The 142,821-nt window shown below is 37.4% G+C and overlaps 2 protein-coding genes across 4 annotated transcripts; one reads left to right on the top strand and one right to left on the bottom strand.

Annotated features, from left to right (window-relative positions):
* Window positions 1-700: 700 nt before the first annotated feature.
* On the bottom strand, window positions 701-80,272 carry LOC134755838 (band 4.1-like protein 4). Of its 2 annotated transcripts, XM_063692455.1 has the most exons (21): window positions 79,934-80,272; window positions 51,528-51,636; window positions 37,749-37,853; window positions 36,915-37,036; window positions 31,755-31,852; window positions 16,550-16,670; window positions 15,445-15,532; window positions 14,892-15,044; window positions 13,423-13,577; window positions 11,305-11,396; window positions 11,012-11,090; window positions 10,305-10,490; window positions 9,889-10,035; window positions 9,607-9,682; window positions 9,376-9,461; window positions 8,645-8,827; window positions 6,082-6,225; window positions 5,770-6,006; window positions 3,744-3,996; window positions 2,366-2,571; window positions 1,842-1,976 (listed from the first exon to the last, which is right to left on the bottom strand). In XM_063692455.1, the coding sequence occupies exons 2-21, from the start codon at window positions 51,612-51,614 to the stop codon at window positions 1,961-1,963; spliced, it is 2,634 nt and encodes an 877-aa protein (XP_063548525.1). In that variant the 5' UTR covers window positions 51,615-51,636; window positions 79,934-80,272; the 3' UTR covers window positions 1,842-1,960. The 2 variants fall into 2 exon arrangements, with proteins under 2 accessions (XP_063548526.1, XP_063548525.1); XM_063692456.1 differs by lacking the exon at window positions 2,366-2,571 and having other exon boundaries at window positions 701-1,976; window positions 3,951-3,996; window positions 79,934-80,266.
* A 27,253-nt stretch (window positions 80,273-107,525) lies between these two features.
* On the top strand, window positions 107,526-133,423 carry LOC134755848 (inaD-like protein). 2 transcript variants are annotated; one of them, XM_063692481.1, is made up of 5 exons: window positions 107,526-107,814; window positions 127,884-128,056; window positions 128,208-129,043; window positions 130,838-130,982; window positions 132,741-133,423. In XM_063692481.1, the coding sequence occupies exons 2-5, from the start codon at window positions 127,897-127,899 to the stop codon at window positions 132,875-132,877; spliced, it is 1,278 nt and encodes a 425-aa protein (XP_063548551.1). In that variant the 5' UTR covers window positions 107,526-107,814; window positions 127,884-127,896; the 3' UTR covers window positions 132,878-133,423. The 2 variants fall into 2 exon arrangements, with proteins under 2 accessions (XP_063548551.1, XP_063548550.1); XM_063692480.1 differs by having other exon boundaries at window positions 107,527-107,824; window positions 127,895-128,056.
* Window positions 133,424-142,821: the final 9,398 nt, after the last annotated feature.

Raw genomic sequence — 142,821 nt, forward strand, 5'->3', positions numbered from 1 at the left:
CTGCAGGAGAGTGCCATATGCCATTAAGTCCGCCTTTTTTGCTTTATCTATTGTTTTTACTTTTAGTGTTTGACGATCCTTTTGTGAATTCTTATTATTAAGTTTTACATATCTATAATAATTCAATGTTTTTAAGAATAATAATAACTGCATCAATAAATTGCTCTCATATTTAGATTAAGGTAATATTTAAAACTTGACAATTTAAAAGTGCTTGTTGCTAGGCCTATTTGAATAAAGAATATATTGAAATGAATTGAATTGAATTTTAGTAATAATGATTTATTAAATGCACAAACACATACAGAGAAACACATAGGTATATCTTTCATTTTATTTCCTTCCGACATCCGAATCGTCCGATATCGGATCGGACAATGTGAAAACGCTCTTACTGAAACACTTAAGTCGCGCTTTAAAGTACAAGTGAAAATGAAAATGCCCTAAATATTGAGGCAAAAAACCGTCACGAGAATAGCATTCGGCGGTAGGCAGGTAATAATTTTAACTATAAAACTCCCGCGAGACTCAAACATATTAAAATTATTTTAAAACGGGTCACTCACGTATTAAGTCGTAAATCGTAAATTCTCGTTAATTGGATCGAAACATGTCGAGCTATTCGACTTAATAATACGTGAGTGACCCGTTTTAAAATAATTTTAACAGGTAATAATTGTAGAAATAAGTAAACAAATGCTTCCAAATAGTAATGTTTATTGTGGACAACCGGAACAGTTTTGAAAAAATACATATAAAACTGTAATTGGATACAAACTTTCGGGTTTAGTGGGTTTCAGTCTTGCCACTTTCCCCTACCAATGACCCTCTTACTCTACCTACTTGTGACTTGCGCTTACCAATTATTTTATAACATCCAGAATTAGGTACTAAGATTTTCTTGTGTGGAGATAGGTATTTTAACACGTTCCCTGTCCGAGTGCCCCCAATGTGCGGTCATGAAGTTTTTTTTTTTCAGGAGTCCGTGCTTCCACTATGGGTTTACAACTTCAAAGTGAAAGCATACCTAGACGTGGGACTTTGTTATATAGTTTTGTATTGGGACAGCAAACGTGTTAAATTAGTTTTCTAGTCAATAACTTCTGGCTTACGAATTCCAAACATTATGCTTCACCGACTCACCGCTCCATTAGTTTTATTTACATGTAAATCAATTACTAGAAAAAGATTACTGATAGTTACTTTATATTATGTTGGTGAACATGTTCACACTTCACACATTTGCTCATTATTCCACAAATACTAATCTACATAACAACTGTACATGGTTCAATAACTTGTTCAGTGAAACTGATAATAAGTACCTAGTTCATAATAATACCCGTCTTTTACACGAAAAAAATATCATTTCACTTAAAAATAACACAAGTTTGAATGTAAAGAAAATATGTTTCAAAAAACTGTTAATGGAGTTAAGATATCCCTAATAAGACTAACAAATTACTCCTTATTTTAAACTGAGCATTTCAAGTAACAACGTCTAGTAACCAGAAGTAAAAAGAAAGAACAAGTCTTTGGCACAGATCTTATATACCTAATTGACATTTTATATAAATTGTCACAATCATGGATGGGTATCATTGAATAGTTTTAAACTTATTTCATAATTAAGATATAAACATAAAATAGATCTGTCTATTTACTAATTAAAACAAAATCCTGTACACAACACAAACATGAAAACTGATGTGAGCTTCAATATTCACGAAAATATTTTAACATAATCAGAATTGCATATAAACAATATAACTAATAAAATATAAAACATACGTTAACATACATTGTTTAAAAATACAATTGAATATTTACAATATTTATACTAAGTATAAATAGAAGCCGGTTCACAGCTCGGTGCTCATTTCAGCCGTGGCCGAAGTTTTGGCGCCGGCCGGTGGCGGCCCGTCCGCGCCCGAGCCCCCGGGCGCCTCGCTCGAAGAATTCAGTTGCTCTGCAGCCTGTTTTCATGGAAACTCGTATTACCAGAGCGAATAGTCAAATTGTAGGAATGATGTTAAACTCTAAATTAATAAAATTAGAAAATACTGTAATTTAAACAGTGAATCACACGATTAGGTTACATACAATTTTAATCACAATCACAAGTGCATGAAAATAATATAAAACACGTAATTTAACAATTGTAGTAATATGTTAGTCAAATCGGGTTAGTCTACTTTGATACCACATTCCTAACCACTATGTACCCCTCAACCGGCATGCACAAAAAAACACAGGCCTCCGCAGGCAGGGAGGCGGACATACGAACAAACCGGGGTTGCGTGCAGCTAGGTCATTCCGCTACGTGTTGCGACACAGAGGTGGGTCGGGCGCGAGCCTTACTTACTGCGTGCTTTCTATGAGAGGCTTAAGGATAATGTCGAGGGTGTTGTCGTGGCGGTGGATGCGCGCGTGCGTACGCGCCAGGTTGGCGTTGTGGTCGCGCGCCTCGCGGGAGTCGCGCGGCGCGCGCGGCTGCGGCCGGGGCCCGTGCCGCCGCGCCAGCGACCCGCCCGGCTCGCCGACCAATATGTTGTTGTTGCTAGCATGTCTCTGCGTATCCCATAATCACACAAGCGTCAGAGACTACCGGTGCAAACCATAGCTTTATACAGTACTTGTGGCATACAATTATACATGTAAGTATAACATAATTAAGGTGATCTATATCCCCAGACAGCGAGAGGCAATAAATGACGCAACACACTACAAGTATAAACAACGTTACATTTTCATTAGATATGCTGTTTATTATTCGTAGTGTACTGCTGTTTTGAAAATTGGAAGCCCCGTAGCATAGAATAAGTGTATGTAGGTATATAATATTTCAATGTATACCAAATCTAATAATATATGCGTCAGTGAATTAGACTATTCAACTCAGGTCTACTATAAAATGCGCATATCATAGTCTAGTAAGTACACACGTTATATCATACTTATGTAAATTATGAAACGCCTCTTATTATCCTTCCGTTATAACTTTGGTCAAATAACGGTTAAATAAAGCTGTCGAGTTATTCTAACTACAAACATTAGGTATTAGTTAAATGTTGTTACCAAAACTAGAAAAGAAGGATATTTAGAGTGTTTCCCAGTAAAAAATTGTATAAAACTAAATGGTTTGATGTCGGCAGCAGCCTGTACACGGTTAGCTTCGTCAGCGACCAAGAAACAGGAGCTGCGGATTAATCCGGCGGCCCTTGTAAGCTTCTTTCTAATTTATTGTACTTAACTGGCTTCTTTTTAAATCGCCGCCAAAGCAATTAAAATATAAATGTTGAAGGCGTTTTTCAGGCTCGCGAGTCTTCAATTTAATAAATACCGCCTTATTTATTTGCCGTACATTGTTAATCTTTTAATCCCTGTCTTCAATTAGATATTATTTTTATCAACACAATTTAAACTACTTGTGAGAAGTTGAAATGATTTTTAATGACCATTTATCTCAATAGACTAAGTACATCATATTTTTTATTCCCTTTATTTTCAGCAGGTTTTATCACCTGCAGTCGGTGGTGCTGAACCTTGTGCTAATTGCTAAAGTTAAACGGCGACTATGCGATTCTGGTAGCGGTAGTGCCCACACCAGTGGGTACTACCGCTACCAGAATCGCATCGCAATCGCAATATTACCAAATAATCCTTCAGAACTCAATTAATATGTGCTCGCCAAGGGCCGCCGGATCGCGGAAGTTCGGTTAGAAAGCGAAGCGCCCACTCACGAAGAGAGAAAAGCCCGTGTCCGCAGGATGGGGGTAGTAGCGAGGGAGGAGCTCGCGCGGGCGGCGCGAGGTGGCGCTGTCGCTGGCCACGGACAGCAGCGAGCGCTGCGAGCCCGTCGCCGAGCTGCGCGCGCGCGGCGCCGCCGGAGGCCGCCGCGCCACCGCCGCGCCGCCCGGCCCGTCCGCCACGCGCCACTGCCTACTCACTGGCGCCGCCGACACCGGTGCGCCGCACTTCGCGCTGTCGCTCGACCTGCGATCAAAATACCTACAGCTTGTAAAAACATCAACTTACATACCTAGATAAAAGGCGAATCATTACGGTTTCAAATATTATGAAAGAACGAAGCACTTGAAGTCCCTTTCCCTCAAAAGAGGGATTGAAGTCGGGATCAAGTGTCGCCGCGAAAGCAAGGGGTAGATGATTCTATAAATAGTTATAGCACTTGTGAATCCTCGTATATGTATATGTAGTTAAATTTAAAAAGTTTGCCTTTAAAAGCAACATTTATAAAATAGTTATTTACGATACAAGTGCGGAAAAGAGGAAATTCGAAACGAGTGGCGATAAATAAAAAACACACGATAAAACACGACCGCAGAGAGCGTTTCAAATAGACACGAGTTGCGAATTACCTTTTCGCACGTGTATCGAACAAGGTTTTACAGTACACATGGCCCTTTAAATTTTCGACATATGCACGAAAAGTGCACTTTACGCACTAGTGCGAGAAAGTAGCACCATATGTACTATAAAATATCTTTTCATCACGCTCACATCACGCAAAAAGATCTTATTTCATGCAGGTGTACTGAAGGACAAAGGCCTATATTGTTCCCGCGGGAGTTATGGATTCTGAAAAATAAAAGCTAGAAATTTTTTAAATTGGGTATGTCACTAATTCATACGAACCAAGTAGGTATAAATGAGTTTTACTTTGAAAATACTGACGTTTATAAATTATATTTTTTTGTATGTTTTAAAATATTTAATTTGATTAATTTAATAGCCGTTTCAAATATTTTTAAACAATTTTCAGTTGTGGCTGAATGCAGATGAGTCTGTGCCTTCGATGCCTAAACTGCCAAAAAATTTCAAAATGGCGAACGAATTTAAGAATGATTTCACTTAAAATTTAGTTTTTTCTTCGCAAGTGTGATGAAAAACATTGCGTGTAACTCCGGGGCTAAGAATATTGTTACTCGAGTCACTTAAGTTGCACAATGTACTATTTCACTTCTCATGCTCGTAAAGTTCGACTGTCATGCGTAAAATCATCTATTACGATCCTTATAGACTTAGCAATAAAGTCCAAAATCTGCCATACAAACTGCCAGCCCTGCCGGCGCGCCCTCGACCGGTGCGTTCCTGACCGGCGTGCCCCGTGCCCACGACCGGCCAGGGTACAATTTTTTTTAGTCTTTAATAAATACGGTAAAATACCCTACAATATTGGACATTTTTGTATATTTTACTCAAATTCGAAGTGAAAAGTAGAGTATGACCATTTTTAACCTCGACTATATTAGTCCTTATTAGTCCTCGCTGTGCTCGAACCAATAAATTGCCTCGGATAATAATGGATCGCTTATGCCCTTGTTGTACAATCTATTAATTTTGTTAGATAGCTATAAATAGATATCTACGAGTATACATGTAATAATGTGTATATAATGTGTATATATATATATATATATATATATATATACACATTGCTTATAATATGTAGGTGCATCAATCCACCTACGAACAGAAAACAACATGAAAACGTTGTAAATCTGCCAAATCCCCGCAACACTGAATTTCAGATATTCAACAAGCTATTTGTTTCGTACAGTATTTAAAACGCATTGAATGACACGTGATCGGATCAATCGATCGCATCATTTATCGCCTTTCAACTTTCAGCGCGACAAATTTATTCGCATTTCTAAAGTACCTACATATACGTATTTTATGTAGTCTAGTTAAGGACGTTTTATATGTAGGTAAGTGATTAAACGATTAAATAAATTGCTTGTTCACCTTTCGGAAGAATAGGCGTAATCCTGATCGGCCCCCAGGCCCGAGTCGGTGTGTTCGTGGGAGACTCGCGCGCTCCCTGATATCAATTCTCCGCTTGAGCTGTTGCTATTGCTATTTGTCACTGGGCTGTAAGGGTTGTTGTTGTTCGAGACAGGCGTCACGTTGCCTTTATATCCGTTGTTTGTTAAGAAATCATCTCCCCGGCCAACGGTCTCGTCGTAGCTCGGGTATACACGCCTGAAAACATTTGTAATATTATATAACCCTGAAGCTTACCGAATAAATCTGTTTTGCGGTTTCCCGAGTTCGTACCTTCCGTATTTCTCGATGCCGGTTCGGTGCGTGCTGAGGGTGCTTGAGTTTGATCGGAGGGATCCTTGGTTATGGTTGTCATGGGCGCTCTTGCTGTGAGTTAAGGAACTCTTCTCTCGCCTCGCTAATGATCCGTGTTCCGTCCTAAAAATAAGTTTGATATTGGCGTATTTGTCATTTCAGTCAATTAGTGTAACTTGTAACAGCTTGTTTTTGTTACGAAATTATGCTTTTTGTTAAATAGGTATTATACAAGGTGATCAATCTATGTAAATGGGACAGTGAGATAAAATCTTTAACTATAGGTAAGATCATCCTATTTTTTATTTTATTTGGAGTGAAAGTTGAATTGTTTATACTGTCCCATTTGCATTACTTATTCTTAGTAAGTAGTAAGTTTGTAAAGAAAAAAAATGTTATGTATCTAACTATATATTTTTCTATATAAGTATGTATAACGTCGCCTATTACTCACAGTAAAAGTTTTGCTTAGTTTGGGGCTAGATCGATTTGTGTAAGATTGTCCCCAAATAAATTCAAAGGGTTTAAGGGACAAAATGAGCTATGAATGCAGTTATACTCAATTTTTTTCTCTATTGAATCATGTAATCAACGTCCCGATAGCTTGAAAAAAAAGTCCGTTTAGTCTCATGAAAAAACTGTATCAAACACGCAATTTTCCAACGCATTTTGCCGTATCCACCAATTTAAAAAACTATTGTGAGACATTTGGGCATAACTCCCAACTTCGTGTACGATACGCCCTTTTGCATCAGAAATTCTATTAAATCTGTACAATTTTTATGTCCGTTACACCTATTTGCTGAAGATTTTCGTATACTAAATCTACGTTACGGCCACAACTAGTGGCTATTTATACGACTGTCATAGAATTCAATGTAAGAGTTACGCCACGCCAATACGTATAATTTCGAGTTATAAAGTTGTTGATATCTGTGTTTATCAATCAATCAATCAATCAATATCATTTATTTGCAAGAATACTTAATTTTAGTTACAGGATGTTATTGTAGTACCTATATATTAAACAGTATTCTATCGTGATTAAACGATGCGCAAATTTTATAGTACCTACTTAACAAATAATTATCAGTCTAGCACATATGTTAGACTGAAAATAATTCTATTATAATTATGTGGGATGACCTTGTACTTTCTACACTAAAATCTAATTTAATACGTGTAACCTTATGAAAGTTATTGCCTATTACGTTTGAATTTAAATGCAGAGAAATACGTAGGCCCGATCATACGCCTTTTTTACTACTGTTATGTCATAAATTATCACATTGTGTTTTACTGTCTTAAAAATGATAATATATATGAAATATCAAGACTACTATAATTTATGAAAGTAAAATTTATGATCATAATATGATAAGAAAATTAAACAGAAATAACGCTTAAATGCTTTCTATTTTTTTAACCCCTCGAGCGGCAAAGCAATATTTTAAATTTTCGCGCCGTGCGGCGCGCAGCCGCAATGCGGCGTGTTTTCTATATTAAAAATGGCGGCCCGCCGCACGCGCGGTTGTCAGAGAGCATCCCATTCGAGGTAGCTTGCCGCTCGAGGGGTTTAAAAGCAATTGTTGTTATAGAAAAACAATATTACTATCGATTACTTTGATTATAGATTACATTTTATTGATTTGGTTGCCAATAATTTGAAAAGTTTCAGTATTTAAACTCTTAGAGGATATAACTAAACGGAGACGCCTTGCCTCTAATTTTCTGTACAAGAAAGTCTGCCGATTTTTGCGGGGAGGTGAACGTCAAATGTATACGTAACGTAAAAATAGCCATGTCAGATAAACGTCAGTCCATACATTGTGTATAAGTTATAACCACTGGCCGACTATTTTCGACAGAGGGGAACGCCTGTTAATGGCTACTCCGTTTGGTTACTACTTACATCACAATGTAAAAATATAGAATAAAATTTTGATGAGAGATATAAATTGATATAGACGGTAGGATAGCACTGATAGCAGTGATTTTGTTGAAGCAAAATAAATAAATGGATTACAAAACTAAAAAAATATACTAAATAGTCATTGGTTTTGTTGCTAAAAGACGATCTTTTCCACGTTGAGTATGCAAAATAAGAGAAATAAGAAAAAATACCGAACAATTAATACATCTCTATAAGTTTACGGAAAAAAATACGTTCGTAGATTACAGTAAGTACCCAAAAAATTGTTTCTTAAATGCAAGTTACCAATATTTTAAGGAAATTGTTGGACTTACGCCCAATGGTACTGAAAATATTATATTTGTACATTACGACTTTTTTCTAATAAGGAAACATACGCACACACACACACATATATACATTGCAAATGGGGCCCTTCTAAGACACTCATGTGTTTTGGCGTAACGGACATCCTAGTTTCGTAAATAAGCATTGTATTATAAGTTCAACCAATCAGTTTAAAAAGCTACACACAACAACAAGCCATCAACACGTATCAGTTTATTTTTATCCTAGAGATGATGATAATATATCCATATTTATAATGTAGTCAAATAATCTGTAACTCACTGTCTATGCCGAGAGGAAGTTCTGAGTTTGGTCTGCCGCGCGTGGCTAGTCTGTACCACGGTGTAGGGGATCTCCTTGAGTTGTTCCTCCGTCATGCCCGCCGTATCGACCAGTGAAAATTCTAGGTGTTGCTTCAGCTCGCTAGGCAGCCATTTCTTATCGTTTGGAGATCCAGACCGTGACCTAACATATAGACAAAACGACAATTAAAACTGCGGGCTAAGATAATATATATAAATGGTAAGGCAAATAAAGTATATATACATATAATATATATATCGACTCTGATATCGAATTGGACATTAGGTAGGTACCTACCTATATATATTATATTGGCTAATGATAAATACAGATTTACAATATTGGTAGCAGGATTCATGAAATGAAACAATGAATAAGCCTGCCTTCTCAAAAGTCAAACGTAAGATTTCCACGGAGTAAATAGTAGAACCGTCTGGGATCTAGATTTCAATTTGACTTCGGTTAATAAATCCAACTCAGGCAGAGGGGTAAGTAATTAAATACAGAATACCCAAGTCCTGCGTTTATATATTACCCATCTACCTTCTTATTTGTATTATAAAATAAGTGACTGGCAGGAAAAACACTTTCTCAATTTCGTGTAATGGTTACGATAAAAGTTTTCGGCTAAGTCACTATCCATAACTACAAAATACGTACGTATAATATACAGATATGTATGATAATATGAGAACGAGCATAATGTTTACCGATGTTTCCTGTGCCTTCTGTGTTTGTGAGATGATCGGTGCGTTCCTGTTTCTGGTTCCATTTGTGAACGACGAACGTTGGCAACCTACAAATTGAATGATTTAATTAAAATGTAAATTTCCATCGTATCGCTTTCTATGTCCGTTTCTAGTCCTTCTTAATCTTTAGGATTTGAATAATGCAGGCGCAGCGTCTGCAGTTTGATAGTTATGTTTACGGTTTGCACTTACTTGAACGCCGCTGCCGGCGGTCGTCTGTCTCAGTACCTCCTTCCACTGGGACTCAGATTCCACCAGCTCGTATTCTCTGCAACACATGTTATGTTTTTCATTTTCTTGCGATATTTTACAAGTGGTATTTTAACGGAAAGATAAAGCCAAAAAGGTTTATGTAAGTAAATCAAGCGGGATGCGTACGCGCTCTATGTACGCCCACGGCGCGTTTCTATTTCGAAACATCATATATCTACTCTCTAACTTAGCAAAATCAGTGCTAACGTTGACGACACTTACTTGGTATCGGGTTGCGAGTCGTGTTCGGAGCCAGACTCGTGCTTGTGGCGCGAGCGGTGCCGCCGGTGCCGCCGCCCCGAGCGTCCTGAACCGCGCGACATTTCGCTCTCAGCGTCCGACTGCTGTCTTCGAGACCGGTGCTTATGCCTGATTAAAACACATCCATTAAACAAAAGATACTATATTGTATATAATATAACTATTTCACGTTAGTAACATTTAAATGTTTTGTGTTAGCGTTATCAGAATTAGAATGAAAGTTTAAGAATTTACGATACCTGGGTATACACTAGACTTCAAACTCTTCTAATCAAACCAATTCTTCGGCTATCAAGTCGTACTATGGGCCATCTATCTGATGATGGCAGTCAAGTGGCTAACATTCCACATATTAGTTTGATTAATTCTGTAATTACCTGCGGTTGGATCGCGAATCGTTGGAGCTCTGCGAGTCGACGGATGCGGAGCGGTGGCGGGGCGCGGGAGGTGGTCGCGTTGCGCTGGGCGACGCAGAGTACAGCCCCCGCCGTGCCGGGGCTGAGCGCGTCGACCGCGGCGAGCCTGGTGCTGGCGCCGGCTCCAACGTCCCTTCGACGCTCATGCTGCGAAGAAGGCAACATTAAAATGTTTCCTCGCAATGCTAAGCCAGCTTAGATATATATAGGTAGATATAGACTAGTCCACAATCAGTTTGGTCGAAATTTTTCTGATTGTGTCAACATCCGCATCCCCGGTATCAAAATTAACTGATTTAATTACAAACTGATTTTTTTGCATGCTTACAAGACTTAATTTGACAACAAAATTACAATATAAGTGGAAATTCTCTAAGCAAATGTCACGATAATTAAGTACAGGATTAACAACCATTAATTTAGTAACATTGAATGAAAACCTAATAGGTACTATGACAATTTCATAGTAGGTCTAATATGGAACCATGTAGGACTCTGTGCTTATGATCTTTTCAAAATTCTCACTTTATTTACAAGACACCCGGCAAGGTTTTCGAAGACCTATCGGAATCACTTCAATCAATCACGTAATGATGTTTTCAATCAAGTCGCGTAGCAATAAATTCAATCAAATCGAAATCTATCTGAAGGAGGTAATTGACACTCACGAAATGGGTCGGTGAATTGAGGTAGGTTGTTTAATTTCCGGGGGACAGTCTTTTATTCTCAAGTCTTCTAGTTTGTGCACTGAAAAAAAATAAACAAAAAAGTTTTTATTTTTCTTTGAATATAATATATATTTTATAGCTACAATAAAGTTTTAAGTAAGTGTCTATATATTATACCCTTCAAATATGAAGAGAACATAGTTCCTAACGTACATGCAACTCACAACGAGTATTTCCTAGGAAATATGAATGGAATTTCAATCAATTTTTTGGCTTGTTTTAATTGGTTTTACCGTCGTGCATCGAGGCGTGTGGAGGCCGCGCGATGCGCCGCGATGGCGTGCGCGTGAAGGCCGGCGGCGGCCTCGGCCGGGCTCCTCTCCCGCTGTCGAAACAAACAATGCGTTAGCTACAGAGAAAATAAATACACTTTTATTCATAAAATTCTTGTTACTAAGTAAATTTGTTTCGTTTCTACCCAGCCAGAAGTCTCATCTTTTTACAAATTTTATATATATATTTATTAAACTTGCAACGTATGTATGTATGTATGTATGTATGTTTGTACGGGTAGTTAAATTTGACCCAATTCCCGGCTTCCGATGAAGCTGAAAAGCATACATATTTAAATTGGATGAAATGCAATATTATTATGATGTGGAGCTGATCTGATGATGGAGCTGGAAGGTGGCTATATGAACTCTGTAATAGAACGACGTAACCTGATTGTGTTTGGGTTTGTTAGAATTGTCTCAATGAGTATTACTTGCCTGTTGAAAGAAAAGTACAGTCGGCGATAAAAGCTTGTATCAAAAATTAATTTTACTTCTTTTGGTAACGGATCCTTAAAATTATTTCTTTATTTGGTTGTTATTTATATAATATGTCTTCACCAGGATGCCGCTTGCGATGCTCTTTACAAACTTCTGAAAATATTAGGCAGCTGATGTTTGGTCTCATGATATTCCATAGCTTGACTTAAAAAATTAGGAAACTGTTCCATATCAAAACTGGGCTTCGCGTAAGTACCTAATAGCATTCGTAAGCGGCAATCTAGTAAAATGTCTCAATGTAGATCTGCTTTTATTCGCTACGAAATTTGTTGCTTTTTTAAACAGACGTTCAAAATGTTAATTAAGTATGCAGCACTACTTCCAATATACATATATGTAAAATAAAAAGTGCCAAACGACTTCAAAAGATTGTTGAAAAGTTCAACAAGTAAAAACGACGAGAGCGAGGTGTAAAAACTACGGGACGTGAAACTTCAATAAGGAATTTTTAACATTTATCAGACTGATCTAAAAGACAGTTTTAGCTTGGAACTTAGTTTTTCCTTGAATTGGAGCAGGTTTTTTAGTTATACGTATGTTAAATTTCCGGACGGACATATTTATTAACCACTTTATCTTTAACGTACTGAAATTTTAATTAAATACGTCTAACTATCGTCGGTTATAAAGAGATATTTAATATGTGTACCGCTCTCTATTTATAAGGAGTTAGATATTACACTAATAGTTCGGTATTTATAAACTGGATATATAAATATATAATATATATGTATAATTACATTTTAATAGGAAGGAGGCCCATAGAGAAACGATTACCTACCTGATAGGAAAATATTTTCAGGCCTTAATCAACTAAAGAATAGTACATTATGATACAAGTGTGCTAAGCTGATCATTACACACGAGGCGATATTGTGCGCGCGAGCTGTAAGCGAGCGCGCAATAAGAAAGCCGATGTGTGTAATGACCAATGCACACGCGTTTCATACGACGTTTTTCAACACACTTTCGAGAAAAAAAAGAAACTTTCTTATTTTAACAAATTTTAATAGTTAAAACAGTTAGTATTGTGTGTTTCATCTGTCATACTCGTACTGCCGGCCGGCCCTCGCTCGCCCTGGCCGCCGGCGGCGTGTTCGGCGGGCCGGCCGGGCCGCGCACTGCGCAGGCGGTCGGCCGCGCCCGTGCCTGCCAGTCCGACCAATTAAAGAAGGCTCTCTTTCCATGCATATTATTAGCAATCAGTTAGCTTCTTAACTCAGTCGGATAATATAATGAAAAAGCACGAGTGGAATAATACACTGAAAGAGCACGCGTGTTTAATATCTAGGATTATGAGCCAAAAATCGGTGTAATAAAAACGTCCTTTTGAGCAAGTGTGTTGAAAAATAAATTATCATTGCGCTTATTAACCTACTCCTCAGCTAAGTTTCTAATTCTTAAAAAATTGGCAGAACTCGGCGACATATGCTGTAGACGGACAAAGGCGTGGTGAACGGAGCAGCAGCGCCAGACTCGAAGCCATATATTATGTTGATGTCTCAATGAATGAATGAATTGAATTTTTATTTGCTAATTATAACTCATTCTATAGCTAATATTAAGATTGTTTCTAACCTGTTCCTCAGCCGAGTTCCTAACGCAAAGATGTCGGCGGAGGCTGGCGAAGTCTGTTGAAGGCGGAAGAAGGCGTGGTGGTCGGAACAGCATCGCCACAGGTGCCGACAGGCCGACCGTGTTGGAGACTCGAAGCCGTATGTTGACGTCTCATTCTGATGAACAATAACTTATTATAATATGTAAAAAAATATTAAGTAAGAAACCCCGTAAAAAAAAACAAACGACAATTATTAATGTAAATAATTATAACTAGTTAATTACCCACACTTTGATAAAAAATTTCAGTTTTTTTATTAATGGTGTGTTCCATAAACGCTGTATAGCGTACGTAACGTAATTGTCATTTTTAGGGTTCCGTCCCCAAGGGGTAAAAACTGGACCCTTATACTAAGACTCCGCTGTCAGTCTGTCTGTCAGTCACCAGGCTGTATCTCATGAACCGTGATAGCTAGACAGTTGAAATTTTCACAGATGATGTATTTCTGTTGCCGCTATAACAGCAAATACTAAAAAGTACGGAACCCTCGGTGCGCGAGTCCGACTCTCACTTGGTGGACCGAAACAGCGCGACATCCTAAGTAGAAATAATAAAAATCATCAAAGAACATACGCTGTAACATGCACAAACGTTTTAAGTTTTTTTTTCATTGCAGCATCGTCGTGTTAGAATTTAGTAAAAACTATTTTAATGACGCCATTTTTATAGGTACCATAAATATTCAACTTACCTATGAACATACATTACACGATTTATATAATAATAATAATATTTCAGCCTATATACGTCCCACTGTTGGGCACAGGCCTCCTCTCATGCACGAGAGGGCTTGGGCTATAGTCCCCTCGCTAGCCCAATGCGGGTAAGTCCCCAACTTACACTTACACTTCTTCTTACACCTTTGAATTTCTTCGCGGATGTATGCAGGTTTCCTCACGATGTTTTCCTTCATCGAAAAGCTAATGGTTAATATCAAATGATATTCCGTACATAACTTCCGAAAAACTCATTGGTACGAGCCAGGATTTGAACCCGCGACCTCCGGATTGAAAGTCGGGCGTCAGATCCACTCGGCCACCACCGCTTTTTGATTTATATAGAATAGAAAAAAAATGCGTATTTAACATTTAAATAGGCCAATACCCAGCTACAAGACGTAGGGCGCGAGCGAGCGCGCGGTTATCAGCCGCCCCACAGCGCAGTAAATACGCCGCTCACAGTCCTCTGACTTATCTATAATTGCCTTCCTACGAATGTCTTTCAAGGAAGCCTCAGAAGGTGGACGTCTTGCACCACTTCACTATTCACTGCGCGATTATGAGATAGCTGCCAACCGGAAATGGGGTCAAGACTCAGAATTTTGTTTATTTATTCGCCTCTCAATTAGTAAAGTTTTTCGCCGGATTTTTCTCTTCGGCTATCGCAGGAGGAAAATTTTCGTTGTCGTTAATTAAAGATGAGTGCTTACATTTTTGTCAGCTACGCGAAGCATAAAGTAACGCCCCTTGTAATACAACTTGGAGACGCGCGGCCAGTAATAGTTAGCGACGGTGTGTTTCCCTTTCAGCAGTAGCAACCCGCTGGGCGCCAGGCCGAGGAAATATTCTACGCTGTCTTCACCCTGTTGGACATAATTACGTAAGTACATGCGACAAAATATAATGATTTTTTTGGAATTTATTTCAATACTGCCTACAACGATTATGGTTCAAATATCTGTTTTTTTAGTGCCATAATCCTTTTAGGTAGTGTTGGATATTTTGCCAAACAAAATGAATGATATTTAACTTTGTACAGCATTTTTCCTGCCTCGCTTTTTGTTTTTGCCTGAAATTAATCAACAAAATATATGATTCATTTTGTTGCATACTTAATTTACCTATGGATTCAGACCGTCTTTTGTACTATAAGTATTATAAATTTTCCATTCAACCTAAAACACAGGTTTTACTTTGATACGTACACTGGTGTTTGCTATTCGTATGAATAATATAGGCATGGCAGGTAGACAAATATCTTACCATAACGGGGTGCAAATCGACGCCATACATGTCGAGCCATTTCACTTTATCCAGGTAACTCAGTTCAGCTTGCGCCGGCGAAATGCCGCTGTAACAAATAACGCAATTTAGTCGAAAGGGGTAACTGAAACAAAAGACAATAATAAAGAATAGCTGAAGTGAATTATTACTAATTGTGGCATTATTCTGGAAAGTCTAACAATGAATAATCAGTTGGTTACGGCGCCCGCGGCGTTCGCTGCCGCGGCCGCACTTGGTGCTAAGTACACGTAATTTGCATGTAATTGCGGCTTTGTGACGCGCCCTCGGCCGCAGACTGCATCTTTGTACGGTTAAAAATTCATTCAATTAGGCGAGAAGCGCGACGAAGTTTAATTTCCGGCGCGGGCGGGGACTCTTCCGGCGTGAAACTGCTCCCTCTGAAATCTTAATTCCTTGAAACTTACTTTCTTCTGACGATGCAACCAACTTGCTACCCCCTCTTTGCCGTGATCATAGTATACAAGCTTCTGTATACGCGTCTTTTTGTTTCAAGCTGCTTTTGTAGTTACCGTTGTTTGTGGGATGCACACATGTCTAAAACTTCAGGTGAAGATTTTCTGTTGTCTCATAACTTGCATATTTTACTCGTACAAGAAACTTGCAGGTTTCTAGTTCAGTTAAAAGTTGTCTAGAACTTGTTGTTGTTAGTTTTGCCTGCGTTTCACACACAGGCACCAGGTACCAATCACGCATAAAGATGTAGGTAAATCGGCTTTATAAAATAAATGACTATGACTTATGACTATTAGAACTTACCGTAAAAAACCGTTATTAGTATAAAAAAACGCGTTACTAGCGAATGGAACTTGTTTTCAATGAGACGATACGGAAAACTAGTTTTAAGTAGGGAAAACTCGTTATTACTAACTGGTTTTTAAGGTAACATAAATAGGTTAAGTACCTATCCTGTGCTCCCATACTTTGACACTTCGAAGATAGTAGTTGTATTTAATTAGCAGGTTTATGAGAGCGCGCGCGGTCAGGAAATAATGGATGGAGTGTCTCATGTGAGGGCGTGCATTCTTCTGGTTTGGTCGTCTATAAGTTAGGTAGATGGACTCACGTGAGCGTACGGTGGATTTCGGCAGCGCGAGCCTCCAGTTCAGGGGTTTGGTGTGCCAGGAACCGAAACTCCGACACGTAGCCGGACACGTGCCGACGAGGATCGTAGTCACCAAGCTCCGCTGTTTAAACAAATATCATTGTCATTATGTCATATCATTACAATTTAAGAACGCTAAATCGGTGGTGGACATTGTTTCAAGAAACTAGTAGGTGAATTACACATAAAGGCTATCATTTATTAAACTGTAAAAGGTTTATGTACTAGAAAGTGTAATTACTTTATTGATCGACTCTACTAGAAATCATAAAATAAAGAAAACTATACTGCGATAGGTACTCGAAATACAGCCATTAAACGCAGACCTCTGTTTATTCTTCCAACAGATGTCAATGCACACATTATATGTACTTCGTTCCACTTCCACAAGCAGCAATAAACAATTGCGATCAAAGGTACCTATACATTATATTTCCGAGACCCGTTTCTAACCTAACCTCTCACACGTAAGTTCAAATTTTAGTTAACATCAATCATGAGCGAATACATCTTAAAGTACCCTTTGGTTTGCTGGCTACATCAATCTACTTATTTGCTAGACAGGTACATTTTGAGATGCTTGTACATATTTATAACACTGTTGGCTAACGTGAATATGTAGATAATATTGTCTTCGGTTACCGCGATAGTTACTTATGAAATAAAACTATGAAAACGGATTATATCGCGTATATTGAATTTATAATACATAATATAAAAAAGCAAAATAAAATTTACTATGGATTAGGAAAAATACTGTTCTCTCTCCTTCTTAGATGTATTGGTAAAAAGAAATCCTGATAACACCCTAGGTCGCACTGTGTATAGGAAACCTACTCATACTGATAGGTACTTGAATGGCAAATCGCAACTTGCTACTGTAGGCAAATCTTTGTTTCAGAGAGCCCAGAGGATATGTGATGACTGCATACATACTTGCACCGGAAAGCATATAACGATACTTAGTTTGATTTTAGTTATATAATATATAATATTAGAATCATGACATATTCCAATTCGCCATACTTACTTTTGGTCTGTCAAATTACTGGAGTAAAATTACTGAGTTTGCTACTTGCAGCTACTCGAGTTTGTGTTTAGTTAAGACTGACTATGCTAACCTACCTTAACCTTCCTTACCTTCCTTACCTTCTAAAAATAACGTATAATAAATAATAATATAATGTTGCACCTGTGAACGGGTTCCAGCAGGCGTTCTACATGACATTAAAGCTCTCCAAAGGGGCTCTACGTGTTGGATCTTTATTCCCTCGATCAAAAGACCGGGATCTATAGGCTCGTGCAATCCAAATGGAGATAGAAAATAATAATAATTTACTCTATATACGACCCACCGCTAGGCACGGGCCTCCTCTCATGCGCGAGAGGGATTGGGCTGTCAACGGGCTAGCCCAATGCGGGTTGGGGACTTCACAACATACACCTTCGAATTTCTTCGCGGATGTATGTATGCAGATTTCCTCATGATGTTTTCCTTCACCGAAAAGCTAGTGGTAAATATCAAACGATATTCCGTACATAAGTTCCGAAAAACTCATTGGTACGAAGCTGGATTTGAACCCTCGAACTCCGGGTTGAAAGTCGGACGTCAGATCCACTCGGCTACCACCGCTATAAGGGGGGGTATAATAAGTAAACTAGATTAACTGCACTGCACTGCACTGATTTATTTATGTAATATCATTCCATGAAAAAAATAGGCACTGCAATCACTAAAACTAAAATATTGTCGGCTTTGTACAACATGTGACACTGCTGAGGATAATTAAACCAAATAAATTCTTGGTATCATGTAAGTAAGTCAATATATAGGTAATGAAGTACTTCAAACAAGTGGTTTGAAATAGCCCAGAGCGCGACAGATCGTTTTAGTAACAAATGCCTTGTTTAGAGCACCGTCGCTTATAGGTAGACATACGAAAATAGTTATTATCAGAGACAAGTAAATTAAAAAGATTGTCGATCATCAATAATATCAGCATCATTGCTCTAGATGGCATAAGTTGACGAGGTCTCAGTCCTTATACGGATGGTCCCTAAAATGTATGCTGGTTTATAGAAAACTGTAGAAGAGTTTAAACCTAATCGTAATTATCTATTGAACCTCTAAAAATATTCAGTGACGTTCGAGAGATTATTTTTTACGATAAACTACTATAATTACTTACCTACCTACCTACTGACGAAACATTGTAAGGAGACTTTAGTCCCAACCAAAAACACCTCACAGAATAAGGCGTTAGGAACTTAACAATATAGGTGAATTAAAATCCGTCTATTTTGGCACCAATCTGGTCGATATACCTGTATCTCAACAATAAATTAGGTTTCTTAACTTTCGGGAACAGAAGAGATTTTTTTACTGTGTTGAATTCGTTGTTGTGTTGTTGTTCAAACATAATTATAGTCAAGCCATTAAGGTGTGCTCGGATATTTTGAGTTCCCTAGAAGCGTTTTGATTGTGACCGACCTTTATTATTTTCTAGTCTATGTCCCTGGTGTTACAAATATACGAGACGCGTCCGTAACACTATTACAACGTCGACCTGCCGCCCCCATCTTCGGAAACAATTAATCCAATCAATTCAAAGGGCTCTATATCTTATCTAACTAAATATCACTGTTTACATTATGTATGTAGCTACGCTCGTTAACACGATTATTATTGTCCTGGTTGAATTATTCCCTTTCCTTACAGAGTTTACACGAAGTATTATTAAGCTCAAATCTGGAATATATTGACAGATTTTCGTGATCAAAGTGAGACCTTTCGCGTTCGACAATTCAAACTAAACAACGGTCTGTGCGCGTATAGTGGATACAAGATCTATCCCGGCCATGGGAAAACTATGGTCAAAGTGGATGGAAAGACTTTCACATTCTTGAACTCTAAATGTGAAGCCGCCCACTTGACGAGGAGGAATCCTCGTAAAAGTGACATCGACTGTGCTCTACAGGCGCAAATTCAAGAAGGGCCAAGAAGAAAAGCAGACCAAGAAGCGCACCCGCAGGACCCAGATATACCAGAGAGCCATTGTTGGTGCCTCCCTCGGTGACATTATGGCTAAGAGGAACATTAAGCCGGAGGTGCGCACCAGAGACCAGGCCATCAGGGCTTCAGAAGAAGTCGTCAAGAAGGCACCAAGGTCGTCAAGAAGGCTCCCCCCACGAATTCAAAGGCTGCCCCCAAGACTAAGGCTGCTAAAGTGAGCCGGAAGTCCGCGCTTCGCATTGGTGGAAAGCGAAAAGACCTTTCTAATTAAACATCTAAACATAATTAGATCTGAAACCTACATGTGATTCCTTGGTTCTAACTGTGACCTCCAAGGTCAGTAACGTTAGCCAGTTTGATCCATTCTATCAATCGTGTATTTTCCTAATTTATAAAGGTTACTTTTAGAGAACCCTTATTTCCACTAATGAAACTAATCATAGAAAGGACCAATATCTATGTACCTACCTAATAAGTTACCGCGCGAACGTGTACCGATTCCGATTGGAATTATATGTCTGAACTAAATAACGATATATTCAATTAAATGTGAAATACAGCAACGTTGTTATACATAACAAAAGGGATGTTGACAATTTTTTAGAACTGTTTTGATTTTATAGATAGTCACGTAATTATTGCAAAAAAATATTTAAATTTTTATTTTTTAATTTTTAATAAAAAATCTACTTTAATTAGTTTAGTGTTTAAATTTCGCGCAAAAACGCTCCAAGCTGTAACGTGATCTTGATGACGTAACGATGTGGTAACAAACTGCTGTCAGTGCCAGAGGACCAACAGGTTTGACAACTTGTCTGTGCGTGTTTCTCACACCGTGACGTCACGCGCTCCGATTGTGTTTGCAGTCACGTGATGCTGGGCATTTGAATACTTTTAATTATTTTTAATTAATTTATTACGCATATGTACACTTACAAAATATGATTTTCAGCATTTTAATATTCCCTGCTATGGTAAAGCATAACATTTTATATATTCGCGATTCATAAATCAACATCCCTATTAGCAGTGAAACTCGACGGCCCTGCTTGATTTCACTGCACTGATGAATAGGTTAACAATCAAGTATTAGTATTATAACTACCGCCCAGTGGCGTAGCTAGGGGGGGGGGGGGGGGGGGGGCTGGGGGGGGGGGGGGGGGCTAGTGCCCCGGGCGCCATCCAAGAGGGGGCGCCAAAATGGGCAAAAGGCAGCAGCAGGGAAACTTTGGTCAGTCGTCAGGGGGCGCAAATTTGGTGACTGCCCCGGGCGCCATATCCTCTAGCTACGCCCCTGCTACCGCCATAGAGTTATTAATTGTAGAAGAGGGATAAAGTCGTAGAAAAAAGAGCCCTCGAGTTAATCTTATTTAATCAGCGATACCATACTATAAAACAGGGGTCGGCAACAGGCGGCCCGCGAGCCTCCCTGGCTATTTTGTATGTAATTTTGACAAACGACAATACCTGATAAAGTCATAGATATTAGCAAAGTGCGGCCCGCGTCAATTTCGTTAACTGCTATGTGGCCTTTGGCTGCTAAAAGGTTGCCGACCCCTGCTATAAAAGGTGGCTATTAATTTGTTTATAGTTTTAGCGAAATGTATTTTTGAATTGGTTTAAGACCTAACCTAAGAAACAGTAGTATTGACGGGTCCTAGCCAAAGATTAATGATTCGTTCCGTTGTACTGACCACATTTAGCGGACGTGCGAACTGCGGCAAAATAAATAATCTTCCAGGCCGCTTATTCCCATTGCACGTATCTTATTAGTCGGTGCCCATTGCGAACAAATCACACTCTTAGACCATCCAGTAACTGTGGCCTATGGATTATCTCTCAAAACTCCGTACCGATTGTGAAGCGTTTTATGAAGACTCGCGGTCACCACACATTCGTGCAATACTACGCTACTAGTAGCCGCGTTACTCAGTCGTGTTCTAAATATACAGCCGGCCTAGCCAAGGTGACAATCGCTATCGCTTCGCCGTCGAATCGCTTTGTGTCTCTCTATCACTCTTCCATATTAGTGTCACAGTGACAGTTGCGTTTCGTTCGCTACGTAGCGAGCGATTGACATGTTGTCTACACGGGGCCTGGTTTGGTTAGTCTGAGTGTTCGACTTGACAGCACTTAGTTAGTTAGGAATAACCCTCCAGAAAAAGTAGAATGGACGCGCCGAGTGTCATTTCCCGCCGTATATCTTTTTTTGCTGCGGAACATCACATCTGGTACGAGTGTTTGTAGTACGAAAACATACACGTGTAATTTTTTACATTTTATGTCGGTTGAAATAAAATTAGACGAATCACTTTGCTTTAATAGAGTAACGCAAGTTCAGCTCCACAAAATTAGATCTTGTACATGAACACAACTGACAAGTTGTACATGAAAATTACACATTTTGGGTTAGTATTGTCTCAGAATTGAATTTAATATAATGATAATAACTATAATAAGATATGTGTATAAACCGCACGAAAATAATTCTTAAAAGTTCCACTGTTAAGTAAAGAGTTTAACCTTCAAATCGATAATTAAATAATGCCTTTCTCATTAAGGCGGTTCCCTGAGCCAGAAGGCGAAAAATCTCCTTATATGATCATGTTAATCTAAGAGGCGTTGATATTCGTAGACGTGGAAAAAATATATATAGTACTTGACTATATTATCTTTAACAGCATAGCTTCCGATACACGAATTATGACACTTCGTTCGATACAATTAATTCCCAAAGTAACCTCTAACTCGGACTTTTAATCCTACTTTACTCGGTTATTTATTATGTGATACTATAAACAAAAAAAGAAGAAAAAACAATCTTAACATAAATAGTAATTTCATAGCTTTAGAATTTCGATATTGTAAGGTAACGTTTTTAAAATAAATAAAAACCGACAAAATTCGATCAAAATTGACACTTGGCGCGTATATTCTTTCCCGTTCTTTCTTGCGAAATGTGACAAAGACAGTGGCAAACCGATGGAATGGCCTTAATCTACACAAAATACCTACTATAAATCGAAAATCCGATGTATGAACGAATAATTTATGATGTAATTTAGATTTGAGATGACGCATTTAAATCAGATTTTCCCCGGTAACGATATGAATATTAGTTGGCACGTTAAACCAAAATATCCAATCGAATCTGTGTAAACTGTAAATCTATGAGTGCAAACACTCCACGCGTTTCGTTTTCCAATATAATTTCGACATCAAAGAATTTCATCGCCTGATGGTTTCCATCGTGTGTACCATCAGTATAAGTCAAGAGCAAAGAATCTGCTTTGCGTTAGATGTGAATGATCTGTGGAGGGAACATCGATCAAGAGGCGGACCGCCCATCCGTCCAGGGATGTCGTTCCCATCGCTTGCCGAGCACGGCAGAATAAAAGGCTCAACCGAAATTAAGTGAGTGCGGCGGCTCTCAAAATTGGTATGGAGGTGGTTCCAGTGAGTGAAATCCTTTACTCGCCCGCGGTCGCGTAACGAGTAGGATATAAAATATACACAGCAACCACTCACAGTAGCCACATTTTAAAGTCCTTTTATAAACAAATAACGATTTTATCACACATGCGTTAACAGATAAACTAAATAAACATTTCATCAAACATTTAATTTTAAGTCACTCATAAAAACGTTCCACGAACTTGTAACTTTAGATTTCAAGTTCTTGACAGCGCTTAAAATTCATGAGGGTCGTTAAGCTTTAAATGTAGCATTTCAAGTGCTTATCACCTTTATAACGTCATAGTTAAGCGGGAATATCCATATTGTGGTCACCGTATAGCGTCTCATTTGGCGCAGGCAGCAATTACCCGGTTGATTAATGCGAGGAGTGTTTCGCTACTTGTTGCGAGCGAACGAGCCCGCTCGAAGTACTAGGCTCGGTGTTCAGCTAACCATAAGCGAATACTCGACTCTTGCAGACCAATGCTACTGCTGTCTTGATATCTGTACCAACTTTGTATATTTGGAGATCAAAACTATATCCGAGTCTAATGATCGTTGAGCTACGAGGATATTTCAGAACTCTATATTGTCACCAAGCAGAAGCTACGAGTAATACTCTCGCCTGTGAATATGGGACTAAACTAAGAATAGACTACAGCACCCAACTGGGGTAATAAATTGTTCGATGCCGTTTCCTGAAATGCGTTTCTGTTTACTTTTGAACAACAGTAGCTTTAGCGTTTTTTACTATAAATTATTGTCTCCGAGAAACCGTAAACTTTGAGACTTGGAAAAATGAACGGACATTTATAAATATGACTTTTTATGCGTCTTATTTCTGCATAAGTATGTCTCATAAAGAAAACGGGCGCCATCACCAGAAGGTATTCTCACATGTTTGGATAATTTCGAGTAGAAAAGGGCGGAAAAGGAGAATATTTTTCTCTTTACGACTAGGTTACACCGCTGTGTCAGAAACACAAACGGGCGCTTGAAACGCTGTTCTTTTCTTATGTTTTCTACAACTTACATAGGTAAGAAAGGAATTCTAAGATTCGAATCCAAAGACTTATTCTGCAATAGATCTGCAATTCTAGAAATTAAAAAAAAGTCAAATTATAAATTTTAAAAATCGTTAGCATCCTGCAGCTTCATTTAAATTCTAAGACCATCCTGAAATTCCTGAACTTTAAGCAATCTAATACAGCTACAGCGTAGTTACGGCAACGTGGCTCTGTTAATGAAGTTATTTCAAGTCTTGTAAACTTTAACGCTTTCTTGTAATTGAGAGTTAGTACAAATTGCACACGATTACGAGATGCCGGTGTGTACCGTGGGCCGGTGATGCGGCACAAAGGTCGAGGCACAGATCATAAAATATTACAAACACACCACTATTGAAAGAAAAAGCTGAGTGTTGTCTAATTATGATTACAGTTCTACAATTTTAATATTTCTATATAATGTATTTTTCTTTTATGCTTAATTTCCAAGCCAAAAAAAAACTACAGGTCCCTTTGTATAGGTAGGTATGTATTTTATAATATGGTAAACAATAACTAGTACCTACTAACTAAATACGTCATGACACTTTATTAAAAATGTAAAATTATAAAAAACAAAAATTACCAACAACAAGAACACTACGCTAGAGCAGTGTAGAGGTAGACAGGTTGGGTAGGACGGCACCGTCATTGAAACCGAAGAAATGTTGGATGTATTTGAATCTGTGCCGTGTCCCACAGATACATGCTGGTGGCTCGGATTATAATTTTGGATCTTAGCCAGCCCATTACTACATAAAGGGATCTGTCCCACCGGTCAGCGATGGCTTCACCGAGATGTTTCATGAATGTGGACATTTGCGGAGCGAAGACTCCATCGATGGATGTGACGAGCGAGGGGAGTGAAAGTTGCGTGACGCTTTTCACAGGCGTTCGAGTAATATTTTATTTTTTTCTCTTCTTCGGCGAATTTTAGAACTGATGCTACCGGACGTGAGATATAAGAGAGAGCGTCGGCGTGGTAAACAATCGTACGCTACAATCGCCTATCGGTAAGCGATTATGAAATGATCGTGGCAACTCCATAATACCGCAACATGATACTCGTATAAGTATGTAACTGATCTCAGGCAGCAGTATATTAAGGTGACCCTAGTATAATGTAGCTTGTAGTAGATTACCTACTTTGCTGTTAATTTCTATTATCTTTCTGATCTGCTATATTATTATGTAATCTGTGGCATAAAGGTCGAGATTAGATGCAAACGACGCCACTGCTGATGGCTCATTTACCTCTTGAATAACGCATCCGCGCTGTTGTTTACGGCACTTACGCCTAAATGGGACGAGATAAAAAATTCGCCCTTTGAAAAATTGGATTGGGATGAACGAGCTACAGAGCTGTTATTAATATCAGGTACGGATAAACGTTTTATGATTTTGAGGAAACCTTAGATGTCAGCTTTAGGCGGATTTAGAAACCATGCGAGAATGATGGTACTTATACAACGTAAAAACTCAAATCGTGTATTTTAATCTCAAGTGAACTTGACAATAAAGAACTAATGATAGGTACTAAACAAATCTCATGAATAAATCTAAATACGAGTAGTATGTTTGTTTGTGTACAATCAGTAAATTGCATTCTGTAATTTGATATTGTAATAATAATTATAGTAAATCGGAATAGTTACTCAAATAGAGAACACGCGTCAGTTTGCAAGATTGTTGTAACTTGTAAATACATAGGTTGTCAATGCGAAACTATGTAAAGATTAACTAAGTTTATTTTACTATAGTTTATCATGTAAAGCAGGGTTTCATAACTTATTTGACGGAGATCCACTTTGTATTTTGTTTTACGCAGCCCCAAAATTATTTACTGAGTTACTCTACCATTATTACGGAACAAAAACTGCCATCCTTGCCCGTTTGACTTATATTTGATAGGGGCTTTGAGTATGGGCTACCCTAATAACCTAAGTTGGTATCAAATTATTTATAATCGGTTTTGAATTGGCTCTTGGATTTAATCCTTTTGCCCTTTCAGCCTGTTAAGCTACCATAATTAATTGTATTGAGAGTAATGCGAGAGTATTATAGTGAGATTACATTCACAGAATACTGGAACTGCAATCTTGACGTTTATTCGAAATTGAAGTGTGCAATAACGTTACATTTATAGATCGAATAACACTAAACAATAGTACTTATCCGCCCACCACAATCATCTACACTTATGGACTAATTTAGAGGAACCCAAAAAAAAAAGTTTTATTAGTAATTTTGAAATTACTTTAGGTGCTGTAATCCAGTAAACCCTTTAAACCCTTTTTTGCGTTTCTCTAAATTTGTGCATGACTATATATTGTAGTTTGTGGGGTGTAGATTTAATAGTATACACAAAAATCGCAGATTTAGACTCAGTTAATTTGTTACCAATGGGGTTTTTTAAATTTCCAGGTACATATTTTTTTATTTCAAACTACTCGTTTCAAAGACATAATTTCAAAGACAAAAGATATGTTAAACGTGGTTATACTGTCTAACTTATCGATAAAATTTAATATGAACAATTAAAATAAACCTTTAAACCAAATATTAACCACGATAAGTTCACGCTAGACTTTCAAGTTTACAAAAGATAATACAAGTGTTCAGGCTTCGTGCTAAATTTATGACTTGAAACTTTGTAAAGGATGACTTAAGGGCATGACTAGTTTAATAAAATTTAAGACAATAATTTCACGTTCACAATCCACGAACGAAAATCATGCCTAGTATTTTATTAATTTCCTATGTAGGTTTGTGCTTTGTGCCAAATCAGAGACCAATTAATAGTTAATCATATAATCATTTACCTAAAGTCAGTTGATTAAAATTTAATGCACCAAAATAAATAAGTCGGGGTGAATATAAGATTGATGAACACACAAAAAACAAAACAAAACTAAAGCAACGTAAAATAGTTTAAAATTCCCAAGATAATGGCTATCCCGAGCGTTGTTGTGGCTTGAGCCTTATCTCGCCAGAGCACTCGCTCAAAGAATGGCTTTTACCAGGTTCACTGCGAAACAGGTCATTTTGACCCTGTACTGGACTTTCGCCTGGTGCGGCGACCGAAATACGTAACATCCCCCTGGTGCGGAGGCGATAATGTTGTGATATTTTAATTGTTTTATATAATCAAGTATACATCTATAGTTGTCATTTAACATTCTACCCGTTATAATATAAATTAATTAACAGGTCACGTAAGACCAGAATAAAACTTTTGCTATTCAGTGCGGAACAGGGCCTATATGACCTGTTGTGTACGGCCTTGTATAGCACTGCAGATTAGGGCAGTGCGCATTAGTGTTGTTACTCTGTTATCAATACACACGTTTGTATATTATGATTTTAGTGACCAAATGACTGCATATTATTCGATCTTAAAAAGAGGATTAAAATGATACAGAAAATTAATGATGAGCATTTTATTTGGGACTTGTAAACGCCTGAGTTGTATACAATGCAGCCCCTTAGTAAAACTGGGAATTTGCATCACTTTACTGAGTCGTTAGTGTAGTCATTGACAAGATTCCTTCAAAGACGAAAACAATCTTATATACAAAAATGCATACAAAATTAAAATTGCCTTAAAAATATATACCTAATAAAAAAAATGAATAAATTGAATCGATATATTTGTTTGTATATCTTTCCCATCACTACTGAATCATCGACACTTTTACCTGTGCCCGTCCTGGCTGTGCGTTACAAGTCAATTCTGACCTGTTAATTAATTCGTCTATAAAAGCTTAACCAACAGTCATCAACTTCGGCGAAGGTAATATAAGGTAGATTAGTTATTAGACTAAACATTGTCATAATTAAATTTAATAAGTATATATTTAGTAAAAATATTTTAGGTAAAATAAAAACCCTTTCGTACAGGCTGTATTTGACTTGTACCGCACAGCGAGAAAGGCGAGTTCACAAAATGCAGCTTCGCAGTGGACGTGTTAACTATCATCCATCCCGGAGGCGCATTCTGATTGTAGTAACAGGTTAATATGTGTACGCTCTTACACCTTAGACAATAAAGTCGTGTTCACATATTTTTGAGCCACTTGTCTGGATCGATATTTTTGCCTTCGACGTACTTCATTAACAACTGCACATGATATACAATTTACAAATTTAGTTAGATATATTTACACCCGATGCCAAAAGTATGGAAACAACGTTGTTTTCTTTGTTGTATATATTTGTAAACTAAGACTTACATTAGGCAAACCCAAAAGATTTAAAATACACGCTTAATATCAAAACATCCTAAAATATTGTCAAAAAGCTAAAAAATAAAGTAGGAAATAGTTACATAATTATACCTACTCTTTAATTACATGACAAAATGTTGAATTGGCAACTATCACAGCCAGAGTAATTTACTTTTAAAATGTTCTATTAATATTTTTACCAAATTGTCAATGAGTAGTATAAAATCCATCGCATAATTAAAAGATCACACTTTTCTAATGAACTACATGCTTGTTTCTATACTTTTGGCCTGGGGTGTACATGTACAAACTCTAGGACTCCAAGATGAAATATATTTTTGGATAAACGATGCACCTAAGGCCCAAGATACAATTGTAAGTTTTACTTACGTCAGTAGGGACACAGCTATGGTACAGAAAGAGATGAATATCGTTATCTCATTCTAACAAATAGCTTTGTCCCTACTTACGTAAGTAAAACTTACAAGTGTATCTCAGGCCTAAGTTAATAAATTGTCTTGAAAAGTACTGTTAACAAAAAACGGACTGACAACAGGGGGCGTTCTTGAGTGGATCAACTTTTTTGTTGTTATTCTGTCCCGTCATCCAGGCGACAATATTAGCATAGTTTGTTGGAAGAAATGTTATACTTACCTTCTACGTTCTACTGATATGTTAAGTAAGATGAGCCATTATGGAAAGGGCTTGTATGTAACTATAAAAATATATGTTTGGTTATTTTAAATATCATAAAACTAAGGTCGTGAGAGTGACCCAGGCGATCGTAACCATGGCAACGAGTGACAAGAAAAAGTTGATTCACTTATTATAAACATTACGAATACGAAACCCTCAATTGATAGGTAATACTATGAGACAAATTATAACAATTTCATAAAACATAAGAAAACATAAGTTTATGAATTCATAATTCAATGTAAGTACCTTTTAAAATTGTATATGAATTGTAATTGAATTGCATATTGAATTGTATGTTAAATTGTATGTTAAATTGCATATTAAATTGCTTTGTAACTTTTAAATTATCAGTTATTTCATAAAAACAATTATATTGTTCATCATTTAAATTGCTATTAAATTAAATAGAAATTCCGAGCATGTATCATGCGTGAAAATAACACAAATTAAGTAGGTTCAGTATAAATCACGATTAATCTGCTAACTCCTCCGTGAGCCCTGCACGTAAAATCCACAACAATAGATCACATTTCTCAAAGCAAATGGAGTAGTTTTCCATTTACAGTGAGAGCTGCACAATCAGGTTAATAAAATAGTTGTGCTCTTAGGTGAAATGGTAAATGACTGGTGTCGACACTGGGGCTCGGTGTCAGGGTTATCAGGCTACTGTATTATTCTCGACGTATCAAAAATGTTATCAAGGAAGCGGCGTGAATACAGAAATAATAGGAGTATTTTTTTATGTGGAGAAGAAAGTAGATGTTTTTAAACTTTTTACGGTAAGTATTTGTTAGACAAGCTTTGTAAGACAAGGTATCCTTTGAAAGATGTATTATGTATCGTATTTTTTTAACCTGTAGTCAAACTTTTTTTACACATAAAATAATCATAAACGAATGAGAACAATGTAGAAAAATGTATTAATTAAATTGTAAAATCTTTAGCGCTAAACCATAATAGCGTCAAAAATGCGTATCAAAAAGATATTTTTCAATCCGTATTATATGGAATTTCCGTTTGTTTTTCTCGAATACATGTGCCATCAAAGTTTGGAATTAACTCAATGATAGTTAATGAGTGCATCAATGTATACAAAATATCTGGGAGACCGAGCTTTGCTCGGAAAACATATAAAAACTCAGAAATGCGCGTTTTCCCAGACATCAGACCTAGCTAGATCGATTTTTCGCCCCCGAAAACCCCCATATAGCAAATTTCGTCAAAATCTTTAGAGCCGTTTCCGAGATCCCCGAAATATATATATATATATATATATATACAAGAATGGCTCGTTTAAAGGTATAAAATACAAGCATTTTAATTATCTAATATTCCGAGTCTATTCCCGGGAACATCACAAGTGTCAACACTAATTCACTGTACCTATCTCCCTAAAAGCAAAGAGGATAAAATAGGATAGAGCGGTACTGTCATAGTAAATTTTGTAACCACAGTAATTTCACTGCCATCTATCGACACACGATTAAAACTAAAAACAAAAGTATCAAAAAGTGTATTCATATACCTATGGATAAATGTTTCTTTTTATTTGCAATATTTGCATTAATTATTTTTATATTATTTTAACCCATGTTCTTTCACTCATATGCGTTAAAATTGTTAAATAACAAACGAAACCGTCAACGCCATCTATACGAGAGTAGGCCAAAGGTAGTGGCGCCATCTGATCGAGAATCAAATTTTCTTGATTTTCGAGGCACGTTTTTTCCTTAGACTGTATCCATCTATTACAGAGTTATACCTATCTTTGCTAAAAGTAAAACCAATTCAACTCGGCTAAGCGCAACTATAATAGTAATAAAATATCCATACAAAAACTATTGCATTTTATCAGGATTTTACAAATTCGTGCCTTCTGATAACCCTACCCGAAGAATCGGCATGTTACTGACCGAGCGAGCTTTGTAACCCAAGCACGGCCCACGTCTTTATACGGCTACTACTACTCCCGCCCAGGGAACTCTAATTCGCACCAGGATTTTTACACGCCTTGAGATAGGTACTAGGATTATGACTTTAGTCCATTTCGCTTATTGGTCTCAAAGGAGAAACAACGGTATACTTATTCTGTGTGAAGAACAAATGGATATTGCCGGGAATGCCGTGCCGTGATATGTGCCGTGTAGTTTCAAGAGAGTTTGGTCAATAACAGTGTTTTCGCTTCCATTTCTGACGTTATTGCAAAATTGAATGTTGTTTTCTATCTTGTATTGTGTATCTCGTACCAACTTTCTACTCGAGTTAAATTGCGTAACAATTATTAAAAATAAAATAAATAAAATAAATTATTTGTAAATTATTTTAATTTATTTCATATTTGTTAGTATGTAATGTTTGACGATCATGATAAGAAGATAAGCATAATTTTGACATTGATGCAAATTTGTAGTGTAATTTTTATCCAGAAATAAATAAATCTAAATCTATGCCGAATGGGTCATTGAAAAGTACATATAAATGAATACCTACCTATCAAGTGTGGCTACCATCAGTTAGGCAATGACATGAACGCTATCGAGAACGTAACTTACTTTCTATGCATCTCGTGATCTCGCTCGTACTCGCATATTAGTATGAGCGAGATGTATAGAAAGTTAATTACGTCGACTTTAGCGTTTATGTCAGTTTTGTTTTGACACTGTCCAGTGACTCAGTGTATTTTATCGGCAACGTGTGTTTATTAATATAAGTGTAATTGTACTCACATTGTAGCACAAAGGCTGCCAGCTCGGCGGCGAGGTCGAAGTTGACGGGCAGCCGGCCGCGGAGCACGTCTTGCTTCACTTGCAGAAACAACTGGTACCTGCCCAACACACACACATACACATACTCGTACATTACACAACTAATGCTATTTGTTTGTCTGGCAAGGGTGGTGCCCAGGGATGTGGTGAGGACTTGCTATTTTGCCACTATGTACTCGATCCTCCAATACGGCGCGGAGCTGTGGGGCCGCGCTGCCGAATGGAAGGCGTGTCTTCCGAATGCAAAAAAGAGCCGTGCGAGCGATTGTGCAGGTAGGACAAAGTATATCTGCAAAACCACACTTTAAGGACCTCCACATACTCACGCTGCCCTCTGTGGTGATATACCAAGTGGCTGTCTATGTGCGGTCACCTTAATGAATACGCGAGAGGAGCTGACGTCCACGGTCGTAACTTGCGGAATGCCCACAGACTCCTGGGTGTTAAGCATAGGTTAACCAAGTCAGCGAAACTAACCCACGTGATGGGGCCGACTGTGTACAACCGACTGCCGAGTCATGTCACGAATGCGTCGTCATTAACGAGCTTTAAAATGCACCTGAAACGATGGCTTATCGAGCAGACTTTTTATAGCTTTAATGAGTTTATGGAGTACGAAATAAGTTCCTAATCATAGATTTAATTTATTCTAATTTTTATACTATTAATATTATTATGTAAAATGTTTATAATATTATTAAATTTTGTAAATAATTTATAATATTGTGACATGTAATACGAATTATTATGAATAAATATACGAATATGAATATGTTTGGCATGACATATGCAGTGGAACCTCGTTAACTCGAAACTTGATAAGAAAAAATCAAATGCCATTCCCTTCCCTCAAAGCTAAAGATCTATTTATTACATCTATTGTCAAGTAGCAGTACTGATAATTCCGCTACTTGACGCTAGATGTCGACTACGAAAATAATGGTCGTTTTAGTAACAAAACTGATGTATGGAGTGAGCACTCTATGTCTACTTAATTCTCTTTGGTGCTATCGAGGTTCCACTGTACAACTTATACCTAAACGTTTTAACCGAACACAAATATTATAATTGTAACTTATTGTGACTTTTAGAACTTAGGACAGGACACATCAAAGGTAGAGAGCTCAACCTAATAAATACTACACAAAATAGTCACCATCCCTTCTTCGGCTGTTCAGTAAATAGTACCTACCTACGGCTGCCATTTATAAATGAAAAGGTGGATGTAATAATAAAATGAAATAAGATTTATCTCAAAGAAAAATGCATAGAAAGTTACGCTTGGAATGCTTGTTAAAGTTGCCTCGAGATAATTAAATGAGGAATAGAATTTATTTGTAACTCATTTTCTCCTCCTGGTATTGCGCTTAGTAAAAAAACCGGCCAAGTGCGAGTCGGACTCGCGTTCCAAGGGTTCCGTACATTACACAAATTAAACAATGTATTTTTTATGTGAAACGTGCGTGAAATGTCTTTAATAAACCCGTAGGGGTTGGATCAAAAACTAAATAATTAAGTCCGACTCACGCTTGACTGCACATTTCTAATAGGTTTTCCTGTGATCTATAGGTAAAGATCTATTTTGCGTATTTTTTCCAAAATTTTAGACCCAGTAGTTTCGGAGATAAAGCCCCCCCCCCCCCCTTTATCTATATATGCTCATTTTTTGCTTATTTTCGTGAATAACTTCTAAATTGTTTATCCTAAAATTATAAAAAAATATATTTGAGATTATCACAATGAGCTCTTTCATTTGATATGTAACACGATATAGTTTGAAAAACTTTTTTATTAATTTTTTCATTTACCCCCAAAAGTGGCCCCCATGTTTCAAATTAATTTGTATACGTTACATGTCCGTCTTTGGATCTCAAACTTACATATAAATACCAAATTTCAACATAATTGGTCCAGAAGTTTCCGAGAAAATAGGCAGTGACAGACGGACAGACAGACGCACTAGTGATCCTATAAGGTTTCTGTTTTTTCCTTTTGAGGTACGGAACCCTAAAAAAGATCTAAGGGAATACAACTCTTAATGCCAGATTAAATATTAAAAGAGCATTACTGTAAAAATGCTCTAGCTTTAAATGTGGCTCTTATCTAAAGCATGTACAAGAAGATGTTTCACCGTAACCGGAGGCGGCGGACGTCGTAATAACGAAATTTTAATAAAACATTTTAATTCCCGTAGCAAGCCTACGTGGAAATAAAATATAATGAATACTTTCAAATATTCCACTTAACTGCCTTCAATTGTGCCATTGTTGAGAGTAAAACTTTTGAGGTAAAAGAGAAACCAACAATTGGAACCCTACCTAAAAAAATACAAATGAGAAAAATAAATTAACAGTCCACGTTCTAACGACAAATTAAAACGGAAACTCCGTTTTATGCATTATTATTAAATTAGAAGTTTTTTATTTTATTTAGCGTTTCGATAAAGCCTTTGTTGAGCGGGGGTTTACGAGGCTCACAAGTTATTGCGCACCCGCATTGTAATTTATGTCATAAAATTTTGCAGTCACCAATAAAACTACGGTTGTTAAAGTAGATGGCACGTTAGTGTTTCATGTGTGCACTTAAACTCAAGTTACTTAAACTCAAGTTACTTAAACTCAAATCTTCATCATCATCATAACTTAAGAGCTTTGTCGGTCAATCATTCATCAAATCATTTCTTTCTTGTGCCAGTCTCTTAAATTTCCTCATACGACGCATTATTTTTTATTTCACTGAGATAAGTAATTCTAGGCTGTCCTTCTTCTCTTGTCTTTTCAATCCTGCATTCCAGGATGTTTATTAAATAGTTATCATTGTCATGCCGTATCAAGTGTCCTATCATCTTGTCTCTCCTATTTCTTATTGTTTTTAATAAGCATCGCTTTTCTCTTATCATACTCAGAACCTCTTCATTCGTCTTCCTTATAAGTTTTATATATTAATGAGATGTTTGTTGCTATTGTTAAAAACAGTGTAGGTATTATTTTATTATGAGCACATCGGGTGCGTATATTAAAAAAAATTAAAGGAATTTTATTTCTGAGTTAGTAGACCATTATAGAAATAATCACTCATCAGAATTTATACTGTGGGTACCTAATTCACATTTTAAAATCGTTATTTCCAAAAGATTGTACTTGCGTGATTACTTAAGACGGTTTTTTTGAATGAATTTAATAGAATTTACGCACATTTTTAGTTAATATTTATTATTTTTATCAGGAGCACATGTGGCTCATGGTTGTTGCGAAGCGGAACGGTTGTCATGCGTGGTTTTCCCATGACGTAATTCCTAAGCAGAGCTACGCATGTGGAGTATGTGGACGTGGGAGCGATCCCTCTTTCGTGTGCGCTATCTATCTGGCTCTATAACTGTTTGGTTTATGGATTCAGTGAGCCCACGTCACACTACTCAATGTCTGCTTACATTTGGTTGTTCTACCGATAGAGTTAACCGAGAGTTAAGTCTTGATTACGAGTGTTCGTAAGTATGTTTTCAACGAAAACTCACTCACATAAAATTACACATTTTAAAATAGCTACTTTTAACTTATTCGCTATTATTGTATAACGAGGCATAATATTGTTATTGCTTATACTTAATTTATTAAAGTCTACTTACTACAACAAAGTTTGTTTTAGAGCCATCAACTACTAACATTTAGAGACAAAATAAAAGCTGTACATAAGGACAGATTTCATAGTAAAATCCCTACAAGTAGTGACCTTTCAGAATAACACGAAGTAAGTAAGTACCTATATAGTTTTAGTAATAACCGAGGGTCCGAGGTGATGGCAAAGTGCTGAGTAGCGTGAAGCGCAGATGTCTTTTATAGTTTCGATCCCAGCCGCGAGCCGCGCTGCCACATATTATTATCAGCGTACGAATAAATCCCCGTACGTTATGTTAGGTAAATGGGCATTTGTAAAATCTCGTTTTATTTTCTCGTGTTTAAGACAGAATAAGTATTTAATTGATTTTATGTACCTATCCATGTGACACATATGTGTTGTGACTTGTGATACAATGTGAATTAAGACTAGTTTATTTATCTCGTTAAATTGTTGAGGCATCACTATCACTACATAGTATAAAACAAAGTCGCTTTCCGCTGTCTGTATGTCTGTCCCTATGTATGATTAGATCTTTAAAACTACGGAACGGATTGTGATGCGGTTTTTAATAGATAGTGATTCAAGAGGAAGGTTTACATGTATAATTTGTAAAGGTTTTGTGCAAATTAGTTGAACTACCCGTTCAAAGCCGGGGCGGGTCGCTAGTAGTAAATAAAATATTTGTGCATTTTATTAAAGTACATAATACACCGGCAACATGTGTTCATTTTATTGATACATAAATGGAAAGCATTACGAAAGGTAAAATAAATATAGCCACCGCATTAAATATTAATGTATACTCCTGTCATTTATTATTCAAAAGCACGTTAGCGGTTTGGCCGGCCGTTTTATAATAACCGAAATATATATACAATATACGGGATGAGGTCAGTGGTACAAGACGACTCCGCAAACTGGTTTTACATTCACGCTTACAGTTACTATAAGAAAACTAAATATATATTTTTATGCAAACATAAAATAATCGTAAACAAATGAGAACAATGTAGATTTTTTAATGAAACTGTTAAAACTTTACGCGCTAAACCATAGCCACGTCAAAAATGCGTAAATTTAAGTATTTCCGTTTTGCCATTTATATTTTTTTGTTATGAAGCTCTTTGGGCTTTTGTTCGTTAATTAATAACGTATAAAAGTATTTTGTCTATGCAATAAAATAATATGAAACTTTTAAACTAGCAGCTAAAGGTCAACATTGTAAAAATGTCTTATATTATGTTCTGTGAGGCTTTTGGGGTTTAACGAGACCCTGAGCGGGGAAGTTGAAAGGGCTGACGTATATTTCAAACTTTTTTTAAAACCATGTTTAATGTAGGTGTACATACTTACCTTATAAGTAAAGGCCACCAAAATAAGCTTGATCTAAAATTCACAAGCATTGATTAATTGTTAATTTATCTGCGGGCGCATTGTAGAATTTTCCGTTAGACAAAGATGGAATTAATTATATGTAATAATGATATCAAGTCCTCGAGATACCTCGTGATTTCCTCCAATAGTTTGCAAGGGTCAGCGGCGTAGAACTTGACTCCGAAGTAGAAGGTGTGCGGGTCAGAACCGCGCAGCTGCCGGCGCAGGCGCTTCCCGACGTCCAACCAGTGCTGTGCACAATACAATGCGTTAGTTTACGCCATAGATAGATATCTATGGCGTAAACTAGACTTGAAACTGAACGACTGACTTGAAACTAGATAGTACGCCGATTTTTATATGTACAAAGTCAAAAACTTTTGGTTTATAAGCTAAGATTAGAATCCTCTTGAGTAGTGGCATGCCTGAATATTGGGTACGATGACCACTTTCAACGAGTACCTAGGTACCAAGTAACAAGTGTTTATTTAATCGAACTTTCCAAGGCTATTGGTGCAGTGATTTCGCTTCCGTCATTGCTTAAAGCTCGTTATCATGAAAACGAATTATACAATCGACAACTATTGTGGTATTATGTTCCTCATGCTATAGCGATTTTAATTTAAGCAAACAAATAAAATTGAACCACCCGTGACAAAAATTATAAGCAAAAATGTGTGCCTACGTTTTGGCGTGTTCAAGCTTTATTTCGCAACTTCTCACTATTAGTGCTTTTACATGCATTTTCTTCGCTTATAAAAAAAAGATAATCATATTATTTGTTCCACTAGAATTTAATGACTAGATAATAGGACATGTCAGCAAGTTTACCGTTTTTTTAATACCTACGGGTGTCAGCAATTTGTTATACGGTCTTGTTAATTTTTTTTTATTTTATTAAATTCCATCATCAACAAGTCTGTCGTATCAGCAGTGCAATATCGAAAGGTACTTTCAACTTACAGTTTGATTGTCCTGGTCAACGTATCGTAGCCCAAAGTAGGCTGTTTCCAAGAGGTCTAGATGCCGGAAAACCACGTCCAAGAGTGCCTGCCCCGTACTGTTATCCTGTAATAAAAACAACACTGTATCACCTGGACGTCTTTAAAACAGAGTTAAGACTAGTAAAATAAAGGATGACTCACGCTAGAACGGTGCGGGCCCGGGCCGGGGCGCCCGACTTCAGTTTTCTATAGAAAGCATCGCGTGATCACCGATCACCTGTCATAGAAAACAAAGTGTCGGAAGCCTCGTCCCGGGCCCGGACCGTTCTAGCGTGAGTCATCCTTAAATCTGTAAACTGTAAACTGACAGAATGACAGATATAGGGGTGCATTGTAAACTTTATTACTTATAAAGGCAGTTACATTGACAATGAAACGTTTTGACACTAAAACGAACTGATTAGATTTTGACTTACCATGTAGAAAAAAAAGTTAGACCGAGGAAAGTCTGCAGAGATTTTGACAGCATTTCTACGTCATAATTTAATAGAAGTTTGCCGTTTAAAATAACGCCTGCACTGCGTGTGCTGTCAAAATCTGGAGACTTTTCTTGGTTTAACTCCTATGGTAATCCATGACATGAAATAACCTTTAGTAGTACTGTAGGTATATATCTATCCCGAGCGGATATATCTTTAATTTTTCAACTTCATGTATAATATTCAGTAAGCATCATTTTTTTTACAGATATACCTACTAAATGTTAGCTTTGACAGTATCTATTGCATAAAAGAAACATAACAGAAGAATAAGTCCTCTTCTAAAGTGAGGTAAGTCTAAATAGTACAGGGATTCAATCACCTATGCTTTTCACATCACCTGAGGAAATGATTAAATATGTTTCAAAATATTATTTATCAAAAACACAAAAAAGCTACAAAAAATATTCAAAAAAGTCCTAGAACAGGAAAGTGCAACATTGATCCCTCCTAGTAGGGAATAAAAGTTTCACTTTGATCCCACTTAGCAGGGAAGAAAAAGCCCTTTTCATTTCTCATGCTCTGAAAGAGGGTCATTGTTGTTCTAAAAGGTGTGCAGAAAATGATACGTGTCTGCACTAGAGCATTTTACGTTCGATGTACGATTTTATTAATTTGTTTACAATAAGCAATTGAAATTTAAGTTTAAATGGATTTGTTATACAATTTCCATTCTAGTATTTGACTCTCCATTCCATAAATAACGATACTTTTGCCTGAATTGTTAATTCAAAGTACCCTCAAGAAATACTATAAAAATGTATACTTAGTCATGTTTTTTAAAAAACCCATGCATTTTACTTTTCTCGTATTCGAAATGAAAAGTAGAGTGTTTAACTCGGGTGAAAGGCATCATTTCTGCCTCAGACTCTTGGCGCTCTCACTGCGTTCGAGCGCCAAAATACCTCGGCAGGAATGAGTGCCTTTCATCCCTTGGTTAACAATCTACTATTTCCGAATAGGTGATGTGAAAACGATATTTATATATGTAGGTATGTATATTATTTTCTTTCAAGAACGTAAACATATGAATAATTGTGCACATTATTAATACGAATACCATGGTAACTAAACGGTTTTAAAGCCGAGTAATGAGGTACTAGAAGAGTCGTTTGTTCTTGGCTAATTTTCTAACAAGAGATTTATATCTGCTAGGGGCGGTACAGAAGTCTCGGAACTGTTCTCTCAACTGAATACCTACTAACTGTTCGCAATTCCATTTCCCTGTTGTTTCTTCAAATAACTTTACGTTAGAAGTCATAAATTTAAACGTCTGGAACGGAATTTTCGTTACTCTTGGGTTAACTCTGGCTTTTCTGTTTTCATTACTGCTTAGTTATGTAACTTTCAGGAACATTTTGATTCCAAAAATACGATAATGACAGAAAATATGATAACGGTGAAATGGCTTGCTTTTATCTTCCTCCCTCTCTTCTTTCGCACCGCGCAAGAACTAACTTACATAATTATGAATCTCCTGCCTTGAACACTAGCATATGGGAAACATTATTTTTTATTTACTTCGTATAAAAAAGTGTTACCGTTTATGGGGTTCTACATAATCATTTCTTGAACTACAGTGATATTTTGGCAAAGGTAAAATTTCAAGGCTCTGACTGTAAAAGTAGAAAAAAGAACAGGGCAGGCCGTGGATAACCACTTTAGTGTAACCTTATTGAGTCACTATAATTTATATTGAAGAAAAAAAAGAAACTATGTTAGTCAGAAGTCACTAGTATCAATGTACACTCAGCAATACTATTAGCTTGGCTTGTGTGCAAAGACACAAATTCCTATGCAGGGGGGAGGGGGGGGGGTTACCTTTTCTCTGCAGCTGACAGGTATGTATCATTATCGCAACATATTTGTAGTCAAGATATCCTATGCTGATAAACTTTTCAATAGAGATATTCAAGGGTTTCCGATCACAGAGTACTCGGAGCAACTGGTGTCAAATGTGACTAATATTTACGACTAGAGCAATTTCAATTTATGTTGTTCAAAAGCTCATCGATTTTGTTAGACATCGATTGTGTAGAAAGCGAAGACGCACGAGAGCCGAATATTAATATCCCACGGTATCGGCACGTAACTATCTCCAATTTGCATTTCCGAAGCCTGGCTTTCCACAATTAGGGTAATTCGCACGCGATGCCAATGGCTGGACCAGAAAGACCAGTAGTGATATTCACTATAATGAGCGGGCTGATCTCACGCGCGCGTTGGCGACGTTGGCGTGCATGCGTGCGCGTGCAACTGTGTCATTCCAATCAAGTACGGGCAAGGCTGAGGAGTGAGGACACCCAGTACAAAAGCCCTTTTTGATTGCATATTAACGTTACAGGTTCTCAGCGCCAAGTTACTTTGGTTCATCTAAAAATTCGACTCGCTCGCCAACAAACCAGTTGGAACGCTCGGCAAGTTGTGCCCATGACGTGATAACTACTCTAGAATTACTATAAAAAACGAACCGCAAAATTACTAACTGCCTTTTGTTTCTTCTAAAATTAATGTTCGTGCTTTTTTAAAGATCAGGGCGATGACCTGATGTGGGAATGGGAAAATGATATGGAAGATATTTGTGCTCAACCGATTCCTGGTAGTTACGTTATGCCTCTTTATTTAATACTAGCTGTGCCCGCGGCTTCGCCTGCGTGGAATTCGGTCTGTGTCAGTAAGCGGCTAATTCACCCCTAATTTATCTCCCTGTCCCCTGGAGACAGAACTTAAAGTAAAGTTGACAGATGGATACGCTGGAGGACTGTAGTCCAGATAAAATATTTTACAATTAGGTACCTACCACCAAAGATAGATATAACTCCGTAATAGATGGATACAGTCTAAGGAAAAAACGTGCCTCGAAAATCACGAAAATTTGATTCTCGATCAGATGTCGCTACTACCTTTTGCCTTCTCTCGTATAGAGAGAATTTTAACGCATATCAGTGAAAGAACATGGGTCAAAATAATAAAAATAATTAATGCAAATAAAAAAGATCATTTATCCATATTTAAATACATTTTATCGTATTTTAATAAATCTTCATTTTTAGTTTTAAAGTGTCGATAGATGCAGTGAATTTACTGTGGTTACAAAATTTACTATGACAGTACCGCTCTATAATATTATATCCTCTTTGCTACCACTAAATAAAATTACACTCCAAAATGAATATTTTTTTTGCCCTTATTCAAATTTTTGACGTGATTTAAACGGCATAGAGTAGTAGGTGTACCTATATCGAACGATACAGTACCATTTTTGTATTTTTACGTCCTTGACTGTACCTATGCAAATCGGGTACACTACATAATTCCGAAATTTTATCATTCCGATTTTTAAATGCTCGACCCATCAAAATTCCGACTGTCATAATTACGAATGATGAAAATCACGAAGATTTATATTTCCGAAAACACAAAAAGCCGAATATTGTAAATTTCGAACTACATAATTCCGACTATAACAATTCCGATGGTGGCAAGCACCGAATTTAACATTTACGATTTTCAAAATCACGAATTCGGAATTGCCCTTATTCCGAATTAACGTGATTCCTATTTTAAATATCCCAATTTTTAAATTTCCACTTTTCTGGCAACAGTTCGTTTTCTTGGGGGTCGCAGTTCTAACCTAACCTAACCCACTTCTAGCAACAGTTCGGGTTCGCAGGTTCGCAGTTCTGTCTAATTTATTTATGCCGAATTTTTATGCCAAAAATATTTTATGCCGAATTTAACATGATGCGGCACGACAGGTACCCGTAATAATTACTAAAACGTGAGTCTTCATTTGAATATCACGGATTTCATTTTTCTGATCTTGTAAAAAACCGAATTTCTGAATACCGAATTATTTTATTTCCGATCGGACAATGATTTTTCGGAATTTAGGAATTCGGAAAAAAACAAATTTTCGGAAAAGTGTAAAATCGGAACTTTAAGCTTTCTGTCAAGTGACAATCGGATTTTAAGTTTTCAGAAATATCACATTAGTGATTTTATTCCATCGTGTTTTTAAAAATCGTAATTTTGATATTTCGGACTTATAAAAAATCGGGATTATGAAAGTCGTGGTTATAAAAATCGGAAAAACGTATTTCGGAATATTTGGGTGTTCCCATCAAAATCATGTCATCCAAATCGGTCCTCCAGTCAAATCAGTCTAAGCATGACGCCGGCGTCGGGCAGCGTCTGCCCCTTTTTTTTTGTTTTCGGAATGGGAAATGCATCTGCCCCTACGACTTGTTGATGGTCATAGCGAAGCAGACGCTCACGGGGACCTGTAGGCGCTTGAAGCGGAACGGGAAGTTGCTCGGAATGAGGGGGATACGCGGGATGAACACGGCTTCTCCGGCGCCACACTCCGTCAGGATCTGCGCCTACATATGTATTACGTACGATGTATTTGGGATCACAATCGAACTCGCGCTGGCTTACCGTTTCAGCCGAAAGCGAAGCGACCTGCCTGGCTAGAGCGCCACTGAGTCTCTCACCGTGGTTTTTCTCAGACTCCTGAGACCGTGCCCCTTGTGGCCGCAATGCATTGCGAGACTTTCGCGAAAGATTCGATTTTTTTCGGGAAGGCATGGTAACGCGTTTAAGTCCCAAATCGTTTGACATTTACTGAAAAATGTTTTTTTTTTTAAGTACCCACCTTCGTGACCATTATTAAGAGGAAAGGGCACGGCCGCGTCTCCATGAAAACGCAGTCTCCATTTTTTTGGTTAAAAACTACCCTATGTTCTTCCACGGGACTCAAACTATCTCTATACCAAATTTTATCTAAATCGGTTTAGCGGTTTAAGCGTAAAGAGAAATTAAAAAAAGTTTTTTCATATTTTTTGTGTTTTCACTCGGGAATGGTGTCATTTTGATATCATAAATGAATTCGGCATACCCGATTTATACAAAAACGATACCTAACTTGGCCTAGTAGCTAAAATGATATAGTTATCAAGATAAAGTTTTTAACCCCTTTTTCACCACCATGGAGGATGAATTTTTAAAAACGCTGAAAGTAATTTTATTGCTTTTTAATATAATAACGTTTTGCAAAGTTTTAAGTTCCTAGCTTAAAATAAAATTTGCACCCCAAGACAAACTTTCATCCCCTTTTCAACCCCCTGAGGGGTTAAATTTCCAAAAACGTCAAAACTAGTTTTTTTGTAATCGTCTATCATACCTTTCTAAGAAGTTTCAAAGCATTTGTAATGGATTCAAACTTTCAACCCCCTTTTAACCCTGTTAGCGGACGAATTCTTGAAAACGCTAAAATCACTTTTTCTGTATTATAATAATATGCTCATTATACAAAGTTTCAAGTAACGCACTCAAAAAAAAATTGATCTCCATACAAACTTTCAACCTCTATTTCACCTCCTTAGGGGATGAATTTTCAAAAACGCTGAAATTAGTTTTCTTGTATTTCAATAATATATCTTCTTACGAAGTTTCAAATTGCTAGCTTAAAATAAATCTTGAACCCCATACAAACTTTCATCCCCTTTTTAACCCCCTAAGGGGTAAAATTTCTCAAATTTTTATAGCCTATAACCTGGCTGTGGATTTTTTCGACAGATTAGTAAAGTTTGCATCAAAATCCGTTCAGCCGTTTTCATTAGTTGCGCGGTCAAATAAACAGACAAACAGATAAACAGACAGAAATTCTAAACTGTTGGAATGTGTTCTGTTATCGATTCTAAGTATCCCCAGCCAATTTTTTTTCGAATATCTTCCATGTACAGACTTTCGACCCTCTTCCGCTTTATTATATGTATAGATCAATCAAGCAATGCTAAAATACGTAGGTACATGAATAAGTTACTAAATGTAGGTATCAAGTAAAGGCATTCCATGTAAGCTTCATTTTTATTTGTTACATAGGTATTTTGCAAGTTGGTGAGAAACTTTAATAAAGTACAAGAAATGTTGTACAAATTAATTCCAATTCAGAGATTTTTGCTATGCGACAAGTTCCTAGCTAAGCGTACCGGAATACGTAATTAAGCCGAGCTCACTTCACATCCACAATATGGAAACGCAACAATAACAGATGCAGCACAAGTAGGTATCCGCAGAAGAGCTGTATTTGCTTGTACATAAGCCTCCGAGCTTGTGGGAAAATTGCGAAACAGTTCGTTGGGTTGAATAATAAATGATTTAATAACAGAGCGCGTTTGCTCCCAACGTACGTTCGGGTCGAAAAATAACAAACGATTTTAAAAAGTGCCGGCAGTCGCGGTATGTACGGCGGTGCACGCAATCCACCTCCCGCGGGCGCTCGGCCTCCGGCCGCTCACTGCCAGCTACATGCATTACATGCTACATACACCTATTACTTTATACCTTCTGCCTCTACGAACATTTTCTCAACATGGAATCAAGTCGAGATAATCAGAGTAAATTGGACCAATTAAATGAGTTTAACTCATAGGTATGACGAGAAACGTTAAACAAGTTAGTTATGTTTCCCAGAAGTAGTCTCGGTCAGTATACGAGTGCGCTGGCATCTGTGTCGCAGAGATAAGCCGGGCTAATTTTGTTTCCGCATCTGTAAAATTCACCCTCAATGTTTCCAAATCGAATGTCAGTAAAATTGTGAAAGCAAAAATTTTAAAGATAGCGTCTAAAGCTGAAAGGTAAATAAACATTCGAATATAAAACAAATTCTGAATATTCTGTTGAACGTGGGAATTGAGAGCGATAAAGATGTAATTTGCTGGGATTTAATACATACAGTTAATTTATGAAATGTTTTATTCGCTTCACTTCATTAATTAGTCAATTTCTAAATAGGTAGACGAAGACGACCAAGGAGATTCACATTTTCATAAATTACCAGGAGGAAAGCTATATTAAAACGATTATATATATATATACACGGTGTTTCCTGTAACAGGAGCAATAAATTAAACTGGAGGTTGTACGCCTCAAACTGACCAACATTTGTTCAGCAACTTTTTCAACAACAGCAACGAGGGCGAAAAATAAATCAATCTAGACTTTATTGTTGGTAAGATTCGCTTTTGAGTGTTTTCAAATCAGAAATTCAATAATTATAAAAGACATTAATTGGTGTGTGTGAATTCCCCAATCCGCATTGTGCTAACGTGGCTGCCTATATTGCCATGGGACGTAAGTATATATATGGTAGTGATAATGATACAATAATTGTTTAGGTACATGATATAAAGTCTAATTTCGCGAATTTTCGAATGAATGCCTGCAAAGAAATTGCAGTACGATGGATTTTTTTCCGCTACTGTAGGTGCTTCAGGATGGTGATTTTGGACATTTTTTATATTTAAAAACTGTTGCAGATACCTAGTAACTAACGTCAAGTGTGCTATATAGTGTCAGAGTTTTTGGAATAAAATATTTACACAATAATTCATCATCAAGTTACAAAATTAACACGTGGTTTTCACATATCTCGACGACAACTAATATTATGATTAAGTACAGGCTGTTTTATTGTGGCAAAAGTATTTCAATACTCAAAGACAGAACGAATAAACATCTATTATAGAACTGTAGAAATTGTAAATATGTTGATTGCTTTTGCGTATTTATTTTAATCCGTGCACCCAGCGCTACGCGCGAGGTGAAAAATCCGTAATGTAAAAGAAAAATTAGAACGCGAAGGGAAGTTAAAGGAGGGCATCAATGAAACATAAATAGTTGTTGCACTAGGCAGCAGACCGTGAAACTCTGCAGAGTCAATTTGCTCCTGCAATACAGCACAATGGCGAGCCATCGCGCTGTCTCCGACACTAGGCTCGCTTCATAAATTGCTGCGCAATTTCTTATCTTCCCTTTCCGTCTAGTGTTTGAGTCAAATAAAAACAGCTTTACTAGGAAAGTCCGACAAAGCTTTATTTGCCTTGCTTTTATGTCTGTCATCTAGATAGCTTCCGTTTTCTTACTTTTAGTCAAACGCTTAGTGACACGTTACAAGCTAATGAAGCTTCCGTGTTTCATACCAGTACAATTGTTTAAGATGATTATTGTCCTTGACCTAGTTTACACAAAGGATAAATTGGAATATTTTTTTTTTCTTAAAGTGACTTAGCGAAACATGACAAAAAATTAAGGAATTTTTACATTTTATTCATTCATATTTCCAGGCAACCGTTTTCATTAAATTTCCATAAATTAAGCTCACATTAGAAAGTTTGAATCAAGTTCTAGTTACTATCCTGTTTGAGGAGCCTATTGTTATGTGATGCCACGCCTTGGTTGTAACTTCTAAATCGCAAGTATTTATATTTCTTAGGACTATTAGGTATATTGTACACATTATAAGAAGACCAAATGGACTTAAGTGTCTTGGGAGTTAATTACTATTGTTTACTGAGCGTTTGCGAGCATTTTTAGACCAGCCGGTGTGTCCTAGAGATCCATAACAAATAACAACAATGCATATTGCCTACTCTATGATGACTAGGTAGTTGATCTAACGCGCAATATTTGAAATAATATATGGCGTCTACGTATTCCCAATGTTTTCCAAACGCTGGTGAACGCTCGTCTCAGACAAACCATGAATTTGAGTTAATAAATATGCTCATACTTCTACATGTTACCCTCAGATTAGCGTTAACTTGAGGTCGGCTTGTGATTGGAATAACCTAGCTCTTGGGCTTCGGCGTCCGCGGCTTAGAGTGATCGTCCGCTGCGGCTGTAATCTTCGGTAATAAAAGCATAAGCGCAACCAATTACACGATCCGCTATTCCTCAATATCGACGGTAATCGATGAAGCTTCACTGTTTTGGTAAATATTAAATTGTTACCTCTTTATACTTATTTTGTTAAACATTTAAATTACAGTTACACCTGTGTGATACCTTAAATAAGTGAAATAAATAAAGATAATAAGCTAAGTAAAACAAATCAATTTAAAAAAGTTTGAGGCTGAAATTAAATCCACAAGCTTACTAGCCGAGAGTTGTGAATAACAAACTACGATATTTTATTGGATATTGGATGTGTGAAACAAGAAAAGTTTTTGTTAGATCCGTTTAAGACAAATGTCCCTTTATAGATGGAAAACTGAGGGAAGAAAGGCGATTTATCTAAAATACCCATACAATTTCGGATAAAATGTCGCATTCTCGTCGCTTTCACTTTACCCAAATTGGATGAGTCTGGCCTGAATATATTTACTGGGGAATTTGCTTGACGTATAAGTTGAGGATGCCATGCCAAACAAAAGCATTTCTATGGCAAATTCCGTCCTTGTTTACGGTTATGACAGAGTAACTGGTCGGTATTCGTTCGAACTGTTCGAAGTCGGTGGCTCTATGTTTCCAAGTTTGTCGGAGTTATGGAGATAATAGACATTGTGTGTGAGGTCGACAGAGGCGGCCATTATTCCTCGGCGGAAGAGGGTGTTTTTGGAGCCATAACTTATCTCAGCTTTGCTTTAACAAAGTTTCCAACGTAGGAGTGGAAAGTGTTACGAAGCTTTAGATATGGGACGCCATTCAACAAGTAGTAGTCTATAGGCAGATTAACCAAAAGTCGTCTCCTTCACGATTTTCGTAGACGATTTCGACACCACACGAACTGATCAGTCCCATAGGACTCAAGATGTGAACAAATATCAATGATGGTCGGCCGCCATCTTTCCCCCCTTTTTTCGACCCGTCCCCCTCTCCATAAACTAAAACCGGTCAATTCGTAATCTGGAGACCTCGAGGAATACATCCATGGTATCAAAATACCAGTTTTAGGTATTTAGAAGAGATGTCGACGACTTTTCTCAAAATAGGCCGGTTTCCTCCAGTCTATAGAAGGAATAATCGCTATAGGGGTGCGATGATGAGCCAGCTGGGAGAGTATAATTGGCCGATAGTGAGACTCGCGGCGGCGGGCGCGCGGCGGGACTCAGTCACTCTCACATTCACTACGCGGCGACAATGCCTGCCAAATAGAATTTAATATTCATAGAGTCGACGTACGATTCAGTGAATTCATCGTCCGCACCTTGGACCCGAGCCTCGCATATAAAAGACCTTCCTCGAGCCCCTGGGTGTACTTCAAATAATTCGTCTCGGAATAGCTGCTGCACTTCAAAAGTAAGGGAAGGGAATCCGAGAAAAAATTCACGCGTTGTTTCATACAAGGGAAATTGAAAATACCGCCAGTGTCCGCCGGGACGAGACGGCAAAGGTTGAATTTCGAAATAATCCCCGGCCAATTTTCGACGTTCCTACTAGGAACGGTAATCGAAGTCATCACAGAGAAGAGTGAAGTTATTTTCAATTGTAACGGAACACTAGGATTATCGCCCGACCTTGATAATTTGGCTTTGTAGGGGAAGGAAACAATGAATATAATTTCGTAAAATTTGATTAAATAGGATAGGGTATGATTAAAGTAATAACGATTTTCCAACAGGTCTATGAAATACGTTAAAATAAAACGAATGCGTTATTAAAATAAAACTTTTACATCAACCAAGCACCCATCGCCATCAACAATCCCAAACCTCCCCGATCCACCAGATTCATCAACATCTCCCCTCACTACCTTTACCGATGGGGTCCTTAAAGGTATCATTATACCAGAGCGGCTCAGCTAGTGGGCTGAATGGGTTGGCCCCACAACACCTCAATCGGCGATGTGTTGTACCCACAGCAATTGGCCTGATACCACCACCCTTTTTCAAAAGCGCACACAGGTTGGCGCCGTACAGTGTGCTTGTAACTCCTGTATGTATTTTTTTCCGTTAACATGAGGTTGCTTAGGAGTAGCCCGCCGTCGTTGCCTGAACTATATAATATACGAGGAGATCATAATTATAGTTCTCAGACAGAGCTGCCCTCTTAGAGCAAACACGCATAAAAGTACCACAAATTTAATAACTTTATTTGGCAATGTTACAGCAACGCTTCCCAATTACTTTTTAAAGAAAATCTTCTCTCGTCCTCAGCCGTATGCTGCCAACATGGCGGCCCGCTTGACCCAGCGCTTTTCAGTTTAGCAAATCACCCAATAATTGTAAAATTAAAATCTAAATTTAATGTGTGGTATTTAGACGACGGCACCCTAGGAGGTGATGTAACCCTTTACCTACGGGGACTTTGAAAACCCAGTCACCGCTCAATACGGGCATGTATTGGCGAGAGTCAGCGGTTTGACATAATTTCACTTACTTGTAACTTTTGAAGTACTACAGCTACGTACTTGAAATTTCACACACATTAAGTATAATATGTTTTATTAATAACTAATCACTTGGTGTATTTATATTCACTAATAATTCTTATTTCACGCTTAATATTAATCACTAAGAAATTGGAGAATTTTAAGTTACTGTTAGCGAATTTCTCAAGTTTAAGGTTTAAAGTATTAGTTTATTATATATGTAACACAACTAAACACTTAAATGATGATGATTATTGAAATATTGCAAAAAATCAATCACTTAAAATGTTGCACAGAAACAGATTTCTGCTACTGACGAACAATAGTGATGTGCACATATCGACACAATTGACGATATTTCTGTTAGTACGGGATATAAGCTTAGCAAGTTATGTTTTTAATAAAAAAAAATATTACATTCCAATTTTGTAACTATTTGGACAAAGAAAAGTGTAAAAACTAAAAATAACATTCAAATCACCCACACGTCTCACTCCTACAACAAGTCGATGAAATATAAAACAACACTACCTAGGTCCGCCATATTGAGTTCAATTATTTGCGCTTCTGCAGTACGGGTGTCAACCCCAGTTGACAGCAAAAATGCGGTAATTTTAAAAATATGGTTATGTCAGAGCCATCTAACGAAATATTATGATATATTTTCTTTGCACCTATATTAATCCCAATGCATAATATGACCGCTATTACCAAGACACAAGGTCTCGTTTCGATTAAAATAAATATTGAACATGAACCTATCTTCGATCAACTATAGTTGACACCCGTACTGCAGCGGTGTTGCCTTACTGGCAACTCTGGTTGACACCCGTAGGTAAAGGGGTAAGCGAACTTTTCCGCGAATTGAAGAATTCCGCGGTATCGGACTAGAACTGAACTCATCTGAATGTGAACTTTTATTTTCCGATACAATTCTTGGGATTAGTTGCCAAGCGGAACCCAGGCTCCCATTAGCCGTGGCAAAAATGCCGGCACAAAGCGAGGAAGATGATGATGACATGTCCAGACCAAGATTTCGTAATATCTAAATTCCTACAATCGTTAACGTCTCGCTCCTACAATTCAAATTAAAGAGAAAAGCTCACGTTGGACGAATCATTTTTAGGATTTTTAGAGCACAAAATTAAAAACCTCAACGAAGTTTCAGATCGCATGTCCAAAATAAATGCACATGTAGCGTACGCCGTTATCCGATACTGCCTTTTCGTACCAAAATTCACTTACGAAAAAATTAACAGTTTTGAATCGACAAAATTATTCAAAATCTTTTAATTTCAGTAATAAACATAAACTTAGACGACCGCTCATGGACCCAGGCAAGCTTCCCTGCCGATAAGGCATGGTGGCCTAAGTATCAGGATATCTTAAAAAATGCGCGAATAGATTGTGTACGCAGCTCGCTGTACATAAGTGTTGTGTATTGTAAACGTAATCGTGTTTCATCCTAGGAATGGGGACGATTGTAGCAGCAGTGACAATGTACGTAAAAAGTGAATACGAAAGAGGGTACAGTCTGCATCTTTTCAAATGACTTTTTCGTCTAAGACGGCAATCTGGTAAACAAAAGCCTTTGTTCCTTTTGTGCGTGCGGTCGCCGGTCGCCCATTGTGTACCATTGAGTCTGAGGGTCTGAGCGCGTGCTACAACGCGTGCCATTGTCAGAGACAATGGTACACAATGGGCGACCGGACACACAAAAGGAACAAAGGCTTTTGTTTAACAGACTACCGTCTTAAACGAAAAAGTCATTTGAAAAGATGCAGACTAATACGAATACATTGCTATAGTATGTATTACATAGCTAGATCACAATTAACTCTCAGCACAACAATCACTTCGTGAAAATGTACTTACATGGTAAATAGGTATCCCGTTTTAAATAGTAGTTACCGTAAAACCATCCAGCTATAGTCCAAATCGGTGTGACTACTACATGAATAACGCAATTCTGAGGTAAGGTAAAACTAAGAAAAAACTAAAAAAGAACATTGGTTTGGATGCTCGGGTTCATATGAAACTTGTACACCATAGCTGTTTACTAATAGACTATAGTTGGATGTTTTTACTGTATGTCTATGATTACCTGTATTTCGTGGAGCAGTTCTCGATCATCCAGCAGCACGACGCGGCAGGCCAGCGTTCGCGGCGCGGGGCACAGGCAGTCCATCATCGTGCTGCGTGCGCCTGGCGCCCTGCAACAAAATACACGTTAGCAACATGCTTACAGTACATATAGTATGAATCTTCCCACAGCACGCGCTCTGAGACAATGGCCGGCGACCGCTCGCACAAAAGAAACAATGGCTTTTGTTTAACGGCTTAGGGTCTTAGGCGTAAAAATCATTTGAGAAGATTCATACTATACCTACACTACAATCTGGATTGACCCTCTCACAGTTCGAACAATTATTATGAGTTCACATACGTGGCTAGTATGAATCAAGCAGTTAAAGATACATGCTAAAATACAGTTAACTTTCGAATATTTGCCTTTTAAATGATCTAATTAAATATACCTACCCTGATTTGATTGATTCAAATTAGCTACTTAGGTACTTTTACTCGCTTGAGGGTTAGAAAAGGCGTAGGTTCGTTGTATTTACCATAAGCACACTTTTAACTTTAAAATATGTTTGTTTAGCAGCTGATAAAAGCTCTATAGAAAAAGTTATATGGCGGGATAAATACTCCAAGGGTAATTAAGAATGGGTATAAATTACCTAGGTTGAGGACGATATACTAGAGGTGGTCGAACAATGCTTGTATCTTGGACATAGGTATTCTATCATTTGGTAAAACACACCAGCTGAAAAAGATCTCCAGGTGAATCCAGTTCGGTTAGGCGGCATTTAATAAATTAACGGACATCCTGAAACCAGCTAACATTTCACAAAGGCAGAAAACTCGCCTCTTCAACCAATGTGTCCTGCCCACCATGACCTACTATGCCGAGACATGGGCGCTCACTAAGGAGGCTGGGCATAAAATCCGCGTAGAACAGAGAGCCATGGAGCGCGCCATGCTCGGTATCAAGCTTCAAGATCGAGTAAGGAATGTCGAGATCCGTCGCCGCACCACGGTGCAAGACGTGGGCTGCGCCATTACCAAACTAAAATGGAGTTGGGCGGGACATGTTGCTAGGCAGAGTGATGGCAGGTGGACTAAAATGTTAACAGAATGGTGGCCACTTTCCCATGAAACAAGCTACTGGCGTCCGTTGGCTTGTTGGGTGGACGATATCCGGAAGATTGTGGGTCACTTCTGGATGTTATTAGCTCAGAACGGGCACAAGTGGCGTACTAGAAGAGAGGCCTATGCTCAGCAGTGGACGATTAATGGCTGATATGATGATGATGACGAAAAATTACCTGTTAAAATTTTATAATGTACAGCAGAGGTTGTGAGCTTGATAGATAGATTTTCTATCCATCTAAATCAACACAAATATAATCAAGACCCATATTAACATCCCATTAGTTGCATGTACCTAATCATTAGCTGCTGTCTGTTCGAGAGTACGTTTTAAGCATAAAGCCAACCTATTTACCAGGTAACATGAAACTGCATATAAATTTGGAGTTGTGTTTTGCGCTTTAAGGTAAATTAAAACCCTTGCAGGTAGCCAAATACAAATCCCAGTATTCTAACCGTAAAGCCAGAAGTTGTTTGCAGTCAATTACGGAGTTATTTGAATTTGCAGTCAGACTCAATAGTAAAATCACCAAAGGGTTGGTCGACGAAACCAAATATATACTCGTTAAAAGTTAGTCGGGGAGAGCGAGAGCACAGGGAGGGTGTGTTTTAACAATTTTGTTTTAATTAGTAGCAGCGCCCTCCCTAATAGGCGTATTCGATTCGGCGGGACTTTTTGTGATCTCGAAAAGGTTTTTCGTACGTTAAAGTAACAGTAAGCACCACGTTCGTAATGCCTGTTTGGAAAACGAAAAATAGGAATAGGAACGTGAAACGTGAAATGACATATTTGAATCTGAAATGAAACTTTACTGTTGGGAATATTAAACGCGATATTGTACGTGACGATCGAATAGCCCATGAAATAGATTACCTATTTGCTTTATACCTGTATAAACAATAATACCTTAATACCTAACCATAAAATGAATCTTGTGTTATTTATGAGTAGACACGCAATTAATTAAGATTTTACGTGATGGGCCGATGCCGTATTATTTACGGAGCTCAACTCGACTAAGATTTATTAGACCTCCCTTTTCAATTTTGCAGTTGTTAAACAATTAGCTGCCACAAACAATTAGATTTATTACTTATTAGTTTGTTAATAACCATTTCTATATTAATTTAGAGGATTTTACAAGTTTTCAGGTTTTTCTTTGTCTAAAACAACATTTTGTTGGCAATACCAAAAGTAAGAAATCAATTAATTCTAAACGAAAAAAAATTTTGGGTTTACAACTATATCATTTATTACTTACCTATGGTTTATGTGACAAATATATCGCTAATACCTTATTAAATTATTATTATTATTATCTCTTTATTTATCTTTCTTCTTAAGTTAGGCTTTTTACAATATGAGTATAAAAGTAAAATATAAAAACACAAAACATTACAAAAAAAAATATAAACATTATAAAAAACCTAACCTAGGGTGCCGCTGGCAGCGGGGCAGGGTCCAAGCTGCCGGTGGTCAGGGCCGCAGAGAGAGGAATAAGATTATTATTATTATCACTTATTATGCTTAGCCTACTATGTACTGCTATGTACCTACTACCGGTCAAGTGCGAGTCGAACTCGCGAACCGAGAGAGTATTAATAGATATACTAGCTACCCGCCCCGGCTTCGCACGGATGCAATGCTGATGTGTTATACATATAACCTTCCTCTTGAATCACTCTCTATTAAAAATAAAACGTCAAAATCCGTTGCATGGTTTTAAAGATCTAAGCATACATAGGGACAGACAGACAGTAGGAAGCGACTTTGTTTTATACTATGTAGTGATATTTGTGTTTATATGAATATGTATATATTATATATACATACATACATATAATCACGCCTATTTCCCGGAGGGGTAGGCAGAGACCACGGATTTCCACTTGCTACGATCCTGACATACCTCTATCATATATATATGTATATCTTATATTCTGGATTACAGGTTTTAATTATTTGCGTTTGTAATAATTGAACCATAATTTACTTTATGTTCATAGTGTTCGTTTGTCTATCTTGATTTGTTTATTGTTTCATTCTCAATTACTCAAAGGTTGACTGGAAGAGTTGGGCGGGATAGGGCTAAGTTCGCCTTTGTGCATTGTATATATTATGTTTTTATTGTGTTTGTAATCTGTCTTAAGTACAATAAAGTGTTTACATACATACATACAGTTCAGTACAAACTTATCAGTTATCTACTTTTGTGATGTATTGTCAAGACCTTTGTCTATTTATAATGCTGTTACCTATCAACCACCTATCAACTGTTGTTTACTGTCAGACAAAAATAAATGTCGTAAACAAAGGTTGAAATATGTAAGCTTATTTTTTCTCTATTAATTTTAACGTGTCCCCGAGTACAAATGCAGCAAGCATTAAACACGAGAAAAGTTTAAATAGGGAAATTAGCCTCCCGATATTACAACACCCGGAGGATTAAAATATTAATAGTGCTCAAGACAGTGGCGGGAGGTTTAGTTTAGATATTCCCGAAAGTAAAAAGTAAAATACCATCGTTGACGCTCACGGCAACAAGCTAAAGGCAGGTGGAAGCAACTAGAGCGCATCTATGGAGGTACCTGCTTCGACAAGAGATAATTAATACCTATGCCTAAAATTTTTCAGCAATAATCTGTAAATAACAGGAACAAACTGTGTACGGAGGTACAGATCGTGGCGTGGCGATATTCCAAGAGAATAAATATCGAGTCAGAAGCTGCAAGCGGTAGATTCAACCTACTTGTGACTTTTACACTGCTCTTATTAGGTACTATCTTTTTATACCAATTTGAAAGTAATAAAAATACTTACATTACTATTATGTTGTTATATTCATTCCACTCTTTAAAACCTTTTCTACATAATATTAGGTTGTTTACGAGTCATTTTTATGTTTCATTTCTTGTTATCAAAAATCTTTTATATTTTATATAGTACCAAATATTATGTAGGACGAAAGTACATGTACGGATGCATATGTAGTTGTGCACGCATACATACATAGTCAGTTTCGGAAGCAAATCATGCGAATCATTCCACTGTTGAACTGATGTGGATGCCGAAACTGACAGTTGTGCATCTCGAATAGGGGCCCAGGGATGGTGCTTTTAAATGAGTTTCCATAAAATGCTTTAAGAGGGCTCTCTTTCAGTGTTGTCAACTCGGAATTTGAAAAAATGCCAGACTTATGTCTAAATTATGCCAGAAATATGCAAAATAATTTTGAAATGTGCTAAAAAAGATGCTAAAATATTATAGGTAACTAAAAACCGGCCATTATGACATATGACATGACATTGACTATACCATAGATAACAAAAAAAGATTAGTGGGTGTAGACGAGACAATTTTTCGCACAATCTGATTGACAATTTAATTGGTAACGCGTATGAAAAAAAGGTCGCGGTGCGGTGCGGTAGTCTGTTACGGCTTATTATAATTCTTCGTATTTATAAAATTTCCTTTGACGGTTGTGCCATGGATTGTCTATCACTGCCAAGTAGGTTTCAAACTTGGCTTAGGGACATAATCACTTGATTCACTAAATTATGCTAAAAAAGATGCCAGATGCTAAGTGGAAATTTTCGATGCCAGAGAGTGTGAAATTATGCCATATCTGGCACCAATTATGCCAAGTTTGCAACACTGCTCTCTTTACCTATTATACTTTACTCTTTGAACATCACACTGAAAAAAAGGGTCTGGACAGACGGACAGGTTTTTTGCCGACTGAGGTGCTGGAGGTAATAGTGTAGGTACCTACTTTAATGTACTGTTTACGTGCAACAAACAACAATCAGAGTTACGAAGATAAGCAACCACTAATCGTAGTTTATTGATTTTAATTAAAACATATATACCTACCTGAATTGTAGCTATAGCTGTAAATGGTAGACATAATAGACATAAGTTACCTAAACCAAATATAGTGCGGCGTAGTTTGCCATTGTGAGGTAAAATGCAATGGCATTGTTTGGTAGGTACTTATTTACCATAAATAATTGACATAATTGTGTACCATAATGTTACATTACATTATAATGACCTTTAGTGCATCATACTTATTTAATTAGTAGTTGTATCTCTCAAGTTTTGATATTATACATAACTTTTTCCCTTTTGCAAAAAATTTCCCGTAGACGTAACAAATAAATCCCTGGCGCTAAACATCGCGTAAAAGAAAAGCCAAACATTAACGCAACACGTTTAGCGCATCCCAAAACTTCTAACAACTAGACAAGCCAAGAACTTGGAGGCAGCAAACAACGGAACAGAGATGGCAATACGAGCCATTAATCCGAACGAGCCCGACAGAGATTAGTGCCCCCTGACCCCACCCCACACGAGGAAAACATTTTCCCGCCATTGTCTGGGAGGAAGCAAAAAGAGGAATCGCGATTGACATCGTGGCGCTGCAACGCAGCGCGGGTCGAGCGAGTCCCGCGCGCGATCTGGAGCGGCATTCAGATTTTTAAAATTTGTTATTATTATGTTATTACTCGCAGTGCATCTTGCTCGTAGGTACGTACGTATACTACGAATATATTCATGTGAGCGAGATGCGCTGCGAGTAATAACATAATAGATTACAGATTTTTAACAGGCAAGAGAATAACAATTTGAGATCAAATTGACATCCATTTGTAATTTCGAAATGTTGGAATCGGCCTTAATTAATTATTCAGTACCACAACTTACAATTTCTGCGCCGACAGCAATATTCAAATAAACATAACCAGGCTTAAAAAAAGTAAAAAAAGGGTCTTAATTTTATGGGTAAGTTAGTTCGCTTTTTCGGTTTAAAAGTTTTCATAGAAATATAGCCGTTAGAAATAAAAATAAAATACGTAACAATAAATAACATAAATATTGATTGATTGATTGAAATAACATAAATATGTATCTACTATAAAACAAAGTAATCTTAAATTTTGACATAATACCTACTTGGTGGCAAATCAAACATTTTAAAGAAGGTTTTTAATATTAAATCACATTTAAAATCGGGTCTATCGCGAATTTATTTTTCGACACAGGCAGGTTTCACTGGTCGTGGTCGCGGCTAACTGATTATCCGATTTTAAATGTGATTTAATATGTGTGTAACGCGAAGGTATTAAATGTTATTAGGTTTTTAATATAATGCAAAAATAATAGAACAAAATCGACCTGGAAATTTAAAATTACTTCGTAAGATATAAGTTATTCATGTTTTTTTTAATTGTCCTGTAAATCCACAGATGTCACTTTAATGTACAGCACCCATTATTTAGACAGTGTCATTAGACTTGTCAGATAATGAGGCTGTGGTATTTATTTTCATCTTAAGCAGATAACGCGGCAGATTTACTGGTGGGATTCTTGTGTATCTTAGCGTGTCCCCTCGCGCCCGAGCGGTTCTTCCCATCGCCTTCCGAGGCTGTATGTATACACACCATGTCTAATCTTAGATAATTAAGTCGTTATGGATCTCCAGATAACACTTACATTGGCCCGTTAAAGCAAGTAACTACTCAGTAAATAATGCGCCCCTGCGTTTTTCTTTTTCCTCTTTGTTCGAGAATCACGCGCGAATCGCGGCGCGATACAGAGGTACCGCATAGGCCCGTTAATATAGAAACGGCAATATTCTCACTGCGTACCCACGATAACATCGTTACGCAGTCGTCTATTCGTCACTCCGTTCTCATGAGTGCCTTTTCTCATGTGCACAAACGAGATTACCGACAATGAGCAGTAGTTTGCTTTTTCTGTTTAACTGTTGTAATAACCGCTGCGTACCTTATTAAGAAGTCTTTACAATGTTTACAATATGCTTTAAAAAAATCGATCAAGTGCGAGTCGAACAGTGAGTGATGTAGAAACCTTTAACGGTGCGTCTAAAAATAACAAAAACACAATACCTACCCAGTGGCAGAATTAGATATACATAAATAAAATAGTAAGAAAATTCTTGAAAGCGACGATTTCATTTATTTTCATTGTATTCATCACTTCACCGTCACGTAACAGCTAGTCATAGTTAACCTCGTTAGGTGTTATTACATTAACGTAAGTAGTCGACAGCTTGCTGCACTTATCCGAGATCGCGGAGTCGCGTTATTTTTGTTTTCCCACAAGCGATCACTGTCACATAACAACCATTTTATGTTATCGTGGAATAAAGGGCCTACTAGACGGAGAGCTGGTAGAAATTTGGAGTAGGTCCTTGAGGCAAGCTGAAAATTGGCCTGATGCTTCTCCTATCTTACCCTACCTCAGCACTACAAGTCTGGCTGCAGGGTAGCGGGTCTAAACCAACCTATAAATTTTTAAAGAATTTTTTTTTGGTGCCCAAAAAAGGTTCTTGAGGCAATCTGTAATTTCTACAAGTGGAAATTGAATATCTAAATAGTCATAAAAAAATTATGCCAGACGATTTGGCCGGGTCTTTTACCTCGCCAGACGCGTGCAAAATATTTTATCAAAAAATTCTAAAAAGGTCCTTGAGGCAATCTGTAATTTTTACAGTTTAAAGTTAAGTATCTAAATAGTCATAAAAAAAATAAGCCAGACGATTTAGTTGGGGCCTTCTACCTGCCAGACGATCTAGAAAGTTACGTATGGCACTTACTCGCACGCAAAATAAAGTTTGTTATCCTGTATGCTAATACAAAGTTATTTTTGTAGTTCAGAAAATTAAAGATAGAAAGGTATAAATTTGGATGTACGATGTGATTGTGAGTATGAAGATGTGTATATTTATGATAATTATGCGTATAGAATTATGGGTATGAATAGGGTGTGGGCATATTACATATTATGAAATTAGCGACAATATGTCCAGCTGTATCTCTATTGTAGATCCATGGGTAGTTCATTAGTTATGACGAAGGCCTTTTTATTTAATTTTAATGTACCATGGCGTGCATGGCTGTGTTCATGTATTTTTTTCATCTTTAGGGGTCATATAATATAATTAAATAATAAATAATTAATTAAATAATTAATTATTTATTTTAGGGGTTTAATATAATTTTAGTCTAATTTAACTTTAATTTTAATCTTAACTGTAATATAATAATTCTATGTAATGTTATAATGTAATATATTATGATCCTAAGTTGATTGAAATAAATGAATAAATGAAATGAAATTAATATCATCACACGTTTAGGGGGGGGGGGGAGGGTGTCAAGAAAATGTAACATGTTGTGACAAAGGGAACGGGGAGTCATAAACTTTGTGACGTCACTATAACTTATTTAAATTATTTTATTCGCTGGACAGTTAAATAACAAGTTTTTGGAACGATAATCGTTTTTAATCGTTTAATTTTCTTTTTTCAAACATGCAATGAAATATCTGTGCCTCCAGTGTAAAAGGGTTAAACTCGTCGTGTTTTCTCTGGATTCTTTCTAAAAAAATTGGGGTTTTGCTTTTAGTTTAGACTAGATAGTTTAGGTAATGAATTATAAATTTTCATTTAAATTGAACTGACTTTTGTGAAAGTAACAGAAATATTGGCTGTCAAAAAAAACTTATATCCCTTTTCACAAAAACAATAAATGTGTGAAAAGGTTAAACTGCACTTTCTCTAGTGTTGCTAAAATCTTTTTAGCTTTTGTATTGTGTAAAGAAACCATTTCGGGAATTCAAAATAGCATTTTTTTAGTACGATGGTAAAAAAACCAAATGAAAAATAATAATATTCATGTAATTAAAGAGTGAATAGGTATCTTTAATTTTTCTGCTTAAATTGCTAATGGTTCAGTACAACAGGGCAGTTGTACTTTTTGGTTTTTCTTCCCCATCTTTGTTTTCCTTTTTTGTTTTGTTTCCCAATTATTTCATAATCAGTCTCATTCCAGTTGTCTTTTCTTCTACAGGACTTTCTTTTTTATATTTGAATTCACTTACCTCTACTTATGAACAAGAATTTTCCTTTTTTTTTCGTTTAATTTTCTCGCAGTGAATTCAGTTTTTTATAGCACACTGAAGTTATAAAAGCTGGCATGCGTCATGAAGTCACGAGCGGGACTCTCGGGAGTCTCGGGAGCCGAGCGGCGTACGCGCCGCCGACCCCTCTTCGGCACCCCGCGAATCCTATTCATTAACTCAATTTAGCTAAACTAGATTGTGAAAAACGACCAAAGTAAATAAATTTATACCCCTTTACACATCATGACGTCCTAAAAATTGTCTGTAAATAATAAAAAACTTAATTTTTACCGTTATTCACGAACTAGACCCGGTAGTTGAAAAAGATCTAAGTGAATTTTAATTTCTTTACACCGAATGTTCCTTGAAATGTAGTTTATTCACTAAGATTAAACTTTACTTTAACCATCGTTCGTAACACGATTTTTAAATACCGATTTTTTAAACGAGATAATATGAAAATAAATCGTTTTGAACATAATAGTATAGCATTTTGGCAAACTTTAACTTTTGGCAAATTAGAAGTCGTAAGGCTGTGAGTGTCAACACAAAAGGTGTAGTTTTATGAAATAAACCTCTTACTGCCAAAATTTGTAATTTGGACAAACTCGACTTTTACACTGGAGGCACAGATATTGTCCTCATGTGCATCAAAACAGGCTTCAAAGTATCATGTTTCGGGCGGAGCAACTCGAGAGAACTGTAAAGGAATTGCATACGAAATTGAAGGCCTAGGCCGGGAAGTATTATTTTTTTTTAATTTTAATGTAAAAATGGCATCTGTGTTCATGCGAACAGGCTAAACATCTGAATTTTTTTTTCAGTCGTAATGCAAAAATAATCAGTTTCTTTCCCGCGTAAGCAACCCTTAATTAATATTTAAAAAAAAAACGCAAAAATAAACAAAATCTTTATAGGGCTGTACTCCTAAACCGTGCGTCGTAGCGCAAAAGTAATCAAATTTTCGTTCCCCTTTGAAAAAACCCATGTGATAAATAAAAAACAATAAAAAATAAATAAAAAAAACAACAAAAAAAACTTTATAGGGCTGTATCTCCAAAACCGTGCGTCGTAGCGCAAAAATAATCAAATTTTCGTTCCATTTCAAGGAACCCATAAGTGATATATAAAAAACACAAAAAAATACAACAAAAAAGTTATAGGGCTGTATCTGCTAAACCGTGCGCCGTAGCGCAAAAATTATGAAATTTTTGCTTCCCATCAGGAAACCCCTAATTACCATTTTTTTTAAATCACAAATAAGAAAAAAAAGCTTTATAGGGCTGTATCTCTTAAACTGTGCGTAGTAGCGCAAAAATAACCAAATTTTTAAAAACAATAAAAAAAAAAAGAAAATAATATATGACTGTAGCTTCTAAACCGTGCGTTGTAGTGCAAAAATAATAAAATTCTCGCCCCCTTTTAACACTCCACGCACTTAATAACCTATCACATCTGGACATGAAACAATCATCATCATCATCATCTTATTTGTATTATTATTTCATTATTATTTGTATTGTTTAAGCATTTATTAATTAAATAAAAAATTTACACATTATACTAATTAGAACACATTACTATTCTGTATTTAAATTGTATTATTTTACATATACATGTATTTTTTTTAAATTACAATACATTCAAAATATTTAGATAAGTACGGTTTTTACTCACTATTATTTTTAGTCGCTACAATACATTACAATACATTATTATAAATTCAGTCATATTACGTTAACTAATTTATCATAAATATACACATATTCATAATCATAATCACATCGTACATCCAAATTTGTACCTTTTACCTTTAATTTACTGCACTACAAAAATAACTTTGTATTAGCATACATTTCTACAGGAGAACAAACTTAATTTTGCGTACGAGTAAGTGCCATACGTAACTTTCTAGATCGTCTGGCAGGTAGAAGGCCCCGACCAAATCGTCTGGCTTATTTTTTTTATGACTATTTAGATACTTAACTTTAACCTGTAAAAATTACAGATTGCCTCAAGAACCTTTTTTGAATTTTTTCAAAAAATATTTTGCACGCGTCTGGCAAGGTTAAAGACCCGGCCTAATCGTCTGGCATAATTTTTTTATGACTATTTAGATATTCAATTTTCACTTGTAGAAATTACTGATTGCCTCAAGAACCTTTTTTGGGCACCAAAAAAAAAATTCTTTAAAAATTTGTAGGTTGGTTTAGACCCGCTACCCTGCAGCCAGACTTGTAGTGCTGAGGTAGGGTAAGATAGGAGAAGCATCAGGCAAATTTTCAGCTTGCCTCAAGGACCTACTCCAAATTTCCACCAGCTCTCGGACCATACATTTGATCCTGTAATTAGAAACACAATCTAATAGTGTGCAAGCGTCGCACTTTATACTTACACCGATTGCTCGGTGCTCGAAGCCAATAAGAAACGCGTAAACTAATATTAAATATTCCAATCATGTTACTTTTACGATTCCCGGCAAGTTATGCTCCTTAAAGACCAATTCTACAACGCCTAAAATTATTGCTTTTTCTTATATTCTTTGTTTGGGGAGTAATGTAATTGTTAATCCTGGATATTGATTACATCTTTCTTTAATTTTAGTCTTGAATAGTAACTCCTTTATGCGAATATGGAAAGTTGAGTGGGATAGCAAGCGTTATGCCCTTATGCCCAAAGAGATCAAGAACCAAAATATTATTTAAAAAAAATGAAAAATGAAAAAAGTTTATTGTCTAAATTTAAACATACAATAAATCACGGCCCTGTGTACTGAGCTAGGAAACCCTGTGTTACAGGACATGTTATTTTAAATCTATACTATTTATTTCATAACAATATTTGAGAAAAGTGCGAACGCTACGCTAGTACATGACACGAGTGTATGTTCGTAGTGTAGGTATAAAAGTATGGGCCATGTATAGGCACGGAAAAGCCAATATGGCCAATTATCGAAGCGTTAGCAACGCTGCTGGGGCCAGCTTTATACGCTTTTGTTTCCGCGGTGTTGTGACCATTTTATACATACCTATATAAATTGTCAATAATTGTCGTTTAGCAACATACTCAGTGAGAGTACCGTGACTATAAAAAATACGGCGATGCGTATGTGCTGTCTGGCGGTACCTATTGTGATTATACGCCGCTAAATAAAATTTTGATGTACGATAGTTAGTTTCTAATAACGGATATCACAATGTTTTGAAATAGGTTTGTTATCCAAGGTATAAACCGATCTACATATAATTTCAGATTAGTGACGAAAGTGGAGGACCCGTGCGAAATCGCCTTTTTATACAAACGTAGTCCTCATTTTCCTCTCTGGATATTAACATTATTGAAAAAATTTTGACGTTGTATATCAACCACAGCTATATGTACCTATATCAAACGTAGGGGTTTGATTTTTTTTCGTTTTTTTAAATTATTATTATTTTTATAATATTTAGGAGCATTTATAAATTTGTATGAAATCTGTTTTTTGCTCCTAAGTTTTACAATAATCAAAAAATGGAAAATAAATCAAACGCAGGGGCATTAGCTTTGGTTAATATACATTAAATCTTGTTAAAATAATTTCCATAATGTCAATATCCAGAGAGGAAAATGGGGACTACGTTTGTATGAAGAAGCGGCCGTCCCCTTTCCTCTTAAGCTGAGGTGTTACGTTAAATTTAACTAGAATCCATCTAAGTTAACTCTGCACCGCTTTGACGGAACAAAATGTGGCAGTGTCATTATGTCATTTATGGCGACATTCCCACACTTTGTATTAGTAGCGGTAACATACAATTAGGAAAAGCTTAATACAAAGCCAAATTTATCCCATTGAGAATCCTTTTGCAAATGCGATGCAGATTCAACTGGATCGTACTCTATAAGTACTATTTTTTTGGTTTATACGCACAAATACGAGTGTAGAGCGAGTCAGGTGAAACAAAATAAAAAATCTACAAACTAAAGCTAACTGATATAAAGTAAACTATATACAAAAATCATTTTTTCCACTGCGTTGATCTTTTAAATTCCGAAAATTGCACGTAAAATGAAATGGACTAAAAACTGTTCAAAATCAGTTAGCGGTAACTCGTTTTTGAATTGGTGTGTAATTTTTATTTATTTGTAATCTTCGTTTCATATAGGAAAATGGTTATTATCAAAAAACAAATGCAATTAAGAGGTTCAGCAACAAAGTCGCTTAAAACAAACCAAAATAACATGGGCATATTTTTATGATAGCATTCTAGAATTTACCCCAATTTTTCACAACCTAATTTCCGTTTATTACCCAAAAAAAAACTTTTTTTTAAATTACGAGCGCTGTAAAACTTTTACTCCTGTTCTATGTATCTATATTCAGACCTCCCTCAATTTGGAAAGGCGTTTGCAGTCATAAGAATAACTTTGTTATGGATATAATATAAGCAGTCCTGTTGTGACCATTGCTTACATACACATCGTTCACTCGTCAAGTATAAGTGTGACCTCGAGTTGTGTAACAGGTATGGGTAATCGGAGATTGTAACTACACTGGTTGGCTTGAAGCAAGTGGTTGCTATGCATTTTAAACACCAGCAAAGAGGTGCGAGCGGACGCCAATGCATACCAGCACGCGCAGACCTCTCGCATACTGATGGCACAGAATAAGTAATAGTATTATATGGTATTATCATACAGAACGGCCACGCACCGCCCCGCTCCGATTCAAATTACCTCGACCCGCGACAGCAGATTGACGGCCGTTTGCAGGCCGCTAAGTACTATTTTTAAGCAACTTACACTATGACGCACGACGCGTGTACAGACGTACCGTTGACACATATAGAAACGCAAGTGATTTTTGATGTATAGCGTGTCCGCCCTGCTGATGGCGCTGGCCGCTTAGACACTACTTTATGGCTTTGCTTTATTATCAAACCAGACAGATACGAGTATAAGAAAAAACATGGTTATCGCGAGTTTCAAAACACTAGTTCAATTAATTTGTTGTTATCACATCCAGTTGCGTTATGGTAGTCTGTATGTGGATAGAGTGACTGCAAAATGTAAATATAATTAAAATCAGATAATCAGCAACAACTTTTAGTACTTAGTATTCGGACCTCAAAAGCTGTCTGCCATATATGTAATTAGATTATATTGAAAGCTTTAATTTGATACTTCGTTATGTGTATACGCGATGATACAGTTAGGGTGTCATTACATTATGGGACTCTGCCTCGTGTCAGAATCGTCTCGCGGCAATTTTGGGATCCAAGAGCATACAATTATAGGTTGTTAGATTCTCAGATCTATGTAGGTGTATGAAAGACGTGGTTACCGACGTAAGTTATGTCAAGCATTATTTTATACACAGTAGTGAAGTAATGTGTTTAAGCAATATTCTATCAACTTTTACTTATTACCAAGTTATTATTTAAATAAATTGTTTCAAATAATATAATTTGTTTACTCGTTTAGCAATTAAGTACTTAGAAAGTAGAGGTAAAGTCACTGTCAGAATGTAAACCGGGACTATACTTAGGTATAGTATGAATCTTCTCAAATGATTTTTACGTCTAAGACCCTAATCTGTTAAACAAAAGCCATTGTTTCTTTTGTGTGAACGGTCGGCCATTGTGTGCCATTGTGCCGGAGCGCGTGCTACAGCGCGTGGCATTGTCAGGCACAATGGCACACAATGGCCGACCGCTAGTACGAAAGAAACAATGGCTTTTGTTTAACAGATTACCGTCTTAGGCGTATAAATAATTTGAGAAGATGCAGACTATGTCATAATTTTGTTACATTTAAAAATATAATGATTATACTCTTATCTGGAACTTAGCTATTTATAAAGAGATTGAAGGGCGAAAATGTAAGCCACATAGTAAATTAGGAAATAGAATGATCAATTGTATTCCAATTTTAGTGCCGGATTACTGGGTATACCGGACCGTCGAAGTGCCGGATTATCGAGATTTCACTGTACAATGCTGCGAACATTGACAAAAACCTTTTTTATTATTATTAATGGTGCTTATTACGTCATATGATAAGAAGTGCCCAAGTGCCCATACTCTTAGAACTTGTCTGTAGACATATTTTAACAGCTATTAACATTCCATCCATATAAAAACATTGGCGTTCGTTCTTAATTGTTTAAAGTTACTATGTTTCTAATGTTATATTGAATAGGTATTTTCGTTTTATGTTATATTACACCTGCCTAGGTAGGTAGCTTCTTTAATCTCTTATTTTCAAATGTACAAAAAAAGTAAATCAACAACTACATATTTATATACTAAAACGTATTGGAAAATTGATAGATATGCCACTGTCAATGCGTTTGACTAACGAGACGTGAATATTTCGTTCGTTTTAATGCATGAATGAATGAATAGCTTTGTAGCAGCGGAACTAAATAAAGCCCAAACTGCATTTTGAGGATTCCAATTGGATGCATGTCGATCGATTCGTCGAACATGGGATGTAAGTCACTCTCTAAGTAATTACCTTGCGTTTAATACTGCAATAGATTGTCTCTCCTCTCATAAAATTTGGCCTTAACAGACGAATTGAAAGTACTTTACCAATTACATTACATACATGTATTCCTATTAAGTCAGATGAAACCGATCGAATTTTTACGGTCATTCGCTACACTTAATCGTAAGTCCTTTTAGGTACAGTGTGTGATGTAAAACGATAGGGAATAAATTGATCAGAGAGGCCATATCTCGACGGACGGACGTCGTAAAGTTTGCACAACACGCCGCGGAGGCTGCGGGATGTGGGCTCGGGCACTCGTCAAGCTTCGACGCACCAACTAGTGGCCCGTTCTACTGATCACGCTACTTACAAAAAACTTCGACAATTTTACCCAACAAAAATAACACCTTTGTCAGACCGCTGCAGTAATGACATCCTGTACCTACTTCGGAATTATCTTTATTTTATTTTTACTGAATATAAACCATGTAAGGTTTCTGAGAAGTTACACAAATTAAAATAACCAACACTGCCCTTCTATGGAAGATGACATGTGGAGAAGTTTAACGTATTCCTTTTTAGGGTTCCGTACCCAAAGGGTAAAAACGGGACCCTATTACTAAGACTTCGCTGTCCGTCTGTCCGTCTGACCGTCTGTCACCAGGCTGTATCTCGTGATCTGTGATAGCTAGACAGCTGAAATTTTCACAGATGATGTATTTCGATTGCCGCTATAACAACAAATACTAAAAACAGAATAAAATAGAGATTTAAGTGGGGCTCCCATACAACAAACGTGATTTTTGACCGAACGAACGCTCTTAAGCAACGTCGGGCGGGGTCAGTACTTGGATGGGTGCCCGTTTTTATAGATAATGGTACGGAACCCTTCGTGTGCGAGTCCGACTCGCACTTGGCCGTTTTTTTATTTTTAATACATTCAACTTACGGTTTGGATACAAGTAGTTTGTTGGAAAGAAGCCAAAACAAGTCACGAATGGCTTACGAGTGACGTATTGGTTTGGCGACGATTGAATATGTGAATTGAAGGGGAAAATATAAATATTTGGGTAAGTATTAACGTATAAAGACTGTCATTACGCTGTGAATCTTAACAAAAGTGAATTATCCGCCTATTTTCCATACCATAACTTAGTATGGCCGATCTATGACTAGCAAACATGTAAAAGAAAATGATAAAATGTTATCGTTCCAATATGAGTGGTATTTGACTAGTTATATTTAAATAACTAGAGACAAGTACTATTTTAGGGATGTACCGACTAGTCGCCGACTAGTCGAGAAAGCCGACTATTCGGCCACATTTGTAGTCGGCGATTAGTCGGCAACTAGTCGGCAAAAAAGGCCGATTAGTCGGCCTATTATTTGTAGCAGTAAACCAGGCCATAAACGTAATAAACAGCCAATATTTCGCATATGTGTTATACGTTTTTTACTCGAAAATTAATACCTATCTATTATTGCATCATACTACAACTATTGTCTATATCCATACTATCATATTAAAGTCATGTATGTCGTCGCAGTCCGTATAATTTTTTTGTCGTTTGTTACAATTACAATATTAATATTACAGAATTTCCTTGGTACAATGCCTCAAGGGCCTATTTTAGATTTAAGCTAGTTATTAATTTCGTTTACGTAGTACCACTGTATATATCTTGTATAAAAATCTATTAATTTCTGTATATTACAGAAGGTAATTGTTATATTTATTTTTATTGTTTGAGTTGTTTTTAATTAAGCTGCTTGGACCTGAAAAATCATGGATTTCTGAAAACAAGTACGCACAAAGGGCTATATAGTAGAGAGAAGTTGAGTTCCCTGCGAGAACGAATTAATGAGATAATCCGCAGAGGAATTATAAATGTTATGCGTAATGGCGGAGCACACTTTTCGTAGAGCCCATGTCCGCTGGGGAAAGGCTCTTCACTAGTCACTACGTACGGGAAACTAACCCCTGGAAAGGTGTACTGCTAATCGGATCGCTAGCCGACTAGTCGCCGACTAATCGGCCATTCGAGCGCCGATTAGTCGGCTAGTCGGCCAAAACCATAGTCGGTACATCACTAAAGTATTTATTTTAGTATTAGTTCGCGCATTTATTACGTCGGCGCCCGATGAAGGATAATATTTTTAAAACTTTGGATCAAAGTAGGCGGAGCTTTGAGCACGATTTTACTAAATTACAAGCGGGACCGAAAGACGCCTAATGCAAGATCGACGCTGAGTCACACATAATCTGTAGCTTGCTTTCAACCCGAGAAGGAGGATTTAAAGTCTGCTTTTTAAAATTAGTAGGCACATTATTATTATGAGTAATTTGTTGGCTCACAAAATTACATCAGGTAGCCCGCGGCGGTCTCGCTCCGCGGCAATCAGCAGCGCGCTGTCGGACTCACCGGCTCAGCTCCATACACCTCCGGACACGCCCACAGTTTAACATTTTTTAACTCGCCCGGGATAATGCTAGATTCGTATTATTCATTATGGACCCCGATAATTATATTGTCATTATGCTGGAACCCGAGCTAATTGCTTGTAGGTGTATTGTTGGGCCGTCTATCAAATAAAAAGGTCAACCGCTATATAGGTATATACAATAGGGATGTGTTTCACAAACGCTTTATGAAATCTGACTTCAAAATGGGTGTCAGTTGCTTTCTCCAAGTTTTCGCTGGCTCGGCGTTCGGAAGCCAAAGGAAGGATGCGGATTTGCGGAAGGGACTGCTCGTTAAGTTTTTGTGGCTTTAAATCAGCGTTAATTAAAAAGTTGCTGTTATCACGTAAGGATTCTCTGTGCTCAGATTTTGCTGAGCTAGTCGGCGCGGCTAAATGGAATATTAATAGTAATGCTTGTGGCTTCACCCGGGGCGCCTTTATAATACCGTTTGCTAGTGAATATGAAGATGAGAAGGCATGGAAGCGTGCCTAACACTGTCTCTTCATCCTTCCTTTGTGTCAATTCGTATGAAGATTAGTGTGCCTTAGCCAACTACATACTCGTATCTAGCTTGAGTTGCACCTTAACTTCTAAAAAATACTTGTATTACCTATGTATTTAATAAAGCTAATTATATGGACAGACGGCAATAACAGATATTGTGAATTACTATAACGGATTTTTTTAAAGAAAAAGTAATATGAATGGAAGGAAATGTTACATATTTTGCTCAGTCAAAGGTTAAATTTTCCCCTATTAAATTAAGGTTATTAAATTCGGCCATTCGTTCTCCATCAAAGTCAGCAGTCTTCGCAAAGCTTTTCCGATTACGTTTACAAAACAGAATGCAGGTCTTTCCTAGCGTTACAGGGGTAGGTAGGCACACAATTCTATTCAGCACTGAGCTCCGCGGAGCTCACAGTAACAAGCATTGCGGAGTATAAAGTTACCTTTGCGTAAGAATAAAGTTCGTACATTCGCGATTAATATATTCACCGCGGCTCTACCTGCGAACACAGATTACTTACCTGCAATACGGAGTATATTACACGATTCTCACTTGTAGTGACGCGTCATTAGTGCTCCCTGACTTATAAAGTACATATGAAAGCACGACGAAATTCAACTGTATTCATATGACGTATCTTGTATGTGCAGATCGCGGAGTTTTAACAACCATATGTTTGATAACCGCTCAAGTCTTCGTAAACGCTTTATAATGTGGTGTCTTTGCATGGTAATCTGTGCTTGCGAGTGAGCAACTAACGAAGAACCCTCTAAACTTTGTTTTGCACCGCACTCGTACCGCCTCACAAAGCGCCTCTGCACTAAAACGCCTCTTAATGAAACGCAATCGTTGCAAATTCGTCTAAATTTTCGCTACAACGAGCCGGCGTTCCGCACGCCGCGAGCCCCTCAAGCATGATCTCGCTAAATTTAATCCTAGTGCATTCGACATTTCGCTTGCAGTGAATTAATTTTTGCTCATTATCTTTTAATGGTAAACGTTTGTTGTGTTTAATGCCCGGGCATTTAAACGTAAAGCCAGACAGCGCTATTTGCCATAGGCAATTTCATAAAATTGGTTATTACGGTGACATTATTTATATTGTTTATTGATCAGTTTAATATGACCCGAGGTCCAAAAGTGACCTACGTTATAATATGCAACAGTAAAATTTAATAATTAGAGAATGTTAATAAAGAGGTAAACAAACAAAACAAATAACAAAATACCTGACCTAATCATAATGCCTGAGTGGCGACTGGAAAATATTAATTTCGAAACAATTATGGAAGTTGTTAATTAATGTCCTCCCTCACCCGCATACCAAAAAGGTTAAATTTAATGAAATAATAAGAAAACCTCAGGCGCGACTCGGGCTCCGTTTTAGAATTAAATAGAAGTTAGAAAACTGGCAAGTAAGAAATAAAAGTCGTTATTTTTCAATATCAGCATTTTAACATCGTTTATTTTGACACTAAGTCTGCTTATCGTATGAGCTCGCTTAACGATATTGAATAGTGGCCTTATTCTTTCAACACAGTTCTATTGCGACCTAAACAAGACGTGTGCTAAGCCAAACTTGAACTAACATGTACCTACCTATATTATATATTCGTTATTATGACGACATAAGTATGACAAGTTGGGAAACGCAAAACTGTAGTTAAGCTTTGGGACTTAGTTGCACGTTGCAGAGCGTGACAGCTAGCCACCATTCAATTATGCCTCGCCCAGTCGTTTACAGGAATTAGTAGAGAACTTATTTTATCAATTTGAGTGTTTGTCTGCAAACTTATTTAACTTTAAGTCACATTGAATTAGAGTCTATTGACACAAAGGGAGATGTTGACTTTATTTTCAATAGCATTGTAGGTAAGACAATATACATATAGAAAGTTTTAGGACCTCCAAGAAGATAGAACTTGGGAAGTGTGGAAGATCTGTCGCAACGCAATACTCGTAATCTGTTGCTGTGGCGTGTTGAAGTTGAAGGAAGCATTCAAAAAGTCTTCATTGAACATTGGACTCCTAACTGTCGGAGCTTCCGGCGCTTACTTTTCTATGACATGACAGGTGATCACGTGATGCTTTTTATAGAAAACGAAGCGCCGGAAGCTCCGGCCCGGTCACGGCCCGGTCTAACGTGAGTCATCCTATAAGGTATTGATAAAGATTAATTCAGTGGCGATATATGGTGTCCAACTCTTTTTTTTTTTACTATGAATATCCGATGAAAATGATTACAAAGAATAGGCAACATATTGCAAACACGATGTCGGAGCCGATGCTCGTAACGTGAGATTGTTGCGACGCGACAAAGGAAGATAAACAGAAGAAAAATGCGGCGTAACACGACACACGACCGTAACAATGTTCCGATAGCGACAGACGATAGTTCTGCCTTTAATGAGAACAGAAACAATCTTGAAACGGTAACAGCTTTGATGGGAAACGCGTTTGATGCTTGCTTGTATAAATTCCGAGTTCAAAGCGGTGGAAAATAGCAAACGTTGGCTAAATCGGTTTATATATAAATACTGAACCGGCATATATCTAATAATACTCCCTGTAAATCCAGAAATGTAAGGATTATTTCAATATTTATTTTACGTAGCAAGCTAAGATGTTGATATTTAAATATTATTAACTCCATCTAGGTATTATCCTTATGTATTTAGGTACTAATTATGTTGTTGAGTTCATTAAAAACACGAAATATTGAAGAGTTAAAACGGTATATTCCCAATAAACCGGTTGTACAAAACACCACTACATGAAAACCATGAATCTGAGATTTATCTGTTTCGCTTGTGATTTCATGAGCATCAGAGTATGTGAGCCATATGATGCGAAAATCATTTCAATTGAACGACCGGTGGCACAGCCGCAGTGACGGCGTTCAATTCAATCTGGTGAATCTGGTAATCGGAAATGGGTATTGTGCAACAAAGGCTCCTATTGTCAACCGGCCACTGCCCGCTGCCCGCTGCCCGCGCCTGCCGGTCAGCGCGCCCGCCGTCCGCGCACATTCATATTGAATACTCCATGCATACAGATTTGGATCACATAGATTCCGTTTGATCACGGAAACCTTCATTCGATTAATTTGTGCTAAAATTTACAAGCAAAAACGTGACCACTTCTGTCATTTGATTAGCGTTGAATGTGTCTGTTTTGATTGGACACGTTTTATACATGCGGTCGTCTGAAATAATAATATGCGACATTGCAAAAACTAACCACATTAAAATATTTACATATATATATTTAGTTTATATCGATGAATCTTTCGATCTTAATAACTTCACAACCTCAATTCTACAAGCAATATGCTTTGCCCCAGCCGCTTAAGAGGGGGACATAAAGCTAGGAAATTAGAAAGGAACAATAGATATGGCACGCCGCCCGATAGTTGCGACGAAAGATTTGGCGATTACGTGGCTTTTAACGTGTTACCTCAATAACTGAAAAAAAAATAACCGGCCCTGTGCGAATCGGACTCGCGCACGAAGGGTTCCGTGCCATTACGTAAAAAACGGCAATAAAATCACGTTTTTTGTATGGGAGCCGCCCCACTTAAATATTAATTTTATTCTGTTTTTAACTAGTATGTATTTGTTGTTATAGCGGCAACAGAAATACACATCATCTGTGAAAATTTCAACTGTCTAGCTATCACGGCGCATGAGATACAGCCTGGTGACAGACGGACAGACAGACGGACGGACAGCGGAGTCTTAGTAGGTAATAGGGTCCCGTTTTTACCCATTGGGTACGGAACCATATAGATACTTCTGATTAAAATTTTGTTACTTAAATCCCAACGGCTATATCACTATCTATTTTATACTAAAATTATACTGCTATTGTATGCAGGGTAACGATATTGGTAAATTAGACATGTTTTCATTTTTTTTTCTATCTAGTCAACTTTAACCTTTTACGACCGGTCTGGCCTAGTGGGTAGTGCCTATGAAGCCGATGGTCCTGGGTCCGAATCCCGTTAAGGGCATTTATTTCTGTGATAAGCACAGATATTTGTTCCTGAGTCATGGATGTTTTCTATGTATGTATTTAAGTATTTGTATATTATATATATCGTTGTCTGAGTACCCAGAACAAGCCTTCTTGAGCTTACCGTGGGACTTAGCCAATTTGCGTAGGAATGTCTGTATAATATTACGGTTACGGTTTTGCTTAGTCTGCCCTCGCAAATATAGTCTAGTTTCCGAGTAATTTTTTCTTGGCATTTGTCCTTGATTAAGCTTTGTCAATGACCTTGGCGCTGTGACTCTTCATGTTTCTATTTCGTACCTAAGTATCTTGAGATAAACATAAAAATTGATTATTGTAAAATATATGTATCCCAAATCCTCCACCAAATAATTACTTCATAGGATTTAACAATGCAGTAACATGTTAATATTTCTTTAAATTCAAGTAACTTACATGAACAAGAATATTTTAAGCATACATATGTGGATCTGATACAATATTTTTGGTTCCAGGCTTTATTCCAGGGGCTTCATTACACACCGCTAATAATTGAACGTGAATTATATTTGAGACCATAGGTAGACGTTTCTCTTTTTGATGCAAATTAAAGGCTGCCTACAAACTCACTAAACTTAATTATTACATCAAGCCTGACTCACTTCGGATTTTACACAGTATCAAAATAAAAAAAAAATAAAAAAAATCTAAAAAGCATTTATTTTGTTCGAGTATACGTACTTGTACTTCCTAAATAGTTAGGTTTCAGGCGAGCTAGCGAGTGAACTTTCTGTTCCGATTTTTACAATATGAAACTGTTACTTATGCATACCGAGCTAGCGAGTGAACATTCTGTTCCGATTTTTCAGTTCATAATGAAACTGTTTATGCCAAAGAGCTAATAGGATAGAGCGGTACTGTCATAGTAAATTTTGTAGCCACAGTAAATTCACTGTCATCTATCGACACACGATTAAAACTAAAAATATCAAAAAATGTATTTATGTATATATGTATATGGATAAATGATTTTTTTTACTGCATTAATTATTTTTATATGATTTTGACCAATGTTCTTTCACTGATATGCGTTAAAATTGTTAAATAACAAACGAAACCGTCAACGCCATCTATACGAGAGTAGGCCAAAGGTAGTGGCGCCATCTGATCGAGAATCAAATTTTCTTGATTTTCGAGGCACGTTTTTTCCTTAGACTGTATCCATCTATTACGGAGTTATATATATCTTTGCTTATGCTTACATTTAATAGTTATATACCGTGCAATCTATCTACCGAGTCAATATACACCCTTCTATTGACGGAATGAACCTCAGGAGTGGGTAGTGCTAACGCGAATCGTGATTTTACAAATCCCTATCGAGGACAAGAGGGCACTTGACCCCTTCCCCAAGACTTCGCCGGCCGTATCCCGACTGCCGACTTTCAAATGAAAACATGTGCTAGCTGTGACTCATTCTCACTCTTTTTAGACCCACAATAATTCCCACGCAACTCTATTAATTAGATTAAAAGTAGGTATTTTAACATTACGCGAAATATTATGATCACAGAGTAATCCTTTGAAACCTTTCAGGCAAGTCAAAACATCTTGCAACGTGTTTACTTACTGTATTATTGAACAAAATCATTTAGTTTGTTTTCATAAAAAATACTTAATCTGCTATTTTTGTTCTCAGAGATAAATCAAATTATGCAGCTGTACATGCTGTTGCTCAAACATTTTAAATATTAGGCGACGTCTTGAATCAAACAGCCTCCGGAAATCGTGATAGCAAATAATTATGGTAAAAGACATTAGTTCCAAAGGAAGCTGGCTAACAAATGAAATGGAGCTCGTTATCACTGACAGCTCCAGATCGAAAAGAAGAAAGATGGCAGCCCCCCGGAGACCGTCTTCACCCGCGTAGGAACTTATTATTTATAGACAGTTACGTCGGAACACTGTGATATCATCTTATTCTGGCAGATCTCCGTTAGTTATGATCATGATTCGATATAGGTAAGGAAAGAACGACAAGAAAGATGTTTTAGTTCAAAAAGTCAGGAAATATCTCGGATCTATATATTTTTTTTATTCATTGCTATTCTAGTTAACATTCGTTCTGTACGCAACTACACGCATAGACGAGAAGCATTTTTTCTTACAAGCCATTTTGCCTATAGAACGTGAAATTAAGTTCGGTTCAAAATTGTAATGACCCTTTATTTATTTTATATAGAATTTGTACCTATTAGCTATACCTTTTTGTCGTGAATGAAGTGGGTGTACCTAACCTAAATACTATTAATACTATTATATTACCACTATTACTAACTTCAAATATATGTACATTGTTATTTCGTATTATATATATGTAATTTATTAATTACAACAAGGAAAAACAAAACAAACAATAACTGAAGTTATATACAAATTAAAAATATTAAACTTAAATAATAATTATCTACAAATAAAAAATGCTCCCCAGGTCTCCTTCGTAAATGATGGTGCCGAGCAGGCTGACGGGGTTTCCTTTTTGAAAAGCCAGGCTTAGCCGCTTGGCCAGAGTAAAACTGCCAGTCCTGTGGTCACCGCACGCATCAACCAGGAGTTTTCATCGAATAGAATTTTGGCACTGCAACATCTTTGCAATGAGGGCTATCGTTTTTGTGCCCACTAGTTGGCGCCACTGTAGATGTAGGTCCAGAAGAACAGATCTCAAAATTTTTCTATGCTCATTTTTATATTATACACAAAGGTCTAAATGTGCCATTTTTTTCAACCTGTTTAATATTGCATATATTTTAATCGGCACTTTTTTTAAACCACTAACATTTATTGAGCTATATCTATAGTTTACCATGATTAATCAAAGATGGACAGAGATATACCACAATTATGAATAAGGAGTGAAAATTCCCGATAAAAAAGCTTGAAACCCCCAAAACTTCTACTTAAATTCTTTGTACCTAAATTTATATGAATTTCATGTTAACAATTTTTGTTTTGTACAATAAAGTGATTTACTACTACTACTACTACTATGCATTTGACATTTTAAAAGACCTCCATCTACACTAGCGCCCCTAGCGGCGAAATTAAACGCGGTAATAGTCATTGAGTAAATTACTAGTGCTTATACGGATTTTTAAAGTTTATTTTTGATCTTACAAACTGGATAGCACAACAAGTTTAAGCAAGAAATCATTTACGCTTGAATGAAAAGCCTGCCTTTAGCCGAGCAGGGTTCTTATTGCAGAACTGGTTGAATTGCTGCTTCATTACCCACATAGTGCAAAAGAAAGCGTTACCATATTGGTTTTTCCCCATCTTAATGTAAGAAAGCGCTTCTCGAGAAACATTGCCTTACCTACCTACTTGTTTGATGGTTCAGCCTCGTAAAAAATGTGTTTACTTATGTGCATCGACTACTAATCTTTGATTACTAATCATGATGACTTATGCAATATTTATAGTTATAAAATAAAACACGGGTAATTTGAGGAAACTGGGTACAACTGCTCCTCTTTTTAGTTCAGTTAGGTACAAATAATTGACATTAATAAATTAATTTACCTATCATATAGAACAATCTCATACAAATAAACGTAAAATAACAATTAAGCAATTAAATTTTCAACTAGAATCTATCTAAATATATAATTTTAGCGTATGTCCTGACTGACTGATTCATCAACGCCGAGCCGAAAGTACCAAAGCAAAAATTGAAATTTGCACATCAAGTTTCATCTATATTGTGTACAAGAAATACGAAGCGATTTTGAGAAATTCAACCCCTAAGGGGATTAAGAAGGGGATGAAAGTTTGTATGGGGTTCAAGATTTATTTTCAACTGCCTATTAAGTACTTATTTTAAAAGATATTTTTAAAAAATACAAGAAAACTGATTTCAGCGTTTTTGAAAATTCGTCCCCTAAGGTGCTGAAAAAGGGGTCGAAAGTCTGTACCGGGAACGAAAACTTTTGTGTGTGAGGGATTTGAAACTTCGTAGGAAGACACAATATTACAACACAAGAAAAGTAATTTTAGCGTTTTTAAAAATTCTTCCCTTAAAATGGGGGGGTTTAAATGAGGTTGAAAGTTTGTAACGGGAACGATTTGAGTAGGTAGCTAAGGGACTTCAAACTCGTTGAAAGACACAATATTAGAAAGCAAGAAAAGTAATATCAGTGCTTTTCAATATTTAGCCCCTAATGGGGTTAAAAAGCTACGAGTTGAAACTGTTGAAAGTTTGTATGGGAATCAAATAATTCTTGAGGGACCTGAAACAGTACGTTGAAACAGGAGAAAGTTACACCGTTAGAAAACAAGATATGCAATGTCAGCGTTTTGTTTTAATCCGTCTTTTAAGGGGGGGTTTAAAAACTGTTGAAACTGTACCGAGAACGAAGATGTTTATAAGTGAGTTTTGAAAATACTTTCTGTAAAAAGGTTGAGAGGAGACTGACAGCTTGTATCGAGAACAATAGTACATTTCGATGCTAGTGCGGAAAGTATGTCATTACATCACGAGCACTCAGATATCTTACCACGAGCCGTAGGCGAGTGGCAAGACTCAGGACGAGTGAAGAATGACATTTCCGCACGTGTATCGAACGACGTTTTTTAATACAGTTGCGAAAAAATAATAAAAACAACAAGTAAGGAATAACTTTGGAAACTTAAGCTTGCAGTAAGAAAAAACGCCTCTTCTTTGTCAGGCGTTTCTGCAGCTATTCCTACCTAGAGGTAGGGGTTTGGAAGGTAGACCTTCCAAATTCTATTCCATTCAGACAACTTATTAAGAACGGTTTTTCAATATTCAATATTAAAAATAAACGTGTTATAATGATGAAGAGGTAAGTAATAAAATATGAAATAGGTTTATTTTTCGTATTCTTACATTAACGGGTTTTTATGTTAATTACGACGTTTAAAGGAAACTAATACTAACACTCATTAATAAGTAGTCATGAACTGGAACAAGTACGAGTATAAATAAATAAAAAATTTTGGAAAAGTGAAAAGTACTAGTTCGCGAAAACCAACTTTCCGCACGCTAAACAGCTATGTAAAGTAGCACTTTTTGAGCAACTGTATTCAAATAACATTTTATTTTTACATATGTAAACTGAATGGTGTATATAATAAGTGTTCCGGACGTTTGTATTTTAGTTTTTATTTTATTTTGGGTAGTTTCATTTCATAACTTTGACGATAAACAGGAAATCCCACCTCACCCCGTAGTCCCTCGTAATTGGGGTGAGATGGGTTTTCATACAAAGGTGATTTTGGAAGATTGTTGTATCGATTTTTTTATGAGTATTACTATAGCTCCATTTTAAAATGGAATACATTATTTTTGTAGCAGTAGCCTTAAAATCCCATCTCACCCCCTTTCACCCCTTCTCTCTCCATTCATAACCCAACTCTCCCCTCGAACCCTACTCACCCCATTTTACGGTAAACAGTTTTTTTGTCCTCAAACATTATAGCTCTATGCAACCAGCAGATCAACCTCATAGCATACCTATTAGAGATGATTTTAGCCGTACATACTTAATTTCTTTTTTCATTCTAATAAGCATTTCAATGGTCGCGATAAAATGGTATAAGATGTTATGTTGTGACTAGATCCGTAAAAAACAATAATACCTATCACATTATTACGGCTCGGTATGAACGTGCGACCGCGACCGCGAGCGGCCGGGTGGTTGGGTATGCACGGCGACGTCCGAGGCCCGCGGCGCCGGCCATTCAACTCGACCATGGCCTCACTCTAGTGCTTTATGTTCTACAACACAGTTCCATCACTATCATATACTTCATGAGAACTTCCTATTCATCACGCTCCGGTTCACACACAAATTATGCTCCATCTTGACTACCTACAAAAAAACGTGGGAACAAACTTTTAAATTTACTTACGGTGACTAAATTTGTTGAGAACTCGACTCGATTACACCAGCAAAGTCCATGCTGGAACTATGTCAATCAAAATCTTTAAAGTTATGTTAATAATCTCACTTTAATCCTACTTGTTAACATGACTTATCGCGCCGTTTAGTTAACCCAAACACTTCACGACACTGAAAGTTCACATTTTCAAGTTTCAACACGAACTTTAGGAAACTCTCCCGCTGGTTGTCACCGAACCGGGAGCACAACAAGTGTTATAAACAAAAGGGAAGGTTTCGCGAACGCGAGTTACTTGCGTGAGGGCCGCGGGCCACCTGTCACCGCGGGGAACACGTATCTACTGCCACCGGCGGCCCGGTGTCGGTCCCGCGTTCTCAACTCCACCAGCTCACTACGCAACACAAACATCTTGTGTATAACATTACAAAACCCTCAACCATCTTACATTACTCGCTCAGCGTGTAACGTTACTGCTGGTAATATAATAGATGCCGCAATGTACAGCGTTACTAAAAGTTGCCCGTGATAAACCGAAGTCGGGTGGTAAATCTCTCGAAAACACGCAGAGCTCGGCGCCAGGCAAACTTAAACTAAACATACCTCAGCGGCGCCATCTATGTAAACAATGTATACAGTGCCATCTACAGAATTCATGTGGGACCACGTACTACAGTTAGTTAACTGTACGTTAAATTGTGATTAAGGCTGAGGTAACTTACAAATGTTCTTTCCTAAACTTTAGCGTTTCATGGATGTCCGGTAGATGGCTTTATATGATGAAACCAAAATACCCGAACCGTTATAAAGATAGCTGTTTATAAATACTATTAAATTTACACTGTATAATACTTATTACAAAGTCTGCTCTCCATGCATAATCTTAAATTTAATAAAATCTAGGCCCGAGTCTTAAAAGCTCAATAAAGGACGACTCACGTTAGACCCGGCCGTGTCCGGGCCGGAGCTTCTTTTCGGCGCTTACTTTTCTATGACATGACAGGTGATTACGTGATGCTTTCCATAGAAAACGAAGCGCCGGAAGCTCTAACGTGAGTCATCCTTAAAAGCTTGAGTCGTTAAGGTTCCGAACCCTCTTTGAGCTCAAACCTTTAACGCTCGAGGCTCGAGTCTTCAAAGCCTGAACCTTCAAGGTTTGTGAGTCTATAAGGTTCGAGTCTTTTCTAACAACACTAATTACAATGATATTTGCTCATCTTATTTAGTTTAGTCCAGCTACCGCCATTGGCGTATGGTGAAAAAATTATTCACTGGAATTACTTTTCTGTTATACAATAGTTCTTGTACTAACGAAACGGCCAAGCCACGTATATTATATTGACTGAAGCGTAGACTTAGTGCTTGTAGACTTAGGGCGTGTAGAGTTAGAAGCTTTGCTTGTTGGCTGTACATGAGGATCTAACAACTTTTTGACAGTGCGACCCATATGGTCTCGTTTTGGCAACATGTTAGAGTTAGACCAAGAAAAGTCTGGTACGATTTTGATAGCATACGCAGTGCAAGTGTTATTTATACCTCATAATTTCATAGAAGTTTGACTGCGATAGAACACTGCGTGTGCTATCAAAATCGTTGCAGACCTTCTTGGTCTAACTCTACATGAAATTATGAAAATGTTTTTGGTAGAATCAAAAATACTGCAAATTTTCTATTAAATGTCTCATTATTAGTGCCGTTATATATACCTAAATATATCTGAATATATAATTCAGACATATTAGCTCTACCTATTAGCTCTACAAGGTCTTGGTTATACAAATTCATACAGTTAAGTATATCGCTAAAAGTAATCATGCTTCCCCTATCCTCGTACGCACCCTGCGGCGACCCCTTTAATCTATACCTGGTTCGTAGTAAATTATGTAAATTTAAACCCTTTAAATATCAATTACTCCTACTTTGCCCTTCACACCTTACACCACCCTCACACATAACCAAATACAATGCACAATTTAAACATAAAAAATATATTATATTCGAATCGCTAATATATCAGTTATTTCTTATTTGTTAAATAAAAACGTAAAAAATGTGAAAAAAACCGACCAAGAGCTGTCGAGACATTCTCAGTGAGAGGTTCCGTAGCTGCCCGTTCGTTAAAAATGACGCAGTTAACAGTTTTAAAAGGAAGTTTTTGTATGTACTATTAAGGACTTTGTTTTACAAGGTGTAGTCATTTTACAAAATATTATCTGAATCAGTGCAAATTAAGTAGGTACAGTCAGCTGCAGAGAAAAGGTACCCCACGGCCATACTAATTTACAGACCTTTGTATGCAGGGGGGGTGCCTTTTCTCTGCAGCTGACTGTACATATATATATATATATATTTCGCCAACTTTACATACGGTACTACAACAAAATACGGAAAAGATATTTCTAGAGGTAGATATTTTTTTAATGCACAACACATTAACTGTTAAGCGTAACTGTACAGAATTAATAAATTAGTACTCAAATACTACTGAACAGATTTTCATGCGATTTTTATCTATGAGATGAGTGATTCTTTAGGAAGGTTTGGGTGTATAATTTGTTAATTTTTTGTGTGAATTAGTTAAACTACCCGTTCGAAGCCGGTCGCTGGTGACAGATAACACCAATAGCACTATTATCTGTAATACCAATTAATTAATTCTACACAGTTCTAAAGCTCCCAAGCAATTTCGCTTACAATATTTACTTAATCATTTTATGCATATTAGTACCTACAATCCGACTTCATAGCACGCAGCTTGAACTCCCTATGATTGTAGTTAAATTAGTTCTGAAACCTATCAAAGTTTATCAACAAGTTCTGCAAATCTATGCTCTGATCTCTAAGTTAAGGTACTTAAACGTATATTAACAGTAACTGACGCTTCATAAAGTGATACCTATGTGCGTATTACTATTCTATAGTCTGTCAAGGGACTGTCTCATTTCAAACATAGACAGAGATAATCATACTATTTTTGTCTTACACTAGTACTAGCACCCAAATGAAAAGAATGAGTATAGTTTTTTTGTTCTTATTTACTGACACGATTTGCTTGACCTACTATACATTATAATGCGGATTAAAATTACGTCTCTATGATGGCGCCCTTGTTTACGTGCCAGCGTAATAATGAGATTGCCTATCTCTTTTATTCGTGTTAAACCTCGCGGGCCTCGCGGTGTTAAAAAGTGACGCTGATTTTTGATCGAGAATTTGTCTTTATCACCATCATATGCCCCAAAGATCTTCATATAGACCGGCTGTAGGCAGCCCTCATCCACAATTCCCTGAGATCTTATCAAGATCGTCGGTCCACCTTGTTAGGGTCCTTTCCATGCGTTTTCCGGTACATGGTCGCCAGGCCAGTGTCGCCACTCAAGAACTTTTTTGCCCTATCTTACTTATATGCCCTTTCATATTTCGACACTCTTTAACGATTTAAAAAAATACACGACTCATGCAAGCTTTCATCGCCTCTTTATAGGTTTAAAAAGTCGTATAAGAAAAATTTTTTAAAGTTCATGTTAAAGGGTGGTAATTTTTGCCGTAGGTATAATATCTAAGTGTGTCCTATAATATAAAGGGTTAGGTAACTAAATAAGAATTCTTGTGAGCATAAACACCATGCATTTCATGACTCATTGATTGTGTCAGTACGACGTGACAAAATTTAAACCACCGCCATGACTATAGGTGACTCATGTTTCATCGCTTGATGTGCCTTGACGTCCTCCTGGAACTAATATGTACCTATGTATAAGGTAAATAAATACTATCCTATATAAATGATATACGAACGGTCACCGTTCAACGACGATGATACATTTAGTTGATTTGTTATTGTGTGATTCATAATTAAGTTTTCATTACACTCGCTCAGTAAATGTGGAATTGCACGCAGGCTTAGCGGGAACTATAGAAAAAGCGTTTTCCCTAGGGAGTTATGAAGTTTCTAGATTAGCAGTTTTTTGTCTTTATACTTCATGTTTGGATTTCAATTCAATTCAATTGTGATGAAAAACATTGTGTTTAACTCGGGGCGTAATAATATTGGAAACTCGAGTCTATAAATCGCTCCGGCAAGCCGTCGCGATTTAACTATACTCTCGTTTGCAATATTTAACTTACGCCCCATGTTGCACAATATACTATAAGTAATACTCGTAACGGCGCTGGACTTTAAATGAATAAGTGGGTAAGGAAGGATAGACTAGCATGAATAAACGAATCAGGTTGTGAAAGAGCCACCTGCACTTATTCGGGAGCCTTTAATTGAATTAAGCACATGTACCCCTTTAAAAACCGGTCAAGGGCACTCGCACTGCTCATGATTCTGTTCGCAAAATTTACATCATCATCATCACATTTTTTTCACTTGCACTTTTTTTTATCCTTACTAGCGACCCGCCCCGGCTTCGCACGGGTGAAATGCTGATGAATATACCTAAACCTTCCTCGTGAATCACTCTATCTATTAAAAAAAAACGCATAATATTCCGTTGCATAGTTTTAAAGATCTAAGCATACATAGGGACAGACAGACAGCAGGAAGCGACTTTGTTTTATACTATGTAGTGATAGTGAAGAGCGACTCACGCTTGTCCGGTTTTTATTAGGGTTCCGTACCAAAAAGGTACAAAAGGAACCCTTATGGTGCGACTATGTCCGTCTGTCTGTCTGTCACATTGCTAAATATCTCGAGAACTACTGAAGCTATCGATTTGAAATTTGGAATAGTTATAAACAGCGCTAACCTTAACACATCAGTCTAATGCTCAACGATTTCAGCTTATATTATAACCGGATTAACCGGAACTATTTTCAACTCCTTCTGCTTATAATATTAGTTGTAAATTGTTGAGCAATACACTTAAAATAATAGTCTTTTTAGTAACAAAACTGATGTATGGAGTGAGCACTCTGTCTACTTAATTCTCTTTGGTGACACATAGCTTCTCGCGTTGGTAACATCCTTGTCGTCCACTGCAATCAGGCGTCTCCATTCCGAGCATTATTAAGACCACTTGAATGCATTTAGGTAGTCTGGAAAAGGGCTTTGTTAGCACGATGTCAGTGTCCTTTCAATCACTGCTTGGATATCTTAAATTAGCATTGCTGTGAATATTAATTGACTGCAGAGAAGTTAGAGGACAATGAAGATCACCATAATTAAACTTTATCGTAACGGTTATATAACATGATCTATTTAAAAACCTGACACTGCTGTCATTTCATCCTGACTACTTTATTTTTATTGGAATATGACATAATAATGCCGATATTTATGTCATTTTCCAATACCAAGTCACAGAAACACTGATGGTTTAATTTGACGACTTGATGGTTTTATTCATATTTTGAACATGAAATGGTAAATGTAAATTGAATAACATTTATCGTTTAATGCTTACTATAACGACCCGCCCCGGCTTCGCACGGGTAGTTCAACTAATTTACACAAAACCTTTACAAATTATACATATAAACCTTCCTCTTGAATCACTATCTATTTAAAAAAACCGCATCAAAATCCGTTGCGTAGTTTTAAAGATCTAAGCATACATAGGGACAGACGGACGGACAGACAGCGGAAAGCGACTTTGTTTTATACTGTGTAGTGATGCCATTTTATGTGATACATATGAAAAGTAAGGTTGACAAAATGTTGACGTTAACTTTCGAATTGATTAGATAAGAGCCTTAGTCCATTGCATAGCCTATCGTTGACGCAAGATCTACCCAAACGTAAGAATCAAAAGTATGTAATGTTGGAACAATAAGTCCTTTCTGGTCCAGAAACCGCGTCCGGCCTAGATGCGCGGCGTCCAATCCAAACGTGGGTGAAAGCTGCCCATTGTCTTACCTGCTGCAACATACTATATACTAAATTCTGCAATCCAATGATGCAATTTTTCATCTTTGTATGACAATTTTGATGTTTCATAAAACGAACTCACGCTTAGATATTTCAAATTGTAGTTAATTGCAAATGAGTGGTTTTTTTTCTAAGCTTAAGCCAAACCAAAGGCATCAAAAGGACATGATAACATTAACAAATGTAATTTTTGTTACAAGATTAAGATTTTCTTCTTTTCTTTTCAGAATATTTAAACTGTATAATGTAGTATTTATATGTCGAACAGTAAATAAATCAACTGAATCATACAAAACTCAATAATTATAAAATCTTAACACATTAAAAAAATAAAGATTACGCAGCAGAATAATAAGCGTATAAGCGTATCTATACAGAAAATAAAAGAATAAGTGGGAACAACGAGTAGGTATAGCTAGGAAATATTCTGATGACTTACAAATATCATTATAAAAACCAATGAAATTAAATTTGGTTGCATACCGTTGTTCACGACTGTAAGCCTATAGCAAGGTAGTGTAATTCACGTTTAATTGTCATTTGTATAACGGTGTTCTGGCACTTGCTGACAGATCGTGATGGCAATTGAACTGGAACCCGCGGCTGGCTCCCATGCTGAAACAGTACACCGCCGTCGAGGCCGCCGTGGCTCTCACGGTTAGCTTCTGTTATGATTTATGATTAAAATACCCAATTAAGAATAGTCCAAGTTTGATCTTGATAGAGTTTGATAAGTTTTATTGTTTGCTAAATTATAACATTCTAATCACAATGAACTCATACTCCAACACTTAATTACCAATTTGTCTTATGACATGGGACTTGAGATAAACGGCCTGTCCTTGTCGAATATAGGGCCTACCTTACTTTACTATGTAAAAAGAACAATAAATGGGTACTAAGTAGGTATTCTCACGCACTAGTCACGCTTCGATATAAACAAATGAGTAGCGCACGGTAATGAAGAAAAACAAAACGTATCTTCTCGCTAACTTTCGAAGTCGATACTTTTGTACTTAGCACAATGTGCTTTGTAGGCACATGTACAGATGTTCTCGTGTCATCTATTGAGCGTGTTCTGTTTCACACGGGACCGTTAAGCGTGACGCTGAACTCGCCTCCGGTAATGGAAAACTCTTGTTTCACCTGTGCCTATACGAATGTACTGAACCGTTGAAAGGCATTTGCAATTGTGACGCAAGTAGGGAAAGAAAACTTATACAAACATGCAAATACAACCCTAGAATGTTCCATAAAATTTGGTTTGGTCGTAAAACGTTAAACACTAATTTATGAAATTGAAAATAGGTTTTTTTTTACAAAAACTTGGAATATTTATTAAATAAAAGTTCAAATTAGGAATAAGAACAAAATATTGTATGACGGGCCTGACGAGGTTATTATGAGTACAGCGAGCTCTGCTGTAAAAGTACACAATATAATTATATACTATGAATGAATTTAATTCATTAAATAGGTAGGTATGCACTTTTGCAGCTGTGTGTGCATACTAACCATATGCATACTTTAATATTCACAATTACCTAAAAATGTTAATTTTAAATAAAAATGAGGAAGACATGGACAGAGAAATATCTATTGCAACGAGATACGCGTTTTTGCGTGTAAATATTCTCAAAAAAATAGAAACAGTTCCCTAATATTTCTAATTTCTTACACCTGACCGCCGGACCTCCCTTTCCCGACTAAACTACCTGTGGAATGTTGCCAAAGGTCATACGACAACGACATCCTTGAATAAAGGCACACCTCTTCAGTACAAATGCTTACATCTACACAGACACGTAGCTCGTAGCTTTGTGCGCCAGACCACACACTGCAACTGCGGGTCTGAATCAAATAAAAATAGCCTTTCGTGACAGAATAAGACTGGTGAATATTATGTTACGAGACAGAATTATATGCTTCTCTAACGTTCTTTATATTAAATCAAATTATTTTAAAGTTAGCATACTAAATAATATACCTATATATAGAAATATCCAAAACTATTGCTACGAGTATCTACTTACGTTAAAAATTATTTTAAAAATATTTATCTACATGATGTAGAAGATTTGAAATGTATAAACGTATAACGCAACTGGTGCTGGTTACACGGACAAGAAAATTATTAATTTTCAGCATCAATTGAAAATATCCTAGCGTTACATTGTTGCAAGTTAAGTGTAGGTAGGTATAGTTAATTAAAGTTTATGGAAAGGGGACAATCAATATCTAAAATTGTGTTTATGACTACTAAAGCGACTATTAATATGCATTTTAAGACATTTTTATTAGGATTTTTTAATATTACATCGTTTTCTGACTAATTTATCTACTTCTTGATACATTTATTGTACTAAATGATTGCCACTTTCATTCCGTGAAGTAAGTTTCTCCATCGTCGTACTCGATGTTTCATTAGGAATTAAACTGTTTACTACTCAATCACAACGTAAGTGCCCGACAGAGTAATTTACAGTTTGATTGCAATTTCCTCACGACCAGTGAAGAATTATGCTACACTTATTGAAATTGTGTAAAAGGTAAAAAAACATTAAAGTTGAAACTTTACATCATAAGATCAGCTTAATGGTGCCAAAACATTGCCTTTTCACCTAAGCAGCGTGTGCTAATTTTAGTGCATTCCAGGAAATCAAACATTGGTTCATAAATTGCTGGAACATTTAACCTGCAAGTACTAACATGGCAACTTAAATAAAAACTTAAAGTTAACTCACGGGTCACTTGCACTATTCACTAACTCGACGTTAACCGGTTAAACCTGGAGTTACCATGGTTACCAGTACAATTTGACACTGGGTTAACGTGTTAACCGGTTAACCCCGGGTTAGTGGGATGATGGTGCAAGTGGCGCTAAGTGATCATAAGTGACTTAAGTGATAAATAATAAAAATAAAAACACGCGATAGTACCTTTATGTACATATTGCACGGTACTTTATATATTTAATCAGTATTTAAGTATTTCAAGTCCGCTTCATCGCAATCATAATACGAAACAGGCTTGTCATTTCACGGGAGTGGCAAAGGCACTGGAGTGTCTGGAGTTCGTGGAACGCGGGAGATGTTTATTTGACGTATCTTTTGTTGAAGTTGCGAGACGGTGGGCGTTGGTTTCGACTGTTTCGAGTGCTTCAAAGACGCTGAACAATGCTTGTCTAATTTCTACGGACGAGGTATCTTTTACGTTGCTGTTAAGGCATTTTGTTTGCACATAATATTTTCCTACTTTGTTGAATAGAGTATTGAGTCTATGAGAAATTAAATAAGGGAAGTAATCAAATGATCAGCCGTTTTTAAAACTGATTTACAAAAAAAATGTCATTCTCATTTGGACAGCATACAAGCATTTTGCTGGGAATAAATAAAAATCAAGCTACTGGTTCAGCAACCCAACCCCAACCCTCACAACCCTACAACGAGGTCCTCAGCCAAGCAAGTCCGAGTCGGAATCAAGGACTCCAAGCCGATGAGTGTCGCGCAACTGGAGACCCTCTGCAATACCATCTTGCAAAAGATTGCGACCCTGGAGATGGACGAGGGACCAAAGTTCAAGGGTTACTCATACAAGCCAGGCTGGTTACTCATCACCTGTAGTGACCAAAGGTCAAAAGCCTGGCTTGAACTAATAACACCATCCCTAAAACCATGGCCGGAAGCCGTCTCGGGGTTATCCCTGAAAATGAGCTTCCCAAGCCTAATATAGGGATGGTGTTCATCCCAGAGATAGACGACTCCAAGGTAAAGCAGTCGCTATCTCTGCTCTATGCACAGAACCAGGGGCTGTACACAGAGCACTGGAAGATTCTCCACACCAAAGTCGAGAAGAGTGGTGCTATGGTAACCCTATCTCTGGACGACATGTCGGTGGAGAATCTACAAAAAAAGGGCCTAAAGGCAAACTTAGGTTTCCGGGAGGTCCAGTTTCGGCTAAAGGGCCAACCAAAAACCCAACAGACCGAAACTCAACCTTCCCTAGACCCACCACCGCAGGATGCAAACCCTAACCCACCCAACACCTTATCCCAAAAGCCTGCCCGAAAGGTGCCTTCAGGTCCAAAACGGGCGGCTCCTTCGACACCCAATCCCAAACCAGGATCATCGGGCGCGCAGCGGTTTCTCGCCAACCGGGGAGGCCATAGGGGCAACAACCGCCCAAGGGGTAAAGGGGACAGAGGAGGCTACCAAGGGCGCACCAGTGCCCACCGCGGTGGCAAATAAGCACGACGCATTCGGGGGTAGGGGGGTGATGTTCCTTCAGGCCAATCTCCACCACGCCATAGCGGCCACAGCGGTCGTTGAAAAGCTTTTTGGCGAAAATGGCCTGGACATCGCTCTCATTCAAGAACCATGGATCAACACCAAGTCCATGGCACCAGGACTGAACAGGGCAGGAAAGGTACTGATCTACGAAAAAGGTGCCAAACCGAGAGCCTGCATCGTATTTCACAAAAATATTAGCTTCTTGCCTGTTACAGAACTATGCAGTGAAGACCAAGTAGCTGCCTACGTCGATCTCAAAGGGAGAGGAGCACGCAAGGTAATAGTCTGCTCCGCCTACCTGCCCGGAGAGAAGCAAGATCCCACAGAAGAACTGACTAAAGTGCTAGAGTACGCTCAGGCACAAAAGGCGGAACTTATTGTGGGATGTGACTCCAACGCCCACCACACCATCTGGGGGAGCACTGGAATCAACAAAAGGGGTGAGTTACTATCCCAATTTATCTTTACTAATTGCCTGCACTTGTTGAATAAGGGCAATACGCCCACCTTCGTAACTAGAGCTAGGCAAGAAGTATTAGATATAACCTTCGCTACTGAAAAGGCGGCGAGCTGCCTAGCCGACTGGCGTGTCAGCAGCGAAAATTCAATGTCGGACCATAGACATATTTTGTTCAGGGTAAAAGGCTCTCTAGATAGGGAACCACTTACGCGTAGAAATCCAAAAGAAACGTCTTGGGAAGCCTACAAGGCCGACCTCGAATACCGTCTAAAAGATGTCCCAAAATATGTCAAAACCCCAGATTCTCTCAACTTGGCAGTTAATTTAATATCTGAAGGCATACGTAGGGCCTAGGAACAAAGCTGCCCACTGAAAGAGTCAAAAACTACTAACACAACGACGTGGTGGAACAAAAGGCTAGAAAATCTCCGTAGGTCCACACGTCGCATATTCAATCACTCGACCACACCGAATGAGTGGGAAAGGTATGGTAGAGCGCTGACTGAATATAATAAACAAATCAGGAAAGCAAAAAGAAGGTCATGGAGGAAGTTCTGTGAAGAGATTGCCCAAACTCATAAAGGAGCGAGAATTCACAAAATACTCTCCAAGACACCAACCAACTATCTCGGTCTTCTTAAAAGACCAGATGGCACATTTACGAACACAGAAGAGGAAACTCTGGACTTGCTCAGAAGCACCCACTTCCCCGGTTCGTACTCAACCAGTAACACACAACTTTGCGCCCAAAGGAATTCTCGAAACCACAGGGCAAGCAATATCGACTGGAATTTGGCAACTAACATTTTCAGACCAAACAAAATTAGATGGGCATTGGATAAATTTAAACCATTTAAATCGGCAGGAGAAGATGGAGTATTTCCGGCGCTTTTACAGCAAGGACAGGAACTCCTCCTCCCGCATCTGGCCAGAATATTCCGAGCAAGTTTTGCATGGGGAATTATACCAGATGAATGGACTAGGGTCAAGGTACGCTTCATACCAAAAGCAGGGAAAAAGGACTATTCACAACCTAAATCCTTCAGACCTATTAGTCTAACATCGTTCCTACTCAAAACGATGGAAAGAATCATTGATCAACACATTAGAGCGAAATACCTGGTGGATAGACCACTAAGTGTAAACCAACATGCTTACCAAAAGGGGAAATCTACGGAGACTGCCCTACTCGACCTGGTTGACAAGGTGCAGAAAACCCTAGAGGAAAAGCAAACCGCTCTATGTGCGTTCCTTGATGTCGAGGGTGCTTTCGACAATACGCCCACAGAGACCATACTCAATGGTATGAATTCAAAGGGAGTAGACGAAACCACCACCAGATGGGTACATAGCATGCTCTCGAACAGAGTAGCCACTGGGTCAGAGTGGCTACTAATACCATAGAGCATGAATTTTATACCACAAAAGGGTGTCCACAAGGAGGCGTTCTATCCCCACTATTATGGACCCTAGCAGTGGACCAACTTCTTGCAATTATGTCAGGCCATGACTATGACACACAGGGATATGCCGACGACCTGGTAGTCATTGTCAAAGGCCCTTGCCTCCACACGATTTCCAACCTAATGCAAGGAGCTCTAAACACTATATTCAAATGGTGTAGAGAAAATGACTTGTCCATTAATCCGAGCAAGACTGTAATAGTACCATTCACAAGGAAACGAAAGCTGGAAAAGCTTACACAACCAAGACTTAATGGACAAATAATACCGTTCTCAGAAGAGGTCAAGTATCTAGGGGTCACTTTCGACCAAAAGTTAACTTGGAACCCTCACTTGAGAAATATTATACAAAAAGCAAAAATGGCCATGTGGTCATGCTGTCAAATGGCAGGAGCAAGATGGGGCATAAGACCCCAAATTGCTATGTGGTTGTACACAGCGGTAGTGAGGCCCATTATCACCTATGCCTCCGCAGTCTGGTGTAACAAAACCAGCCAAAAGACGGCGATAGATACTCTAAACAGCCTGCAACGCACGGCTTGTTTAACCGCAACAGGCGCCTTCTCCTCGACACCGGGAGCGGCCCTAGACGCACTGCTGGACATTATACCACTCCACCTGCACGTGCAAAAGGAGGCCAAGCAGTGCGTCTACAGAATATGCACGCTAAACAGGCCAAAATGGCGCTCTCAAGCATTAACCAAACTAAAGGCCTGGGTTTTTGCAAATAGAACCCTTAGCATGCCCACTGATGACACGCACACCGAATGTAATTTTACCAAACTGTACACAGTAGAAATCCCTCCTAGAGACAAATGGACCAACGACCAAATGTACGTCGAAGAGGGAAGCCATATTTGGTACACGGATGGTTCCAAGAAAGGCAATGATGTAGGATGTGGGATCTATGGTGAGAGACCTAAGCTCAGAGCTAGCGTCAGCATGGGCACACAGGCATCAATCTTCCAGGCAGAAGTCTTCGCCATCAACAAATGTGCGGAGCTTAACCTGGATAGAAACCTAAGACACCATCATATCTACATCAACTCAGACAGCCAGGCTGCTCTGCTGGCACTAGATTCCCTCGAGTCAAACTCAAAACTAGTCCAGAACTGTAAAACAAACCTAAATGCACTGGCTAACTCCAACAAAGTCATACTTAGATGGGTACCAGGGCACTCCGACATTAACGGAAACGAAGAAGCGGACGAACTTGCTAGAAAGGGCGCAGACACACCCCTGGTCGGCCCAGAACCGTTCTGTGGAATCACAAAACGGGATGCATACTCTCTGCTCAGCAACATAGAAAAAACGAGAGCAATCGATTGGTGGAAGTTCGTCAAAGGACAAGAACACTCGAAAGCTCTAATCAAAGGGTTCAACGGCAAAACTGCTAAGGAGCTTCTAAGGCTCAAAAGATATAAAACCTGCGCAGTGACTAGAATATTGACTGGACACTGTAAGTTGAACAAACACATGTTCCGAATTGGGAAGAAACAGGATGCGACATGCAGGTTCTGCCAGGAATCAGAGGAGACTGCAATGCGCATTCTCTGTTCCTGTGGACCACTAATGTCAAAAAGAAGTATCCACTTAGGGCGGCACATACTGCAACCCTATGAGGTACAGAACATTACGGCCCAAAGAATCTGGAATTTTCTGGACTCAACGGGCATTAGTAACGAACTTTAAAGGGCCGTCACAATAGATCACTGCTTGGTCGACGTGACACTCACAGGCCCACAACACCCCCAACAATAATAATAATACTGGTTCAGCAAACAATTCACAAACGGTCAACATTATAACCAATATTGACTTTGCTTCTGTTATAATTTATCTGCCTAATAATTACTTGGTCAGCAAGATTTAAGAATTGGTTGGTAGAAAAAAACATATATATATATCTTTAAGCAGTTTAATTGAGAGGTATGCATAATAAGTCATTATATGTATTAAAAATTAAAGATATCGAATATTGATACGGTTTTAACACCCCCTGGAACTGACTTAAAATAACCGACTTGGTATCACATTACTTCTCAAAACTTTTTTGTAGTAGAAGAATTGCTTTGCGAGACTTGCATCTTTCTAACCGACTTCAAGATTTCAAAGGAGGAGGTTCTCAATTCGGTTGTATGTTTTTTTTTTATGTTTGTTACTCCATAACTCCGTCATTTATGGACCGATTTTGAAAATTCTTTTTTTGATTATAAGTATATCCATACAGATTGGTCCCGTTTTTGTCAAAAAGCAGTTCTGATGATAGGATCCATGAGGAATCGAGGGAACTCCTCAAATATTAAAGGCATACATATAGTGATTTTAGTATTTTCATCAACAAATCAAGCACTTACATTTAAAAAGTGACATTTGATGAAGTGGAACTGCTGATGATGATCAGAACGGAACTCTTCAATGACGCATAGTTCACGTTTGGCAATTTGTCCTCTTCGTTATGCTTGTTAAGCAAGTTAGGTTTTCAAGAAACATTTTTGTCAAGTTCGAGTTCTGATGATGGGATCCATGAGGAATCGAGGGAACTCCTCAAATGTGAAAGGCATACATATAGTGATTTTTGTATTTTTATCAACAAATCCAGCATTTCCATTTTAAAAAGTGACATTTGATGAAGTGGAACTGCTGATGATGATCAGAATGGAACTCTTTAACGACGCATAGTTTACGTTTGGCGATTTGTCCTCTTCTTTATGTTTGTTAAGCAACTTAAGTTTTTAAGACATATTTTTATCAAGCTCGAGTTCTGATGATGAGACCCACGAGGAACCGAGGGAACTCCTCAAATGTGAAAGGCATACATATAGTGATTTTTGTATTTTCATCAACAAATCCAGCATTTACATTTAAAAAAGTGACATTTGATGAAGTGGAACTGCTGATGATGATCAGAATGGAACTCTTCAATGACACATAGTTCACGTTTGGCGATTTGTTTTCTTCCTTATGGACCCAGACCTAAACTTGGACCCGGACTCGGACACGGACCCGGGTCTGAACATGGACCTTAACTCGGACCCGGACCCGAACCGAACTCTGACCCAAACTTGGACCCGGACAGCCGGACACGGACGGACGAATCCGGACCCAGACCCGGACCCGGAAATGCTACTAGAAAAGTGGGTTAGGTGGGTGGGTGGCTTTTGAACTGCGATTCTCACAGAACAGAACTGCTATCAGAAAAGTAGGTTAGGTTAGGTTAGAACTGCGACCCTTACAAAAACGAAATGCTACTAGAAAAGTGGGTCGTTTTATCTCCTTTTCTACATAATTAGGCAAAAGATGCTGTCTTTTTCATTTCATTCTCTGGAATCTAAGAGTGCACCATCAACAATAAGTGAAATTTCAGCGACATCCCCCATTAAAGTCGGTTTTTTTTTTCTTGAAAATTATTACATGTAATGTTTTTGGTGGGATCTCATCTCTTTTTGTAGGTAGTCCTTCTTTTCGGGTACTACTTCTTGTACGTTAGCTACCACTTTCCTCAAAGCTCATACTCATACCCATCCTTTTTTTTTATACTACGTCGGTGGCAAACAAGCATACGGCCCGCCTGAAGTTAAGCAGTCTCCGTAGCCTATGTACGCCTGCAACTCCAGAGGAGTTACATGCGCGTTGCCGACCCTAACACTCCACTATGAAACACAACACTATGAGTAGGGTCTAGTGTTATTTGGCTGCGGTTTTCTGTAAGGTGGAGGTACCTCTCCAGTTGAGCTCTGCTCTAGATCTGGAATGACATCCGCTGTCCTGTGCCCTACCACACAAAGCGAGATGTCATTCGCAGTGCCCATACCTCTCTTTTGGACATAGTTTAAGGACATACCCGGGTCCGGACGTAGTTAATGCACATACCCGTGTCCACACTATACTCGTATTCATGCATAGCCATACCAAACTATACTTATACGAACTCATACCCAAGTAAGTACCCATCCCACACCACACCATACCCGCACTCAAAGGTACCTATACCATATTCATATCCTTGCCATACTCATAGCCATACCATACTCATACTATACACATATTATAACTATACACATCTTCATACTCACATCGTACATCTGACCTTTACTTTACCCACTATTTGTAGTAACTGCAAAAATAATTTTGTAATAGCATATATTTATATAGGATTACAAACTTACTTATGCAGTTCATAAATCTTTAAAACGTGACTGATATTACAATATTTTTAGGTTTTTTATGGCTTGATAAGCTAAGAGCTGATGTTTAAGATGTTTAAAGTGTGAAGCTTGTGGGTCTGCTAGAAGTACCTTAGAATTATGATGATCTTAAGTGAGTGTGTCAGTGACAAAACTAAGGAACTTTGACGTGCAATAATTCCTAAACTACGAGTTTAAATTGAATGTTCTTGGGAATATATCTAAGCCATATATTATTCCCTGTATGGCACTGAAAATTCAGGGTTCTAGCTTAAGCCAGCACAAAATTACAGGACATAGAAAATGGCCTGAATGGCTTCGAGAAAAGGATGGTATGGCCGTGCCTCTTTATTTTGCTCGACTTGGCGGGGGCACTACCGTGCCCCCAGATACCTGGGCCAGAAATGTTCCGGAAAGCGGACGTTTATCTTGTGGACAATAATAATGTATTAGTTAACGATTTGGGTACATTTCACTAACTTTCATTATACAGTGTTTAAGAAGTTAAATTTAAGACGTAGGTTTGATCACGCCTATAATGGCCCAGAAAACAATCAGAATTAAAATTCATTTATTGAATGATGTCCACAGGAAAGACACAAAACGCTGCAGTACTAAAAAGATTTTGACTTGACTGCATCAAGAAAATACAATAAGTTCATTTCAAGTACCTATCAAAATTTAAAGTTAGAAGTTTAATATATACATGGGGGGGTGATGGGGGTATGTGGCTCTTGCGAAGCGAAGGAATTACAATAAATATGTTTACTTTTGGGCCATGTGTAGGTAGGTACCTACAAGAACAGGTTTATGTTCTATTTTTGACGGAATAAATAATTTGTTATAGTTTAACGTCCGTTACGTGACCACGCACACGCGTCGGCCCAGCCATGATTACGGTTCTGATTACAACCAGTTGCGCACGCGCCCGGAACCAAAACACGGCGCAAGGATGAATTCCCATAGTTTACAGACTTTTACCCGACCAGCATAAAAAAATTGTTTTACCGATCTGCATTATCGGCGATCTTACTGCATGCCTGATATATTAAAAATTCACTTATCCGCAATGATTGCCGTACTTATTATGAAGGCTGGTTTCCGTGATGGATTGTATCATAACTTGAACCAAAGGAGAGCACAAATAGGACTTGGTGTTTTTCGTCTTACAATGCTTCAGTCAAATTGGCAAAAATTTGTCGTAGTTACTAAATTAAGCTATAAAAGATCCTTGGCGACAAGGATGTATAGAAAAGAAATATTATGCGACGGCCTATAGGTCGATCGAGTCCCTGATGACGATGAGACGTCCTCTGTAAGCAATGGGAATAACATTACAGAAACAAAGCTCCTTATTGTAAACGCCCTAAATCTGAATCTCAGAGCCGACGCGACCTAACTTTATTTTCATTCACGCCATTATAAACTTGATTTCTAGGCGATTATGCCCCGGAAAGACTTAAACATATTTCCAAACTTGGGCCATTTCAACTTTAAGCAAAAGAAAATCAAAATGCGTAGCAATATTTAATTCAAAACAATACAGTATAGAAAACCTTTGCTACCAAAATATTTATAAGGACCTCAACAACTCCAGCCCATTGTTATTAAGAATTAATGGTTCTCGACTTTACAATACTGTACAAACAGTCAAGGTATTAAACATCGATAAGGATAAAGTGCCAAATATTATGTATGTACGTATACACCACCTTATTGCCTATTACATTAGAGTACATAATTTTGGAAGTTTCTCCGTGTTGTTATCTAATACTTCGACTCTCATAGATAAGTATTAGTTAACTGTTTTCGCTAATACCAATAGTTTGATTATAAATACATGCGATAACTTTTCACGTCAAAACTGCCAAAGCTTTCAGTTGATTTTAGGGAAAAAATAGATTTTCGAAAAAGGAAAACAACTTTTTTCATAATTCTCATCCTCATCAAGAATTAAATAAGGAGGGAATTTATATAACCCTGTAATTAACAAATAAACAGATTTTAACATCCATTGTTTTGTTAGCAAGTATATACCTTATGGGTGTTATTTAATCGATCTGCAAAATATTCCAAAAAATTCTGATTTTTTAAGCAAAAAAAAATATTGACCATCAGTTGACTACGACCCTTTCATTTTGTCCTTCAAGAAATTTACTGCCCGCTAACTTTGTTTTCTAGTATCAGTTGGTTTCTGTGAAGGTCGCAGTTCTAACCTAACCTAATCCACTTTTTAGTAGTAGTTGGTTTCAGTAAAGGTCGCAGTTCTAACCTAACCCACTTTTCTAGTAGCAGTTGGTTTCTGTGAAGGTCGCAGTTCTAGCCAAACCTAACCTACTTTTCTAATAGCAGTTGGTTTCTGTAGAGGTCGCAGTTCTAATCTAACTTAACCCACTTTTCTAGTAGCAGTTGGTATCTGTGAAGGTCGCAGTTCTAACCTAACCGAGCCCACTTTTTTAGTAGCAGTTGGTGTCAAACAAGTAATCATCGAATGAAATGCACGCACACGATTAGCTGTTCGTGTCACGTAGACTGATTTCGCTCTGCCTGTAACTGCCGATTTTTCAAATTAATCGTAACCCATCTAATTATATGCATACCTGTCAATTAAACTGATTAAAGACATGTTTTTTTCTACCAACTAATTCTTAAATCTTACTGGCCAAGTAATTATTTTGCAGCTCGACTATTTATTAAGCAGATACATTATAGCAGAAGCAGATCGATATTGGTTATAATGTTAACCGTTTGTGAATTGATTGCTGAACAAGAGTTGTATCTCGATATTTATTTATTGCCAGCAAAATTTTTGTATGCTGCCTGAATGATTTAATGGCAATTTTTTTTTGCAAATCAGTTTTATAAACGGCTGATCATTTTAATTCCTTTTACACCTTATTAGTAGGTACATGTGTAAATACATAATTTAAAAAAAGAAAGAAAAATAATTTTTAAGAAAAAAAAACGACTTCAATGGGGATGCCGCTGAAAGTTTACTTATTGTTGATGGTGCACTCTTAGATCCCAGACAATGAAATGAAAAATACAGCATCTTTTGCCTAATTATCCTAATCCATCTTTTGCCTAATTTTGCCTAATTGCCTAATTATTATAATATTGCCTAATAATGTAGAAAAGGAGGTTTAACCACCCACTTTTCTAGTAGCATTTCGTTTTTGTAAGGGTCGCAGTTCTAACCTAACCTAACCTACTTTTCTGATAGCATTTCGTTTCTGTAAGGGTCAAAGTTCTAACCTAACCTAACCCACTTTTCTAGTAGCATTTCCGGGTCCGGCTGTCCGGGTCCAAGTTTGGGTCAGAGTTCGGTCCGGGTCCGGATCCGAGTTGGGGTCCATGTCCAGACCCGGGTCCGGGTCCGAGTCCGGGTCCAAGTTTGGGTCTGGGCCCATAAGGAAGAGAACAAATCGCCAAACGTGAACTATGTGTGATTGAAGAGATTCTGATCATCATCAGCAGTTCCACTTCATCAAATGTCACTTTTTAAAATGGAAATGCTGGATTTGTTGATGCAAATACTAAAATCACTATATGTATGCCTTTAACATTTGAGGAGTTCCCTCGATTCCTTATGGATCCCATCATCAGAACTGCGTTTTGACAAAAACGGGACCAATCTGTATGTATATACTTACAATCAAAAAAATAATTTTCAAAATCGGTCCAGAAATGACGGAGTTATGGAGTAACAAACATTAAAAAAAAAAAAAACCGAATTGATAACCTCCTGCTTTTGAAATCTTGAAGTCGGTTAAAAAGGAATCACAACTTTGCCCTGCCCGTCACAATACTGACCCAATATTCTATGTATATCGTCGCCTAGCACCCATAGTACAAGCTTTGCTTAGTTTGGGGCTAGGTTGACCTGTGTAAGATGTCCCCTAATATTTATTTATTTATTTTAACATTGGACAATCAAGGCATCCAGACACAATCCTCAGGATGTTGTGATGATTAACGAGTTCTTCGCAGTCAAAGTTACGGGCGTGGTAGACTCCTTTGATGTGTTAGAGCTTCAAGACAGATAACTTACCTATCTACTCGTATTCTTTCCCGCTCATTAATCACAAATCACAATGATTATGGATGCGAATACTCTCGTATTTAGACTTAGCCAAGCAGAAATTCCGTTGTGAGTTAGTTTTACGACTCATTTAACACTATACAAACTGTTATTTTCCAAGCATCTTAAGTAAGGCCCTAAAATTATTTTAATACATGACCTCATTGAATCAAGTCAAGCTTTACTAAATCGCAAACTAGGTAATTTTAAAACACCTACGGTAGCTAGGTCTCATCGTATATGTGGGTTAGGTGCATTTAAAATACGTTCGAAAGGATTCCTATTCCTACGCACATTCGACATTAATTATATAGCGCCCCACTGTGGGCTGAAATTCGGCTCTCATTGACATAGAATTAATCCTAGTTGTTATTTTCAATTTGTATGTATGTATGTAAGCACTTTAGTGCACTTTATTTGTTTTATTGAAATAGGTTTTGCTCAGCATTGTTATGATAACTTTTGAATTTGGCACGATTTGGGATATAGAGTAACGAGTTATGATTTTTTTTTCGAAAAAAATGTATGGAGCAGGAACAAAAATCAATTGATTTCAATAACCGTAAAATAAACCGTAATATCCTCGCAGGTGGTTATACTATGAATTAAGGATGACTCACGTTAGACCGGGCCGTGACCGGGACGGAGCTTCCGGCGCTTACTTTTCTATGACATGACAGGTGATCACGTGATGCTTTCCATAGAAAACGAAGCGCCGGAAGCTCCGGCCCGGTCACGGCCCGGTCTAACGTGAGTCATCCTTTATTTGAGATTTTTTCGCATAACTACTACATATTTCAGTCATACATCTATGGAAAAACCGATATTGACATTTTTTTTTTATTGAATTTATAATTTATTTGCTAGAACCATGGTTAACACAGATGTTACATCGAAATATTAGTCCAGCACAATTCTGCCGACGATTCTATTGAAATGGGTTTTGTCTCTAAATGTTATAATAAACTATGAATTTCAAACGATTTGGCTTTAAAAAAAGTCGTGATGTTTTTTTTTCAACAAACTATACTAACCATACACCATACGGTACGGTACGGTACTAACCATATTAAAAAAAAAACACCAACACTATCTATATTTATGGCTTTTAAACAATTAAATCGCAAAAGAATCGAAAAAAAAAAACGATTGTTACATCTATACAGAGGTAGTTCATATATCACTACGATGATACCCAAAACATTAGGGTGTTGGCTTTAAAAATCATCCCATCCGTAAAACATGGGGTCGAGATTCCCCTAAAAATCATTTTAAAATTATTACACCGAAATCAGGTTTATCGCAGCGTAAAACATTTGAAATCGATGCGTATAATATTCGATAATATCACGCATTTCGAGTGTCGTGTCAGTTTGAACTTGATGCAGAGCAAATGCAAACTTTGCAAGTTCATTATTAACCGTTTTTTACGGTTATAAATCACAATGTCTTTAAAATCTTTATTGATATAAGAGTCTGACCTCTGCATACGATTACAGTCTGGTTCTTACGCAAACAGCTTATCGATGAAAACGACACACGGACTTAAACGTGGACCACGGTGCATGGAACGCCATTACCAACCTCCTTAAGTAGAAAAAATAAAACATAACTATGAACATTTTTAGTCACATATGATATGACATTATTCTTTTAGGGGGGTGTAGTTATACATGACACGCATTGTGGAAGTCGTGCGCGTGCTCAAGACGGCCAAGCATAGCCTGTTTCTCCTTAATGTTACTAAAACTAGTTTGGCTGTAGAAAATGTCGCGTGTGCTAGGGCAGCTAGGACGTGGTCGTGCTGGCAGGAAGCACGCGCCGCTAGGCGACCCGCGGACGTTTGTATCCCTTGCCTTCACAAACAAGGTGCGTGCGTGGATTCATGTCTGACGTGGAATTAAAAAAAAACCGCAGAACTCCGACCCGAATACAAATCCCCTCGGGTTTTGTGTTAGTCTTTGAACTTATAAGAAGAAATGTTCAGTAATATTTTCCTACCTAGGTACTCAATTAGTATTAGCATATTTTATGGGTAACTGTAGTGTATCAAATAAATATATAGATCTTTTTTCACGAAATTTCTGAAGTGTTTCTTATTTGTGTGTTTGTTTAATGAATAACAGTCGTTATTTAAAACATTAGCATTCCTCCTACGTCACGCTAGCCGAGATAAAACGAGTAACAACGACATGCTCACAAAAACAATGAATACGGGTCACGTCGTATACTTAGTTAGAGTTACATACACTTTTGACATTGTCTTTTAACGATATTTGGCCAGGACTACAAGTATAATAAAGTACTATTAATAATCCACCTTTTGTGTTCCTTCATTCCTTGTGCCCATGCCCATGAGTTCATCATTAGTAAGCGCAGCCTTGCAGACGTTCTGGCGCGAGAGCATGTGGGCTGCGTCCTACACAACATTAGGGTACTCAACTACTCACTAATTTAAACTATACTAAATGACAGTCACCTAAAAAGCTTCTTTAGCATAATAAATAATAATAATAATGATCACTAAGTAAAACTATTTAACTTTTGTCATTCTTTGAGTACAAAGATCCTTTTTGCTTGTCAGTTAAATGTATACCTTAAGGTATAGTATGAATTTTCTCAAATGATTTTTACGCCTAAGACCCTAATCTGTTAAACAAAAGCCATCGTTTCTTTTGTGCGAGCGGTCAGCTCCTGTTTTGAGCGCATGGCAAAGCAGCAATGTCGTTTAAAAAGCTGCTCTGCCGTGTCAGACGTATCTCTGCTATCTCAAAAAACATAGTTTTGAGTAAATCGACTTTAAAGTTTTTGATGAGCGTGAAAACTAATAAACTCATATATTTCGTGAGTTTATTGAGTTAAGTCATTTTTAATATGTGTTTTGTGTTTCAATAGACGTGAAGAATAATATTTCTTTACTTTTTTTTTGTAAAAGTACATAGTTTTTGAAATAAACGCATAAACATAGTTTGGCGTAACCACTGTTTCATACATTTGGTGGTTGCGCGTAACTATGCTAACTTAAAGTTAGATGAGTTCGTTGTATGAGCGCTCATACTATTTCGCGTGGCCACGGCTCGCGGGCTTATTGCGGTTTTCGTTTATCTAAAGTTAGAAGACTACATTGTATCAACTTCTAGTAAAACGTGTAACCAGGGCATGGGGAATATTGAGGTGGTCACGCGTAGTTCTTTTATCTTAAGTTGTAAGAGTTCGTTGTATTAGTGCTCCTAGTAAAACGCGTAACCAGACTACACAAGATAATCCATTTTATATTGTGCTAACTCACATTACATACAAGGAGCCCGATTTCCATCAGTCCTTACATCATTGGTTATAAAGTAGATCAATCGTATGGTGGAAAGAGCCTTATGTTTAATAGCGTTTGCATGTATTGCATGTATGTATGTATGTATGTATGTATGTATGTATGTATGTATGTATGTATGTATGTATGTATGTATGTATGTATGTATGTATGTACGTATGTATGTATGTATGTACGTATGTATGTCTGTATGTATGTATGTATGTGTGTGTGTGTGTGTGTGTGTGTGTGTGTGTGTGTGTGTGTGTTTGTTTGTATGTACTTTATTTAATAATTAATCCCAGTAAGTGTAAAAGGCGGAATTAACGGCAGAAGGTCAGTTACTCCAAAATTTTTAACCGCCTTAAAAAAAGGTTCTCAGTTTGACCCGTATGTTTGTCCGAGATTATCTCGCGTTTGGCTGAACTGAGTTTGATGCGGTATTCAGAAAAATGTTTGTTACATTTTGGAGAAGGTTTTAGTATACATAGATCTAAGCTGATGCTGTACCCTGTGGAACTCAGGTTTGGTGCAACATAGGCACACGCTGTTTTGGTCATCCAACACGTCTTAATGAGTAGTTGGGGGAGCAGTACCCAAGATAAAGCTGATGCTGAACCCCGGCTGTACCTAGTGGAACTCAGGTTTGGTGTAACATAGGCACACGCTGTTTTGGTCATCTAACACGTCTTAATGAGCAACTGGGAGAGCAGTACCTAAGATAGAGCTGATGCTGAACCCTGGCTGTACCTAGTGGAACTCAGGTTTGGTGCAACGTAGGCAAACGCTGTTTTGGTCATCCGACACGCCTCGATGAGCACTTGGGAGAGCAGTACCCAAGATAGAGCTGATGCTGAACCCCGGCTGTACCTATTGGAACTCAGGTTTGGTGTAACATAGGCACACGCTGTTTTGGTCATCCAACACGTCTTAATGAGCACTTGGGAGAGCAGTACCCAAGATAAAGCTGATGCTGAACCCTGGTAGTACCTAGTGGAACTCAGGTTTGGTGCAACGTAGGCAAACGCTGTTTTGGTCATCCGACACGCCTTGATGAGCACTTGGGAGAGCAGTACCCAAGATAGAGCTGATGATGAACCCCGGCTGTACCTAGTGGAACTCAGGTTTTGGTTCAGGTTTGGTGTAAATTTATTGTGGGTATTAGAAGATATATAGTAAAAATATTAAGGTCAGTTACTCCAAAAAAATTATTCAGAATCAGAATCATTAACTATACGTTTCTATGTATTTCAAAATAAGACACTCCAGCGATCCAAATATATGTTTAAACTAATATTTTGCCTCTACTGACACTGTTTGAAACTTTTTCTTGCTTTTAGTAATAAAAATGAAAAGAAGAGAAAAAAAATATGTTTTATAAATTATGTTCATAACTTTACTTACTTTTTATGCATTTATTAGTTATCTTCTACAGAAGAAAGAAACTACTACAGAAGTATGTAACAAGATAGTACTCGTGCATTACTTATATTATATTGTCAGTTATTTCAATTAATTTTGTGTTTGTCATTTTATATTTTTTATTTACGTTAAGATTTTTGTAAGTAGGTACCTGTCGGGGCTTCTAACCTCCGTGGCGACCTGACATAGACCGACTGACTGACTGGCTGACTGAGATACATATTTGGAATATTGGAACATTTGGAACGACCGACATTTAAATTCAAAATTAGACATGACAATCACAAGACCAGTTGACGACTAGTTCATGACAGACAGCGGACGACGATAAACAGTTCAGTACCTATGTAGGTTATCTTAAGATTTAAAAAAAAACGAAATAGTTTTTCACAGGGTTTTCAGCAATGATTACAAAGTGAGATTAGCTAAGATAATTAGTCGCACAACCTTTGTTTTCTACCACATTTCTATCACTACACATTCGTAACAAGGCTTTACTTCGTAAAAAACTCATTTCAAAGACTAATTTATCATATTTTGAACAAACAACATAAAAAAACACCGGAACGCTAACTTAACCGGGTCAATATTACGTACGTAATGAAATGTAAATGTGACGTTTTCAATCAAAAGGTACCACATTGTCGCTTACCATAAGGACGAAAACTGCTTGTATCTTTATACGAAAAACCTGTCAGAATGTCCTTATGATAAGCGACAATGTGGTACCTTTTGCTTGAAAACGACACAAATAATCAAATACACGTGGCAAGGAGCGACGAGCCGCTCCCTCCGCGCCCCGCCGCTCCCTCCACGCCCCGCCCCCCGCCTCACCGCGAGCCGCCTATCGCCGTACTACCTGCGTTTGGTTACGCGAAACTATGATAACTCGAGATAGTAGATATCCAGTTTGCCGTAAAAAAACTGCGAAGAGTTACGCATAATTATTCTAACTTGAGTTAGAAGAGATACGCATAACTTAATGTCCAAAAATTCGAAAACGTCTATCTTAAAACATGAAATATCTCAGTAACTAAAGACATTTTTTGAAATTTTGTTTAAGTATTATATAAAGCATAGTGTCTAGTTTCATTAAGCACTGGTTAGGCGTATCTCTGCTATCTAAAGATAGCAGAGATACGTCTGACACGGCAGTGCTGTACTGTATCGTATTGGTTTTAAGCTTCAAATCGATGTAATAATATGAGCGCTCGCCTACATTGAGGTGGCACAAAATAAACAATGACTTTTGTTTGACACATTAGGGTCTTAGGAGTAAAATACATTTGAGAAAATTCATAGTATAACATGAAACAACGACGTTTAGAGCATCGAATAAGTTTCCTTAAGTTAGTTAAGACCTTCCTTTATTGTTATATTTTTTCGTAACCTGTCGTATATTTCCTTAAATAACCCAGCATCATCATCATTTAATTTAGGAGCTGGGCTCTTGTCGGTGCAGCGTGATGAAGTTGTTTCCACCTTGTTCTATTCGAAGCACTTTAGTATCCGGAACCCAGCATGTTCAACATATATTTTTGATTTCATCATACGGTCAGCCGTCTTTACGAGTAGGTAATCAATGTTCGTCAGGTCAGGTAATCATATTGTTTGTATTCCACTTAAGTAGAACTTCAAACCTTCTTGAGGTAACAGCTTTGATCTTAAATATAGGTATCTTATTAACTAGCATTGGGTCATAACAATTGGACAATATTCACAAAGTTTGGTTAGATAAAAAAAAACTTATTCACCCATACAAACTCTCTTGATCACAAAAATTCTAAACATTAACAACCACTAGAATTCAAAGAGAAGCCAGAATTTATTGGGACTTTTGTTAGCGGCTGTTAAAAATCATTCATTCTTCACGCCTCAATGGCTTTGGGAAGGGCAGGGAGAAGCACACGTTGCGCAGGTAAACAAACAGTTGACGCTTTGATATTTTTTTTTTGTCTTCATCTTCAACTTGTCTGTATGTTCAAGTGGAGAGTTAAAACATGTTTCTATGTTTTATGTGATGCGTTCTTTCTCTACAGTAAGTACTTAGGTACCTACTATACAAATATGTACAAATGAGTTATAAAAATATAACATATATGTAATGTACTAAATGGCATTAATATCACCTATTGATTTTTCCAGAATAGTTTGTATTATTCTTTACGCATTGCCACATTGCTAGTAATTCAACCCAATATCGTGTATGCACATTTTCTTATCATAATAGGTGCGGTGTTTTTCAGTTATAGGAAATGTTAACAGTGTTTACCGTGAACGTTAACGGTTTACACAACTCCGTCTATTTCCGTTGTAGTTAGTAAATGATATGCAAACATACATAGGCACGAAAATTCCTTATATTGTTTTTTTTTTTCGTTAATGGCCCTTATGACCGGCAGACGGTTTTTATCATACTACGGCGCGTGCACCTTTGACAATCTTCTATCCTTGTCATGCATCAAGCCATCAAAATTTCCTTCCTCGTCTTCACTGAACCCCATTACAAAGTACGGACAGCATAAAATATTTTCTCGAGCGGCGCGCGCGTAATTTTGTTTGAGGTTATGTTAGTATTAATTCGTCATTCGCCTTAGGCGAACGTGCCGCGTCGGGCAGCTTGTCGCCGGCTGCAATCGTGTAGTGCATCAGCTGCGTCGATCGATATGTTTTGTGTTGTGCCGACTGCATATATTATAGTTTGAATGATCGATTTGAAACTTAACGATTTTTAATATGATCGCGACTTTTGAACTAAAGTGCCAAACGATCGCCGATGTCTGCATAACTTGGATAAATTAAAAAAAAGGTTTGTGTTTGTGATGAATTTTAAACGTAACGGTTAGAGGTGAGCTGCCGCTTGGAAAAAAATTGCGTTTAATTATTAACATAAAGACTTCTTAATATTTATAGGTCTAATAACATATTTTTTTAAATGGAATACCTAGTTGTCTAATTAGCGATTGATAAAGCGACTTTGTGCTATAGATTCGTTCAAAATTTGATAAATGTCATCAACATCATATAAACATCAACAACAGAGGTTGGCTAAAAGAGATATTTTAAAGGAATAATTTCACTCCTGTAAGTTATTGTATCTATATCAGTTTATTATGTATTATACAATAAATTGTTATTACTTTAATACATACTTACATATTCAATAACTAAGAAATATAATTGGCTATTAATTAAATAAATCTCTAATATCAACACTCGGATGCATTGCATTGCATAGCTGTTGTTAAATTCGTCCCCAGCATTTCCCCTCGCAGCATACCTACCTTAAACCCTCGTCACACTCCGTCTGTTATATATTACACCAAACCTATAACATTGCACCCTTGAAACAGGGACGATAAAGGTGATTTTCGAATACAAAGGTTGGAAGTATGCAGCCGTCGCGTCGTCGCCGCCGTCATGCATCCAGCCACCCTCCCCTTATTACCTACCTATACCGTATGCATATTGCGGTAATGTGGAGCCTCAATCCATTAGACGATTAATCCATCGCATTGTAATGTTGATATTGTTGTGTTGTGTAAATGGTGAACTTGCGAATATGTACTTAAATAATTTGTTTAGCTTTATTCAAATCTTTATAGTAAATAGTTTACACCATGCTAGAGCAGGGAAGCCAGTCTCCGAAAACGAAATAAAACGATCCCATCAACAAGTAGGTAGGTATTTTACAGATCCTCAGTCGTTATTTTCGCGACCGCCGCTCGGCTGCCCTATCTTCACCTTTTCGCTGGCGAGATTCAGCATAATAAATATAGACACTAATTTATCGGTGCTATCTTATTCTAATATTTAAAAGAACTTTCGTAAAGTTCATACAATTTATCTTTTAAGAGGCGGAATTGATGAAAAGCTTAAATATTACTTGGTACTTATGTTAATATCTTCGCCAAAATCTGAGTCCGTTCGCCTCGGAGATGCCTTAAAAGGCGACTGGTGTCATTAAACAAGCTGCCCCAGTTATGGGCAGGGACAAGTGTGGATTTGAAAGATTCACAGCTTATCTAACTACCGTCTTTGTTTAGTTGGTTAGCACCTAATCCTTTGTTTGAAAAGCCTGACTGCTAGGCTTTTCCATATTTTAGTTTTATATTACATCAGCAACAAGATTTCCTATTCTCCTAAGCGCAAGTCCGTAATTAAAGTCTTAGTAATCAAGAGCGACCACCAACGGAATCGAGTACTTACCTAATAATTAAGTTGTTTTTGACAAAGCAGAAGATTAGGGCATTAATACTATTTACAGTTTTGTTCACCCGTCTATAACACCACTGGAGAATTCTCACGACATCGACACGTAAGTGCATTAAATGTTTTACCACCGCAATGTTCGCAACGCAGAAAACGTTAAAGTTCATGCAAGTTTCGTAATGTAGAGTTCGCTCTATTGTAGACATGATTCAGTACAAAGCCACGGATGTTTCAAACAATCCTTGATCTATACGAACAAAGGTAGACACGATCTATATTTCGACTTTCAACGGCGGCGCCTTTGGTAATAAAAACATTTAAATGACGTCGGAGTGTCAGTTATTTTAAATTTACTGCAACATAAGTAGAACTAGATCTCCCACGCGTGAGATAATGAAGCTGCTGGACAATGGCGGCTTGTACCGGGTCGGCAGCGGCATGCCAGGGCTCAAAGACGAGCTACTAGACGAGGAATGCTTCACAAGAACCCACACTGAACCCTTTGTTAGACTACATAAAGCGTCGTTCATTCAATTGAGAAACCCGCTACCAAACTACGCGTAGCGTGCTACTGTGTCATTAGTCCTTATACTAAATAAAGCGATGAAGAGCAAATGATAGTTGATCAGTTTAATCACATCAGTAACTTTTACTCTCGTATATAGTAGGCTCATAATCATCATATCAGCTAATTTTTAATTGATAGTATTGATAGCCAGATACCTACTTAATAAAATAAATAAAAATAAAAAAGCCGTTTATTCCTTAATATCGTTACAATATTATAAGAGAAATATCGAATTAATAGTGCATGCATAACTTATACTTTATATTTTAAATTCCAAATAATTTACTGTACGTCTACAAAATAATTATTTTTTAAATTTTTTCATTATGTTGATTTTAATATAATTTATAATTCAATTATTTTAATAAAATTTTATTTTTAATTAGGTATATAAATTATGTCTTAGATATTAAGGACCTCTCTCGAGTATAGGCCTCCTCCAACTCCTTCCATTTATCTCTAGTTTTTGCTTCTTCAATCCAGTGTTTTCCTGCTATTTTAGTAATTTCATCTGACCATCTTTCTAATGGTTTTCCTTGCCTTCGTTTTCCCTCTGGACCCGGCCACGTTGTCACAGTCTTTGTCCACTTGTCGTCATTCATTCTTATTACATGACCCGCCCATCGCCATTTAAATTTTTTGCAGTATGTCAGAGCATCAATTACTTTTGTTTTTTGTCTTATCTCTATGTCTTTCTTTTTATCGATACGTGTAATGTTTAGGATGCTCCGCTCCATGCTTCTTTGGCATGTGTTAATTTTATTTTTCGTGTAAGAATTGAAGATCCACGTTTGACATCCGTAAGAAAGGCATGGAAAAATGCATGAGTCCAGGATTTTCTTTTTCAGTTTCAGTGGCAGGTTTGATTTTAACGGTTCTTTGTAACTCCAGTACTTGTTCCAGGATATTTTAACACGTCTATCTATTTCATCCAGATGCCGGGTTTTCTTGAAGGATATCTGTTTGCCCAGGTAGATGTAGCTTTCAACGTAGTCAAGAGTATTATTATTTACTTTGATAGAGTCCCGATCGTGGTTTGTCATGACTTTTGTTTTTGATGTGTTCAGTTCTAGACCTATATTTTTACTTACAAAGTAGACGTCTTCGATCATTGATTGTAGCTGTGCGGCTGATGTAGAGAAAAGTACAATGTCGTCCGCAAATCGTAGGTTGTTTAAATATTTTCTTTCAATGTTTATGCCTTTGTTAGACCAGTTTAGGTTCTTCATTATATTTTGTAAAACGGTTATAAATATTCTTGGCGACAAGGGGCCACCCTGTCTTACTCCTCTGCAGATATTTATTTCCGAGCCCATTTTTTCTAACTTAACTCTACTAACGCTTTTAGAGTAAATGTCTTTAATGAGCTCTATTACTTCCAGCGGCACGTTGCATTCAGTTAGAGCAGTCCACATGCTGGTGTGTGAGATCGAATCAAACGCTTTAGCGTAATCTATAAAAGCGAGGTAGAGCGGTTGCCTTTGCTCCTGAAACTTCTCTATTATTTGGTCTAAAACCTGAATGTGATCCATGGTAGAGAATCCCTTTCTAAACCCAGCTTGCTCTGTTGGTTGGTACTCCTCCGTGAATTTTGAGATTCGTTGCTCTATCATAGAGGCGAACAATTTATACAGAGTAGGTTGTAGGCTGATAGGCCGATAGTTGCCAATATCTGCGGGGTCTCCTTTTTTATATAATAGAATAATGTCCGATTTCGCCCATTCAATTGGGATTGTTCGTGAGTTTAAAATTTTGTTAAAAAGAGCTGTTAAGTGTGGTGTTAGCAGGAATCTACCGGCTTTAATTACTTCGTTTGTGATTCCATCAGGACCGCTACTCTTATCCCTTTTCAATAACTCTATCTTTTTCAATATTTCGCTATCGGTGAATCTTTCTATACTTGCTGTGTTTGTTACTTGAGCAGGTTTATCTAAATCTGGAGCGGTATTAGTACATCTTTGGGAGTAAAGGTTCCTGTAAAATTCTGTCGCTGTATTAACAATTTTGGTTCTTGAGTGTAGTTTGTTTCCAGTATGTGACTCTGTTAACGTAGCAATCCATTGCTTAGACTTATTGATTTCTTTAAATCCCTTTTTTATACTTCCAATCGTTTCAAGGTATTTTTCTAATATGTTGAGCCTGCTCTTGGTAGTCCTTTTTTATAAGCTTATGGGCTGTTTTGTATAAAAAAACTTAACTCTTGCTTTTCTTCCCTGGACCGCGGTTTTTTATGTTGTAATTCTTGTCTGCGTTGAAGTAGAGCATGAGTATTTTCCGAGATAACCTTATTTTGCTTCGGTATGGCGTTAAAATTGGTAGAGAAATTTAAGCTCTCTGTAATTGTTTTTTTAATTTTTGAGTAAAAAGACTACTGTTTGGTCCTCATACATTTTTAAGCTTTCGATTTTTTTTCCAGACTTTCTAAGAATTTTTTTCTGCTGTAATGTCACTCAAGTTTTGTTTTTTATTTTTGATTTTAATTCTACTTTTCTGTGCCCAACATATGTTGTAAGTTCCTCTAATTAGTCGATGGTCGCTGCAGAAGTTAAATTTGTCTATTATATCAATGTTGGTAAATTTCTTCTTTGTATTTGTTAATACTAACAAATACAAAGAAGTTTGTTTTGTTTGTTAGAATATAATCAATTTGGCTTTTCTTGTTTTTTGGCCAAATCCATGTCCACATGCTAGTAGTTTGGGCTTTTGGCACTATATACCATTCCTAGTCAGCCGACCGTTTAATGACATCCGCCGCAAAGGCCGCCATAACAAAAGTGGTTAGTCACGGTACCTCCACGTTTCTGATGTTGCGAATCTTCGAGCGACAATAACTTACGGCGTAATGCAATGCAACATAAAATACCCGTTTGAATCCGAGTTAAATGTTAAACTTTTTCGTAGCACGTGAATATTACTCGCAGAGAAAGTGAATACGAATTGCAGAGACCACCAGCATTGTGAAGAACGCAATCATGTAGTTAAGTTTTTCTGTCTGCCAATAATTTATCTCCATTTGAGAAGTCAGACCTAAACGGAAAAGCATTTATTCACGGTCCACATTTACTCTTGAAAGATTAGTTATAACTATGGAGTACCTATGGACAGAGTGGGCAGGTAAATTGTTGTGAATCTGACCTTGTCTATTTTATGTTCCTAACAATGCGAACGTTTGCGAAACGAATAAGATGATTTAGTCAGTAAGTGTTAAATTATGATAATTTAAGTTACTTGCTCGCAGTAGTAAAGACAATAATAATTTGATTACATCATCGCTAACCCAAAGGATGCAAATATTTTCACACGGACTTTACTTCTATTGTTCCTAAACCTTTGCGTTGACGACATGTATGGCAAACTGGCAACTTCGCAATAAATGCGAAATTTATTGTCTTTACTGATTAAACTAATGAATCGATATTAATGAAATTTGACTTAAGCCCCGGAAAGTTTAAGCCCGCCGATCTAACGTAGGAACAGCTTAGCGTGGGCATATTAGTTATCAGAGGAGAGAAAACATCGTTTGTCAGCGAATTTGTTAGAATTTCACACATAATACGTGCTCTCTATCTCTTTGAGACAAAGATCACGATGATATAATGCTTTAACATTAAATGGAACCAGCGCAAACTGATTTCTCTTGAGAAAAAACTAATAAAGGAGGTTGAACATAATAGCAGTGTCGAGAAGTAATTTCCCAGATTCGTTCGATGAGCTCGGATCTAGAGCACCGTTGATGGGTAGTTTCTTAATTCGACGGTGAACAATATAATGGCAACAGCTGAGAGCTGCAACGACAGTAAAGAACCGAAAGGTGACCTACTTGCTATCGCCAATAATATATATGGTATTATGGTATTAAAACCTGCTGTAAATTAAGTTCTGGAGTCGTTCATATTATTTACAATGTTACTATATCTAATTTGCTCTACTGACACTCGTGAATTAAGTTCAAAGCACAGGTCCGCGTCATTGCGAGCGGAACGATATGGTTACACAGCGTAGATATCAGCTAGATAAACATATTTAAGTCTACCGAATGAGTGTTGGGTCACATTTCACATTCCGTAGGGCCCATTGTGCCACTATCGCTATCGCGGCGACGCATAAATCTGAGTTTCGTTAATAAGTGTGGGCGCAACATGGGCACGAACCCGTTACACGCTATAAATTCCTCAAGCTATATCATAGCCTTGTACATTTTAAGGACTCTACTAGGAAGGCAAAGACAAAAACTATTTAAGCTTTGGTATTTTCAAAGGACAATATTTTTCACGGAATATACGTGTTTATATACAAATTGAAGACGTTACCATTGGTTACCGATCATACGTAACTTCTAAATAAAATATTAGGTCTATACACATACTTCTGAATTAGGGAAGATACATATACAAATATAGTTCATAAAGAAAACAAACTGGAACCCAAGAATAATTTGATGTTTTTTTTTTCAAAGAAAAAAGTTTTTAGAAATAAGATTTGAAACTTTAGGATAATAATGTGTACATACCTGCCTATGTAAGGAAACAAAAGTTCGATTTATTCGTAGGTACATTTCTTCGCGCTATTGTTGTTGTTCTTTTTTGAGTTGGATTTCAACAGCAAGCATTAACAAATTACAGTAACTTTGTGTAACAAATTATGTATATAATATTATCTTCGGTTACCGCGATAGTTACTCATGAAATAAAACTATGAAAACGGATTATATCGCGTATATTGCGCGTTTTATTTCACAAATTATGTATAGTTCTCGCAATTCCTCAGTGATTGGCGTTTTACTTGAACCTTTTAATTGATCCGCCGGCAACGGATATAGCGAACGGTTTTTGTCGTTTCTCACGTGTCATTGTATCTGAGCAAGCACTTGAGAACATGCATGAGCAAGAACTTTCTGATATAATGGCTACCCCACTTGATTACAAAGCGGCCCGCAGGGCGAGAACCTTTGGAGTACCTCTTCACCGGAGCTACATAATGTACATTTATTATACGAACCTGATGATAATGCAGCTTTCACGTTACACACCGATTCCCATGATGGATGTATATTTTTTTTAAAGATGATGAAAGATGCACATTGCATGGGTGTGATGGGTGTGAAAGTAAATAATCAAATCTATTGTATAAATTAGGAAATATTTCTTCGAAATAAAAGTTTAGCAATTTCCTGGTAAAACAAACAAGTGTTACGTTTCCCTAATTAGACAAATGATTTCACGGTTTCCTAGAACTTGCCCCAAAATGGAACTACATATAACCAAAGATAGATATAACTCCGTAATAGATGGATACAGTGTAAGGAAAAAACGTGCCTCGAAAATCACGAAAATTTGATTCTCGATCAGATGGCGCCACTAGCTTTGGCCTACTCTCGTATAGAGGGCGTTGACGGTTTCTTTTGTTATTTATAATTTTAACGCATCAAAATCATATAAAAATAATTAATGCAAATAAAAAAATCATTTTTCCATAATTAAATACATTTTAACGTATTATGTCGATAGATGGCAGTGAATTTACAGTGGTTACAAAATTTACTATGACAGTACCGCTATATCTTATTATATCCTCTTTGATATAACATAACACAACGTAGGAGTCGCGGATTTGTCACCGCCGAGTAGGTATAATAATAATATTATAATGATAATAGGTATACCTATTCGTAGTCATGCACTAAATGGCTCGTTTAGCCCACTTAACAGTTAGTTTAGTAGGTAAATTATGTATAGCTACTATAGTACCTATTTTGACGTTACGTATACATTTAACGCCGCAAAAATTGGTAGACTTTTTTGTACAGCAAATTACAGACAAGGCGTCTCCGTTGGTTATATCCTCCTAGATATCACCAAAACAAATATTAATTATTACGTCTATTACCGAATTATGTTAGATGTTAGGCATTCTGTGCTCTACATTGAACTGCAGTGCAACTGCATAGGATAGACTTACATGCGACAAATTTTCAATTACTTTGGCATTTCATTGGAACTGTCCCTTCAGTCTCATGTAGAATTCATTATAATGAGGGCTACCGCGTTTAATTTCGCCGCTGGGGGCGCTAGCTAGGGGTTTCAAGCTTTTTTATCGGGAATTTTCACTCCTTATTCATAATTGTGGTAAATCGTTGTCCATCTTTGATTAATCATGTAAACAATAGATGTTAGTGGTTTAAAAAAGTGCCAACTAAAATATATCCAAAATTAAACAGGTTGAAAAAATGGCACATTTAGACGTTAATACTTTTGTGTATATTATTTAGAACGTATTGATTTTATAAAAATAAGCATAGAAGAATTTTGAGATCTGTTTTTGTAGACCTACATAATCTACAGTAGCGCCAACTGGTGAGCACAAAACGATAGCCCTCATTATCTTAAACTAAATGTCTGCGAACGGATCTGTAATGGGGCTTTATCTTGAGATAAGATTAGAAATAATAACTATATAGCCAAGAAAGACTTTTTTAGAAGTATAAAGGACGACTCACGTTAGACCGGGCCGTGTCCGGGCCGGAGCTTCCGGCGCTTACTTTTCTATGACATGACAGGTGATTACACGGTGATTACCGGACACGGCCCGGTCTAACGTGAGTCATCCTTAAAGCTTGTTCTTTTATGTGGATTTCCATGTGGAATTCGATCTCATTGAACTGTTTGTTTCTGAATGTGTGCATGCACTGCACGTCAGCATGTCTGTGTGTGATGCTAAAATACTTAGCTACAGATCCAGATAGTAGTGTAGCTCCAATCGAGACGGAGCGTCTGTGATCTGAGTATTCAATTACGGCCATCTCCACGATTTACATACAATCATGACTGCTAAGTAGCTTTTGCTTTGCTGGGAACGGAAAGCCATTGAAAAGCTCGTCATAAATTTCTTACGTACGGTCAATGAAATTGAAATGGTGTACTTTCCGTAGATACTTAAATACCACAATCCATATCCATACTAATCCTTACTAATCAATATTCCATACTTCCATATTAATAATATTATAAATGCGAAAGTGTGTCTATCTGTCTGTCTGTTACCTCTTCACGCTTGAACCGGTGAACCGATTTAGTTGAAATTTGGTTTGGAGATAGTTTAAGTCCTGGTTGTGGAAATTTGTATGGGACCCAATAAAACCGAATTAGAGAAATTTGATATAAAGATAGTCTTAGTTGTTGGGAAGGGTGTAGAATAGTTTTTATTCCCGAAGTCATTCTCTAATCTGGACTGGACTGCACTGGAAAACAGAAGAGAAGAGCACTGGACTGGTCTGGACCAGACTGGACTAAACCGAAGAACCGATGATGTTATTTAAACGATCACCTCTACATCTTCTTCTCTTTTTTAACTTTTCATATTGTTATTTAAACGACTTTTCCATCTTCTTCAACTTTTTCATTTCTCCATATTATTCAAATTCTCCGACTTTTTCATATTTTTCAATTTCTCCAACTTTTTCAAATTCTTCAAATTCTCCAAGTTTCTATCTTGTCCAACTTCAACTTTTCCAACTTCACCCACTTCTCCGTCTTCTCCAACTTATTTATCTTTCTTCAACTTCTTCAATTTCTGCAACTTCTTAAATTTGTCTATATTCAACTTCTCCATCTTCTACAAATTCTTCAACTGACTTCAACTTCTTTAAGTTCTTCAAAGTCTCTAGTATTCCCCACGTTCTCCAATTTCTAAATCTTTTTCAACTACTTCAATTTCTCCGACTTATTCAACTTCAAACTCTTCAATTTCTCCAACGTCTCTATCTTCTCCAACTGCAACTTTTCCAACTTCAACTCCACCGACTTCACCAACTTCTCCTTATTCTCCAATTTTTTAATTCTCCAAATTCTCCATCTTCAACTATTCCATCTTCAATTTTTTTATTCTCCATCTTTTCCAACATCTCCTTCTTCAACTTCTCTTCTTATTTAACTTCACCATATTCTCCATCTTCTTTAATTTTTTCAACTTCTCTTCTTTTCCCCATCTTCTTCAAATTCATTTTTCAACTTCTCCAACTTTAACTTAAAGACCGTATCGTTAATTATGGGTACAGATAAAACCTGGTCTGACTGTTTACATGTGTATTATTTTGGATTACTATGTTCTTAGGGTATGATCTGAGGGTATTTTTACGCCATATGTATCTGATATAAGAAGGTTTTACATTTTATTTTTTATTTTAGGGACTTTATAATGCTTTCAATATCGTCTAGCAAATATAATTTGGCGAAGCCTATCCAGCTGAATTTGAGACTATTTCACCGACTCCTTGGTACGATTTATAGAAACAAAAGGTGCCAAACATGTTATCCTCTTCATGATTGCTCAATTGGGCATCCACAGAATAAATGTGGTGAATTTTTATTTTTACATAAAAACGACATCTTACGCAACATTTTGGATACCCGTCAATTTCTGACGCAAGCGGAACGAGGGAAACAGCTAAAATAATCTACCAAAAAACCAAAGCCTAACGACATTTATGGCGTTGAACCACTACAAGAGCAGGTCGATAGAAACACTCCATGATTGGATATTAAAGTCGGAGTTGTCGTAACAAACATGCCATATTCTGTAAAAGGCCACCATGCACAGATCGATTACTTTTTTTTACTAAAAGAAATTGTTACACTATGCCCAGATGTTTCGCTTCACGAATCATGTGTAACTGCTGTTTACATAGTACGACTTTTTTATTATCTAATATCGTCTTCTTCGTAAACCGTAATTTTTTTTGTTAGTATTTGTCCAAAATCGTTATTGTTACTCAGGAGGATTGGGTAAATATTGTCCAAACCATATGCTTTACGTATAGCTCCCAGGACGAAATGTGTACCTTATTAAAGCACTAATTAAACATGTGTAATTTTTAAATAAAAATATGGTACCAAAAAAAGCGGCTAAGTTGTACGGGTTGTACTCATAATTAACGATACGGTCTTTATTCAACTTCTCCAACTTATTCAACTTCTTCTACTTCAACTTCTTCAATTTCTCCAACTTGGTCCTGGAGGTGGGAATGAAGTGATAATAATAAATAAATAGGGTGCAATAAAAAGCAAATTTGTTTAAAAATCAAGGTATCCAAACCAAATTACTAATTCTACGCAGACGGATTCGCAGGCAAAAGCTAGTTATCTGTCCTATCCTATGTTTTTGCATTCATCTGCTGTGACTTAGGTTACCTACAATCAAAATTTGTCTGATAACTAAACCGACCCGTATATCTCAGGAAGCGTGCATAGAGAGCTATATGTATTTAAGCATGACGCAGCCCAAATAGATATTAAAATCTATTTGGGTTGTGTCGTGCCACACAATTAAAACAATAGATAGACACACTCGAAATACAAAATAAATACACTAGTACCTCGACGTCATTCAGGTAAAAATTAACCTCGTTATTGTTTTGAAGATTGAGTTTTAACGTACCATTAAGGAATTGCATTGATCGGCGAATAGTGCGTGCCGGACGGAAGAGCAGTGACCACGGCGCCACCGATTTCGGCGCGCAACGGGACCCGCCGAATTAACGGCTCCAGAGCCGTATCCAGCATAGGCTTAGGTTACAGTTAAGGTAACATTTACTATTACAGGGTGAAAAAAAATCAATGGGCCCTGGAGGTGAAGTACCTTTAAACCTTAATTTAAATAATTTTACTTAAAGGAAACATTCTTCTATTTTTAAAAAGAATTCAACGATTTTTTATTTTTTTTCTAACAGACGAGTGTGAGACCTAATGTTTCTTGGAGAAATGTTATCATTAACATGAACTGTATCGACTAGTGTAATAAAATAGCGAGTGTTTATTTTTGGAATTTTTAGTTAGTTCGATTCCCGGTCAAGTAGAGCGTAAATTAAATTTAAAAAAAAATCATTAAATGCAGTTTTGTTTCTTTTTAAAAATAAAAGAATGTTTCCTATAGTAAAATGAGCTAACTTAACGTTTTAAAGGACTTTCCCCCTGGGCCCATAATTTTATTCCACACTGTATAGGTTGCAGTTGAGTTATAGTTGATTATAGTAAGCTTCAATTTTATTTTTAATTCCCAAACGATGTGGAATTGTGGATATAAAAAAACTTTTTTGATACAGATGGTGCTTATGATTACCTATATAATATTATTAACCAGAAATAGACATTTAGGGCTCTTAAATTTCATGAAAATAAAAGTGTTTTAGTTGAATACTTGTATAGGGTGACTGCCACCACATAGTAATTGGCCACTCCTAACAAATCAGAAAGAAACAAGCCAATAGAAGTCTTATTGTTAAGAGTGGCCAATTACTATGTAGTGGCCAATAACTATAGCAGTCACTCAAGGTAATCTATGAGATACTAGGGTTTAGGATCTGGACCCTGAACCCTGGACCCTTACTGGACTCAGATCCTAGACTCTTACCTGGACTTAGACCTTAGACTCGATTCGACTCGACTCACTCAACTCAATTTTCCAAAAACATTACCAACCGATTTTCAAAAATTTTGTACCCCACGACGCTCCGTAAGGTCCTGCATCTTTTAATACCACTTCTTTTGTATATCTTTGTAACTTTTGGAACTACAGCCGAATTATACTCTCCCACGAAAACGATCTCATAAACATTTTCAATGTTAAAAATATCACAAACATTTTCATTTTATTATTTCTTACAAATAATTGCATAATTACGTGAGGTTAGATTATTCAACCCCGTTCGTTATCGCTCCCGGTGCAAAAGTGCCCATAATGCACACGGCATTACCCCGCTGGATGGCTATGTTAAAAACTATATTTAACAATGTGTTACTCGGTTATCTACCTATTTAAAATAATCATGAGAGAGAGCGCTAAATGCGGCCCTGACGTTAATGCAAGCTTCCGATCCGCATACAGCTATCTGAACTGTTTTACTCATTGTTAGCAAAACTAAGCCGTCATAAATTGCACGCTATTGTCATTTTGTCACAGTGAAATATGAAAATAAAGTTTCCGGTTAATAATAACAAATAAAGTGTCCTAAGTCTAACAATTCTTATTAAGAGGTTTTCATGTTACCGCAGGGAGATGCTTCTGGAGAAACCAAAATGAAGTCAATTTTATTTTTATCTTCTATACATATAATAAAGCGGAAGAGGGTCGAAAGTCTGTACTTGGAAGATATTCGAAAAAAAATTGGCTAGGGATACTTAGAATCGATAACAGAACACGTTCCAACAGTTTTTAGAATTTTTGTCTGTTTATCTGTTTGTCTGTTTATTTGACCGCGCATCACGTGAAAACGGCTGAACGGATTTGGATGCAAACTTTACTAATCTGTCGAAAAAATCCACGGCCAGGTTATAGGCTATGAAAATTTGAGAAATTTCACCCCTAACGGGGTTAAAAAGAGGATGAAAGTTTGTATGGGGTTCAAGATTTATTTTAAGCTAGCAATTTGAAACTTCGTAAAAATATATATCATTGAAATACAAGAAAACTCATTTCAGCGTTTTTAAAAATTCATCCCCTAAGGTGGTGTAAAAGAGGTTGAAAGTTTGTACGGAGATCATTTTTTTTTTCGAGTGCGTTACTTGAAACTTAGTATATGGGCATATTATTATAATACAGGAAAAGTGATTTTAGCGTTTTTAAAAATTCATCCCCTAACGGGGTTAAAAGGGGGTTGAAATTTGGAATCCATTACAAACGCTTTGAAACTTCTTAGAAAGGCATAATAGACGATTACAAAAAAAGTAACTTCGACGTTCTTGGAAATTTAACCCCTCTGGGGGTTGAAAAGGGGATGAAAGTTTGTTTTGGGGTGCACATTTCATTTTAAGCTAGGAACTTGAAACTTTGCGAAAAGGTATTATATTAAAAAGCAAGAAAACTACTTTCAGCGCTTTTGGTGATCCCTTAAGGTGGTAAAAAAAGGAGTTGAAAGTTTGTATGGAGGTCAAACATTTTTTGAGTGCGAAACTTGAATCTTTATATAAAGGCACAACGACGACTGGTCACCACAAAAGTACCCAATACCCTACTCAGAAGCCGAAGGGCTTCTCGCTGCAGAGGAAATACTGGGGCCGCCTCAACAAAATCCGCACAGGTCATGGCAGGTGCAATTATAAAAATGGGGATGGAAAGAGAGCTCGTTGTGACTGCGGCCTTGAAGACCAAACTACCCAGCGCATTGTTGAACGATGCCAAAATAGACGATTCCGAGGCAGCCCGGAGGACTTCTATACCTACCAATCTGACACCTGACCAAAGAATATAATACTCACTAGGAGAAGAACGATAACTCCATACAAAAAAATGTCCCTTTCAAAAGTTTTTTTTTATACTACGTCGGTGGCAAACAAGCATACGGCCCGCCTGATGTTAAGCAGTCTCCGTAGCCTATGTACGCCTGCAACTCCAGAGGAGTTACATGCGCGTTGCCGACCCTAACACTCCTCTCCCTCGTTGAGCTCTGGCAACCTATTTACTCCTCCTTCCTCCTCCTTTATTTATTCCTCCACCTCCTTCCTTTATTTATTTTATACAACTAGCGCTCTGGTTGTATAGCATTAACTAAAATTGACAACCCAATCATCCAGCGCATAGTGACAAGCGATAAAAATGCAACCATGCTGCCAACGCAGTTCAGGAAGCTAATGGTCCTGAGTATTATATTCTTTGTCCTGGGTTCGAATCCCAGCGAGGGATTTTTTTTTTGTATTTTTTCTTTTTTGTTTTTGTTAGGTGTTGTTTTTAAATTAGCATTTCCTAAATAAATAAAATAAAAATAAAATTATATATTATAATAAAGCGGAAGAGGGTCGAAAGTCTGTACATGGAAGATATTCGAAAAAAAGTGACTGGGGATACTTAGAATCGATAACAGAACACGTTCCAACAGTTGTTAGAATTTTTGTCTGTTTGTCTGTTTATTTGACCGCGCATCACGTGAAAACGGCTGAACTGATTTTGATGAAAACTTTACTAATCTGTCAAGAAAATCTCCGGCCAGGTTATATGCTATAATAATTCAAGTCACTACACTCGATTTAGTCGAAGGTGCAGGTCCTAAAATACGGCGTTGCGTGAACAAAAGATTTCCTTTTGGCAGGATTGGTCCTCAGGACCCAAGGATGGATTTAAGAAGTGGAGCCACCAAGATTTGTGATGTAAATATGTAGAGGGGTGGGGTGAGGGGGGGGGGGTTCTCAACTTTATCTTGATATCTGTATCATTTAAGCTACTAGGCCAAGGTTGGTATCGTTTTCGTATAAATCAGGGATGCCGAATTCATTTATGATATCAAAATGTATGAAAAAAATACTTTTTTTAAATTCCTCTTTACGCTTAAACCGCTGAACCAATTTAATTTTGAATAAGGTTGAAAAAAGCTGGAGTGTAGTTTTATTTAGCGGTACCTAACTGTAAAATATTTTATCTGGACTACTTACAGTCCTCTAGCGTATCCATCTGTCAACTTTATTCAAGTTCCGCCTCCAGGGCAAAGGGAGAGAAATTAGGGGTGAATTAGCCGCTTACTGATACAGACCGAATTCCACGCGGGCGGAGCCACGGGCACAGCTAGTTTCTAATAAAAAGAAATAAACAAGGACGCCAATAAAGCCATTCGTTTTTTTTTTGTAAATGTGACTTCGCTAATTTGATAACATACCTAGCTGTGTTAACATGATAACTATCATGAACTTTGTAAAAAAATATGCTTATAATTGCTTATTGTGGCTATGTACAAAATAGCAATAAAAAACCGGCCAAGTGCGAGTCGGACCTGCGCTCGAAGGGTTCCGTACTATTACGCAAAAAACGGCGAAAAAATCACGTTTGTTGTATGGGACCCCACTTAAATATTTGTTGTTATAACGGTAACAGAAATACATCATCTGTGGAAACTTCAACGGTCTAGCTATCACGGTTTATGAGATACAGCCTGGTGACAGACAGACGGACAGACGGACAGTGGAGTCTTAGTAATAGGGCCCCGTTTTTACCCTTCGGGTACGGAACCCTAAGAAAGAAGTCAAATGTTTCCTTACAAATAAAATATTTACTCGCGTAAACATGTCGTCAGGACCTAATCGTGCGTCGGGCAATCGAAGTTCAACTAAAGTTCCCAAATAAAACTCCCCTTTGTTTTTATTTTGTCCCGAGGTCGTTTATCAGCAATAAAGATCGCCCCATCTCGTAGCAACTCGGAATTTAATTACTCACTAGTGTCCACACCAAAATTCTTGCTCCCTCGAGATTAATATTCGTCCTGTGGTCGCTATCACCAAAGTAAAAATTATAGAGTAGTCCATATTCACACAGACCCGTGCGCATAAAAAATGCGATGGTAGTCGCTACAAGGGCACCGATTAAAACCAGGATTCGTTGCGACCAATATTTGAACGTCCAACTTGAATTTCTAAAGTGGTGGTGGTGGTGGTTCCGAAACAATCGAGCACGTCTGTCAAGCACGTGAGATTGACAATCGCAATTGGCCACCTTAACCTGTTCTCTGGATAGCGATAAGTGCATGAAGACAAATTTCAGACATTTTGATAGATGCCGCCGATTGATTAACATTTTTATTTTCCTCAATTCGGCAGGCTTGAACAGGCTTGAATCACCCAAAGATATTGACATTTGACGCATTGTACCTCAAGCAGGCGTGTCAAAAACCTACATAACGTTTTGTGTGACGTGTCGTGTTGTGTTGTTGTGACGCATATCGGTTTCATACATTTAATATGGTTGCGTTCACATTTGTCGTATGTACGCTGCGTCAGACAAATGTGCAAATATTAAATGTATGAAACCGATATGCGTCACGACACAACACAACACGATACGACAAACAAACGTGAACCGGGCTTATACGTGTGTTCTGTCGTCCCGGAATCCCTTATGGCTGAAGATAGATTACTGTTACATGTTATACTAAAATACTTGCTCCCTCGAGATCAATGCTGGTCCTGCAGTCGCCACAACGCTCCCTATAAAATTATCCACCATTTATATCCTACACGAACAGCCTTTAGGTCGTTAACAAATTTACGGTATCCCCGTCCAATTCGTTTTACGGTCTTTCCAGCGATGTGTGTCAAGAGCGAGCAGTGCGAGCGCGAACGGTCTTGCGTGGGGCAGCGTAATACTAGTGCATTATAGCATACTAGTAAGATTAGTTGAAGCACGCAAGCGAATGCTTGCACTTAATTGAGTGGTTAATTCACGGTCGAAAGAATACTAACAGCTATTACTTTAATTAATTAGTGTAAGAATAGCACGTTTTTATTGCACAATGATTGGTCTATCAACTAAAATTCACAAGATCGATTCGAGCGTTGAAACTGTATGTTTTTGATGTATGGACGACTTGGACGAGTACATCTTGGTCGCACCATCATGTACAAATACAAATATTCTTTATTGCACATTCCCTATACAGAAAGAATACAAATAATACAAAAAAGTCAAGAAGAGGTAAACAACAAGCGATCTCATCGCTAAAAAGCGATCTCCTCCAGACAACCTATAGATAGCAGAAATAAATACATTTATGTCATGTCAGTAGGTGTTCCAAATGCAATAAAAGATGTCTAGCACAGAATATACACAAAACAAAACAATATACCATACAAATAAAAATACGTTTTTTACACAAAATGGTTTTCTTTATCTTTGCTAATGCACACTGGTTTCATATAATAGTTTAATGCCCATAAGTACAACACACGACGTTCAACGTGGCCTCTTCTTACGGTGTGTGACCTATAGGTAATTTCTCACAAATTAGATCAATGCTTGTTTTGAACAATACAGATACAGATTCCACAATTATAACAAATACCACAAAAGATATCACTCAGCATAAGTCGTGATCGTGACCATACCTCATTACCTATGTCACAACTCTTGTTTTCAATGGAACGAGAAAATTAAGTAAGGTAACCTCTACATAAAATAAGAAGAAAAGAACAGAACCTGTTTATCATACAATTTCTGAAACAGTAGGCAAAATTTTCAGTCGATGATCCTGGGACTAATTGAATGGTATAAAAAAAATTAAGGTTCCTATTTAGTATTCGATCGCAGGAGCGGATATCCGCAACGGTGGCGCGCGCGCCGGTCGGACACGCCGTCTGCGTCTAATTATAACGAGATGCACCGCATTACCATGCTATCTTTATTACAGGGCTGCATTCATTACACCCATACGTCTTCCTGGACTAGATTTTATGTGTCGGATATACGCCTCACTCACTGCACACACGCACGTAATTAATATATAGGTACCTATTATTCAATCTATGTGTAGATCAAACTTCATTTCGGTTCAAGAAATTATACTTACTTCGATTTCGAGCTTTCACCACTGAGAACTGAGAACTGATTTACTTAGTGCCAAAATAATACTATTTACCTACTAATAATTATTGTAACAAAATAAGTTACAGTAAACTCTAGGTCCATGGTGTCCCAGTGCGCACAAGTTGTTTGCAGAAATCGCGAAGCGTCTGGTTGACGTAACTGGTGACCGAAGAGCTGGCGGCTTCCTCGCACAACGTATCAGCATTGCGATACGGCGAGGAAATGCCGCCAGCATCCTTGGTACAATGCCTCAAGGGCCTATTTTAGATTTAAGCTAGTTATTAATTTCGTTTACGTAGTACCACTGTATATATGTTGTATGTAAATAAAGCATTTTGTTAGTTACAGTATAATTACTTTTAAAATTTAATTTAATTAAGGTAATAAATTATATTTAGGTTTTATAGCTATATGTATATATAGTTAAGTAGGTAGTTTGTGATGAAGTATATTCCAGTGCTTCCCACATATTTATACAAGCACTAGCAGTCCTAGTAAGTCACCGCTAATCATAGCAGTAACTCCGTGTATTGTTTACCAGCTGGGCCGTGAGACGTAGATGGTTGCAATTTTATTTACTAGAACTAAAAGTCAACGCTGCTTCTCAGATACACAGTGGAAGCCAGTTGTTTGCTGATTTAAACCCATGGGTCGGCGTGGGCGTTAATGTCAATCCGTGGGCTTGTGGGGTAATCAAATCCGGATTCATTCCAACGATGTTTGTAAACACAGCGTAGATAAAGTCTTTACTCTATTTACCCAAAAACCCTGTCAAGAACATTATTGGCATTGGAGTTGTTAGGACCAACTATCTAAATTTACGGAACCAAAAACTCGATATATACGAGCAATTTTTGTATCTATTCTATATATATTTATATATTTCGGGGATTTAAATGGGAAACGGCTCTAACGATTTTGACGAAATTTGCTATATGGGAGTTTTCGGGGGCGAAAAATCGATCTAGCTAGGGCTTATGTATGGGAAAACGCGCATTTTTGAGTTTTTATATGTTTTCCGAGCAAAGCTCGGTCTCCCAGATATTAAGCATTATTCGAATCGGGCCGATAAGCTTAGGCCAGAATCTTCACTTGAGTACAAGTTGGTCTCTATATTTAGCGATGCGTGATAAGTGCCGAGGGTATTGTACGGAAGATTAAAGTATGACGAACTGTATACTGTAACGATGTTTTAATAACTTCTGAACGAGTATGTTGTAAAAAGTAACATCTAAATAATACTCGTTATCGGCGATGTAGCATTCAATTATGTGATCCTGGTTGACCCCGTTATATTCCTGATATTATATATACTAAATCATAATAGTAGTTTATGTGACTTACATAATGAAAGGCACTAAAATACGAGTGTGGGTTTAAGAAACGAACGAAGTGAGTTTCTTAAAAGGATCACACGAGTGTTTTAATGCTATAATTAACATACGAGCGTGCGTTTAAGAAACGAACGAAGCGACTTTCTTAAAAGGACCACGCGAGTGTTTTAATGCTATAATTAACATGTCTTAATTTATAAATACAAAAAAATAAAAATACAAATCCGAATTTACGAAAACTACCTATGTCATTCAGATTCCTTAATAAATTCACTATCAGCCACGCGCTAGGTGGCTTCTCTCGCTTTAAGCTCGTAGCTCCTATGCATAAAATATTCTGTATGTACAATTATTATAGTATCAAGGAGTATAGTCACGTCACTATCTGAGTCACACATGGCTACGTTCACAACAAACACTTAACCGTTCCAGGGGTTGGTGAGCCATGGGTGCGCCGGCTTGGGGCTCGCGCGGCGGCGGCGACCGGCCGCGGCTGCTCCGCATGACGCCGCTGCGGCACAGCTTCGCGGCGCCCGCCTCGCCGCCCGCGCAACCGCCCCCGCGCTCCCACGACTACGCCTCCGACGCCGATACTAATAAGAAAGGTAACTTCCTACTTTACAATTGCAACCAAAGAAGCTCTAACACAGCTTGTGTGCCTTTGATATTAGTAAAACTCTGAGCCTTTTGTAGCTTGACTAATATCGCATATTCATGTGAATAACACTTGTTTTAAACGCTAAAATTAATTTTCAGAAGAAAGTTGGAACGCAAACCTGTCACAAAGATGGAGAAAGTTGCGCCGCCGTTGCTCGCGGCTACGACCTGGATCTGGCAATCGAGAGCCTAGCCCCGTGCGATGCTCTCCTTCTCCGCCGCGCCCACCTCCACACTGCTCGCCGGCGCCGCCGGCTAAGCTATCCTTCAGACATCGTGGGAAGGTGTACACCACGGCATCTTTACGAGTAACTAATGGAGCGCCTGATCTCCTTCGTGCCTTAGGCAAACTCGGTGGAGGTCTTCGACGCCGGGCTCTGTCTGCACATGACGTCCTTGCCCCGCAACAGCAGCAACAACCTGCTACCTTCTACGTTCCTAGCCCAACCGCTGTGAGATCACCACCATCGCCTTCTCCTCCGCGGCAAAGTACTCTGCGTCGGCGATGTAGCTCTCCAAACGTATACCGCCCTAAAGTTTCTCCTGCGCCCCGCGATCGTGCTCCCTTAATATGTCCAGACGACGAAAATCGGGACGTGGTAGACTTTAATTATATACCAGAACGTAGAAAGAGTAGTGAATCAAGAACTCGAAGGCCGTATAGTGAAAACGTTGAATTAGATGCTCCAGTGTATAGAAATGGATACAGTCGCTTAACGCCAGAGCCCGCACAAAGGTTGTGGGAAGAGCCTTATCGCTTGCCGCGAGTGCAAGCTCGACAGGACCCTATGCAGCCGCTGCGTAACGGCGTGGCCGAGCTGCGCGTGAGTGCGACGCCTAGGAGCGCGCGCCCGCCGCCTGCCCCTCCTGCTTCAGGACAACAGAGCAAACGACCGCCGCCGCCAGAACCACGCGACGGAGTACAGTCTTTTGAGGTCAGTATCAAATAAGTTTATTGGCAAAAAATTAATTTTGTATAACTTGATTGTACATTTCTTTCAACAAGCAACTAATACCCAGAGGGAATTCTAACACACCCAAACACACTTAAGTTGCGTTGTTTTATCACAGAGTTCCTATAGCCACCTTCCGTATCCATCATCAGATCAACTCGATGGTACCATAATATTGCATTGTTACATTTGTTACCCAACTTAGATATATATATAAAAAGCTTCAGTTCAATCGAAGAATGGGAAGTGGGTCTAGCTTACAAGATTTCACTCGAACATGCAGACATTGCAGACATACATTGCAAGTTAAATAAAAGCTTGTTAAATAAAATATATACGTATATATTAATGGTAAACCGTTGACCAGTGCTGGGCAAAAAGATTGCAATTACAATTAGTTATTGGAATTAATAATTTTAATTACATATAAAAAGTAATTGTCCCTTCAAATTACAATTGCAATTGCAAAATGTAATTGTTGATACATTTTGAAATTTATATTTGAAATTAATTACTTTACTCAATTACAAATTACTTTTATTGAATACAAGTTTTCGATCATCTTTATTTCCAAAATCATATTAAAATGATTTATGAGCTTTAAATTTGACTAACCTTACAATGAACAAGTTTGGGAACAAATCAAATTACTTTATTAAATATATTGATTTGTTTTTTTTTTTTCACCACTGGAGGGCTTCGTCACTTTTTCTTTAATATATGACATCTATTACAGTTTTTAACCTTACAATGTTTGACTTTTTGTATTAAAAAAATATAACGGAGTATTTTAGCAAGTTTTTGTACAAGGGGAAATAATACATAAATAAAAAATAGTTTTATGTATGGGAAATCCATGAATTAAAATGTAAGATTTTTTATACCATCGGGTTTAAACTAATGTATTTAAAAAAAATACAGTAAGAGTGAATGTAATACATTTAGTTCATCTTTGTAAAGTAGAAAAAAAGTTAACATACAGTAATTGAATAATTTAATTGCCAATTGATGTAATTGTAATTACAAATTATATAGCAAATTTAATTGTATGTAATTGATTTTTCATGTAATTAATTGCAAACAATTTAATTACATGCAATTTCAATTAGTAATTAAATTACACAAGTAAGTAATTACCGTTGCCGTGCCGTTGACAACGTAGTATTTATGTATCTTTTTTTTTAACTTTTTATTTACATACAAGATATATACAGTGGTACTACGTAAACGAAATTAATAACTAGCTTAAATCTAAAATAGGCCCTTGAGGATGCAAGGATGCTGGCGGCTTTTCCTCGGTGAATCGCAATGCTGATACGTTGTGCGAGGAAGCCGCCAGCTCTTCGGTCACCAGTTACGTCAAAAAGACGCTTCGCGATTTCTGCAAACAACTTGTGCGCGCTGGGACCCCATGCACCTAGAGTTTCAACTCCAACAGTATATCGTATATGGCTATTCAAAGAAGATTAATTACAATAGTGATACTGAATAGGAACGAATAACTTAACGTTTAAACTTATTTAGTTGGGCTAGAGCTCCACCTAATGTTAAATCTCGATTTATAGCAATAGTGGAGAGATGCAGGTTGTCAAATATCGTCATTCGATTGCCAATATTAGATCCTATATTATAAAATAAGATTGGTTTTCATTGGTCATCAGGGTCCATCCTCTGGCACACACGTTTTTATACATTTGATTTGGTCGGATATTTGATTTAAACCTTCCACCTCTGCTGTATTCGTTAATTAAACATAAAAATCTATTAACATTTCAGGTTCGGTTCACCAAATCAGCAGGAGGGAAAGGCCTCGGATTCAGCATCGTAGGTGGTCGGGATTCTCCGCGAGGCAACATGGGCATCTTCGTCAAGACTATTTTCAATAACGGACAAGCTGCCGAATCGGGCTTACTGCGCGAAGGTTAGTTACCGTTTAGAGAATTCCTTTGAGCTAAAGAAAAACGTTGATTTAAAATTGTAATCTCCTCGACGAACAACCTATTTGATACGGTTCTTATCGCTTCACTCTCAACGCTCTTATCACTTTAAGATTAAAGAGCAACATGGTAAAGTACGTCGAACGTGGTGCAAGAACCTTTCATTGCAGTACACATTCCTTGGAAACGGTTAATCGACAGCTGTAATTTATTTGTATTTCTTGCCCCTGAGTAACAGCCGCTTAAGTGAGGTTCGTCCTACATACACCTGCCTGTATGCGATATAAATGTCGATATAAAGGTTACGTCATCGGAAAGGTGAAGGAGGATAAATCTTGATTTAAACTAAGTAGAATTCAACGAAGGTCTGCCAGTATTTACGTGATTAAGTATAGTCAGCGAACCATCTCAATTATCGGCACCTAATTAGATACCAGTTGTACGTAATTATTATGTTAGTGTTGTTAGTGTGTTATTATTTTACTTGTAGCCAGTGACAAGGTGGCTAATGGAAAACTAGTAGGTGTTTCCTTTTACACGCATGCAGTGTAGGTGTAGTCGTGATGTACTGGAGGTCACTCGGGCACAGCGGACACTCGCATACGGCCCGTGCCCAAGGCCGACAACGTTTAAGATAAGGAGAAACTATTGTTACGATTAAGTAATATGAAGATTTTATAAGCACAGGTATTAAAAACTCGTTAACCTGGTATTTACAGTTTAATTGATAAAATCTACATACTTAACTATTAATATGTGTTGTACTTAAATTCATTCTGAGGTAACTGCATGTATTAGGGTGACTGATATAGTTATTGGCCACTACATAGTAGTGGCCAATGCCACTACATAGTAGTAGCCAATGCCACTCCTAACAAATCAGAAAGAATCAAGCGAATAGAAGTCTTACTGCGCTAGGCACTTCTAATTGACCACTAACAATTACTATGTAGTGGCCAATAACTATAACAGTCACCCTATATGTATTAAAATTTTCCAGAAACGTATCCATTCGTTTTATGTCTAATGTCAAATAGAATCATATCGTTCACTTTTATAAAAAGTTTATATTGAAAATGTCTTACTCTGTTATGTCACAACATGGCGATATTATACACTAATATTGTATATCATTCTGTGGGTGTACCTATCCACTTGCTGTGTTCCATTTGTAGCAGATCTAAATAAATCGATTACATTCAAACTACCTCATCAATATGCGGAACTAGTTCTGCCTTCATTACAAATTCGTGTGTAGGTATTCGTCTAAACCAGAGCAACCACAAATGATTGAAATGACGTTACATTCTAGAAAATATTTCATTACTCAATTATTTATTCATTGTTTTTATTCCATAGAAGCTAGAGATTTGGCATCAGCGACAAATTGTTCTACTTTCTCTCTTAATATATGTCATCATTATCTTCCTCCGGATTAGTCCGGTTTCCTTGCGATGTTTTCCTTCAACGAATAGCGACTGGTAAATATCAAATGATATCTCATACATAAGTTCCAAAAATCTCATTGATACGAGCCGGGGTTTGAACCCGCAACCTCCGGAATTGAAAATGAAGGATGCTGTTTGACGGCAGCAATTCAATCACACCCTCTACGAAGTCCTGTCACGTATAGGTAATATATAGGTAACATCATACATGGTGGAGGTGTTGTGATGGCACACAGCACACACTCATATCACAGAACGGACTATTCATAATTATAGGTATAATTTAAATTTCAGGAGACGAGATCGTATCAGTAAACGGGCGCGGAACGGCGGGCCTGACGCACGGCGAGGCCATCAGACTGTTCAAGGACGTGCGCGCGGGCCCGGTGCTGCTGCGCGTGGCGCGGCGTGCGCCGGCGCCGATGCGCTGACTGCCCTGCGCCTGCTGCGGCCCACCGCACCAGGCGCAAACTGACTCTTACTCTACCTTGTAAATACTTACCTACTTTAGGCCTAAAAAAGTCTGCTTGATTACGCCAAACAAAAATGAAGTTAATCTGAGATGAAATAGCGGAGTAACTAACTAGCGATAAATTACACACCCTCGATTAATTATTAACACTAGTGGGCTGTACCTAAATCTACATTGAAAATCAGGATAAAATAGGCACTATGTGACATGTGAGATTAAACGCCTAAATCATAGGTCTAAAGATATCAAACGACGACGACAACGACGACCGGTCTGGCCTAGTAGGTAGTGACCCTGCCTGTGAAGCCGATGGTCCTGGGTTCGAATCCCGGTAAGGGCATTTATTTGGGTGATGAGCACAGATATTTGTTCCTGAGTCTTGGGTGTTTTCTATGTATTTATGTATTTGTATATTATATATATCGTTGTCTAAGTACCCACAACACAAGCCTTCTTGAGCTTACTGTGGGACTTAGTCAATCTGTGTAAGAATGTCCTATAATATTTATTATTTATTTATCAAAGAATACTTGAACAGTTCAGTTATGTACTGTATACTATTATAGAACTCCTTAGACATTAAGTTTCTCTTTGATCCTAAGCTTGACTAAAGAGGAGAATGGCTCAAGGAAAACGTTTTAAATGAGTCGTCCCTATAACTCGATGGTAGAGCTGACCATCTCAAGAATGTCTTACACATTTAGTTAGCGGCTTGGGATATCAGAATCATGATTAGGTACTGCAGATCGCTTGTTCATTGGGCATTGATCATCAATACAGAATTGTTCTTGTTAGAAATGTTAGATGATTAGAATTTAACTAAGGCTTGTACCGAAAAAAAAAACTGTAAATTTCAAACGGCTGTAATTTTGTTTCTAAACAAGGTGGCTACAGCTTTCTTACCGCGATAAAAAGTCTTATTATTGTAGTATATATTCCAATATAAATAATTCTAGTTTTGCGCTGTGCGACGTCACACCGGTTGACACACCGGTAAATAAAAGAGATCACTGAAAATTTGTATTTTCCAAATAGCAAGAAAATTTGCAACATCCTACATGCTTGCTTTCGAAACACTTAAAATTACCTCGAAGTTTGGTGCATTTCATAATAAATAAGTAATTTAGTATGTTGTCTTTTGAACAGAGGCCTCGAAGCGGCAGACCTCTTGGAACAATTGACCCTAGGCCCATCAGAAAGATTGTTAATAGAATTTGCGAAAACGAAGCATGCCTGTCATGTCAGTTTGACGTGATATTTTTGGGACACTCTGTATATCTATTTTATATGAAATTTTAAAAATTTTTTTTCGTTATGGGCGTTGCGTTTACGAGTAATTTTCGAAAAACTATGAAAAGGTACCCTAAAACCCTCCACTACCCTCCGGTACTTTTAGTATCTTGTTTAATACACTATGCCAAAATTTGCTTATACATGAATTATTTTCCTTGTATTTGCTTCGTTTGGCGGCCTAATAGGCATCCAAAATATTAAGCATTTTAGTAATTTGTTGTTGTACTTAAACTTGAAGTTCTTAAATCAAATAGAAAAGGTTCTTGGGGTGCTCAATATATTATACTTGAGCCAGCAATAAAATTAACAACCTTTCAATATGTTACGCATATTTTAGAGTTAAATGAGTTAACTAATATATTGATATTATTTGAATGCAGCTTTGAGTAAGCTTTAAAATATTAATGTATAAATAATGGCAAGTATACAATTATAATTTTAAGCATATTTTTTGAAAAAATATTTTGAAACATACGGTTTTACATTTAAGAATGGACCATATTTGGAAATACATAACCACAGAACATCCTACATTTACCCTTAAATCGTCAAGGGAAAAAAATCTCAAAAAAACTGTGTTGTATCTTTTTTTAGTATGTAGCAACTTGCATCGAGTTATGTAGAAGCAGTCTATCAGTGAAGGTTCACACACACATTCATTAATTGTTAAATTAAAACCAACGTTATGTCAAATAACTTATGCGTAACTTGCACTTGTTGCTATATTTTTCAACGCGTAAAGCTCAGATAAATTGTTTTTATTAAGGTAACGAATACATATGTCATCGTAAAAGAGTAAAATTATATGTGTAAAAATTAAAGTATATTACACACATTTGTCTGGCTAATTGTATTTTTGATGAGAAGATAATAAATAGTCCATGAGATGTAAAAAGTCCTCCCTATGGGCTCTGAAGAAATGGCAACGATCTGTTTTCTATAATCTATCCTACATGCAGAACGATGGTTGCTGTAGTTTGTTGCGATGGTTGTATTTATTACCGAGTCTATTATTAATAAGTAGAACAGAAATTAATTAACACATTTTTGCAGGTATTTTGGTAGTTTATTGTATGTACCTATTTACTACTAAAACCTGAAGGATAATTTTGTGACTCGCAGATTAGTTAAGCAAGGCTTGTATTCGTGTTGGATTAAGTCTATAGTGACATTAGTGACCTTGTTAGGCAAGGATTTAGTATATGAAACTAAAGATGAAAGCTAAACAAAGAACTACGCCCAAACATTGACACAATTTTTAAAATTGTCTGTGATATTGACTCTACACCGAGTTGAAAAATGTATTTGCACTTTATAGTGCTCATTACAAACTTAAATAGGCTACTAACTTATTTTTATAGAAATTATTTAAAAGTCCATAAGGTGTATTTTATGCGCTTATAAATTTATATAATAATAGCGTTTTATAATGTTTATAATAATTATTTATGTACGATTTTAAAACCTAGAGATAAATATGTTAAAAAATAATTACTGCAATAACCATAATGTACCGTATTTTTGTACATTTTAAACATAGATCATGCGAAGTCCTTTATACAAAATAAAAAATAAAAAATATATTTTTTTTTGTATACCATTCCCACTCGAAAGGCACCCATTCCTATCGAGGTAGTTTGGCCCTCGAACGCAGTGAGAGCGCCAATAGTCCGAGATGGAAATAGTTCCTTTCACCCCAGTTAAAATTTGATGGCAAGAGGCCAGATGGGATGTCCTTAGTTCCTTGGAGCTTGGGACGGATGTTAGTGTGGGATGCTACCTGCATGGACACACTGGCACCATCCCACCTCCAACGGACTAATGTAAAAGCGGGCGGAGCGGCGGAAAGCGCCTAAATTTTAAAACGTGATAAATATAAGAGCCTCGGTAGAGAGTACCATTTGGAGTTCCAGCGCACACAAGTTGTTTGCAGAAAACACGAAGCGTTTGGTTGACGTAACTGGTGACCGAAGAGCTGGCGACTTCCTCGCACAACGTTAAACGTTAGGCGTTATCGCATTGCCATACAGCGAGGAAATGCCGCCAGCATCCTTGGTACAATGCCTCAAGGGCCTATTTTAGATTTAAGCTAGTTATTCAATTCGTTTATTAGTACCACTGTATATATCTTGTATGTAAATGATTTTAAATCTTTAAATGTCAGGTACGCGATCTTCGATTTTTTTTATAAATGAGATGTGTCCATAAATATGATCACCATGCCAAGGCAATACCTCCTGCAATTTTAAACCGACAGAACTACAATTAGTATCCTTTGAAATGAAATTGTCATTGAAGATTAAAAGCAGGTCAGGTATTTCCCAACTTACTAATCCAATTCTAAAAATAAAAAATGAGGTGAATAATCTCCTGAGGTCTTAAAGTAAAGTAGAGTAAAAATTTGTCTGAAAAAGATGATGTCACTGGGCCTCAGGAGGAGGATGTGGCAATCTTAGATTAAAGTAAAGTAAGTACCTAACTTATTTTGAGCGAAAGTGAAGTGAAATACTTCAGTTAGTATTTGAAACTGGAATAGTGACAACTTTGAATAATTTGTTATTTATTAGCGAATATAAATAGTATATATATTATGTATAATAGCATTTCAGGAAATTCCATGAAATGGCGACAGGTTACGGGAACCATTTGTGACGCCCGTATGCCCCTTCGGTTGAAGGGTAAAATTTATAAAACGATCATAAGACCTGTCGTCATGTATGGATCAGAGTGTTGGGCCCTAAAGGTGACGGATGAAAAGAGATTGCATGTAGCGGAGATGAGAACGTTAAGGTGGATGTGTGGCGTGACGAGAATGGATAGGATAGAGGAAGCCTGAAAGTTGCACCCATAACAGAAAAAGTAAGGGCAAATCGCCTAGCATGGTACGGGCATGTGATGCGGAGGGATGAAAGTCATGTGACGAGAAAGGTATTAAGAATGAATGTGGAGGGAGGTACGAGGAGAGGAAAACCGAGGAAAAGGTGGATGGACTGTGTGAAAGATGATATGAAACTAACGCAAGTGAATGATGAGATGACGGGTGACAGAGAGGTATGGAAGAAAAAGACATGCTGCGCCGACCCCAAGTGAATGGGACAAGGGCAAGCGAATGATGATGATAATAGCATTTCAGGTTGAAATTACTGAATGAGGATGAGTATGAATTTAATACCGACTTCATAGCTCACTTTAATCTTACCGTGCTATGAAAATTTCGAAGCAGTAAGAGTCTGTTTTTTTATTCCGTAGACTAAAATGACATTTCATGTGGTACTAAGAAATGTCATGTCAGAACACATGAAACGTCATTTTAGTCTACGGATTAAAAAAACAGACTCGGGTAATCATACATTTCGATTTTCGAACTGTGCAGCCTCGACTAAGAGTTCATCCATTAATTACGTCACACGAATTTCGAGGTTTTTTGACCAAGTGTGACAAGGAGGGGGCTCCTTGTCACACTTGGTCACATTTAGCAAACCCCTCCCTCCACCCTTGGTGTGACGTCACGTTTTTTCAATGAAATCGGCGAATTAAGTATTATTTATAATATTTTTGACAAAAGAAATATTAGTAATTTTATAACCCGAAACTGATAGGAAAGAAAAGTAAACGAATTAAAATGATTATCTTTGCATAAACTTGTTATTTAACTGTACAGCGAATAAAATAATTTAAATAAGTTAAAGTGACGTCACAAAGTTTGTGACCCGTCCCCCTTATCGCAACATGTCACAGTTTCTTGACCCCCTCCCCCCCCCCTAAACGTGTGATGTAAACCAAATGGCGCTGTTTCAGTGCCTACAAAAATTATCGCAGCAAAATATTACAATCTCACAATAACGACGTTAGTTCCTAAGCGCCACTTGTACCATCCCACTAACCCGGGGTTAACCCGTTAAACCGTTAACCCAGTGTCAAATTGTACTGGTAACTATGGTAACTGCTACATAATGAAAGGCATTAAGATACGTGTGGTTTTATAAAACGAGCTGAAAGTAAGTTTCATAAAAAACATCACAGAAGTGGTTTTTTTAATGCCTAATTACGAGTATATACAGTTCCTCCTTCTTCGGCGGTCCCTCATTACTGCGGATCGTGACCACTTGATTTTGCAGTTCCTGTGATCTATCTCGATCTCCCGTAGTCCTCACTGCTTGATGGATTTTTCCTGAGGTGACCTTTTTAGCTCTCTATGGATGTGTTCAGGAACCGCATATTACGACCGCCATTGCGGCATTTGATTACACTGTTTGCATTTGACATTTCATTTCGAATAAAAACGTTATCTCGACTGAATACTAGAAATAAGGTGAAATCTTGAATTCAGAATAATGACTAAAGCATAGAAGTCGGGCAAAAATGCTTCGCAAATATGTATACTCATCCTTTACTTCCTTACGAATTAGATAATGTGCCGAAAAGAGATGCATATATGCTTGTTATTTCTCATTTACGTACGGTGTCATAAGTTTGATAATTTGCTAGGGATGTAACTGTGTCGACTATTTATATCGATAAATTATATATAAGTTTATGTGCCGTGTAAAAGAATAATCACGAAATTGGCAAATTGATAATAGTCTGCCTAATGAAAGTTGAACCTGAAAAAACGCGGCAATTTCAAGAAATCTGTAGCAGGCGGCTCGTTAAATACAAGGATTGCATAACTTTTATACTTTTATATTCTAAAAATCACTTTAAAAAGTATAAAAATTATGCAATCCTTGGAATCAAAGAGCCGCCTGATATGAGGATTAATGCATGTACCTAATATAGCTTTTATCTCATTTGCAGTCTACCACTCAGAACTGTCTAACTATATCTCTCATTTTTTTATAATTAGAAAGAAGGCGAGCGATCTTAACGTGTCGTGTTATCGAAAAACACTTTGAAAATAAGTCACAACAAATATATTTAATATACGATCATTTACATACTTTTGCTTTCATAAGTAAAATATTGCTATATTTATAAAAAAACTTGTCAATAAAAAGACACGTGGAAATGGTTTACCGTTTTTTCGAATGCTAAGACTAAATATAGTTTCTAGTCATGTACCAAATAGGAAATGAAAAAAAAAACGTTCGTGTAATATATTTTTTTATTTAATAATAGGGAATATTACGCGAAACTCGGCGTAGGTGGCGCCACTACCACAATCTGAGGGTCTATCGCAAAACAAGAAAATCGAACTTTCGTTATCTAACATCTCTGTCACTCTTGCGTATTCGAGCGATAAAGAGGCAGCTAGATAACGAAATTTCGGATTCGAGTTTTCCGGTAGGTCCCGTGAAAACTTGTCAAAAACCTGTTAAAGGTACAGTATGAATAAGTTACTCTACGGTGCACTAAAAAAGCTAGTGCTGCACTGGAAATCTGAAATAAAAAGTTGAGTTTTGTGAGATAGGTAAACCAACAATATTAATAAAAGGAACATTCATCAATGATCATTAATGTCTTTTTTATTAGGGTTCCGTACCCAAAGGGTAAAAACGGGACCCTATTACTAATACTTCTCTATCCGTCTGTCTGTCGCCAGACTGTATCTCATAAACCGTGATAGCTAGACAGTTGAAATTTTCACAGATGATGTATTTCTGTTGCCGCTATAACAACAAATACTAAAAAGTACGGAACCCTTGGTGCGCGCGTCCGACCCGCACTTGACCGGTTTTTAGTATTATACTATAGTCTGACAAACACAATCTGTCAGTAAGTAAGAACAAAGAAAACTATAGGTACAGTCGAAGGCAAAAATATCCATCCAGACAAATGGCTCAAAAATATGTGAGCACGATTTTATTGTCTGAGCGTACACATATTTTTGAGACTGGGAATGTATATATATTTATGCCCTTGACTGTACTCATCAATTAAAATGATACAGTCCTGGGCCAAACTATAAGAAAGCTGTAATGTCGATAGGTTATTGATCTGAGGTCGATACATCACTATGCCAAAAATATAACCTTTCATACTTAGCAGAAAAGTTCGAAAATATATGCAAAAATCTATATAGACTTGAATGCAAGTAATAATTACATAAACAACGTATCGATTTCAATGTTTAGGGTCAGGACCTATAAATTAATTTCTTCAAAATTGAACAAAACTCACCGATTAAAGGTTATCGGTTCGTGCGTATTTTCTTTTCTTCCTGTATGCGATTTACAGCCCTCGATCACACAAGACATTATCACAAAGGGAACTTCAAACCATTACAAATATAAACTCAGCACGTTTTCCAACAATCTTTCAGGAATAACAACAATATAATAAAAAAATAAACCAAGATGACCGCTGAAATTCCCGAAATATTTCAAGTAAAATAATACGACTATGTCAAGTTGTTACAGTTGACACCTACCTGTGAAATAACGAACATATATTTTATTTGGCTGGATTATATTAGAACCACATAGAACCAATTGACATTTTCCTCAGTTCATCTTATGACAATACTGAAAAAAACGAAAGAACTTGCGGATTGTTGTCTCACTCACTCATAGACAAAAAGTGATAGCGTGTTGTGAATACGATACCTTTTACCAAGCTTTTATTTTTGCCCGACTTCTATGCTTTAGTCATTACTCTGAGGTCATTATTTTACCTCTTGTCGTTATTTTTATTTTATGATGATCTCAGGATGACCTAATGATCTCTATGACAGTTCCTTCGAGTATCTTTTAATATATTTGTTAATGTAAACCCATTTTTTTTTAAATAATATATGTTTGTACCGTATTTGTATTACTTAATTTGTTTTCACAAAACAGGTTGTCTTTATTCTCACAGGAACTCCTAGTTCAGGCATTTGTAACCCACTTTCCTCTACTAACAACTTAGTCTTTAAGATGACCTCTGTACATCACTTTTTTTTTCAATAAATTATTTGTATTTATATTCTGGTCGTGATTTGCGGTTTTTGAACTCAAGATAGAGGGTTTGTGGTATGCACGTAGATAAGCAAAATTAAAACCCAATTTAGGTATAGGTATTATTCAACTATGAAGGCATGAAAGCTATTATGAACTACCTAGAATGACATGCATTATAAACTGGGAAAAGAGTTAACAAATAAGACAAATTTTGTTAACATTTGATGTAGAGCCTGTTAAGGCACACCCTTGGAGGATATAACTTGGTTTTATCCTCCAAGCTTCCTCCAAGGGCACACCACAAGTTCTCTCTGTAAAGTCGATGTAGACTAAACTTAGACAGCCTTTTTATAAAGCTTCTTCGTTTTATCATGGTTTTATCAATAAGTATGTCAAAAAATACTAAAATGACTTTTTCCTGTCACTCGTTCTCATCAGTAGCCAAGAAATAGGTATTCTTATGCCATCGGTGTTGTGATTATGATATAATATTAAATAGTGCTAAATCCAATTGTTTGCTCAGGCTCAACATTGTACGAGATCCTTTATTTTTTTTGTTTTGATAGTTTTCGTGTGTATGTTGAGCATGGAAAAGATCATACATCGGGATTTATACCAGGTGAGCCCTTTATCAGATTTGAGAATTTTAGGTAAATATCTCCATCGCGCTGAGTCCCCCCTTCGTAAAAATCTCAGAAATCGAGGCTACGTTCTCGAAATTTTCTTCCTCCAAAACGTAACCGATAGTAACGAGATTTTGGAAACGGAATGAGAAAGAAATTATCTGTGTCTGATCGTTTTGATTTTTGAGTTCATTGTTGCCGATTTTGTATGCTAGGCGCCTATGTACGGCACCTGAAGTAACCTATAAGTCCTCTTAAAAACAAGAATATTAAAAAAACTGGCCAAGTGTGAGTCGGATTCGCGCACGAAGGGTTCCGTACCATTACGCAGAAAACGGCAAAAAAATCACGTTTGTTGTATGGGCGTCTCACTTAAATATTTATCTTATTCTGCTTTTAGTATTTGTTATTATCGCAACAGAAATACATCAATTGTGAAAATTTCAACTGTCTGGCTTTCACGGTTCATGAGATACAGCCTGGTGACAGACAAACGGATAGACAGAGAGACAGACAGACATACAGACAGACAAACGGACAGTGGAGTCTTAGTAATAGGGTCCCGTTTTTACCCTTTAGGTACGGAACCCTAAAAAGCAAAACATACAGACACAGCTCAGGTTACTGGTAATATTGAACTCATATAAAAAATAAAAAACATCAAGGCCCAAAATACAGAGAGGAAAATGTCGAGAACGTTTGCATGGAAAAATGACTGATGTTTCCACTTAACAGTTCCCGTGTGGTGCTTGTGTGCTGGACAAATAGAATCAAAAATGTTGCTTGGAAATCCGCCGTAAGTAAAAAAACAATATATTTTTATGTATACATAATGTCTAGTACTGTACCTACATGAGCCATTGCAATTTCAAATGATGTGGGTTGCTACTCCGTGTTACTGCTGGCAGCGTAGCATTTTACAAGTAAATTTACATTTAATGTGGGGTCTGTGTAAAATCTTCAAACAAGAAGCAGGAGCTTTACGAACACTACGGAGTGGGCCAGAAAACGGTGCACAAATGGCGTTTGTGCACATTTCGTTTGTGCGCATGTTCGCTCGGCGTTATATGAACGGGCCTACCACTTTCTCGACCTCCGAATGTAAG

The sequence above is a fragment of the Cydia strobilella genome, chromosome 3 (assembly GCF_947568885.1).
Source record: "Cydia strobilella chromosome 3, ilCydStro3.1, whole genome shotgun sequence".
Lineage (NCBI taxonomy): Eukaryota > Metazoa > Arthropoda > Insecta > Lepidoptera > Tortricidae > Cydia > Cydia strobilella.

Bases quoted from the DNA above. Each gene is read 5' to 3' on its own strand.
- LOC134755848 (XM_063692481.1), top strand. From the start codon at position 127,897: ATGGGTGCGCCGGCTTGGGGCTCGCGCGGCGGCGGCGACCGGCCGCGG. The intron at 128,057-128,207 runs GTAACTTCCTAC...ATTAATTTTCAG, and splicing joins CGCCGATACTAATAAGAAAG to AAGAAAGTTGGAACGCAAAC. The intron at 129,044-130,837 runs GTCAGTATCAAA...TTAACATTTCAG, and splicing joins ACGGAGTACAGTCTTTTGAG to GTTCGGTTCACCAAATCAGC.
- LOC134755838 (XM_063692455.1), bottom strand. From the start codon at position 51,614: ATGATGGACTGCCTGTGCCCCGCGCCGCGAACGCTGGCCTGCCGCGTC. The intron at 31,853-36,914 runs GTATCTCGAGGA...TGTGTTGGGCAG, and splicing joins CTATTGGAGGAAATCACGAG to GTACCAGTTGTTTCTGCAAG. The intron at 10,036-10,304 runs GTAATTACAGAA...TGTTTTAATCAG, and splicing joins GATTCGCGATCCAACCGCAG to GCATAAGCACCGGTCTCGAA.